General features: G+C 41.1%; 4 protein-coding genes, 1 non-coding gene and 1 pseudogene across 6 annotated transcripts in view; 3 read left to right on the top strand and 3 right to left on the bottom strand.

Moving 5' to 3' along the window:
* AGBL3 (AGBL carboxypeptidase 3) overlaps nt 1–69,093 on the top strand; it is an 85,575-nt gene extending 16,482 nt beyond the window's left edge. The window contains exons 5-16 of the mRNA XM_063098966.1: nt 1,962–2,100; nt 3,418–4,197; nt 8,899–9,061; nt 16,380–16,506; nt 17,917–18,017; nt 18,244–18,356; nt 30,441–30,507; nt 35,393–35,467; nt 40,235–40,292; nt 43,603–43,674; nt 56,877–57,108; nt 68,673–69,093. Of these exons, the coding sequence (XP_062955036.1) occupies nt 1,962–2,100; nt 3,418–4,197; nt 8,899–9,061; nt 16,380–16,506; nt 17,917–18,017; nt 18,244–18,356; nt 30,441–30,507; nt 35,393–35,467; nt 40,235–40,292; nt 43,603–43,674; nt 56,877–57,108; nt 68,673–69,093 (2,348 nt within the window). The remainder of the gene's footprint in view (nt 1–1,961; nt 2,101–3,417; nt 4,198–8,898; nt 9,062–16,379; nt 16,507–17,916; nt 18,018–18,243; nt 18,357–30,440; nt 30,508–35,392; nt 35,468–40,234; nt 40,293–43,602; nt 43,675–56,876; nt 57,109–68,672) is intronic.
* Nucleotides 49,471–51,497, top strand: LOC134380050 (serine-threonine kinase receptor-associated protein-like; annotated as a pseudogene).
* TRNAM-CAU (transfer RNA methionine (anticodon CAU)) lies at nt 54,907–54,980 on the bottom strand. The gene has a single exon. It is a non-coding gene; the product is annotated as a tRNA-Met (tRNA).
* A 9,568-nt stretch (nt 69,094–78,661) lies between the features above and the next one.
* TMEM140 (transmembrane protein 140) lies at nt 78,662–99,465 on the top strand. Its single transcript, XM_063098967.1, has 3 exons — nt 78,662–78,827; nt 85,168–85,360; nt 97,988–99,465. Exon 3 carries the CDS (start codon nt 98,010–98,012, stop codon nt 98,565–98,567), a length of 558 nt encoding a protein of 185 aa, XP_062955037.1. The 5' UTR covers nt 78,662–78,827; nt 85,168–85,360; nt 97,988–98,009; the 3' UTR covers nt 98,568–99,465.
* On the bottom strand, nt 97,186–105,383 carry CYREN (cell cycle regulator of NHEJ). Of its 2 annotated transcripts, XM_063098968.1 has the most exons (5): nt 105,314–105,367; nt 104,654–104,696; nt 102,434–102,572; nt 101,360–101,435; nt 97,186–100,410 (listed from the first exon to the last, which is right to left on the bottom strand). In XM_063098968.1, the coding sequence occupies exons 3-5, from the start codon at nt 102,568–102,570 to the stop codon at nt 100,159–100,161; spliced, it is 465 nt and encodes a 154-aa protein (XP_062955038.1). In that variant the 5' UTR covers nt 102,571–102,572; nt 104,654–104,696; nt 105,314–105,367; the 3' UTR covers nt 97,186–100,158. The 2 variants fall into 2 exon arrangements, with proteins under 2 accessions (XP_062955038.1, XP_062955039.1); XM_063098969.1 differs by lacking the exon at nt 104,654–104,696 and having other exon boundaries at nt 105,314–105,383.
* Nucleotides 105,384–108,859: 3,476 nt separating this feature from the next.
* Nucleotides 108,860–141,645, bottom strand: WDR91 (WD repeat domain 91). Its single transcript, XM_063100145.1, has 15 exons — nt 141,505–141,645; nt 140,058–140,237; nt 139,285–139,492; nt 137,585–137,667; nt 136,506–136,636; nt 135,142–135,307; nt 120,551–120,709; nt 118,774–118,967; nt 117,855–118,005; nt 116,418–116,512; nt 116,139–116,307; nt 113,798–113,906; nt 112,945–113,057; nt 111,528–111,725; nt 108,860–109,350 (listed from the first exon to the last, which is right to left on the bottom strand). Exons 1-15 carry the CDS (start codon nt 141,625–141,627, stop codon nt 109,186–109,188), a joined length of 2,244 nt encoding a protein of 747 aa, XP_062956215.1. The 5' UTR covers nt 141,628–141,645; the 3' UTR covers nt 108,860–109,185.
* Between the last annotated feature and the right edge of the window lie 2,534 nt (nt 141,646–144,179).

Raw genomic sequence — 144,179 nt, 5'->3', positions numbered from 1 at the left:
TTATGGCATAGTAGTATTCCATGGTGTGTATATACCACATTTTCCTTATCCAGTCATCCATCAATGGACATTTAGGTTGGTTCCATATCTTGGCTATTGTAAACAGAACTGTGATGAACATGGGAATGCAGGTATCACTTCGACATGATGATTTCCATTCCTCTGGGTATATACCCAGATGTGAGATTGCTGGATCATCTGGAATATCTACCTATAGTTGTTTGAGAAACTTCCATACTGTTTTCCACCTGAAAGCACAAGCAACAGAATAAAAAATAAACAAATGGGACTATATCAAGCTAAAAAGCTTCTTCACAGCAAAGGAAAAAAACAGAGTGAAACAACAACCCACAGAGTGGGAGAAAATTTTTGCTAACTATACATCTGACAAGGGATCAATATCTATCATATACAAGGAACTCAATCAATTACCTGGTAAAAAAAAAAAAAACAACAAATAACCCAATCTTTTTTTTAATTTTTATTTTTTAATTGTAAATTTAAAAACTAAAGTTATATATATTTATGGGGTACAAAGTGATGTTATGGCTTATGAATACAGTGTGGAATAATTAAATATTAAGCCATCTAGTAAATCTTTTAGTTATCATACTTTTATTTCTAGAATTTTTGCTTCTTTTATGTAGCTTCCCTTTCTTTTTTTTTATTTTTATTTATATTTATTTATTTATTTATTTATTTAAATTTTATTTTGTCTATATACATTGTGATTGATTATTGTTTCCCCATCACCAAAACCTCTCCCTCCCCCTCCCCTTTCTTTTTTAAGATTACTTATCTGTTTCCTCAATATCTTTCCTTTAAGTCTTCAAACATGTATTCAAAGTCCTTCTCTGTTAATTCCAACATGTAGGTTATATTGCGTCTGTTGAGATATATGTGATGTTTTGGATCATGTTTTCCTGCTTCTCTGAATGGTTTATAATTCTTATTATTATATGTAGGACATAGTCAAAGATATGTTATAGAGAGTCTGTATTTTATATATATATATATATATATATATATATTTTTTTTTTTTTTTTTTTTTTTTTTTTAATGTTGAATTTTGTTCTAGCAGGCAGTTAAATTGCTGGCAGGTCATTTTGCTTCTTTTTGGCTTTTATTTTTTATAAGGGCAGGTCTATTTTCATTTTACCTTAGGTCCTAGATCATAGCCTTTACTCTTGGATATGGTCCTTATGCCTAATGTGCAGCCTTTCTTGAGTGTAAAGCATTACATGAAATCTCTCCATTCTGTATGAATTGGAATTCCAATATATCCCAGAATTATGTGTCCTCTGATTTCTCAGCCCACAGTAGTGCTCTCTTCTGTCTTTCTTAGTGTCATCCTTTGATTGTGTAGCCAAGCCCTCAGCCAAAGACTGGGGAACCACTATGCAGATTGTTGAGGCTCTCCCTCTGTGAAGCTTTCTTCTCTCTGGTGCCCTGCCTCACAAATTTCAGTAGCCCCAAGCAACAAACAAGCTTGCCTCCTCAGCTCAACAAGACTGTCATACTGTTTTTAAGTGCTCCTCCCAAAACTGTAGTCCAGAAAGTATCCCTACACAGAAAGCCAGGGCTAAACATGGGCTCACTTCATGTATTGATCTTCTTTCAAGGACTCTACGTTTTCCAAATGCATAAAATAGCTCATATTTTTTGTCCAGTTGTATAGTCATTTACAGTGGAAGGGAAATTTCAGGACTAATTACTTCATCGTGACCAGAACTGGAATTAATATTTTTAATGGGAGAAATATATAAATTTATTTTAGGTGTTGCTCTTCTAGTCTAAATGTTCTAGATTGTCTTACTTCAACATAAATCTATATAAATTTGTGTCAAATTACTTTAAATTTTATAAGCCTTATGCTTGTACTGTAGCTCCAAACTTTATGCAGAATAGCCTGTATACTTTAGACATGTCTTGATATCTTTATGGTCTTCTTCTCTCATCAGCTTACAAAGAGCCCTGTTTTGTGTATTCCCGAGTTGGGGGCAACCGAACACCCTTGAAGCAGCCTGTGGATAACTGTGACAACACTTTGATGTTTGAAGCAAGGTTTGAGAGTGGTAATCTACAGAAGGTAGTCAAAGTGTAGGTTTTAATTATTTTTATTTGAGGAGCTGGACCATCAACTATTTACTATTTTCTCTGTTAGGTACATTAAAGTTCTTAGTCTCCGTTACTGATCTGCAATTCCTCGAAGTATAGATGCCAATTAGAGATTATTGTTGGGGGAGGAGTATAAAAGGTTCTGAGTCCAAATAATTTTGAGGACTGTAAGTTAAAGTTAAGCAGGTGTTTGTACTATACCTTTTCAACATGGTAATATGAAATTTACACACACACACACACACACACACACACAGTGCTTCTGAAACGTTTTAATGGAGTAGTTCTTGGGACGAGTGTTCCATAAAATATCCCAAGGGCAATCTTCTATTTAAAAATATTTATTATGGAAATTTAAAAACATACGCTTCAGTACAAAGAATAATACAGAGAATAATATAAGGATACTTCAAAAAGTTCATGGAAAAATAGAATGAAAAGATACTATGAATCTTTCCATTAACTTTTTCAAGTACCCTCATATAATTCTACATTAACTACCATATCCCTGTCACTTAGATTCAATAGCTACTCAGATTTTGCAACATTTATTTCACCTATCACTAGGTCATTAATTATAACTACACACACACACACACACACACACACACACACACACACACACACACACACACACAGAGTACATAGTGCTGATAGACTAGACAGTAACTTGGTAAAGAAAAAAAAGTGACAATGAACCAGGTAAGATTGTAATGTATATAATTAATATTCCAGTGAAATTGTTTTTGCCTTTATTTATTTTCGATGACTAAGTATGGGAATGCAATTAGTTACCAAATACAGTCCTCAAGGAGTTCAAATTTTGTAATCTATGTGATCATACTAACTTATATATGTTTTTAAACCTCTTTCAGTGATAGTTATTTCATATCCCCAGAGTTAGAATCTAACAGAAAATGAAATATATGTCTGAAGCAAAAAAAGAAACATTGGACTTTTCTTCATTTCAATAACTCTTTAATCATGTCTTTTATAGAAAATATAATTGAGTTAAAATAATCAAATGCCTGTGTTTTTATGTGCTCTTTTGAATCACAAAGGAATACAAAGGCTTTAGAATTAGCATACAAATAGTTTCTCATCCAATAAAAGAGAAATTTCAAAACATTTGTCTTTTGAAGTTACTTGCTATTAGATACTACGTAAATACACATTGTTTCCCAAAAAAGGCTTTCTGTGAATAGGTAAAAATAAAATAATTTTTCTTATGTAATTTAAACGCAAATGTCATTTTTACCTTCTTACGTGCTTTTTTCCCTTTCCTTTCTTGTATATCAGGGCAGAATATGAATACCAGTTGACTGTGCGCCCTGACCTCTTCACAAATAAACACACCCAGTGGTACTATTTTCAAGTCACTAATACCCAAGCAGAAATAGTCTACAGATTCACTATCGTCAACTTCACCAAGCCTACTAGTCTTTACAATCGGGGTATGCGCCCATTGTTCTATTCTGAAAAAGAGGCCAAGGCTCACAATATTGGCTGGCAGAGAATAGGAGACCAAATCAAGTATTATAGAAACAACCAGGGGCAAGATGGTCGCCATTATTTTTCTCTTACATGGACTTTTCAATTTCCACACAACAAAGATACCTGCTACTTTGCTCACTGCTATCCATACACTTACAACAACCTGCAAGAATACCTTTCTGGCATCAATAACGACCCCGTACGGTCAAAGTTTTGTAAAATACGTGTCTTGTGCCACACACTTGCTAGGAACATGGTGTATGTTTTAACCATCACTACCCCCTTGAAGAACCATGACTCGAGAAAACGAAAGGCTGTGATTTTGACTGCAAGGGTCCATCCAGGAGAAACCAACAGCTCTTGGATCATGAAAGGCTTCCTAGATTATATTTTAGGAGACTCGAGTGACGCGCAGTTGCTTCGGGACACGTTTGTCTTCAAGGTGGTACCCATGCTGAACCCAGATGGTGTGATTGTGGGAAATTACCGGTGTTCCTTAGCGGGACAGGATTTAAACCGTAATTATACATCTCTCCTGAAGGAATCTTTTCCTTCTGTTTGGTATACCCGGAACATGATCCGTAGGTAAAGTAAGCCTCAAATTACCTCTCTGCTTATTAGTAAACTTGATAGTAAGAATTTTACTCCCACAATGCCACTCACGTTACTCAACTTTTCTTGAGATAGTTTAACTATAACTACTTTATTTTTTTCCCATTCTTTCCAACTCTTATTCTGTACCTTTCTGGCACTAAGCCACTGGATTCACTAGCTTTTCCTTAAGTAATGATATAGACTCCAGAATGTTTTGATGGCTCTGTGAAACTAATAGTTAAGTTTGCATATCCCAAATCTGGTTTCTTGCTAAAGCTAATGGTAGCACTGATGTTTACATTGGGATCGTTGTATCCCTTATATGTAAAGATTAATTACATCTCACAGAGCCTCCTGGCAATGTGTTGATCGTACATTGCTCTATGAGACTTTTTATTATCAGGGTACATAGTTATTTAAACTTTCATGAATAATAGTCTTATTTGCCCCTAGAAAAATTGAACATCTTTAGATTTTCCAAAGAATCTAGAACAGTAAAATGCACATAATGTTTAATTATTTGTTGAATGACTGGGTGACTTATTGAATAAATAATAAGCAGGTAATAATAATCAGGAATAGACATGTGCTACAGTAGAAAGATATATTGGAGTCAGAGAACACCCACTCCAAGGTTCAAAGCTGCTTAACCTTTTTTGGTTAAGAGCGTGGACTTTGGAGTTAAGCATATCATACTGGAATCCCTAATATATCGTTTACTAACTGTGTGAGCTTGTGTGATTAAAAAAATAATCTAAATCTCAGTTTTATCATCTGTAAAATGGGAATAAATGGAACTGAGGATACCAGAGTTAGGAAAGGGGGTGGGGGAGGGAGGGTTAAGGAGAAATTGGTAAAGGGCCACAAAAAATGTTTACACTGTGTAATGATAAAATTTAAAAATGAGATAACTGGAGCATCCACATGAAAGTGTAGAGCCCTACTCCAGCTAATAATAAAATGTTACCTTGAAAAAACAAATAAATAAAATGGGAATAATAACACTTACCTCAAAGATCGAGGATTAAATGAAAAAATTATTACTAAAGTGCTCAGAATAGGGTCTGGAACAATGAAAGCTCTAAATGTAGTCAGTGTGTTTCCTCAAATGTAAGAAAAAAGTTGTTAATCAAATCAGATATAGATGTGAAACTAAACTATTTAGGGTTAATTCATTTTTTTTCTTTAGTTTGACAGAAAACATTTTAATATTCAAATACATTTATGAACTCTTCCTACAACTAAGGCTCTGAGAAATAAATAGGCACATTGACAAAAGCCATTTTCTAGCCCACAACAAGCATTTAAGGTCCTGAAGAAAGTGCTACAGAAACACCAAAAAACCTTACCAATTATTTTCTTTTTCTCTTTTTTTTTTTGAGAAATGAGTTTTGAGCTTGATTTCAATCTCCCATAACAAAGTCTGTCAAAGAAAATGAATGATAGTTACATATTTAACAAGTTACCCAATATATATAAAGATTATTATACCCTAAAAGAATTATGTAAAGTTAATGTTTGATTAAAATATTCACGTCAGTGGTGCTTTGTAGACTGCTTAACAGTCTTTTATTTATTTATTTATTTATATTTTTTTGGTTCTTTAAAGAGATCAGCAAAATTTGCAAACCTATATCTAGACTGACCAAGAAAAAAAGAGAGAAGACTGAAATTACTAAAATCAGAAATAAAGCAGGGGCATGGTAAACAGTTGCTTCTTCTACTACACTGGAGTGGGCTTTGAGAGTGTCCTTCCCTTCTTTTTCTGGTCTCCGCTAGTGACTCTCTTTGTGTCACTGCAGTCGGGTGTCTGGTGGGCCACCTGCATGGTAGCTGTGGCTTACTGCTGTGGCATCGAGTTGCTTTTGCAGCAGCCATGGCTGTGGCTGTGGCAGTGGTTGTGGGGGGCCACCCACGGGAAGTGGTGTTTTCGGCATGCTCCTTGCCTGTTTCCCGCCGGGAAAGTGTCTTGCCTGCATCTGGGTAGAGGGGTATTTAGGATCATTCAAATGTTACAATGATAGGTACTATTATAGAGACTTCTTATATCCTTCTGCAGCTTTGTCACCAGGATTCTTACAGAGGCAAGCACAAGAACCCTGTTAAAAAGCTGACATCCCCTAGGATACCTACAAATCTTCAGAGGAGCTGACAGGTTTTGGAAGCATCTGGCATGGCTCCAATTATCTTAGACAGTTCAGCCTCAACTTTCACTTTCACATTAATCCTTTTATCTGCTTAGGAACATAGGAGGTGAAGTGCAGAGCCACACAGGAAGGACCGAAAACCCTAGTTTTAAACTCACAAATGTGGATTCCAGGATTCCTTGAAGTTATATGGCAAACGTTTAAGTAATAAGAGAATAACCTGTGACTTCTTTATTTCCTGGGGATGGCAAACAGTAAAAAGGGAGCTGCCTAAATGCAATGTGGTATCCTGGATTAGATGCTGGGATCGAAAAAGGACATTAGTGGAAAAGTTAGTGAAATCCAAATAAAATTGGGAGTTCAGTTAATAGTAACATACCAACATTGGTTTCTTCATTTTTTAACAATGTTAACAATGTTAATATAATATGTTAACATCAGGGAAAACTGGGTAAGGGATATCCGAGAACTAATTCTATTATTTTTGCAACTTTTATGTAAATCTAAAGTTATTCCAAAATTAAGTTTATTTTTCATAAATATAAAGAGAGCTGATGGGCTTCCTATTAGAGTATCTATATGTCTACTTAATGATCTTTAATATTAAGGGTCCTTGGTCTGACACATGCTGGATTACAGGCCAAGGCCCCTTGGCTTATGTCTGTGGAAACTATTTTAAATGACTCACTTCTCAGATTGCCTTATAAGAAGGGTATATAGCAGGAGTCTATTCAGTAAGTTCCCGAAAGACTTCCAAGAAAGAAAAATACTTTAACACAGTTAATCATAGGCAGGTAAGTAGAGTAAGAAGTCAGTCACAAAAGTGTGAAAAAGTGAGCAGCTGTAAATACATCTGAGATTAAATATGTTTAAAGCATATTAGAATAAGAGAGAGTAGATCTTAGTACAGGATGCTTAGTATAAAATACTTAGAATATAGTGACCTGTGGATACAAAGAAAATCCAAACTCTTTCTAAAGCTATTTAAGTTAATGTAAGATGAGGGACCCTAATGTCATATTTCACTCCAGAAGTAATAACATTTCTTTGGGAATTAATCACTTAGAAACAGAGATTTCCTTTGACTTGCTTATGAAAAGCTGAAAGATCATTAAAACTGGGGAATTTTTTATTTAAAAATGTACAGCATGTTTCCTATTTAAGGACAACTTGATATGCTTTATAATCTAGTTTTGTGAAAACCTGTAATAATTATTTAGTGGCTTTATATCAATCTTTTTTTTTTTTTTTTTTTAGGGAATCTTATGTTATTAATTAGAACTTACTGGGCACCAAATGAGAAAAGAGCAATAAATTAATACATGTAACAGATTTCAGTTTGGGATTTCACTGTAGTTTAAAGAAGTATTATTTCTAATAGAAGTAGTGCTTTGAATATTTTGATTTTAGGTTTTAATGTTTTTGTTATAAATGTAATATATCACATATTATTATGAATACCATTGCTAACATTTTGGTATTTATCCTTCCATATGTAACAGACTATATATGTAATTTTGATTACTTAAATAATATAATAATGCTACATAAAGTTTGAAGATATGAAAAAAAACCAAAAATTTCCATAATCCTACCACCTTAACACCACCACTTTTTACCTCTTGAAATCTTCCTTTATTAGTCATTTTAATCAATCCCTTTGGGGAGCTTTTTTTTTTTATTGTTTTAATATTCATTGAGTGCTAAATTTTTATAGACTAAGGATCGTGCTCTCAAGGAATGTGTAAAAATTCCTTTAAAATATTTATTAGAAATTTACCAGAAAAAAAATCATTTCAAACTTTGTTATCATTTTTATCCAAATGACAATTAGTCACCACAGTAATCAAGGGTTAAATTAATTGGCTTCAGCACCAAATCAGCAGGCACTCAATTTTTAACAAATAGTTGGGTACTTATTATGTGCATAGCACTGTTCTAGATGATTTGAAGCATTCCCATCTTTAACAAGCTTAAATATCAAAAATATGAAAACTTCTCTAGGCAAGTGCCAAGTAAATGTTACCAATGTTAAGTGCTACATACAAGAGTTCAAAAAGAGAAAAATCTATGGGCTTGACTAGGTAGAGAAGTGAGACATGAGGTCAGTCTTAGAGGATGGGGGTTGTATTTACATTTACAAAGATGGAGAAAGAAGGTATTCCAGTCAAGAAGAATCTGTGTGAAAGGTAATGGGCAGAGACAGGAGTGAGCTGTTTTCTGCGTACAACAGAAAACTAGAATAATAAAGTAGAGATTTTTTTAGGAGAAAGTTGTGAGAGTAAGGTAAATTTTGTCCTTATAATGGAAGGCTGCAGTATTTGGATTCTATATACAGTTTGGTAGAAAATTATGGTAGATTTTAAAAATATATAATAATAAAAATAATAATAAAATGCAGTATAGATAAGATCAGAAAGAAATTGAGAGCCAGGACATAAAAAGTTCCATTTATTTGGATATTACACTTGTAAATCCATAGTTGTACCCATAGAAGAAAAATACAGAGGTAAATTTAGTTACTTATTCTTTTTCTTCTTGATAGATTGATGGAGATACGAGAGGTTGTTTTATATTGTGATCTTCATGGACACAGTAGGAAAGAAAACATCTTCATGTATGGCTGTAATGGTAGTAACAGATCTAAAGCATTATATTTACAGCAACGAATCTTTCCACTTATGCTGAGCAAAAATTGTCCAGATAAAGTAAGTACCTTTTAAGATTTTAACACTTCCTTTACTAAAGCTTCCCCATATGGGACAGTAAAATGGATAATACTATTCAGTAAACTGCTTTTTTAATTAGTTATTTTGACTGGCTTATACAATGAACAATAAATATTGGTCACTGTTTAGTGACCAATAATTTGAAAATATGAAAAAAAAGAGAAAAATGCCCATAATCCTACCACCTTAATAACACCACCATTTTACCTTCTAAAAGCCTCCTTTATTCATCATTTTCATCAATCAGTTTTGGGACCTTATTTTTTATTGTTTTAATATTCACTGAGTGCCTAAATAATACAGAGTAAAGACTATGCTTTTAAGGAATGTGTAATAATTTCTTCAAAGTATTTATTAGAATTTTACCAGGAAAAAAAAATCAATTCAGTAACCAATATTTCAAATACATATAGAACTTAGAATGAGAAAAGAATAAAATGTATTATTATTTTCATGGACTATGGAAATGTTGGAGCCACTCATATATCTAGATGTGAAAATTATTTTAATCATTCTTTAAAGAAAAGATTTTGATATAGCAAAGAAAATTCCTGTAGACTTCCCCTTAAGTGCTCGACTAACCAATTCAATTATAAAGGACTTGGGAAGTACTCATTGTCTTATGCGAATAATTGGGGCCAGAAGATATAAACAGGAAAAAAAGGATGATCTGGTAAGAATAGCTACTTACAGAAAGTATAGGTTTGTTGCCCAAATAGGATTTTTTTTATGGTTTTCCTTTTTTTTCTATTTTAACATGGTTGATTGTACATATCTGTGGGGTACAGAGCTGAACATCATTAACTGTGTGCAATATGTGATGCTCAAATCACAACAGTATATTCAACATTACACAACGTAATTGCTTTTTGGCCCTTTACCAATTCCTCCGTTACCCCCACAAATAGGATTTATTCCTTCAAAAAGAAAGATCAGAGAAAGCAACCCCATACCTGAAGCTATTCCTGTACAATTTATACTATTAATACTCTTAGGTATAGTTCATTACTCCTATAAAATGATCCCGTGTTACTAAGATATTTTAATTTCTGTCTATTGACATATTTCTTAGGGTATTAGATCTCTAACCTATTGTGTTTTGGATGAAATAGACCGATTTCTTGAACACCAGAAACCACCAGTCTGTAGTTTAAAGAGGTCTTCCATATAATGTAAAGGTTGCTTAAAATGTAGGGGCTTCTATTTCTAGGTTTTCTATTTAATGTTTCTTAATAAAATCTCTTTGTGCAAATACACAATTATAGTGGGGGATTTCAAATTTCTCTCTCAGTAATCTACAACTGGTAGGTAGACAATATGAAAGGATATTTAAGAACTGAACAGCAAACGCTATCAACTAACTGGACTTAATTGACATTTACAGAACACACTACTGAACAGCAGAATAAACATTATATTCAAACACATATGGAACCAATACATATCATATACTGGTTTAAAACAAACTAAACAAATGTAAAATAACTGAAATCATACAAAATGTTTCTCTGATCATAATAAAATTAGACTAGAAATCAATAAAGGAAAGATAAGAGAAAGACCTCCAAACACTTAGAAATTAAAAACCATATTTCTAAATAATCCATAGGCCAGACAGGAAGTTTCAAGGAAGGTTAGAATATATTTTGAGCTAAAGGAAAATGAAAACATACAATATGTCAAATTTTGTGAAATTCCCCTAAAGTAGTAGCACTTAGAATAAAATGTTTATCACATTAAATGCTTGTATTAGAAAATAAAAAGTTCTCAACTTAATAATCTATTTCCAAAATAGAAACTATAGGAAGAAAAGCAAAGTGAACTCAAAACAAGCAGAAGGAAGCAAATAATCAACATAAGAACAGGTCGATGGAACTGGAAACAGAAAAACAGTGGAGAAAAATCAATTAGACAGAAAGCTTGTGTTTGAAAAAGATCAATAAAACTAATAAAACTTTACCAAAACTGACCAGAAGAAGAGGAAGAGGAGGATGAGGAGGAGGGAGAGGGGATGACAACAGAAATTACCAATATCAATAATGAAAGAGGGGTATCACTGCAGACCCTGCAGGCATTAAATGGACAGTACGGGAAAACTGAGCTCTGTGCACAGAAATTTAACAAATTAGATGAAATGAACCAATTTTTTGAAAACTGCAAACTACCAAAACTACCCAAGGTTAAATAAATAATCTGAATAGTCCTGAAAAACATCTGAAAAAGAAATCTCCAGGTCCAGATAGATTTACTAAAGAAGTCTACCAAAAATTGGAAAACACAATCTCTTCCAGGATTACCATGACTCCAACACAAGATAAAGACAGCATAAGAAAAGAAAACTACAGACCGATATCCCTCATGAACATAGATGCAAAAATTCTCAACAAAATATTAGCATTTTTTTATATATTTGAATTTTATTTATTTATTTTTTTAAATTTTATTTTATTTTGTCAATATACAATGTGGTTGATATTGTGGCCCATTACTAAAACCTCTCTCTCTCCTCCCTCTCCCCCCTCCCTCCCAACAATGTCCTTTCTGTTTGCTTGTCCTATCAATTTCAAGGAATTGTAATTGTTGTGTTTTCTTCCCTCCCCTCCCCCAGGTTGTTTGTGTATTTATTTACTTATTTTTAGCTCCCACAAATAAGTGAGAACATGTGATATTTCTCTTTCTGTGTCTGACTCATTTCACTTAATATAATTCTCTCTAGGTCCATCCATGTTGTTGCAAATGGCAGTATTTCATTCTTTTTTATAGCAGAGTAGTATTCCATATTAAATCCAGCAATATATTAGAAGAATAATATACCATGACCATATGGTGTTTATCCTGAGAATGTAAAGCTGGTTCCATATTTGAAAATTAGTCAGTGTAATCCACTATGTTAAGAATTTAAAGAATAAAAACAGCATGATTACATCAATTAATATGGAAAAAGCATGTAACAAAATTCAGCATCTATTTATGATTAAAAAAAAACTTTCAGCAAATAAGGAATAAAAGGGTACTTCATCAGCCTAATAAAGAACTTCTTTTAAAAAAACTTTATGGCTAACATCATACTTAATGATGAAGGACTAAATGTTTTCCTTATAAGGTCAGGAATAAGACAAGGATGCTGTATCAGTCGGTTTCTGATGCTTATAACAAAATACACAGAACTGATATTTTATAAATAAAACAAAATGTATTGCTTACAGTTTTGGAGACTGTTGAGTCCAAAGTCCAGGAAACACATTTGGTGAAGGTTGTGGTTTTGGCACCAGTGACCCAGGGGTCTCACATGGGTAATATGATGGGGCAGAGAGAGACACTAACCTCCTCCTTCACTCTCCTTTTAAAGCCCTCCAAACTACACCCATGACCACCATGTTTATTCACTAGGGCAGGGTCCGACCTTTCAATTTTCATAATAGGATTTCCCACCCTTAACAGTTATAGTGGGGATTAAGTTTGGGGAGAACATTCAACCCAAGGCAGATGCCCACTCTTACCCCTTCTATGCAGTCCTGTACTGAAAGGTTCTAATCAGTGTAATAAGGCAAGAGAAAGAAAGAAAAAGCAGACAGACTGAAAGAAAGAATGAAGATGACATGATTGTCTACATAGAAAATCCAAAGCAAACCACAAAAACATTCACAGAACTAATATATGAGTTCAGCAAAGTCATAGGATACAAGGTCAACCCACAAAAACCAATTGTATTTCTGTATACTAACAATGAATAATCAGAAAACAAAATTTAAAACAATACTGTTCTTACTGTAGATCCAAAATGAATGCTTATAAATCTAACAAAACATATAGGATCTATACATTGAAACCTAAAAAATGCTGATGAAAGAAATCAAAAGCCTAAATAAATGCAGTGACATGCTCTATTATGGATTGGAAGACTCAACACAGTAAGATATTAATTCTCCCCAAGTTATCTATAAACAACACAATTTCAAACAAAACTACAGCATAATCGTTTGTAGATATAAACAAGCTGATTCTAAAACTGATATGGAAATGCAAAGGAACTAGAAGAGGCAAAACAATTTTGAAAAAGAAAAAGTTGGATTCACACTATCAAATTTTAAGACTTACTATAAAACTGCAGTAATCAAGACAATGTGGTATTGGAATGATGTAGACACTTAGAGAAACAGTACAGAATAGCAAGTCCAGTAACAGACCCGAACATATATGGCCTTGTGAAAAAGATGCAGAGGGAATTTATTTTTTTCTAAAATATTTGTTTATTTAAGATCATACATATTTATGGGGTACAGAGTTGACTATCAGTATTTGTGTACAGTATGTGATGATCAAATCAGTATTATTAGCATGTTCATCATTACGAACCATAATTATTCTTCGTGTCCCTTACCCAATTACTTGCTAACCCCGTCCCCCTCCCATTTTCCCACCCCTAGTAACTATAGGTCTGTTCTCTCCTTCTCAAAGTTCAATGTTTTATTGTGATCTTTTTAATTTTAATTTTAATATATTATTATTGTTATTGTTTTATTTTCTAAGATGTTGTTGCAAAGTATTTGGGGAGAGGGGGAGTAGGGAAAGCGGAGGGGAACAGGGCCAGAGGAGGAGGAAGGAGAGGGGTGGTGGTTGAGGCCCGGGGCACCCCTACCTGTCCAGCGGGGAAGTCCAAGGGGTTTCTGGTGGCAGCTCAGTCATTGCTGGGCTTGATGCTGACTGCGGTGGGGCCTGGCTGAGGCCCTGGGACCCCACCCCTGCTGGCTCAGGAACCCCAGGCACTTCTGGGGGCAACCTAGTGGTCATTTCTGGGCTGGATGCGATGTCAGGGGGGTGTGGTGTGTACAGTATGTAATGATCAAATCGATATTATTATCATGTTCATCATTACAAATCATAATTACTCTTTCTATCCCTTACCCAATTACTCCATAACCCCCTCCCCCTCCCCTTTTCCTATTCCTAGTAAATATAGGTCTGTTCTCTCCTGAAAGTTCAATGATATATTGTGGTTTCTCTCTCTCTCTCTCTCTCTCTCTCCCCCCCCCTCTCTTTCTCTTTCCTTCCTCCCACTTATGAGTGAGGACATGCAGTATTTCTCTTTCTCTGTCTGGCTTATTTCACTTAACATAATTTTCTCTAAGCTCATCAATATTGCTGTGAATGGCAGAATTTCATTTATTTTTTATGGCTGAGTAGTATTCGGTTGTGTGTGTGTGTGTGTGTGTGTGTGTGTGTGTGTGTGTGTGTGTGTGTGTGTGTGTCACCTTTTCCTTATCCAGTCATCCATCAATGGACATTTAGATTGGTTCCATATCTTGGCTACTGGAAACAGAGCTTTGATGAACATGGGAGTGCAGGTATCCCTTTGACATGATAATTTCCATTCTCTTGGGTATATACCCAGAAGTGGGATTACTGGACTGTATGGTAGTTCTATCTGTAGTTGTTTAAGAAACCTCCATCCTGTTTTCCATAATGGCTATACTAATTTATAGTCCCACTAACACTGTAGAAAAATTTCCTTTTCTCCAAATCCTTGCCAGCATTTGTTATTCTCTTTTGCGCAGGAAATTTAATGGAGGAAAAAAAAAACCTTTTGGCAAATGGTGTTGGAACAATTGGGTATCCATATGAAAACAAAAACAAAAACCCTCCACCTAAACCTCACACCTTAAATGTAAAACTATAAAAATTTTAGGGGAAAATTTTTATTACGTAGTGGTACACAAAAAGTTCTTAGACATACACCAAAAGCACGATCCACTGGATCATAATAAATTGATAGGGCAGGCTGGTTAGCTCATTCAGAGCATGGTGCTGATAACACCAAGATCAAGGGTTTGGATCCCCCTACTGGCCAGCCACATACTCATAATAAATTGATAAGTTGGGCTTCATCAAAATTAATCCTTTTACTCCGTGAAAGATTCTGTTAAGAGGATACAAAGATAAGCTAGGATATGATTTGCAATCATATCTGACAAAGAATTTGTATCTAGAATAGCTCAGTAGTAACAAAACAAACAACCCAATTAAAAAATGGCAATAATCTTGAACACTCACTTTACCAAAAAAAGTATGATGGCAAATAAGCACATGAAAAGATGTTTGACATTAGCCATTAGGAAACTGCAAGTAAAACCATGAGGAGATATAATTGCACACCGGTTAGCATGGCCAAAATAAAAAATACAATCTCGAGTGCTAACAAGAATTTGGAGCGACTGGAACTCATACATTGTTGATGGGAATGCAAAATGATACAGCATTTTGGAAAACAGTTTGGCAGTTTCTTATGAAATTAAATGTACTCATATGATTTAGCAATCCCATTCCTAGGTATTTACCATAGAGAAATGAAAACTTATATTCATATATAAATCTATACACACAAATGTTTATAGCAACTCTAAAATTGCCAAAAGCTGGAAACGACCCAAAATGTCCTTTAACTGATGAATGGATAAACAAACTTTAGTATATCCATACAATGGAACATTATTCAGCAATGAAAAGGAATGAATATTGATACATGCAACAACTTTGGATAAATCTCAAAGGTATTATGCTGAGAGAAGCCAGTCTCAAAAGGTATTGTATGATTCCATTTCTATGACAATCTTGAAAAAACAAAACTATACTGGCAGAACAAATCGATGGTGGCCAGGGGTGAGAGGTGATGGGAGGGAGAGACTGCAAAGGGATACCACAAGGGAATTTTTTAGGGGTAATAGAGCTGTTCTATATCCTGATTGTGGTGCTGGTTACATGAGTTTATATATGTGTTAAAATTCAAGAATGAAATGCAAAAAAGTTGATTTTATTGTACGTTGATCTTTTTTTTAATTCCAAAAAAAAATCTCTTTGTAGTGGACACTGATCTCTCTGTAGACAATCTTTCTGGACACATTTCAAATGGTCTTTCATATGAAAATAAAGGATCTTTATTCTACTTCTGGAAATCTACAATACCGATCATGTTTAAAGCGCTTCCTAAAACTTTTTTTAAAGTATAAAACTTTATCCCAGTGGTATCAAGAACTAATCAACTATCTTGAACACATATGTCATATAAAGATAAAAAGTAGATTTTATTGTGGCTATTTGAATCTATAGTTCTCATAAAAGTAAATATATCATCCCTTAAATGAGTTATTCCCATTGGTCAAGAAATAAAAAGTAGCCCCTAAAGCTTTAGTGAGAATTACAAATTTTGTACGACTACTTTTTTCATTTTCAACCCTACTTCCTAAGAAAGATATAGGTACCAGAAAAATGATGGGTCTCATTTTTATTTGCTTCCTTTCAGTTTTCATTCTCAGCTTGCAAGTTTAACATTCAGAAGGGCAAAGAAGGGACAGGAAGGGTGGTGATGTGGAAAATGGGAATCAGGAACAGCTTTACCCTGGAGGCCACCTTTTGTGGGTCTACTCTGGGTAAGTCCAAATACTCTCATTCACTGCTCTCGGGGCTTTAAACCAAAGAGTCATGCTGGATAGTGAGCACCTTCTTCTCAGTTAAATGCATACTGATATTTCATCGATTCTATGAAGAGGATGAATAGACTTCTGTAAAGAGGAGGAATACAACTTCCACTGTATGGTATGTCTTCATCGTTCCTTTTGTTTAGAAATGAAAGTTTTAGCATGAGATAGAAATACAGATGCTCCTCAACTGACATCACAAGTTGAAAATATTTTAAGTCGAAAATGCACTTAATAAACCTAACCTACCAAATGTCATAGCTTAGCCTAGCATACCTTTAACATGTTCAGAACACTTACATTAGCCTACAGCTGGGCAAAATCGTCTGGCGATACAGTATACTGTAGAGTGTTGGTTGTTTACCCTTGTGATCTGGTGGCTGACTTGGGAGCTGTGGCACACTGCCACTGCCCGGAATTGCAAGAGAGTATGATACCTCATATCACCAGCCCAGGAAAAGATCAAAATTCAAAATTCGAAGTAAGATTTCTACAGAATGCATATCACTTTCGCACCATGGTAAAGGTGAAAAGTAGTAAGTTGAACCATCATAAATCGAGGACTGTCTGTATTCTAACTGGCTGTTTCATAAGCTAATCCTTAAATGTCTGTTTCTGATTTTTTTAAGAGTGTTTCTACAGATTTTTTTGAAATGGGGGTTCCTGATGATTCAAGAAAAAGCAACGCACATTCTTAAAATACCATGGTAGAACATTTTTTTTACTGGATTTGCTATTTGCAAGGCAAAATAGGCTGGGGTTTTTGTTTGTTTGTTTTGTCAATTTGTACTTAAATAAAAGCACTTGGTTCCCTGAACTAAAAAGTGAAAGTATAAAAATATACTCTGTAGTCTGTTAGTCAAATCTGGCATAGCCTAATGCAGTTAGAATACTCCATTTTTAGATAATTATCACATTGTCAGAAAATGTATCAACTCATAGGAAAATGCTGGAAATCCACATATGTAATTTCTGTCTGGTTTTTAAAGCACCTTGAAACTGATGTAAATTTTCATGATGCTGAAAAAATTTTCTCACAAAATCTTTACCCAAGTTTTTCTCGAAGTGATTATTAGGTCTGTTTATAACTGATAACAAATTATTCCATAATTCTCTTATTGAATTTTTTTCAGCCTTACAACATAGACTAATCTGTGTTAAGTCAGCTTTGGTCTGGGTGGTGAAAAAGGAACAAGGGAAAGCAATAAGCTGTTAAGTGACCTGCCCCAGAGAAGAAAATCCAAAAGACAGGATATGGAATCAATGTTTTGTTTATACTCTCTGTTTTGCAATGTAGGCCCACCTGCTAAGGAAAAATGATTAGCTCATCCCCAAGGATGGATAAACTTATTGGTGTTTTAGGTAATAAACGAGGTACACATTTCAGCACAAAAGATTTGGAGTCAATGGGATACCATTTTTGTGATTCTCTCTTGGATTATTGTGATCCCGACAGGACCAAGGTAAGCAAAGTCCATTTGCTAAGGCACTGGACTCCAGCCTATTGGATAACATAACCTGCCTATGGGCCTATGGCAGTTTTTTCCTTTTAATATCTTAACAGTGTTTTGGGGGTTTTGGTCCTTAATGTCTCAATAATTATTTTTTCAGATGTTCATAAATATTCAGTTAGTTTAATTAGGAAATAAAGTTATTTTATAATGAACTGAATTTATCATTTTCCCCTAGTATTATCAGTGCCTGAAAGAATTGGAAGAAATGGAAAAACATATAAACTTGGAAAAAGTCTGTGATGATTCAGATACTTCTCTGATAGAAATTACAGTGGATCTAGACTCTAGGTAAGTCAAGACTATTTAAGTAATTTAATTTGTTGTGCTGTTTTACTATGCTTTCATAATAATATGATTTAATAATATATTAAATATAATAGTATTGGCAATATTCTCAACTGAATATCCAATTCTCAACTGAAATCCTGACTATAAGTCGGGGAAATGTTTTCCCATGCACATTATTTGGGCCAGACCTCATCATTTGAGTTATTCTTTTATTCAGGTAATGTGAGCATTACTATATACAGTGCACTTACTATATGTGAAAGACATACCGAATTATTTTTTGTTTGCTTTTTGTTTCTCTCTCTCTCTCTCTCTTTACGTAGACTTTATTTTTTGGAACAGTTTGAGGTTCACAGCAAAACTGAGAAGAAGGTACAGAGAGTTCCCATGTATGCACTATGCCCACATGCGTAGCCTCACCCATGATCAACATCCGCCACCCAGAGCACATGTGCTGCAATGATGAGTCCACATTGACAAATTATTTTCACCCAAAGTCCACAGTTTACATTAAGGTTCACTCTTGATGTTGTACATTCCATGGTTTTGAATAAATTTATAACGACATGTATCTACTATTACAGGATCATACAAACTATTTTTACTGTATGGATTCACCCTAACAATCTATTTATTCGTCCTTCCCTCCCCCTAATTCCTGGCAACCACAGATCTTTTTACTGTCTCTATAGTTTTGCCTTTTCCAGAATGTCATATGGTTGGAATCATACAGTATGCAGCCTTTTCAGACTGGCTTCTTTCACTTAAGATTATAAATTTAAATTTCCTCCTTTTCTTTTCCTGGCTTAATAGCTCATTTCTTCTTAGCACTGAATAATATTGCATTGTCTGAATGTAGCACAGTTTATCCATTCACGTACTGAAGGACATCTTGGTTGCTTCCACGTCTGGACCATGACAAATAAAGTTGCTATATACATCTGTGTGCAGGTTTTTGTGTAGACATAAGTTTTCAACTCCTTTGGGTAGATACCAAGGAGCTAGATTCCTAGAATGTCTGATAAGAGTATGTTTAGTTTTTTGGGTTTTTTTTTTTCTTTCAGCATTGGAATAGATTGCTCTGGTTAGGACTTCCAGTACTATGTTGAATAGAACTGGCCTTGTTCCTGATCTTTGAGGAAAAGCTTTCAGATTTTCACTGCTAAGTATGTGTTACCTGTGGGCTTTTTGTATATGGCTTTTATTATATTGAAGTACTTTCTTTCTATTCCTAGTTTGTTGAGAGTTTTTATCATAAAAGGATGTTGAATTCTGTCAAACACTTCTGCATTTACTGAAAAGATCATGGATTTTATCCTTTATCCTATTTATGTAGATATCACATTAATTGGTTTTCATACGTTGAACTGTCCTTGCATTCCAGGGATAAATACAACTTGGTTGTGGTGGATGGTCCCTTCAATGTGCTGTTGAATTCAGTTTGTTAGTATTTTTTTGAGAATTTTTGCACCTATATTTATCAGGGATAATTGGCCTGTGGCTTTCTTTTCTTCTGGTGTCTTTGTCTAGACCTTTGGTATTGGGGTAACATGGGCCTCATAAAATGAATTAGAATTTCCCTCCTCTTCAATTTTTTGGAAGAGTTTTTGAGAAGAATTGGCATTAATTCTTCTTTAGACGTTTGACAGAATTCACCAGTTAAGCCATCTGGTCCTGGGCTTTTCTTTGTTGGGAAGTTTTTTATTACTAATTCAATCTCCATACTAGTTATATGTTCAGACTTTCTATTTCTTCATGATTTAGTCTTGGTAGGTTGTATGTTTTGAGGAACTTATCCATTCCAGGTTATTCAGATTGTTGGTGTACAACTCTTCAATTTCTTTTTATGTCTGTGGTATCAATTGTAAAGTTTCCTCTTTAATCTCTAATTTTACTTATTGACTCATCTCTTTTTTTTTCTTAGTTTAGCTAAGGGTTTGTTAATTTTGCTTATGTTTTCACCAAATCAATACTTTTTTTGATTGAAATTGATTTTTTTCCTATTTTCTATTTTCTATGTCTTTATTTCTGCTCTAATCTTTGTTACTTTCTTCCTTCTGATAATTTTGGGCTTAATTTGTTCTTTTTTCTAGCTCCTTTAGGTGTAAAGTTTGGTATTTACTTGAGATCTTTCTTCTTTTTTAATATAGGCATTTATCACAATAAATTTCCTTCTTAGTACTGCTTTTGCCATATCTCATAAGTATTGGTATGTTGTGTTTTTGTTTGTCTCTAGGTAACTGTCTTATTTCCTTTTAAATTTCTTCTTTGATCCAATGGTTGTTCAGGAGTGTGCTGTTTAATTTCTAATTATTTGTAAATATTCCATTTTTCCTTCTGCGTTAATTTCTAGTTTCACTCCATTCTGGTCAGTAATAATATTTGCTATGATTTGAATATTCTTAAACTTGTTAAGACTTGTTTTGTGACTTAACATGTGATTTATCCTGGAGAAAAGTTCCATGTGTGCTTGAGAAGAATGTATATTCTGCTGCTGTTGGGTGGAATGTTCTGTTCATGTCCATTTGAGACATTTCATCTATAGTGTTGTTAAGCCATCTTTTTCCTTATTGATCTTCTGTCTGGATGCTCTATCCATTATTAAATGTGCAGTATGAAGTCTCCTACTATTATTGTATTACTGTTTTTCTCCTTTCAGTTCTGTCAGCTTGCTTTATAAATTTTGGTGCTCTAATGTTGGGTGCATATATATTTATGATCATTATATCTTCCTAGTGGATTGACACTTTTACCGTAATATAATATCTTTCTTTGTCTCTTGTGACAGTTTGTGTTTTGTTTTCCTTTATCAAAATTAAGTTTAATTCACTAAAATGAAGATAATGAAAGTACATCTTTTATCTATCATGCTAAAATTCTTATTTTAAATATGTATATAAAAATCCATTGAAAAACAGCATTGGAAAAATTATCCAGAAAAACCAGAATGAAACTTATGTAACAGACAATGATACATAATTTCTAGTTCATTATTAATTATAATTCACTGAAATGAAGCAGCTAAAAGTGCATTTTTTTATCTACCTTACTGACATTCTGCTTTTAAATAGGAAAACTCACTGAAAAGCAGTATTAAAAAAATCCAGAAACATCAGTGTAAGACTTCTGTAGAAAACAATGATATATCATTTCTAATTCACACATAAGTTTTATTTACTGAATGGAAGCAACTGAAAGTGTACCTTTTATCTACTTGGCTGGAATTTTGCTTTTATTATTTATTTGTTGGTTTATTTGAAAAATGACAGTTTTATTTATTCTTATTCTTTTTTTCAGTGCTAAAAGGGAAATTTATTTAGCATTAATAAAAAAGAACGATCTCAAATTGGCAATCACCTTTGCACCCTAATAAACTAGAAAATAAAGAGCAAGCTAAGTCCAGACCTAGCAAAGGAAGTAAATAATAAACATTAGAGCATAGATAAAAGAAATACAAAATAGAAAAAAGTAGAGAAAATCAATGAAACAAAAAGCTGGTACATTGAAAAGATCCACAAAAGTGACAAACCTTTACTTAGATGGACTAAGAAAAAGGAGAGAAGACTCAAACAACTAAAATCAGAAATGAAAGAGGGTCATTACAACCAAATTTACAAAAATCAAAAGGATTATAAGAGAATACTATGAATAATTGTTGGTCAACAGATTAGATCATCTAAATGAAATGAATAAATTCCTAAAAACACACCACCTACCAAGACTGAATTATGAAAAACAGAGAGTTTGAACAGAACTATAGCTAGTAACATGCCAATTACTCAAATTTTTTTTTCACATTTTAAAAATCAATAATAATTCCTTAATACAATCAAATATTAAACATGTTTAAATTTCTCCAATTCTCTCCCCCTCCTTCTTTCTTTCTTACAATCAATTTGTCTACATCAGGATCCAAACAAGTTCTGCTTGCTGCATTGGTTGCTATGTCAGCTGTCTCTTAAGTTTCTTTTGATCTACAGGTTCCCCCTTCGTCTAATTTTCCCACCTCTACCCTATAAAGTTTCCCAAGGTCTGAATTTGCTGGCCTCATCTCAGTAGTGTCATTTAACATGTTCCACCATCCCCTGCATTTCCTGATGAGTGATTGCTGGATCCTGAGGCTTGGTCTCACTCAGGTTAGATTTGGCTTCAGACGTGTATGTTCTTACTGCAGGAGGCCCGTTATGTCTGATGGTCTCTCTGTGACATTAGCAGTCACTGAAGATCATTTGCTAGATTCGTTATTTCAATAGGGGCTTGCAAAATAACATATTCTAATTATTTTATTCCCTCTTTATTTAGGAGCTGGGCTATTTCACTAGACAGAAGTGTTCCCTCCTCAGCTATTTATGGTTACTCTGAGTAATAATTCATATAGGAAAGACAGGATAAATGCTTGACTCTTCCCTTTTACTTACTAGTTTTAGAATAATGAATTGTTTCCCTATCATCTTCCAAAGAGACTGAGAGTTTGTTTGCTTTTGTTTCATTGTCACTATGGTTTTTTGTGGTGGTAAAATTTAGTTTCTTTCTCTTTCTTGTTTGCATTTTGTTCTACCACTGGGTTTTGTTCTTGTGTATTCATGATAGTGATTATCATTTTTTGGATTCCAGATGCAGGACTCCCTTGAGGATTTTTTGCAGGGATGGTCATGTGGTGGTGAACTCCTGCAGTTTTTGTTTGTCTGGAAAATACACTGTTTCTCCCTCATTTCTGAAGGATAAGCCTTGCTGGCTATAGTATTCTTGGCTGGCAGTTTTTTCCTTTAGTGTTTTGACTATATCATCCTATTTTCTTCTGTCCTGTAGAGTTTCTGTTGAGAAGTCTGCTGTTAATGTGATAGGGGCTCCTTTGTAGGTAACTTGCTGCTTTTCTCTTGCTTCTTTTTAAGATTCTCTCTTTGTCTTTGAGCTTTGCCAGTTTGACTATAATGTGTCTTGGAGAGGATGTTTTTGGGTTGATCTGTTTGGGGATCTTTGAGCCTCCTGGATCTGAAGGTCTGTGTCTCTCTCTATACCTGGGAAGTTTTCCATTATGATTTCATTGAATAGGTTTTCCATGCCTTTTCCTTTCTCCTCCCCTTCTGGAGCACCCATGACTTAAATGTCTGTGTGCTTAAGGTTTTCTGATAGCTCTCTCAGATTTTCTTCATTTTAAAAAATTCTTCCTCTTCTTTTTTTTTTTTTGTCCACCTATTTCTAAAAGACTAACTTCAAGATCAGAAATTCTTTCTTCTGCTTGTTCTAGCCTGCTGCTTAAGCTATCAGTTGTGTTTGTTATTCACTGAGTGAATCTTTCAGTTCCATGAGTTCTGCTACATTTTTTTTTAATATATAGGGATTTAATATAGGGATCTGGTGCTTAGAAAATTGGGGGTTTTTGTTGTTTGTTTGTTTTTAATTTATTTTATTTATTGAATCAAAATTGATTATACATATTTTGGGGGTTCAACATTGAGATATGTTGATCAAATCAATATTACTAGCATATATATTGCTACAAATCATAATTATTCTTTATGCGCCTTGTCCAATCTCGCCCCATCCCCCACTCCCTCCCCCCTCCGCCCTCTAATTACCCTAGATTTCTTCTCTCCCTCTGAAAGACTAATGGTTACTCTGTTAATTTGTTGCCTAGATGATCTGTCCAATGCTCAGAGGTGTGATCAGGTCCCCCAATATTATCATAGAGCAGAGGCTTCTCTATCCCTCTGAAATGGGCTTTGTGAAGAGAGACATCCTCTTCATTTCTTTATCTCTGCTAGTGACTCTCCCTGTCAGTGCACTCCAGTAGTTGCCAGACCATCTGCGTGGTGGTTGTGGTGTCTAGCCACTTTTGCAGCAGCCACGTTTATTGTGGTGGCTGTGGTGGGCCACCCATGTGGAGGTCATGTTTTTGGCATGCTCTTTGGTGCTGGCAGTGTACCTGGTTGTGGGGGTGTGTCTAGTCCCCTTCTCCATGCCTCTGGTCCCTGAGCAGGCCCTGATGTGCTGGCACGGTGTGCCTGGTTGTGGGAAGGCAGTCTGGTCCCTTGATCCATGCCCCAGGTCCCTGGGTGGGCCTCAAGGCACTGGCACAGTATTCCCGGTTGTGGGAAGGTGGTCCAGTCCTCTTCTCCATGACTTGGGTCCCTGGGTGGGCCCTGAGGCCCTGGTGTGGTGTGCCTGGTTATGGGAGGGGGTTCTAGTCCCTTTCTCCATGCCTCAGGTACCCAGGTGGGCCCTGAGGCACTGGCTTGGTGTGCCTGTTTGTGGGAGGGGAGTCCAGTCCCTTTCTCCATGCCTCAGGTCCCTGGGCAGGCCCTGAGACACTGGCATGGTGTGCCTGGTTTGCGAGGGGTGTGGGTCCCTTTCTCCATGCCCTGGGTCCCTGGGCGGGCCCCAGGGTGCTGGCATGGTGTGCCTGGTTGTGAGAGAGGGGTCCAGTCCTCGGCTCCATGACTCAGGTCCCCAGGTGGGCCCCAAGGCACTGGTTTGGTGTGCCTGGTTGTGGTAGGGTGATCCAGTCCTTTTCTCTATGCCCAGGTCCCCAGGCAGGCCCCAAAGTGCTGGCGTGGTGTGCCTGGTTGTGGAAGAGGGGTCTGGTCCCTGACTCCATGCCCTGGGCCCCAAGGCAGGGCCCCAATTTGCTGGTGCTGTGCCTGGATGTAGGAGTGGGGTCCAATCCTGTTTTCTATGCCTCTGGTCCCCAGGTGGGCCCCGAGGTGCTGGCATGGTGTGCCTGGTTGTGAGAAGGGGGTCTGGTCCCCTTCTCTATGCCTCTGGCCCCTGGGTGGGCCCCGAGGCACTGGCATGGTGTGCCTGGATGTGGGAGTGGGGTCCGATCCCCAGTTCCAAGCCTCCAGTTCCCAGGCAAGCCCCAAGGTGCTGGTAGTGTGCCTGGGCCGGAACTAATTTTTTTGTCCTTTGCTTACTTCTAAAACGGGGAACTTCCTGTGGGAACCAGTACTTGAGCTGTGTGGTTCAGTTAAATTGCTACTTTGCTGCTGTTTCCCTAGGGAAGGCATTTTGTGCAGCTCAGGGTTTAATGGTTGACCTTGTAGGTACTTTGGGCTCTCCAAAGACTCGGTGCACCTGGGTGGTGTAGAAACTCTGATTTAGGCCTGAGTTTTTTAATCAAACTGCACCCCATGCAATTCTGCATTCCTGACCAGTCTCCTCTGGTCCTGTGCTGACTGGGGGGAGGATCAGCTGTCCTTGCTGTGTCCCAGCATTCTCCCGGTGGGCCTGTCTCCCCCACCGCCTGTGTTCCAAACACTTCCCATGGGATGGGCCCTGTGCCGGTCCCTTGTGATGACTCACCGGCTTCTGAATGGACCCCTTTTTTCAGTTGTTCTGGCTCCTCACTCCTTCGTGGGTCCATGGGAACCCTATTAGTGGTCTTGCTGTCCTCGGGGCTGCCAAAGCCCTCTTCTCTCCTGCTGCCTCCAAGTTACTCCATCTGAAGGGCACAGGTGCGACTTCTGCCGGCTCCTGCTCCGTGTGCTCATCAGCTCAAGCCTTAAAGCAGCTGCAGCCTGAAATGCTCAGAGCAGTTTCTTCTTTCTCTCTTCATGGTTTCTCCCACCTTCATGAACTCTGTAGGTCTCTCCTCCTCTTCCCCTGAGCTCCTGCAGCCCCAGCTTTGCTGATGTTACATTTTTATAGTTGTAAATTGGTTGATTTGTGGGAGAGAGTGACTCTGGGAACCATCTGTTCCACCATCTTGACTGGAACTCTGCTACTTTTCTTTTTTTTAAGGTATAAATCTTTGTAAATTTCCTCTTTCATATCCTGGATTTTTTTTTTCTTGTTTCATTATGTTGTCTAACTGAGTCTTCTTGTATCTCAGTGAGTTTAAGATTGTTGTTCCTTTTCAGTCATTTCAAGGGTTTCCTGCTCTATAAGGTCTGTTATTTAAGAATTACTGTAGTGGTGTCATCCTTTTAGTGGTGTCATGTTTTCTTGGATTTTCATATTTCTAGTATCTTTACATTGATGTGTGGTCATCTGGTAGAGCAGTTGCTTCTATTACTCTGGAGTGGGCTTTGAGTAGAGAGACGTCCTCTTATTTTTCTGGTCTTCACTGGTGACTCTCCCTGTGTCAGTGCAGCTGAGTATCTCACTGGCAGCCTGCATGATGGCTGTGGCTACTGCTATGGCATTGAGCCACTTTTGCAGCAGTGATGGCTGTGCTGGTCCACCCACACAGAAGTAGAATTTTTGGTGTTCTCCATGCCTTCTTCTAGGCAGGGGATTCTGCCCTCAACTCCTGCCTACGACCCCAGTCATGCTCCTTGGGTCTTCTGACAGTTCTTGACTTAAAGTCTGTTTTCTCTGATATAATTATAGCTATCGCTGCTCTCTTTTTGTTTTCCTGGAATATCTTTCCATCCCTTCATTTTCAGCCTATGTGTGTCCTTAAATCTAAAGGAAGTTTCTTGTAGATGGCATGTAATTGGGTCTTGTTTTTTTTAATCATTCAGTCACTCTATGTCCTCTTATTTGGAAGTTCAATCCATTTACATTTAAAGTAATTATCAGTAGGGAAGGATTTACTATTGCCATTTTATTAATTGTTTTCTATTAGTCTTGTAGATCTATTGTCTGTCTTTTTCCTCCTCAAATTATCTTTAATGCTGTCATTACCCACAGAGAACTGATACTTTTATATAGATGACACAAAAGTACTATAATTTAAGTTAGTAAATAATAAGTGCAAATTTCAATGCTAAGGGAGTATTGTTGGAAAAAGGAACATACTCATTTTAATACAGTTTCTATAGGAAATGCAGAACAAATGTTTGGTTCTTCCCTTGTATTTATACATTTTCAGACTTTGAGTTAGTGTCCCTACAACCTCCATTGGTGACTAAGTTTGTTTGCAGATGAAAAGTATCATTTTGAACTCATGGATTTGTTTATATTTAATGTGTTCTAATCAACTTCAGTCACTATTATTCTAATGCTCAAAGTTTCCCAAATCTAGCTGGTAGAAGACCTTTCAAGTTGGCCTGTGTCTTTCTGACATGACCTTAGTAGTCTGTGGTAACTTTCAGCCATGATAAGATTTCCCAGGCTCATCTTATACATTTCCTGCACTAGAGTTGGAACCACCGTTTCTCCCAGAAACCCTCTATTTTAATAAAAAATGGTATTTTGATAACACAGCCTAGATGGTAGTTATTATTGCTTCTAGGATTTTTTTTCAGAAAATTGAGTTAGCAAATAAGTATTTTTAAGAGAAAAAAGTCATCAGTTCATAGATAGTCCATGTTCATAGATAGGAAGATTCAATATTGTTAAGATGTCAGTTCTTCCCAGCATAAAGTTTGATTCAATGAAATCCCAATCGAATTCCCAGAAATGTATTTTGTAGATACTGATAAACTAATTCTAAAGTTCACATGGATAGGCAAAAGACCCAGAATAACTAACACAATACTGAAGAAGAAGGAAAAGTCTGAAGACTGACACTACTTGGCTTCAAGACTTACTGGAAAGCTACAGCAATCAAAAGTGTGGTACTAGAGACGAACAGACAAATAGATCAATAAAACAAAGTGGAGAGCCCAGAAATAGACCTATACAAATACAGTCAAACAGGTCTTTGAAAAACGAGCAAAGGTAATTCAACAGAGAAAGGATAGTCTCAATAAACAGTTCTGGAAAAAGTGGACATCCACATGCAAAAAAGTTAATCTAGAAACAAACCTTATACCTTTCACAAAATGAATAATAGACCTAAATGTAAAATGCAAAACTATAAAACTGTTAGAAGATAACCTAGGAAAAAATCTAAGTTATCTTGGATTTGGTGATGACTTTTTAGGTACAACCCAAAAGAAAATCCATGAAAGAAAAAAACTGATGTTAGACTTTATTAAAATTAAAGATTTCTGCTCTGAGAAAGAGACTGTTAAGAAACTGAAAAGACAAGCCACAGACTAGAAAATAATTACAAAATACATACCTGGTAAAGGACTTTGTACCTAAAATATACAAAAAATTAAAATTCAACAATAAGAAAACAAATAACCCATTTAAAAAATGGGCAAAGATTTTGTCACCTCACCAAAGAAGATATACATATGATAAATAAGCATACAGAAAGATGTTTAACATTGTCTGTCATTAGGAGATTGCAAATATATACACAATGGAATACTACTCATCCATAAAAAAGAATGAAATTCTGCCATTCATAGCAACATGGATGAGCTTGGAGAAAATCATGTTAAGGGAAATAAGCCAGGCACAGAAAGAGAAATACCACATGCCCTCACTCATAAGTGGGAGCTAAAAATTAAATAAATAAGAAAGAAGGAAGGAGGGAAGGAAAGAGAAATTAGGAAGGAAACAACAATCACAATAATATGTTGAACTTTCAGAAGGAGAGAACATAACTGTGGTTACTAGAAGTGGGAAAGGGGGAGGGGGAGGAAGGTCAATGAGAAATTGGTTAATGGACACAAAGAATACTTACGTATGGTAATGATGAGTAAGTTCATTAACCTGATTTGACCATCACATGTTGTACACAAGTATTGATAGTCAACACAATACCCCACAGATATGTATAATCAATTATCTCAATAAATATAAATAAATAAACAACCATGAAATACCACAACATACCTATTAGAATGGCTAAAATCCAAAGCAATAACAATACCAAATGCTGGTCAGGATGTGGAGCAACAAAAACTCCCTTTGCTGGTGGGAATGCAAAATGTTACAGCTATGTTGGAAGACAATTTGGCAGTTTCCTACAAAGCTAAACATAATCTTACTTGATCCAGCAACTGCATTCCCAGGTATTTACCCAAATGAGTTAAAAACTTATGTCTGCACAAAAACCTGCACACAAGTGTTTATAGCAGTTTTATTCATGATTGTCAAAAACTGAAAGCAACCAAGACGTCCTTTAATAGGTGAACGGATAAACAAACTGGTACATCCGTACAATGGGATATTATTCAATGATAAAAAGAAATGAACTGTCAAACCATGAGAAGATATGGTGGAACATTAAATTCATATTGCTAAGTGAAAGTAAGTCTAAAAAAGCTTCATACTGTATGATCCCAACTATATGACATGCTGGAAAAGACAAAACTATAGAAACAGCAAAAATACTAGTGGTTGCCAGGAGTTCCAGGGGAAGGAGGGATGAATAGATGGAGCACAGAGGATTTTTAGGGCAGTGAAACTACTACGTTTGATACTGCAATGGTAGACATGTGTCATTATAAATTTATCAAAACCCATGGACTGTACATCACAAGAGTAAACCCTAATGTACACTACAAACTTTATTTAACAATAACATATTAATATTGGTTTATCAGTTATAACAAAGGTACCATTTACTATAAGATGTTAATAATTGGGGAACCTGTGAAGGGAGTAGGGGCATGTGCATAGGAACTCTACTATATGCTCAATTTTTCTGTAAGCCTTAAAACTACTGTAAAAAAATAAAATTTATTAAATAAAAAATAATACATAAAAAATACAGCCCAGAAGTATTTTCTTTCCTAAATTGACTCTCAAGGAAAAAGTTTGCCTACCACTGCATTAAACAATTATAATTAGTAATTGATTTCTGTTTGACCCTTTTTTCTTGAGGTACTATGTTCTGTATCGCCTGCATTGTCTTTAAGCATAATGGAAATATACTGATGTAAAAATGAATGAATTTTAAGAGCTCATGAGACCCATGAGAACTAGGAAACTCCGCAGATATAGCATTTATTCATTAACTTATTAACAAATATTACTGAGTGCCTACTATGTGCCAGGCACTGTTTTTATTCTGGTGATGTATCAGTGAACCAGACAGAAAAAACTACAATTTTTCTGGAGTTTACATTCTAGTAACACATTCCCAAACCTCTATATCTCCCCCTATATTCAACAAAAAAGTCTCTATTTCTAAGCTGTCTGGAGCTACCAAACATTTAAACCACCTTTGTAAATATTTCTCTTCTTATAATTAGAACTTCTCAATCATTCAAATATGATAAAAAGCAGCAGCAGTTGAAATTTGAAAATGCCACCAAAACATTCTGCAAACTAATTTTTTTTCCTTTTTTTTTTTAGTAGCCGAGGCTCTGACAGTTCAGAATCCAATGACTCTCACACTTATTTTCTGAAGTTAACTTCTCAGGTATGATTGAAAACTTTTGCTTATGGCATGGATATGTCAAGTAGGTACTGTTCTTACTGTGACTAACAATCAAACAAACAAAAAAAGTTTGCAGTTTTATAATTATTGTATAGCGATAGTTATTTTCTGATTATGTACATATCTTTAAATCACAGAATTTTCTAACTTTAGGGTTTTTTGTTCTAACACACTTACTTTGTTGATGAGAACAGTTAAGATCCAGAGAAATTAAAGTACTTCTCAGGGTCTGGATTGTACGTGTCTTCTGGCAAGTCTGCAGCTTCAGGCTGGCTGAAAAACAACTTCACACTCTTATAATAATGTCATCTTGCCCTATAACCAAGGTTCAAAATATCAAATAACCATGGGAAAGGAGGGAACTCAAAGAAATGCATGCCAAGAAAAAAAAAAAAACGTGTCTTTCAAAAATTTGCCTACAGCCCATGCAGTTTTAGGTCCCAACATGGCTTCAGTCCAGCTCGCTCCAACACTTACTGAAATTCTGTATCCTTTTACTAACATCTCCCAGCACCACACACACATGCACGCACACCCGCCCAGCCCTTGCTAACTACCATTCTACTCTCTACTTCTATGAGTTTGATTTGGTTTTTTTTTACACTCCACATGTAAGTGAGGCCATGCAGTATTCGTCTTTCTGTGCCTGGCTTATTTCACTCAACATAGCATTTTTGGGGTTCATCTATGTTGTCCCAAGTAACAGAATCTCTGTTGGGCGTCTCCAGTGGCCGCATGGGACCCCAACAGGTTTTTCCTTTCCCTAGAGGGTTGGGGCCAAGGGATTGCCCTTTTCTCCCCGCCAGAATGCTGGGCGAAAAGAGATTCCAAGAGATGGGTGAGCACGCTGCTGCTCTCCCAGATAGGGAACACACACACACACACACACACACACACACACACACACACAAGCTTAGGCCACTCCTTGAAAAGGTCAAATGTGCACGTGCCTTGCCTCTCTATGCTTAGCCCTCCCCCTTAACCTCCCTTGGGCGTCACCTTTTACCTGTTTAGGCCATCTGTTGTTTTAGCTTAGAAAAAGGGCAGGGTCCCATAAATCTCCTTCTTTTTAAAGGCTAAATAGTATTCTTTGCGTATGTATACAACATTTTCTATCTTTCTTCATTCATCTATTGATGAACACTTAAGTTGATTCCATATATTGGCTACTGTGAATAATGCTGCAATGAACATGGGAGAACAGACATCTCTTTGAGATAGTGATTTTATTTCCTTTAGATATATACACAGTAGTGTGACTGCCAGATTATATGGTAGGTGTAGTTCTGTTTTTAATTTTTTGAAGAACCTCCCTACTGTTTTGCATTATGGCTGTACTAATTTACATTCCCACCAACAGTGTGCAATGGTCTCTTATCTCCACATCCTTGCCAACCCTTTCATCTTCTTGATAATAGCCATTCTAAAAGATGTGAGGTGATCTCTCCTTGTGGTTTTAATTTGCATTTCTCTGATTATTAGTAATTTTTTCATATACCTGTTGGGCATTTGTATTTGTATGTCTTGTTTTGAAAAATATCTATTCAAAACCTCTGCCCCTTCTTCTTCTTTTTTTTTTTTTCTGTTGAGTTTTACGTTTTTATTATGTGAAGACTGGCAATTGCTTCTTTTATTAATATTTTTTTTTATATTCTATGATGTTGTTGCAGAGCAGTTGGGAGGGAGGGGGAGAGGGGAAAGGGGAAGGAAACAGAGTGGAAGAAGGAGGAAGGAGGAGGGGTGGGATTGAGACCTGCGGCACCCCCTCATTCCCACAGGGGAGACAGGGCTTTCAGCGGTGGCTTGGTCATTGCTGGGCTGGGTGCAGATGTCAGGGAGGTATGGCAAAAGCCCTCACCTCCCATCTCCCCAGCTTGGGAACTTGGGGCCCTTCTTGCTGTGGCTTGGTGGTTATCACTGGGCTGGTTGCTCATGTTGGAGGGGCATGACCGAGGCCTGAGGCCCCCCACTGCCCTGGCTTGGGAGAGCCTGAGGACGCTTCCTGTGGTGGCTTGGTGGTCCTCACTGGGCGGGTTGCTCATGTTGGGGGGATGTGACTGAGGCCCAAGGCCCCCCACCGCCCCAGCTCAGGAGAGCCCGGGGTGCTTCCTGTGGCAGCTTGGTGGTCATCAATGGGCTGCCTGCAGGTGTCGGGGGGCCATGGCCGAGGCCCCCCACTGCCCTGGCTTGGGAGAGCCTGAGGATGCTTCCTGCAGAGGCTCAGTGGTTGTCGCTGGGCTGGTTGCTTATGTTGGTGGGGCATGACCAAGGCCCAAGGCCCCCACCCTCAGGATTGGTTGCAGGTGTTGGGGGACATGACTGAGGCCCCTGGCCCTCCCCCCTTTCTGGTTTGGTAGCCCAGGGGACTTCCGGTCCTTCTATGTGTTATAGGTGTTCTTTGGTGAAATGAGACCCTTACTAGTTAATATCAAACTTTGTCTGTGGCTGTGGGTACTTTGTTTTTTCTTTCAGTTCTGTGTTGGATTATTTGCTGTTCCCACCACTCAAACTGTGTGCTGGAACTAATTTTCTGTCCTTTGCTTACTTCTGAAATGAGAGAACTTCCTGTGAGGACCAATACTTGATCTCTGTGGTTGAGCTAAATTGCTGCTTTGTTGCTGATTCCCTAGGCAAGGCTTTTTGTGCAGCTCAGCTTTTAATCATGGACTTTAAAGGTATTTCCAGTTCTAGTGAAATCTGGTGCACCCAGCTTCTGTAGAAACACTGGCTGGGCCTGAGTCTTTTTATCATGCAATTCTATATTCCTGACCAGTCTCCTCTGAGTGGTCCTATGCTGATTGGGGGGCAGATCAGCTGTCCTTGCTGTGCCCCAGTGTTCCCCAGGTGGGCCAGTCTCCCCCACCACCTGTGCTCCAAACACCTCCCATGGGACGGGCCATGCTCTGGTCCCTTGTGATGACTCACTGGCCTCTGAGTGCCTCCTTGTTTTCAGTTGTTGTGGCTCCTCGGTCCTATGTGGGTCCATGAGAACTCTATTAGTGGTATCGCTGGCCTGAGGGCTACCAAGGCCCTCTTCTCCCCTACCACCTCCAAGCAACTTCATCTGAAAGGCACAGCTGCAGCCTTTTGCCAGCTCCTGTTCCATGAGCTCAGCAGCTTCAGCCTGGAAATGGCTGGGCTTCGAATTTCTCTCTCATCATAGCTTCTCCCACCTTCATGCACTCTGTAGGTCTCTCCTCCTCTTCCCCTGAGCCCTAGAGGCCCCAGCTTGGCTGTCATTGCTTTTTTATAGTTGTAAATAGGTTGATTTGTGGGAGAGAGTAATGCTGGGGACCATCTATTCTAACATCTTGACCAGAAGTCTGCCCATTTTTTCTATTTCTTTTCTTTTTTTTAACCATAAACCAAAGATTATCATTTTTTAATCAGATTATGTGTTTTCTTACTATTGAGTTGCTTGAGTTCCGTATATATTTTGGATCTTATTACATAGGTTGTCTTCTCACTCTGTTGGTTGTTTCCTTGGCTGTAAAGAAGGTTTTCAGTTTGATGTAATCCCATTTGTCTATTTTTGTTTTTGTTGCCTGTGCTTTTAGGTTCATATCCATACTCACTGTGTAGACCAATGTCATGGAGCTTTCCCCCTATATTTTCTTCTAGTAGCTTTACAGTTTCCAGTCTTATGTTTGAGTCTTTAATCCATTTTGAGTTGATTTTTGTACATGGTGTGAGAAAAGGGTCTAAGTTCATTCTGTATGTGGATATCTAGTTGTGCAATACCATTTATTGAAGAGACTGTCCACATTTGTGTTCTTGGCACCTTTGTCAAAAATCAATTGACCATAAATGCACGGATTTGTTTGTGGGCTCCTCTATTCTGTTCAATTGGTCTGTGTGTCTGTTTCTATAACAGTACCATACTGTTTTGATTACTATAGCATGGTAGTATATTATGAAGTCTAATACTGTGATGTCTCCAGCTTTGTTCATTTTGCTCAAAATTCCTTTGGCTATTTGGGCTCTTTTGTGGTTCTATAAAAATTTTAGGGTTGTTTTTTCTATTTCTGTGAAAAATGTCATTGGAATTTTGATAGAAATTGCATTGAATCTGTAGATCACTTTGGGTAGTATGAACATTTTAACAATATTAATGCTTCTGATCCATGAACATGGGACACATTTTCATTTATTTGTGTCACTGTCTATTTCTACTTTCTATTTTAGCCATTATGATACATATGTTGTGGTTTTAATTTGCATTTCCTAATGGCTTATGATGTTGAACATAATTTCATGTGTTTATTTGCCTGTTCCCCTGCTTAGCCTTCTCAGACACTACTTTGGAGAAGGTGTTGGGATACCTCCTTAGAGCCTGGCAAGCATAGAATTCAAGGCTCCCACTCAGCCTTTGTTGGCATGGGTGACTATATGGGTCACAGTTTTTTCTGTGGTGTTAGGCATGAATAGAACAGTAATTATCCAAAGGTTTTGTTCTTTTTAGGCTGCCCCTCTTCTGGTCCTTTGGCTAGAGGACACAGGCTTTCGTTTGGGCTTTTAAAAATATTCATTCATTGGCATTTCTGAGTTACTGGCTTCTCCACCTTTAAGGCTGGGATATATGAGACAGAAAGAAAATCTAAGGAGTGCCCCATCATTCTGCTTCTCTGCTCCTGAAATCTCTAGCTGTTCTGCCTTCTCTTTCTACCTTTTAGAGCTTCTTATGTTTGTTTTGTGTAAAATATCTAGGGTATTTGGTTATATGTAGTGAGAGAAATAGTTAAAGAAGTTCTCCATCTTCTTAGAAGTGGAAGCCTCAAGATAGTTTATGTCTCCATATATACTAACTTACATGTGTTGACTAAATATTGATTTTAAATATGATTCATTTATCTAGATAAAAACCAAGAAAAAATACCTGAAAACAAAGAAGGAAAGAAATTCTATCTTAGCAAGCCACCAAAATGCCAGAGAAGAGCAAAAGGTAAATCCTCATTGATCTGGTTAACAGTTTTTGAAAAAAATAAATGCAAGAGAATGGCAAGTTATTTTCTCTTCTCTTATACCCTAATTTTTCCCCCAGGGAAAGTTAGTGATTAAAATTTTACTCAGGGGAAAGTTAGTGATTAAAATTTTACTCATATTATTTACTGTTTATACAAATACAAACAATCCTTGGCAAATGAGAGGTGAGTCTTATTAAGGTACCATATTTAAATTTCACTTATACTTATCTTACTCTAAAAAGTATTTAAGGAAGCTTATTAAGATGCACCCAGGGTGGCAAGAAGAAAGAAATTAAAACTAAGAAAAATTAAATGAGAATATAAGGGTATAAAAATAGATGGTGCTGAGAGATTGACTTCTACCATGACAGCATGAGGAACTCTGAAAATCCATTCACCAGCAAAACTGGTGAAAATTATTTAAGGGGAAAAAAAAAACCATTTAAAGTCTCTGGAAATGGTCTAATGGCATACAGCAAATAAAAAAAATCTATTCAAGAAAATCTACTAAAACTCATTAAAACAGCAAAAGCCTGTGGGATTTGAATCAAGACTGCTTCTTCCCTCCCCACCTCCCAGCTCAGTAAGACAGAAATGCCATTCCAGACTAGTGCAGCCAAGAAAATAGGGCTCCTTCTCTCCACAGCTACAAGAGGGCTATCTTCTCAGGAGGGGAAGGATGTCAGTATTTTTTATCCTGCCTCCAGCTACCTGTTCCTATGGCTAAATTCCAGTTGAATAAAGACAAGAGATGGGGGCTTCCTTCTTCTAGTCAGAACCCCATTCATGGGATGGAAACTCACCTTGGGTGCTATACCACTGAGAATACTTGGGCCCTGATCATCCTTGCTTTGGCTTGTAAAATGGTGATTACACACTAGAAGAGGCAATTGGAGAAGACCTAGGGCTACTGCCCTCCTTCCATCCATATCTCAGTTCCTAAACTAGGGATATCACTCAGAGAGCAGAGTGCCATTGACTCCACCCCGAGCTCCAGAGCAAAGGCTTGGAAACTTTGCCTTGAGGGAAATCAGGCCATAAAGCAGATAGCCTAATCTCTTCCCAAAAGAACTGACTTTATTTGCAACAGAGCATGGAGAAATTCAAGTTTAAGGGCATCCTCAAAACCAGTGCAACTATGATAAAAAGCAATTAAGAGGAAATTGGTAGATTCATTGGATATACAGGCTAAATTGTACACTAGCTAGTTTGCTAGAAAGAACTGGGGAAAGAGACAGCTGGGAGGAGCCCTACTGGGGTCAGACCAAATCTCAAACACTGACCTCCAGAACTGTTCATTCAAAGGAGCCTGAATTTGATTGGATTAGTCAGAAGAGCAAATTATGCCAGAGGGCATTGTTGAAGACAACAGAGCAATCAGCCAGAAATTAGTGGAGTTGAACAGCTGGGTGTGGTCAGGGAAAGAGACTTTCAAAGAGAGCCCTGCTAAATACATTGTCATCCAGGGGTGAATGTGGACATAGCCAAATCTGCTCTCCTGAGAACCAACACTGGAGTCTTAGCACTGCAGGAGGGAAATGAACTTATTAAAATAATCCAGCCAGTTAGCAGACAAATAAGCAAATAACAACAACAAGCCCTGGAAGAGGTGGGGGGAGGAAAACCAGTACCCAGAGTTCACTAGAATTGTCTAGTTGGAGAATAAGCCTGACAAACACAAATGAAGGACAATTAAAGTGACAACTGAAAGAAAGTGAGCCAAAACGCCGGGGACCGATCACGCTTTACTAAAGGAAAAGCATCTGCTGGGCTGCCCTCAAAATGGAGGACAGCACCAGGTGTGGGGGTGAGAGAGCTTATATAGGGCACCAAGGGCTGGCTGATACAATCAAGGAGGGACATTATGCTAATGCGGAAGCTATGCGACCAGGGTGGAGAATTGCACCCTTGCAAAGCAAAAGGGTTTCTGTTTTGCAGAAGTCAGGAGGCTTCTCGTAAAGGGAAGGGGGGAGGGGCTTGGTGCTGGAGTAGAAGACAAGGCCGGGAGCTATTTTGTGGTTATTGTGTGCACAATGGTGCTGGTCACGTCCAAGATCCATCACATAGGTAGTTGAAAAATCCATCCTTGGATCCAGTCAATCAATCCATAAGCCTCTGTTACCTACAGAGAAACCAGTAGTTGTAGAAGACCGGAGTACCACACCCAGAAGATTCGGAGATTTGTACTCAAACATCCAAACAAATAAAAAATATCAAAAGTTGTTTTGAAAATATAGTGGTGATCAAACATCAGTAGGAAATTTAAAGTGAGCAGTGACAAGATCATTCAGCAAATATTGGGCACCAAATACAGAGCCATCTGCTAAATGTGGATTGAATTAACAGAATCTAATTTCCAACAAACTTTTTTTTTTTTTTTTTTTTTTTTAGGGATCCGAACCCGGGGCCTTGGTGTTATCAGTACCGCACTCTCCCGAGTGAGCCACGGGCCGGCCCCAACAAACTTTTGAAATTATTTTTCTCTCTTACTCACTTAACTATTTTTTAAATTTTTTATTTAGAAATAATTATAGATTCACAGGAAGTTGTAAAAAAAGAATATGCAGAAGGTACCATGCACCCTTCACTCCTCTTCCCCCAATGTTAGTATCTAGTGTAAATATAATACTGTATCAACACCACAAAATTGACATTGATACAGTCCATAGAGCTTACTCTGATTATAAATATGCATGCACTCATTTGTGCACGTGTGTGTACAAACAGTTCTATGTAATTTTATCACGTTTGTGTCTTCGTATAACTATCACCACAATCAAGATACAGACTGTCTCATTACCACATAAGGCTCCTTATGTGTACCCTTCATAGCCACCCCTGCTCCCTTCACCCACAAATTCTAACCCCAAGCAACCATTTAATCTGTTCTCCATTCTAAAATTACATTATTTGAAGAATGTTATATGAATAGGATTAAAAGTTTTTTCTGGTAAAACCTCTAATTAATCTCACTGTGTAAAGTCATTTGTAGGACCCAATAACCAAAACAAGGTTGTGTTTTGGGATTTTTTTTTTTTTTTTCATATATGTGTATTGCACGACACATTTATTTAGTTCTCTATATTCACATAGAGGTTTTTCTCATCTATCCAACTTATATTTAAGATATAATATGATAAATTCCTCTATGTTAAATGCTCATGTATTTGCATCTTTCTTAATTGGAGTTTTAAAATTGTCATGAAATCATAATCTATATGTAAGGTTAGGTATTTCCAAATGGAAAATAATCTTTATTTGGTCAAATGCTTTCAGAAAATTGCATACATTCTAAGAATGCCCATAAGCAAATAGGGGTTTGTGGTCACTAATCCTGAAACTTCCTTTCTACTGATCTTGAAAAAAAAGAGTGAACAATCTCATTTTAACTAAGGTAAATGGCTGAGGACAACTTAAATCCATGCTCTTGAACTATTTGTTATTTTAATTGTTTGCTTGTAAGACATCAACACATCCCAAAAATATTATTGGCAAACTATTTTTAAAGTATTTTGGTTAACTTTGTTTTCCACCAAAACACTCTCAGTCATTGATTTTGAAGACTTTCAGCAAAAGCAATTATAGATTACTATGGTTAGAAATTGTAGATCACATTCATAAGATCACCAGTGATATTTTTCTATGGGATAAATGTAATAGTTGATTATGACTCACAGCATCATTTCACTCAAGTGATGAGGTCTAAAAATGACACCCAGATTTCATCAAATCAAGGCTTATTGCAAATAAATTTTCTTCAGCCTGATTTCACCCCTTGTCTCTCCAATTTCTAGTGATTACATATTGCTACTTTCAACTTTGTGTCATTTTTTCTAGAATATTTCTTTCTCTTTCCCTTCAATAATAAAGTTTTGATTTTAAAATTTTTCTCTCATTTTCATACTGATTATAACAATTTTATCTGCCAATCAATTATACCTATAAAGAAATAGATTTTAGCTTTTAATTCTATTTCATGGTTCACTTATATTGTGCATGGATGTGCATTTCATGTTGGCAAAAATGTTTTTAATTTTTTCCTTCCTCAGTTCCTTTTAGAAAATTCTTTATAGTATTCATATGCCCCAGATACAGAAACAAAAGTATGGAGCATTTTAAATGTTTTCATGGTCACATAATGATTTGTAGACTAAAGATTAGCAATCCCAGTTCCAGTGTTTTGTGTTTCTTTTAGTCTAACTGGGTCATATTGGCAAGTCCTTTCAAGATAGAAAGCAGTGTCATATGTTTATGCTCTTCCTTACTCTGGACTTCTTTACAAGCTTCAAAAAACATTTTTTGTCTTTTGAATATAAACACAGTTTTGCAATATGTTTATATATTTTCATATAGTTTTATATATCTTTACCCATTTGACACTGTTCTCCTCCTATGTCTTATTCTTCCAATTTAAGTGAGATTATAAGCATACCATTTTTTTTTTATTCCATCTCTTCCACATCATAAATAAGTTATATGTGATGTGGAAAAATTTTTTAATCTCTTTGATGCCAAAATATAATATCAATATTTTCTTTTGTTCATTGATACAGGAGAAAAGTAATGTTGTGAAAGATACTAGCAGGTTCTGATTTATAAGCTATTTTTGGTCATTCTAAACCTAGAAGGATAAAATGAGAAACATTTGCTGAAGACCCATCATACCATAAATCATATAGGAAATACACCTCATTTTCATGTTTATAACACAGTATTTTTTTCCTTCTGATTCTGTGTTCCACTAGGTTTATGGTAGAGGAAACTTACTGCAAAGAAACAAAGAATCAAATCCTGATGTGAAAGGTAATGTTCTGCTTCTACTTGCTTATAAACAATTAACTCATTTACTCAACAAACACTTTTTTGTGCCACAACTGTGAGGTTGTCACTGTGCCTGGTACAAGGGATATTAAGAAGTATATTAAAGAAGACCCCGGAATGTAAATTCCTTGTCTTCCCCTTGTTTTAATTTTGCAACTGGAATGTGCTTGCTTGTAAGGGACACCTAAGAGTGTGTTAAGGGTTAACAGTTAACTGCATCTTCAGCTTCTGTAATTCTGCGGTTTTGCCTGGCTGTCAGCTTTGTCTGTGTGTGTGAGAAGCTCTTCAGTGACTCTGTGGTCAGAGCCTGTCAGCTTGGCCTGTGTGTGTGAGACACCGGCAGGCTCGGTTTGCAGAAAGCCCCCTAACCACATTTCCTGCTTCTGTGACCCAGTTTAATAAAGCCCCTTACCCACATTGTGAAGCCCCCAGTTTGAGTAACTCTGTCTAGATACAGACAGAGCCAATAAGAAAGCTTGCGTGCTTGCTCAAGAAAGGTATATAACCCCAGTTTTCCCTGCCCAGGAATTTGGAACGGGAGTTTACCTGGGACTGCTAGCATAATAAATCATCTGATTTCATCTCTCTGAGTGTCTGCTTTTCCTTGGTTGCTTTTTCTGTAACAATATGCTGCCATTTCTTTCCTGCAGGAATTCATCTTTTAATCAGGGCAGGAAAACACGTAAACAAGTTTTGCACAGTGTTACAGGGGCAATGCCAGTAGTCTATTCAGGGTTACCAAGGAGCAAAGAGAAAGGGGTAGTCAATTACGTTGGAGGGTGGAGAGGTCCACCTATTTGAGGATAGCCCCAAGGTTTTGAAAAGTCTCTTCTCTAAGCAGAGTGTAGGGATTTATGCTTTAAAAGCCATCTTGTTCCTTTCATTTTGTAACTAAATAGAGGATGAACCAGGAGAGAAATTAAATTATAGGCTGTTCATTTGCTTCTGCTGCAACCTGCTAAAAGTCTGATACGGGATCTTTAATGGACTAGTATCCCTGGTTTTTGTTTGTTGCTTTTTTCTCTTAATTTCTGTCACCTTATTTCTAGTTGAGGTCTTTTGGGGAAAAAAAATCTCATAATTTAAGCAATATTTTGATTTTAATTATTTAATTTTATGTGTATATGTATTAATTTATTATACATTTATATTGCACAACCTACATCCAAAAAGAATTTGAGGTAACATAAAAATATATATACAGCATATATACTTGTACATATATCCATATAGTTTGTGATATAGCAGACTAATTAAAAATGGAAATGGAGATAAGAACCACACTAAGACAGTCCAGGTTTCCATCCTTGTACCAGCCAGCCAAAACAAAAGAACCATACTACGGAAAGGGGAGAATTCTGTTATAATTAAGATGGTTAATTCACTTGAACTTTAAGTTAGCTATTCTTTCTGATAGTGATCAGCTAAGCAATTCAGTTGCTTTTTATATGTAACTTTTATGTATTCTTTTGTTAAAAATTACTGTCAAAAATTAGAAATAAAAATAAGAAAAATACAGCACTATTCACAATAGCCAAGATATGGAATCAACCCAAGTGTCCATCAACAGATGAATGGATGAAGAAACTGTGGTATATGTACACAATGGGATACTATTCAGCCATAAGAAAGAATGAAATCCTGTCATTTGCAGCAACATGGATGAGCTTGGAAGATATTATGTTAAGTAAAGTAAGCCAGGAAGGGAAAAAGAAATAATGCATGTTCTCACTCATGTGTGGGAGCTGAGAAAGTTGATCATGTTGAGTGGAGTAGATGGGCAGTTACCAGAGTCTGGAAGGGAAGAGGGAGGACAGGGAGAGGTTGGCTAATGGATACAAAGGTACAGCTAGGTAGGCAGAATGACATCTAGTGTCCTATAGCACGGTAGGGTGACGATAATTACAGCAACTTGTGTATAATTTCAGTTAGAAAGAAGAGAGGAGTTTGAATGTTCCTAACACAAAGAAATAATAAATGTTTGAACTAATGGGGAAAAAATCAATGGTTGCCAGGGTTTCAGGAAAGGATGGAAGGAAGGAGGGAGGAAGGGCTGAATAGGTGGAGCACAGAGGACTTTTAGGGCAGCAAAACTACTCTGTATGATAATGTAATGGTAGATACGTGACATTATGCATTTGGCAAAACTCGTAGGACTGTGCAACACATAGAGGGAACCCTAATGCAAAGCTGAGTTAATAACAATACATCAGTATTGGTTCATAGTTCTAACAAGTGTAGCACACTAATGTAAGATGTTAATAATAGGAGAAACTGTATGTGCACAGGGGAGGATATGAGAAGTATCTGCACTTTCTGCTCAAACTAAAACCGCTATGAAAATAAAGTCTGCTACAAAGGGGAGGAAAAAAAGGAACTGTCATAGCCCAAAGGAGGAGTCTAAGGAAACATGACAACTAAATGTAATACGATATCCTGAATGAGATACTGGGACAGAGAAAAGATACTAGTAAATCTGATAAAATATGGAGCTCAGTTGATAAAAATGTACCAGTATGATTTCATTAGTTGTGACAAATGTACCATACTAATATAAGATATTAGTAACAGGAGAAACTGTGTGCAGGGTATGTGCAACCTCTTGTACTATTTTAGCAACTTTTCTGTAAAACTAACACTATTTTAAAATAAAAAGTTTATGTATACAGAAATAAAAATTGTTAGAAACTTTTAAGGTAAAACAGGAAAAATTAAATATATGTTATACTTCACAAAAGGTAAGGTTAAAAAAGTAAAAATCACATTTTAGAAGATTTATTTTAGACATTTTTCTTATATCTATACACATACACTCCATGTTAATAAATCATATAATCTTCATGTTATTTTGAAACCTACTTTTTCATTTAAAATTACCATATATTATAAACCACTTTACATGTGAATAAATGGTGGTAAAGTATTCCATTCTATTAGTTATCTTAATTTATTTAGCCACCCCCATTGTTAAACTTTTATGTTGTTTCCAACTTTTTTCTATTGTAAACAACAATGAAAATCTTATAACTCTCTAAATGGGTGTATTCTTAATTATTTCTTTATAATATATTCCTAGAAAAGGAATTGCTGGCCCAAAAAGGTATGAACATTTTAAAATGCAACAAAAATTCATAAGCTGTGAAGACCACTTATATTAATATCATTGAGCTAAACTACTAACTAGACGTTATTTGCTAGCATTTTTCATTTTTAAAAAAGAGGAAAAATGTGAAATTTCAACGGGTCAGTGAATTACTTTCATGCTATTATGATCTTTTACTATCTTCTCTAGTTACAAGGCCAAATGTACCAGATGATTATACAGTTGATTACCTCAGAAGACAGTTGCCTGATCAAGGTTTGGGTGAGTAAAATAGGACGATAGACCTCAATGAGTGGTTACCTGTCATCTGAATGTGAGCAATATAATAGTATGTATCTGATCAAGTCCTACACACGGATCATCTTAAAGTTAGATAGCCAAGGAACAATTCACCTTCCCAGAAATTTCAAAATTCTCTAGCTCTAGAAACACATAGGGGAAACCAGTTAAAATTCATTATGTGTCAACCTGCTTCTTCATAATTTTACCCAGTCCAAAAAAAAAAAAAAAAAAAAAAAGAATATTTACCTCATTGTCTAATCTTTTCACTCCCATCTCACCAAATCTTAGAGCAGAGAGAACCCTTGAGAGTACTCTAGTCTCACCTCCTACTCATTACAGGATCCAGGCTCATCCAACCTCCAATGGACTACACCTGGTGATAGTTCATTTCATTGTTAGAGAGCTATAGCATTGAAAAGTTCTTTTTGTTTTGAGTTAAAAACATGTACTTGTAAATTTCATCCACCTCCCTTAATCTGCCCTCTCTCATAACACAAATAGTGAAGAAGCCTTAAAAGTAAACAGTTCTGACTCATTTTCCTTGAGACAATGAGAACAACTGTAATACCTTTCTACATATTAGAGCTTAAATATTTTTTTAAAGCTATTATTTATTTCCCTGAAACTTTCCTTCCATTTCTTTCAACGATCCATAATACACCATGATTCAAGTCTCTTTACCATCTTATTTTACTTTTATCTGTTACTATTCAAGCTTAAATGAAACTATACACAGTACTGCACATGTTGCCTAACAAGTGCATAATCTCACTCTCATTTACTTCTTTCTACATACCAGATTTCTATTAATGCAGTTTAAGATTGTATTGGTCCTTTTGAAAATTATCATAAAATATTGACATATTGGATTTACATACACTCAAATCTACAATGTTTTATTTTAATTGACACATTGTAAATGTACATATTTATGGGGTACAATCTAATGTTCTGATACATATACATGTTGTATAATAATCAAGTCAGGATAGTTAGCATATCCATCACTTTATGCATTTATCATTTCTTTGTGGGGAGAACATTCAAAAGCCTGCCCTCTACCTGTTATGCAATATACAAACTTAACTGTTAACCATAGTCAACCTTCTGTGCAATAGAACACCATTGCTCCTATCTAATGTAATTTTGCACTTGTTAGCCAACCTCTCCCTGTTTTCTCTTCTCCCCTCCCCTCCCCAGGCTCTGGTAACCACTGTTCTATTCTATGCCTCTATAATATCGACTTTTTTTTTTTTAGACTCCACACATGAGTGAGATCATGTGGTATTGGTTTTTCTGTGCCTGGCTTACTTCACTTAACATCCAGGTCCATCCATGTTGCTGCAAATGACAGGATTTCATTCTTTTTTATGGCTCAGTAGTATTCCATTGTGTATATGTAATACATTTTTTAATCCATTTATCCATTGTTGGACACTTAAGTTGATTTTATATCTTGGCTATTGTAAATAGTGCTGCAATAAACATGGGAGTGCAGATATCTCTTCGACATACTGATCTCATTTCCTGTGGGTATATACTCAGTAGTGGGATTGCCGGATATGTAGTTCTATTTTTAATCTTTTGTGGAACATCCATACCATTTCCCATAATAGCTGTAGTAGTTTATACTCCCACCAACAGTGTACAAGTGTTACCTTTTATCCATATCCTTGCCAACACTTGTTTTCTTTTGTCCTTTTGATAATAGACATTCTAACCGAGGTGAGATGGTATCTCATTGTTTTGATTTGCATTTCCCTGATGATTAGTGATGTTGAGCATTTTTTCATGTATCTGTTGGCCATCTGTATGTCTTCATTTGAGAAATGTCTATTAAGATCCTTTTGCCCAATTCTCATTTGGGTTATTTGTGTTTTTGCCATTGAATTGTTTAAGTTCCATGTATATTCTTGACATTAATCCCTTGTCAGATGTATATTTTGCAATTATTTTCTTCCATTCTGTAGGTTCTCTTCACTCTGTTAACAGTTTCCTCTGATGTGCAAAAGCTTTTTAGTTTGATGTAATCCCACTTATCTATTTTTTCTTTAATTGCTTTTGCTTTTGAAGTCTTAATTTAAAAAATCCTTGCCCAGCCCCATATCATGAATCATTTCCCCTGTGTTTTCTTCTAGTAGTTTTTCATAGTTTCAGATTTCACATTTAAATCTTTAGTCCATTCTGAATTGATTTAATATGTGGTGATAAGTAGGAGTCTAGTCTCATTCTGCATGTAGATATTCAGTTTTCCCAGCACCATTTATTGAAGACTCTGTGTTTTATCCAATATGTATTCTTGGCCCCTTTGTCAAAGATCAGTTGGCTGTAAGTATGTGAATTTATTCCTAGGCTCTCTATTCTGTTCTTTTGGTCTATGTACTTGTTTTTATTCCAGTGCCATGCAGTTTTGGTTACTGTAGCTTTATAGTATAATTTGAACTCAGGTAGTGCGATGACTCCAGCTTTGTTCATTTTTCTCAGGATTGCTTTGGCTATTCAGGGACTTTTGCAGTTACATATGAATTTTAAGATTATTTTTTCTATTTCTGTGAAGAACGTCATTGATATTCTCATAGGGATTGCATTAAATCTGTAGCTCATTTTGGGTAGCATGGTCATTTTAACAATATTAATTCTTCCAATCCATGAACATGGGATATTTTCATTTATTTGTGTCCTCTTCAATTTCTTTCTTTAAAGTTTTATAGTTTTCAGGTTAGAGATACTTCACCTCCTTGGTTCCTTGGTTAAGTTTATTCCTAGGCATCATTTTTTTTAATAGTTCTTCTAAAAGGAATTGTTTTCTTGATTTCTTTTTCAGTTTGCTGTTACTATATAGAAATGCTACTGACTTTTGTATGTTGATTTTATATCCTGCAACTTTCCTAAATTCTCAAGCCTGTGAGGTTTTATATTCATAATGCTATTGCTAAGTTATGTCTCATCCATTCTTTACTCCTTAAGCTGGCATTTTTGTTCAACATGCTGGGCCTTAAATTTATTCCTGTTAAATTCAATCTTCTTAGGTTCAGCCTTTCACAAACTCTTGATCTCGATTATGTCATATTGCTATACTATATATGTATTGTGTGGATATATATACATATACAAGAGTACTTCAAAAAGTTCATGGAAAGTGGAATTAAAATATAATACAGATCTATCCATGAACTTTTCAAAGACCCCCCTCAAATATATATATATATATATATATATATATATATACACACATATATTTGACCTCTTGTCAAAGCTTTAGACTCTTACATTTAACTATCCACTATACATCTTCACACAGATGTTCTACATACCCAAATTCAACTTCATCTAATTCCACAGTAAATACTCCTCCTCCTGTATTCTCTACAACATTGGTAGCAGTACTATCTACATAACCACTTAAGCTAGAAACCTGATAGTCATCCTTTTTTTCTCCCTTTCATTTCTATCTCTCATATCCAGTCAGCCACTGAATCCAGCTGATTTTACTTCATGAGCTTTTTCTCCATCTTTTTTTGAGACCCTTATCCATTTACCAGGAGTACTATAGGTTTCTAATTGGTTCTCCTGCCACCAATATGAAGGTACTTCAAAAAGTTTATGGAAAAAAAGAATTAGAAAGTAATATGAATCTTTCCATGATCTTTTGGAAGACCCCTCATATAATCATCCTAATTCCACCCTTCTTCCTACCATCAAAGTGATTTACCAAAAACACAAAATCTGACTGTGGAACACTACTGCCTAAAGACTTTTAGTGATTGCCAGTCATCTAACAGGGGTTGAAGCTGGCACTGCTCTAAGACTGGGGCTTCAGTTGTTTTAGGCTTTACTTTTTAATTATTTTTAATTTTTTAACTTTTAATTTTGAAATAATTCCAAGAATAGTACAAAAAACTCTATCTATCCATCTATGTATCTATATTTTTTCAATGATCCATTTCAGCATAAGTTGTAGGATCACACTCCTCTACCCCTAAAAACCTCCAGCATATATTCTCCAACAAAAAGAACATTTTCTTACATTAAAACCAGGAAAATCAACTTTGATACAATACTATTTTGTATTACGTATAGTTAAATTTTGCCAAATGTCCCAATATTGTCCTTTAGAGCAAAACTTTTCCCTGATTCAGGATCTAATTCAGGATCATGAATTGCATTTAATTGTCATCAGCTCAGCCTTTCTTTGTCATTCACAACACTGGCATTCTTTAAAAGATTCTGGTCAAGTTGTCTTACAGAATGTCTGGTTTTTAAATTTTAATGGACATGAGAATTAACCTGAAAACATCAGCTTCTGATTGAGTAGACCTTTGGGGTCATCCCCTGAATTTGCATTTTTTTTATATAAGGCATCTCAGATAATTCTGATATTGGCGATCTGCAGACTACACTTTGTGTCATACCACTTTGGGGAGTTAAAATGAGAATTGCCAGGAAGCCAAGCCAGTTGGGACTTAGCCCATCCAACTCTTATTCATCCTGTATAGCTTTCTTGTGTAATTTTTCTTTCAATAATGGTCTGTTACTTTAAAAAAATATTTTTTGTTCTGATAACTACTAGCTGCAGCATAGAAACCAAGTTCTCTAACATGATGTGCAAGACTTCCAATGATCTAGCCCCTAATCTTTTCAAGGATGATCTTCTTTGCCTTAGAAAACATCAGTTTTTTTCTGATGCTTTTGCTCATGCTGTCTTCTCTGCCTGAAAGAGGTCTGTTCCTCCCTTCAACTAGATGAGCTACTCATCACTTAAGGTGCAGACATCAAGGTTTAATAAGACTCAAATAGTTCCTTAAAGTAAGAATGAGATATGGGCCGAGCCCGTGGTGCACTCGGGAGAGTGCGATGCTGGGAGCGCAGCGACGCTCCCGCCGCAGGTTCGGATCCTATATAGGAGTGGCCATTGCACTCACTGGCTGAGTACCGGTCATGAAAAAGACAAAAAAAAAAAAAAAAAAGTAAGAATGAGATAGAATGAGTAATAATGGTATGCAAGAGTTGCTTGTGTGGCTCAGAGAAGGGGATATAACCCAGCCTGGAAATCTCAGGGAATTTTTCTTGAAGGAATTGATCCTTAAGTGCCTGACAAGTTAGGCACTGAGGAGGGAGAGGAGAATCAGTTCTTTGATTTTTTAAAAGATTATTGTCAATGGTTCTGTGATCTTATATGCAAATGCTTTCCTTAATTGGGATGTAATATGTCTGGGATGGAGATAACTCATTCAGAGCTTTTTGACTTCTGTCATCTCTTCCAATATTTATTCTCCCCTTTCCAGTTAGAAGAAAACTCTACTTGATAGAAAAGAAAGAAGCATATGACTTAGTGGATAAAAAAAATTTTTTTTTTAATTAAAAAAAACAGAAGCAACTTAAGAGCTGAGAAATTCTGCTCTTTGTCATCCATAAATATTATAAAACAATCCCAGAAACACAAGTCTAAACATTCCTTGATATATTTTCATTCTGAATATAGCTAAATAAAAGTTTTGTTGTCACCATATTTTTCAAATCTCAGTTCATTTTAGGTTTAACCGTCCTGGGACTATTCTCTGTCTCAGCCACTCTCTTACATTTAACCTTTGTCACATAATCTCCTTTCCATCATTGTTCATGTTCTTTTAAAATCTGATATTTGCTTCCCAGAGACCCCAAATTGCTAATAATCAGTGATTGTGCTAGATATTGGGATAAAATGGTAAAGAAAATATAGTCTGTTCTCAAGTATCAGAGAGAGTGACAAGTAAACAGACATAGCAATCTAACGGGATGAATGCTACTTATTGTGCTATGGGATCACATATTGACTTATTTGGGGCTAGGAGCAAATCAGAGAAGGTTTCTCAGAAAAGGTAATTGTGAAGATTGCAGGGGCCAAATAAATAGTACTTTTTTAACCAAGTTCTAGACGAAAGAGTAAGACAAAATACTAGCAAACTGAATTCAGCAATATGTAAAAAGGATTATACAATGACCAAGTAGGATTTATCCCAGAAATGCAAGGTTGGTTTAACATATGAAAATTAAACAATTTAATACACCTTATTAATAGAATAAAGAGAAAAAGGGACATGCTTATCTCAGCAGATGAAGAAAAAGTGTTAGGCAAAACACAGCTTTCTGTAATGATTAAAAAACACTCAACAAATTAAGAATAGATGGAATTTTGCTCAACCTGATAAAGACCATCTTGGAAAATCCCACAGCTAACACAGTTGGTGGTGCAAGACTGAGTGCTTTTCCCCTGAGATCAGGAGCAAGACAGGGATGTCTACTCTCCACACTTCTATCGAACATTGTAATGGAGGTATGGGCAGGGCAGTTAGGCAAGAAGAAGAAATAAAAGGCACCCAGGCTAGAAATAAAAAAGTAAAACTTTCTCTATTTGCAGAACACATGATCTTGTTTATAGAAAATCCTAAGGAATTCACAAAAACAAAACAACAACAAACCTATTAGAGGTAATAAATGAGTTTGGCAAGGTGTAAGAATAAAAGATCAATTGGCAAAAATCGCAGTTCTGTGGATCTCCCCTCCCCCCTTTCTCCCTCCTATGCTCTCTCCCTCGGGGCGACTGTCACTTGCACAGGGCGGACTTCCTTGACCCCACCCTAACCTTCTCCTAATCTCGGATTGGCCCCCTTTTTCTGTTTTCTAGCCCAGTCCCAGTGTCAGGGCCGGCGCCTTGGGGAGCTTAGGAGCAGCAGCTGAGGAGAGAAAAGACACCTCCCCTCTGCTCACCAGTGAGGCAGACGCCACTCTCCTGCTCGGGCCACACGCCGCCCGGGTTGATTTGGCTTTCTGTGGCATCATGCCTTATGAGCATTTCTTAATCAGCGCTTGCAAAGATGGTAAACCTATGCTATGTCAGGGTGATACAGGAGACCGGACTGGAACATTTTGGGGTCATAAAGGTATTGTTTGGGGTGCAACACTGAATAAGAATGCCACCAAAGCAGCCACAGCAGCTCCAGATTTCATGGCCAAAGTGTGGGATGCTGTCTCAGGAGGTGAGCTGATGACCCTAGCTCTTAAACGCACTGTCAAGACTGTGGATTTCACACAGGATAGTAATTATTTGTTGACAGGGGGGGGGGGGGGGGACAGGATAAATTGTTATGCATATTTGACTCAAACAAACCTAGCAGAACCTCAGGAAGTCAGTGGTTACACCTCTGGAATTCAAAAGCCTGTGTGGTGCAGTGAAGATAAACAGGTTCTTCCAGCTGACATAAAACTGATCACCTTTGGGGTCATGCTCCTACGACATAAGTGAAATCTCTACATTTTAATGTGTGTGTTAATAGTATGGAATATATTCCTGAGGGAGAGATCTTGGTTATAACATGGAAGATCTATTGCTTTTCATAGTGCAGTAAGTTTGGACCCAGTCAAATCCTTTCAAGCTCCTGCATTCCATCAATTCTTCATCTCTTCATCCTGAGAAAGAATTTCTTGTTGTAGGCGATGACGATTTTAAACTTTGTAAGTGTGATTCTAATAGTGGAGAAGAATTAGCATCCTACAAAGGACACTTTGGTCCTATTCACTGTGTGAGCTTTCCTCCTGATGGAGAACTCTATGCCAGTGGTTCTGAAGAAGGAACAATGAGACTACGGCAAACTGTGGGAGGAGAAACATATGGCCCTGGGAAATGTGTGCTTCCTTAAGAAGACAGTGGTCAGCTGGCAAAGCCAAAAATTGGTTTTCCAGAGACTACAGAAGAGGAGCTAAAAGAAGCTGCTTCAGAGAATTCAGATTTGATCTGTTATTCAGCTCCTAAAGTTAAGGCCTGAGCATCAAGCATATGCCATATGTATACAACTTATGGACTAAAACCAGCAAGCAAAGAAAATCACTGGCCTTCCAGAGTTGGATTTCTTGTAGCTGTTTATGTTATTCTGAAGAAGAAATATTATAGTGGCCTATTTTTCTGACTTTTCCCTTGAAGCAGAATGCCTTTTTTTTTTTTTTTTTTTGGTTTAGTTGTAAAGAAGACGGAATACACGATAAAGTAACTGGTTTGATTCTCTTTCATTGTACAATGCTTCTGAACATCCAATTGTTTTTAGTTGTCTAAATAAAATGCTTCTAAAATGAAAAAAACAAAAAGATCAATAGGCAAAAATTAATTATTATGGATGAATTTTATGGTATGTGAGTTACCAATAAATCTATTATAAAAATCAATTGTATTTCTGTACAATAGCAATGAACATTCCAAAAATGAAATTAAGAAAACAATTCCATTTACAATAACATCAAAAAGAATAAAATACTTAGGAATAAATTTAACAAAAGATGTACAACATTTGTACACTGAAAACCGCAAAACACAGTTGAAGTATATATATATATCTTTTCTGAAAGAAAAATATATATCAACACAATGAGTTGTATATTGATATTAATATCAGCTTTATTTATAATAACCAAAATGGAAATAACCCAAATATCCATCAACAGTTGAGTAGATAAATAAAATGTGGTATTTCTATCTCATAAAATAAAAACATTCTAAACTACCAATACTCACAATAACATGAATGAATCTCAAAATTGTTATGCTGAGTAATTTACACAGAAAAGTAAATGCTATATGATTTCATTTATATAAAAGGCAAGTTAATCTATAGAGGCAAAAAGCAGATAAAGTTTCCTGGAGTGGGGGATGAAGGAAGAATGGATGTAAAGGAGCACAAGGAATCTTCTTTTAGGAATGATCTTTTCTATGTGGGTTGTGCCAATGGTTTCAGAGTTTTTACAAATGGTTTTGGGCCAGAGCAACTAGATGGATTGAATTATCATCTACTAAGATGGGAAAGACTAAGAATGGAGCAGCAATTCAGTTTGGACATGTTGCATTTGAAAGGTCTTTTAGACACTGAAGTTGAGCTGTTGAGTAGGCATTTGTATATGAGTTCAGGAAAGAGATCTGCTGGGGATATATCTGAGAATTTTCTGCCTATAAATAGTATTTTAAGGCATGAGGTTGGAAGAGATTCATAAGGAAGTGCAAGTAGAGAAGAGGGCTAAGGACCAGGTCCTCTGAAACTCCTACACTGATGGATCAGGAGAAGAGTAGGAGTCAATAAAGAAGACTTTGGGGTAGAAGGTGGGGAGGAAAACGCTATGGGATAGAAGAAAAACCAAGAGAATGAGTTGTCCTATAAACCAAGTGAGACAGTGTGACAATGATTTTTAAAAATCAACCCACAGGAGTTTTCTTTTATCCAATCCATCTGCACTATATTTAACAGACACACCTTCAAGTTTCTGACATATGGAAACCCATAATCCCTACTGTTTTCTCATAGTAGATTATTCTTTTTCATATTCCATCTCAAAGGGAAACTGAGAGAGAAATAATCAGATACCTGTAGTCACATTACATCTCTCTGGAAGTTGGAGTCTGGACATCTGAAAATAAGCAGAGTCAGGCAAATTGAGAATCTACATTAACCCAATTCCAAATTTAAGGAATATAGTTTACAGTCCAACTCTTGAAACTTCATTCAAATCTCTGGCACATTTTCTCCACTCCTGTGGTTTAATTTCCTTCACTCCACCCACTTCCTTATCAGTCTCTTTAAAAATCTTTTTGCCTCCCTGTCCTCTCACTAAGCCCACATCGAACAGCTCTAATTCTAGGAGAATCTAACTTTCCTTCTCTGCATTCATCCTAGGTTCAGAGCCCTGCTGGAGAAAAATGACATTACCAATTAATGACACACAAATTCCTGTTCTTCAGTACCAACTGCATCTTTGACACTACCTAATTTATATATATATATATATATATATATATATATATATATATATATATATATATATATATATATATATATATATATATATAAAATCTCCAAGACTCATTCTCATCTCCTACATCTCTGTGGTCCCCAACAATAGGAAGCTCTATCCATTCTACCCCTAAAGATTCTCTGGAATCTGCTCTCTTCATCATAATGCAACTGCTTTAGTCCAGACCCTCTTTTTCCTCCCGTGAATTACTGCATTAACCTCCTAACTTGTTTGCCTCCTTCATGTCTCACTTTTCTCCAACTTGTTGTCATCCTGGCTGCTAGTGTGTTCTTTCCAAAATGCAGATCTGATTACATCATTTCCTTGCATAAAATCTTCACTGGCCCCCTAACTGTTCAATTCGAAACACATTAAGCATCTACCAGTCACATACCATTCCCATCTCACAGTGTTATTATTGCAAACAACCCCTCTACTTTTGAACCACTTCTTCACGCCTACCTGATATTCTAGTCATTCTAAAGCATACTTGTGATTTCCTTAATGTGCCATGTTAGTCCCACAACCCAGATCCCTACCCTCCTTTTTGCTTGGTTGACCTGTTCTCATTCATCAAGACTCAGCTTAATTATGCAGGAATTAGGAAGCTTTCTTTATCCAGTGCCCTTTGCCTCCATCCGTAAGTGTGGCTAGAAGTTCGTCTTCTACAGTCCTACAGTAAGTGCCCTTGCTTATTTATATAGAAATATATTCTAATTGATATTTTACTTTTTGTTCTCTAGTCTTGACTCTTAGCACATCGAAGGCAAGGATTATGTTTTTCATATCTGTTTACCAAATCAAACATAGTGCTAGTTCATAATAAGCATTCAGTAAATGTTTATTGAATGGCCTAGGAATGACTTCTCAAGAAGCTGGAGGGCTGGCTAGTTAACTCAGCTGGCCAGACCATGGGGTTGTAACACCAGGGTCAAGGGTTCAGATCTCCGTACTAGCCAGCTAAAAAAAAAGAAGAAACTGTAGGTAAGTTCATTTCATTTGCCAGCATTGCCAGATATTGTAATCATACACACTCCTGATCTTTCAGGTCTTGCTTAATTCAATGAGTACTTTAGTCATCTGTATACTTTCTTTTAAGAATGAACAATTCCTTAAAAAAAATTTATTGTGGAAATTTTCAAACATAAACAAAAGTAGAGACAATAGAATAATGAACTCACCGATGCCCGTCACCCACCCTTATCAGTATCCTGCTATTACTGTTTCATCTGTATTCCCACCACTTTTTTTCCCCTAGAGTATTTAAAGACAATTCCACAAATCATGTCATGTTGCCCATAAATGTTTCAGTGTATATCACTTACTAGATGAGCACTTTCTGTTTTTTAACAAAGTGCAGTATATTTCTTGGTTTTTTTTTTTTTTTTTTTTTTTGGTGGCTAGCCAGTACAGGGATCGAACCCTGGACCTTGGTGTTATGAGCACCATGCTCTAACCAACTGAGCTAACTGGCCAGCCTTTCTTGCTTTTATTCTAAATGTATCCTACTTTTTCTTATGCTATCTACATACAATTTTAGGCATTATAATTATAAATAATCCTGCCACATTCTTTAAATGTCTGACTACTAGTCTTCTTTCGGCCTTTACTCAGGGTTTTTTCCCTTTTCCTGAATATGTTGAATTTCTTTTAATTGTTGTAAAATACACATTAACACAAAATTTACCATCTTAACTATTTTTAACAGTACAATTCAGTAGTGTCAAGTACATTCACATGGTCGTGCAGACAACATCCAGAACTCTTCTTTTACTAAAACTGAAACTCTGCCCATTAAACAACTCCTCTCTTCCCCCTCCCACCCCACTCCAGCCCTTAGAAACCATCCTTCCACTTTTCGTACCTATGAATTTGACTACTCTAGGTACCTTGTATAAATGGAGTCAAATAATTGGAAGACAAATACAGTATTTGACTTTTTGTGGCTGGCTTATTTCACTTAGCATAATAGCCTCAATGTTTATCAATGTAGCATATATCAGTATTTCCTTCCTTTTTAAGACTGAAAAGCATTCCATTATATGAATATACCACATCTTGTTTATCCATTCATCTGTCAGTGAACACTTGGGTTGCTTCCACCTTTTTGCTATGTGAATAATGCTGCTGTGAACATGGATGTAAAATGTCTCTTTGAGACCATGCTTTCAATTCTTTGGGCATATACCCAGAAGTGGAATTGCTAGGTCATATGGTAATTCTATTTTTAATTTTTTGAGGACCACCATACTGTTTTCCCCAATGGCTGCACTGTTTTACATTCTCCTCAACAGTGCATGAGGGTTCCAATTTCTCCAAACCCTTGCCAACACTTATTTTCTGGTTTTGGTTTTTGTTTTTGATAGCAGCCATCCTAGTAGGTATGGGGTGGGATAAATACTTTTTAAAAAATATGATTCTAGTGTCACAGTTAACAAAACAGTAATTCCTTCATATCATCTAACAAAGGGATTTCTAATATGCTGTCCTCACCATCGTCTTTATATTGCCATCCTTCCATTTCCTCAAACTAGAAGCTTTGGAGCCACCACTGATTCCTCTCCCTTATTCTCTCACCTCACATCCAGTTCTTTAGAAAAATCCCAAAATATATCCAGGACACCCCCCACATGCACACTTTTCTCACCCCGCTGCAAGCTACCATGCTCTCTCCTGGATTGCTTCAATAGCCTTCTAAGAGATCTCCCTGCTTGGCCACTCTTGCCTCTCTTCAGTTTGTACTCAACAGAGCAACCAACACGATCCTGTTAAAGCACACCTCAGATTGTAACACTCTCCTGCTCAATGCCTTCCAACGGTTCCCCCTTTCACAGTAAAAATTAAAGTTCTTACAATGGCCTATGAGGCCCTGCATGAGCTAAGTACAAATTTCCTACCTGAACTCATAACTTTCTCCTTAGTTCATTCTGCTTCAGCCACTGATGCCATCCTGGTGCTCTTGAACACACTACCACGCTCCTACCCCAGTAATGGCCTTCGCACTTGCTGTTCCCCTTACCTCGAATGCTCTTTCCCCTGACATCTTTGACCCACTCCCCAACTGCTATGACATGTTAGCTTCACAGGGAGGCCTTCTCTTAACACCTTTTTAAAAATGGAAATCAACTCCCCTCCCCCAAGAATTCTCTATTATTCTCCCCAACTCTATGTTATCCTGTAAATATTATCATTATCTGACACACTATATATTTTACTTGTTTATATATTTTCAACCTACTATCATTGGAGTATAAGCTTTAAATGGGCAAGTATTTTTAGATAAAATCCTTGGCACATAATAATGCTGGATGAATAACTCTTGAATGAATACATTTCATATATCCATACATATTTTTGTGGTTGCTCCCCAGATCTGCGTCACAACTTAAAAAGCAAAATGAAAGAACGTACGTCTTCCCAAAGAAAGAAGACTGGCATAAATTGGACAGATGATGAAAAAACAATGTATAAGGATGAAAGAACAGCTCAAACTCAAGAAATATTGAATTACTTGCTACCTATCATGGAAAGCACTAAAAACATGCAAACTACTCAGATAAAACAGCTATCCAATCCAAGAACCAATTTCCAAATCCATCATCAGTAAGTCAATACAATCCTATCATTCTTAGTTATTTAATACATTCTTTTATAAAGAAGTAAGGCTTATTAATTCATTATCCTAAGAAACAAACATAAGCTCTTGAAAATGGTGTCAGCTACACCACCTTTGACAAAAGGACAAAGGCCCTAAGCCTTAAGAAAACAATGGATGTGTCTAGCTGTATTTGGTTGTTTGCATGAAACTACTCATTAATTTGGATCTGTGAATAAAATATGCATAAATAAAGTACGATCACAGTCTGACTTGAAACTTTTCAGGTGTTTTTAAACCTTGTAATTCTAGGGGGCTATCATAATTAGAAATAATTAACCTGAGCTACTTTGGTTTATTGATACTCAGAGGAAATCAGAAGGGGTGAGACCAGATTTCTTTTAAAGATAAAAAACAAAACTATCTTGGGCCGACCCCGTGGCTCACTCGGGAGAGTGCAGCACTGGGGAGCGCAGCGGCGCTGGGTGCGCCGCAGCCGCAGGTTCGAATCCTATATAGGGATGGCCGGTGTGCTCACTGGCTGAGCATGGTGCGGGCGACACCAAGCCAAGGGTTACGATCCCCTTACCGGTCACAAAAAACAAACAAACAAACAAAAACACTATCTCTAAGGCCTAAAGGAAACCCATATAAGTAAAAGTAAGGATAGTAACAAGCTGAAAATAATAAATGTAATACTAATATTATCAACAAATTTTTATGAAGTACTTTCTATTTGCTAGACACTGTTTTAAATTATATATGTATATCCACCTTACATTTTACACGAGAAAACTGAGCTACAAACAGATTAAGTAATTTTCCCAAAGCCACACAATCCAATAGGTAGGAGAATATGGATTCAAACCCAACTAGACATTTGGCTCCAGAGTTCTTCTGAACCTCATCATTACACTTTGCCATTTCTCTTTATAATATAAATGAAAAAGAGGACCAATATACTAATATACAAAGAGTGCCTAGAAATCAGCTAGAAAATTATGAATATTTTAATAGGAAAATGGGCAAAGGCTATGAACAAGCAATTCACAAAAGAAAAAAACAAGGCTAGTGAACATTTAGACATGTTCAATCTCACTTAAATCCGAAAAGTGCAAATTAAAACAATGATGAAATACCATTCACTTTTGCTTCTCAGTGGAAGAATTCATTCACTGATTGTATGATTATAAACTGATAGAGTTTCTGAAAGGCAATCCAAAAATATAAATAAAAAATCCTTAATACTATACATTTATTTTGACTAAAAAATTCCAATTTAAGAAATTGATCCTAAGGACAAAACCTAGGTAAGGGCTAAGAGGTTTGAGTGATGTTCATTTTTTTTTTCAGTAGAGTCATTAAGAAGAAAAAAGAAAAGAACCTAAATGTCCAACAATAGAAAATTGCTTAAATAAATTGTGGTATATCCATAGAATGAAATATTATGTAGCTATTAAATATTATAAATGTATAATAATTAACATGGAATGATGTTCACCATATGTAAGTGAATAAAAACAGGCTACAGAACAGTTTGATTTGGTGTGCATGCATTTATATGTAGGTGCATATTATACACACTCAAACACATATGTGCATGGAAGAAACTCTGAAAGCACATTTCCCCAACAATGACTATCTCTGGATAGTTAAAACATTGGCAGGGGATGATTTTCCTCTTTATGCTTTTTTTCCTAAATGTTTATTAATCGTGCTTATTATTGTGTAACCAGCAAACTCAGTAAAATTACAAAAATAGGCAACTGGTGGCAATTTCTAATGGACTGGGGTAGCAATCATGCTGGGGAAGGCAGTGCCTGCCTGGAATTTAGTCTAATAGGTCAGCTAACGTGAGAGAAGCAAATACATGGTGTAGGCCCAGGCAAATAAAGGATCAAGTATGAAAATATCAGTGAAATAAGTAATCAGGAAACTAATAACAAAATATAATGAACATGGGCACAGAGGCTGAGAAGGTGAGATGGAGACAGGCAAGAGGTCTGAGTGACGATTATGACATAGCTTGATTTTGAGTCATTACTTTCATAAGAGGTTATATACTTACATGCTGTAAACCCAGAAATGCACTCAATGTGGATTGTCCTGAGCCTGAAGTTGTAAACAAAGATGTAGTAGGTTGAATTAATTAAGACTTCTTTGGTTACAAATAACAGAAACCAATTCAAGCTAGATTAAAGAAAAAGCATAAAGCAGGGTATGGGGGGAAGAATCATAAGAAAATACAATGTTACTCATGGAAACAGAGGGAGAGGAAATTCAGCCAGGCTTCAGGAAAGGACTAGAAAGTGGAAAACTACCAGGGCTTTTTATCTGTCTTCGGTGTCTGCCTTTCTCTCTCCACAGAAAGTTGTCAAGTCTCAGCTCACAAATTTGCGTCCCAAAGCAGTTTCACTTACCAGACTGACTCACTGTCTCTCCTTCCCAATTTTAAATTATAAGGAAAGATAATCTGACTGGCAACCATGCTAGTGGATGGAGGTCACATAGTTGCAAACATGGCTGTTGGAAGCCCTACCTCTGTGGATCTAGAGACAGTCCCCAGCAAATTGTGCCTGGGGAAGACAAACCCAAAAGTATCTAATATAGGTATACATAGAAATATTAAAAAGTAGGAAAGCAGCAAGCAAGACCATTCTTAACAGATGATCTCACAGCATATTTAAACATTATCAAATTGATATTTTTTGCTCTTACAACTTATTTCTTTATGGCTTCCTTTTCTCTGTTTTATATATCCTTTGTTTGACTGGCTCAACACTCTTACGTACTATTACCTCTAGTAAATGTTTAAATGACAAGAAGCAAATAATGAGATCACATCTTTGTTAAGCCATCTTGGACATCAATCTAAGTTTGGAGTAGGGAGAGACTCATGCACTGTAGCATCTTGCAGAATTATCGTGCTGAAGGTTGTAACATCTGAATGTAATTATAGAGCTGGAACTTAAACTGCCTGTTCTGTTCTTAAGCCAAAATGAATAGGATCTAAGTGGATTACTAATCAGTAGCATGTTAGCAAGATGATTTACATCTCTTAAGTGTATCTCTGGTGAGACATTGATCAGAGTTCAAATATTGAGGAATAAATCTCATGTTTTACATTCCACTTCATCATGATGAAAATTCTTGAGAAAGATTATGCAAATCAAAATGTAATTGGAGAGATTTTTCACTTCCAGAATGATTAAGTAGACATATTTCCCTTTCTTCCCACTAAATACAGCTTAAAACCCTGGACATTAGCTATAAAATAAACACAAGACAACTCTAAAAGGTGGAGAAAAAAAGGCATACTAGCTAGGGACTTCAAGAACCAAGGAATGACACCGTGATGAGTCTCTGGGTTTTCTTTTTGCCTCATATATCCAAGGCTTAGAACCAAAAAAGCCAGCAACTTGGAAACCCCAATGTGCAAAGATACATGTTCAGAAAGCTCCAACCAAAGCCTGTGCTATATAACCAAAGGACCAAGAAAAACATGGCCTACCAAGATAGAAAACCTTTAGACAATAACCACTCTGCACTACAGTCAAACACCCCAGATAAACCGTGGCCTCACTCCCACCCATGTAAGCAGAAGCAGAGTGAGGGCCCCAGACTTCCACTCATATGAGGTATAACAATGCATCTCTACATCCCTGGTAGGAAGGATAAGTAAAAGCCAGAACTTTCATCCCCATTGGCCTATAAAGAGCTCCCCACCCCCACCACCACACATACACCACAGGATATCACTGGAACCACATGGGGAGCCAAGACTTTCACACCCACAGCACAGAAATGAGGTGCCTCTTTCCCTCCCTATTGGGCTGGTGTCATAGACCTAGTGGAGAGTCAGGACTTTCACCAGTGCCTATTAGCAATGAAGCCACCCCTGCCACATTGTCAGTGGAGGCTACATGGGGAGATGAAACTCCCATACCTGTTCATCAGGAATTAGAAGCCTCTCCCCTCTGGTGTCAGTGGAGTCCACTTGGGGAACCTGGACTTCTACCTCCAGCTGGCAGTAATGAGAGTCACAAAAAGCCAATTAAAACAGAAGGTTTAAACCAGATCCAGAGTCTCATAATATGAAAATGTCTGCGTTTTAAAAAGAAATAAATCATCATACCAAGAACCAGGAAGGTCTAAAACAATTAGTAGATGCAAATGCTGAGATGACAGTGATGTTAGAATTTTCTGACAATGATAAAAATGCTTCAATGTACAAACACACTTGAAACCAATGAAAAAATAAAAAGCCTCAGCAGAGAGAGAAAGAAATAGAAGGTATTAAAGAGAACCAAGTGGAAATTTTTGAATTAAAAAATACAGTGTAAAGCTACAAGACTACGCCACTTGTAGGGGCTGAGGGAATTCATAACTAAAACCAAAACATTTCATTATTTTAGTTATAATAAGTTCCCATTCGTAATTTTAGGGCTAGGGCCCACAGACCCTTCAAACCCATTGTACGGACTAGGTCACTAGACCCCTCACATGCCTGCCTGGGTCACCAGACCCCTCACATGCAGGTCCATGCTCTAGATAATTGGGAAAGATCCCGAGAGCCACTGGCAGACACACTAGCTCAGTCCTCAGTCCTCAGTCAGCAGCAGTAGCAGCCTCCCCATGGTCCCCTGGGAGCATCCCAGGGGCGGGGGGGGGGGGGGGGGGGGGGGGGGGGGGGGCGAGGGCCCTGTGGATCAGAGCCACTAATCCTTTACACTTAACTCCATAACCCAGGACACCTGGGTGCACATGTGCAATTACATTAGACAATAGCCAAGGAATACCTAGGTGCACGTGCATATTTCATCAAGTGCTTGGCAAGATTCTGAGCATCTGAGGGGCCCTGACCATTTTCCTTCACTTTCCCTACATACATCAACTGAAATTAAAAGCTCAGTGGCTGAGCACAACGGCATAATTGGAGGGTTTGAGGAAAGAGTGAACTGAGAGAGAGAGAAAACTTGAGGGGGGAAATGAGAGAGGAACAGGGTGTGTTCCTTCTGCACCTCGTTAAAATGGATGAGGGCAGACCGCAGCAGCTATCAGAAAAAAGGTGAATAAAAAGGCTGGAGCCAGAGCCAGTGCTAGAAGCCCCCAGGGTCCTGAGATGGTGAGCTGAGGGCATCAGCCCTGTGCCCTCCACTGCAACCAAGCCAGCAATCCAGCCAGCTGTGAGCCAGTCCTGCCCCCATCCCCCTCCTGGGCAACAACATCATAGAATGTACTTATTATAAAATAATAATAATAATAATAATCAAAAGCTAAAAAAAATAAATAAATAGAAATGATCCAACCTGAACATCAGGGAGAAAATAGACTAAAAATAAAATGAACAGAGCCTCAGGAACCTGTGGGACTATAAAAAAAAGTTCTAATATTCATGTTATAGTTTCAAAAGAAGAGGAAAAAGAAGACAGGGCTGAAAGGGAACTCAAAGAAATAATGGCTGAAAAGTTCTCAAATTTGTCAAGAGACATAAACCTACAGATCAAAAAGCTGAGCAAACCTCTAAGAGGATACACCCAAAGAAATTTATGCCAGGAAACACCAAAATTTAACTTCTGAAAACTAAAGAGAAAGAAAAATATCTTGAAAGCTTCCAGAGAAGAATGACTCCTTTCCTATAGGAGAAAAACAATTTAAATGACAATGGAGTTCTCCTCAGAACTTTCAAAGGACAGAAGAGGCACAATATTTTCCATTATTGAAAGAAAGGAACTGTCAACTTAGAATCCTACACCCAGTGAAAATTAAGAGGAAATCAAGAAATTTTCTCTTTATTTAAAGATGAAAGAAAACTAAGCGAATTTTTCACTGGAAAATTTACTCTAAAATAGCTAAAGGAATTTCTTTCCACAGATAGGAAATAATCAGGAAAGAAAGAACATGGTAAGCAAAAATACAGATAAATATAATGTTTTGTAAGTTATATTTGATGGTTGAAGCAAAATTATAACAATGATGTGGTTCTAAATATATGTGAAGGAAATATTTAAGACAATTACAAATGTGAGAAAGTAAAAGGACATAAAAGGAGGTAAGGTTTCCATACTTCACTAAACCTGGTAAAATGACACAACCATTAGATTGTGATAAGTTATGCCTATGTAAGATGAAAACTAGAACAACCACTCAAAGAGCTATTCAAGGAGATACATTCAAAACCACTTATAAATTAATCAAAATGGGATTTTAAAAAAATGTTTACATTACCCACAGGAAGGTAGGAGAAAGAAAACAGAGAAACAAAAAACAGAGAACAAATGGAAACCTCCCCACTGCCAGAAAAAGAGATAGACTTAAGTCCTAAGATAATAATTACATTAAATGTAAATGACCTAAATACAACAATTAAAGACAGAAATTGTCAGAATGGATTAAAAAACATTACCCAGTGAGTAATATGTAGTCCATAAGAACCTCATTTCAAATATGACAATGTAGGTAGGCTGAAAGTAAAAAGATGGTAGAAGATATATCATACAAACATGAATAAATGAAAGCAGGAGTGGCTATGTTAATAATTAGATAAAGTAAATTTCAGAGGAAAGAAAATCATCAGAGACAGAGAGGGGGATTATATAATGATTAAAAGATTCAGTCCACTACAAACACATAGCAGTCTTAAATGTGTATGCATTAAACTATAGAACTGCAAAATATGTGAAGCAAAAACTGATAAAACAGAGAAAAATCCACAATTGTCTATCAACAACTAGATAGAAAAGCAAATAAGAATTTATCAAGAATATAAATATTTAGTTGAAATTTAAAGAGCACTCGACCCAACAACAGCACAATACATATTCTTTTCAAGTGTAGATGGAGCATATACCAAGATAGAGCATAAGCTGGCCATAAAACAACACCCAACATATTTAAAAGGATTTAAATTATACGAAGTGTATTCTCTGACCACATTGGAATCCACCTGGAAATCAATAACAAAAAGATAATAGAAAAAAACCTCAAACACTTGAAAACTAAACAACACACTTCTAAATAATTCATGAGTTAAAGATAGTCTCAAAGGAAATAAAAATATATATTGAATGAAAATGAAACTACAATATATCAAAATTGTGGGATGTAATTAAAACAGTACTGAGACAGAAATCTATAGAACAAAATTCACATGCTAAAAAAAGAGGAAAAGTCTCAAATCAATATGCTCCCTTCTCAAGAATGTGCAAAAAGAAAAGCAAATACACCCAAAGCAAACAGAAGGAAAGTAATAATAAAGAGCAGAAATCAATAAAAGTTAAAATAGAAAATCAGCAAAACATCTGATTTTTTGGAACAATCAGTAAAACTGACAAACCTCTATTTAGATTGACAAAGAAATAAAGAAGAAACAAATTTCTAATAGGACTAAAACAAGGGATATCACTAAAGAACCTGCAGACATCAAAAAGATAGCAGAAAACACTACAAACACAAATTTGACAACTTACAGGAAATGAATCTTTTCCTCAAAAAACACAAACTACCACAACTTACTGAAGGTGGAATAAAATATTTAAATATCCCTATAACTATTAAAGAAAATGAAGTCATAATTTTTAAACTTCCAAAAAAAAAAAAAAAAATCTCCTGCCCCAGATGGTTTCACAGGAGAATTTTACCAAACATTTAAAGAAGAATTAACACCAATTTTATACAGTTTCTTCCAGAAAATAGATTAGGACTTCTCAGTTCATTTTATGAAGGTACTATTAGCCTGATATCAGAACCAGATAAAGAGAGAATGAAAAAAGAAAACTACAGCATAAGATCTCACATAAATATAGATTCAAAAATCCTTTAAAATATATTAGCGAATAGAATTCAGCATTAAATAAAAAGAATTATACACCAAGATCAAATGAGCTCTATTTCAGGAATCCAAGGCTGGCTCAGTATTCAAAAATCAATTCATGTAATCCTCCACATTAGCAGGCTAAAGAAGAAAAATCACATGATCATATTAATTGGCACAGAAAAAGCATTTGACAAAATTTAACACTCATTCATGATAAAAATTCTCAGGAGAAGAAAAAAGACAAATAAAGGGGAACTTACTCAACTTGATAAAGTCCACTCTAACCACTCTTTTTCAACATTGTGCTAGCCACTGCAATAAAGCAAACAAAAACATACGAATTACAAAGAAAGAAATAAAATGCCCCTATTTATATCAGACATTATTCTCTATGTAGAAAATCCCAAGGAAATTACAAAAAACAAAACACAAAAAACCCAAGAATGAATAAGCAAGTTCTGCTAGGCCTCAGAATACAAGATAAACATACAAAATTAATTGTACAGTCAGCTTTCCATATCCATGGGTTCTTATATCCATGGATTGAACTAACCCTGGATCAAAAATATTCCCAAAAAATGGTGTCTGTATTGAACATGTACAGACATTTTTCCTTATTATTTTCTAAAAAAATGTAGGCATAGCATTTACATTGTTTTAAATATTATAAGTAATATAGAGATGATTTAAAGTATATGGAAGGATGATATGCAAAGACTACACCATTTTCTATCAGGAACTTGAGCATCCGCACAGTTTGGTATCTGCAGGAGGTCTTGGAACCAACCCCCTACAGTTCCTGAAGGACAAGTTTATTTCTATATATAAAGAATGAATATGTACACCAAATTACAAATATAATACCATTTACAGTCTCTCAAAAGATGAAATACTTAATTGTAAAACTACAAAATATGTTCAGGGTTTGTATGCTGAAAACTACACAACAGGATAAGAGAATCAAAGAAGATCTAAGTGAATGGAAAGATATAGCATGTTCGTGGATTGGAAGACTAAACAATAAAGATGTCACTTCTTCCCAAATTGAAATATGGATTCAACACAATTCCTACCTAAATCCCAGCAAGATGTTTTGTAGATTTGTACAAATTATTCTAAAACTTATATGCAAAGGCACGAAAAACAATTTAGCAAACAATTGTAGCAAAAACACTTATGAAAAAGAAAAATAAACTAGGAGGATCAGTCTATTTGATTTGAAGATCTTTTATGTAACTACAGTAATCAAGACGGTGTAGTATTGGAGGAGGAATAAGCATACAAGGGTACTTCAAAAAGTTCATGGAAAGATTAGTATTATCTTTTAGAACTATTTTTCCATGAACTTTTTGAAGTACCCTCGTATACATCAATGGAACTGAGTAGAGAACCAAGAAATAGATCCACACAAATATGCTCAGTTGATTTTCACAAAAATGCAAAAGCAATTCAATGGAGGAAGAATAGTCTTTCCAAAAAATGGTGCTGAAACAATTGAACATGCACAGGCCAAAAAAATGAATCTTGACTTAAACTCACACCTTATACAAAAATTAACGCAGGATGGATTATGGTACTTAAATGCACAAGATAAAACTATAAAACTTTTAGAAAAAATATGAGAAAATCTTTAAGATTTAGGGTTTGGCAAAGAGTTCTTAGACTTGACACCAAAAGCATGATTCATAAAATGAAAATTCGATAAATTGGACTTCATTAAAACAATAATGTTTGCTCTGTAAAAGACCCTGTTAAGAGGATAGGAGAACATATTAGCAAACTACATAAACAAAAGAATACTGTGTATTAGAGAAAGGCCAAATTAATCCACAATGAGATATCACTACACACCTATCAGAATGGCTAAAATAAAAATTATCGACAACACCAGATGCCTGTAAGGATGCTGAAAAATTAGTTCACTCATACTTGCTGGTGGGAGTGTTAAATGGAGCAGCCTCTCTGGAAAACAACTTGGCAGTTTCTTAGAAAATTAAATATGTAACTACCACATAATGCAGCAATTGCTCTCCTGGGAATTAATCCCAGAGAAATGAAGGCTTATGTTCACACAAAAACCTGTAGATAGATGTTTATGCAGCTTTATTTGAATAGCCATAAACTGGAAACTATCCACATGTCCTTTAATGGATGAATTGTTAAACAAACTGTTACACATCTATGCCATGGACCACTACTCAGCAATAAGGAATGAACTACTGATATACAAAACAAGCTGGATGAATCTCCAGAGAATTATGCTGAGTGAAAAAACCTGATCCCAAAAGGTTACATACAGTATGATTCCATTTATATAACACTCTTGAAATAACAAAATTATATAATTTGAATAACAGATTATTGATTGCCAGGAGTTAGGGAGGGGCTAGGGAAGGAGGTGAGTAGGTACTATAAAAGGGCAAAATGAGGGCACTGTTCCTGACCACATCAATCTCAACATCCTGATTGTGATGTTGTACTATGGTTTCACAAGATGTTACATTTGGGGGAAACTAGGTGAAGGGTATTAGGGATCTCTCTGTATTATTTCTTCCAAATGCATGAGTCTACAATTATATCAAAATTTAAAATTTTAATTAAAAATATAGTTGATATTCTGTGGTTAAAAAAACTGGATTCTAAAGAAAAAGTGAGAGACTTTAAGTAGTTGCAATTAGTATTGGCAAATCATCCCTCTCTTGAGGAAAACTTCCCTCTCTTGAGGAAAACTTCCCTCTCTTGGATTCATATTGATCTTTTTACTGGCTATAGAAAAAAATGTTATAGTATGTGTCTTAGTCCATTTTATGTTGCTATGACAAAATAACACAGACTAGGTAATTTATAAAGAAAATAAATTTATTTTTCACAGTTCTGAAGGCTGGGAAGTCCAATATCAAGGTGCCAGCATCTGGCAAGGGCCTTCTTGCTGCATTACCTCATGGCAGAAGGCAAGAGAGGGAGTGAGAGGGCAAGAGAGAGAAGGCACCAAACTTGCTTTTATAACAAATAGAAAAAAAAAATAGAAAAAAAGACTATGTATAAGTTTTCCAACTTTGAGCTGAGGAACAGGCTATTCCTAGACAATGGGGGACAGGGCAGCTGGCTGGTATGGGGATCTGAACCCTTGGCCTTGATGTTATAACACTGTACTCTAATCAACTGAGCTAACTGGCCAGCCCATGATTTTATAACAAACCCACTCTTGTGATAATAAACCTACTTCACTGCTATAATGACATTAATACGTTTATAAGGGCAGAGCCTTCATGAACTAGTCACCTGCTAAAGGTTCCACCTCTCAACATTTTTGCATTGGAGATTAAGTTTCCAACACATGAACTTTGGGAACCACATTCAAACCTCAGCAGCATGTATATTGAATCTATTCTAATAGAATAAACAGAGTAAATATTTAGAACAAAGTGGAATTTTAGAGACCATCTACTTCAACTAGATGTATAGGTAAGGAGCTAAGGCCCAGAGTAGCTATTATATTAGGAATTCTGGGGTCAGGGCAGGTATCCAAATAAATACATCCTCTAGATGTTTAGAAATCCAGGACTGGAGTAGTGCTGAAAAATCATAATCATAGATAAAGACTTAGATAGTTCTCATAGAAATGATGGTAAAACTTTTAAGGGATGATGAATTCACCAAAGGGAAATAATATGATTAGTACTATACTGTGTAGACCTAGGTCTACAGAGTAGGTATGTGTTGAACAAAAACTCACATATTTCATTTCTTTTCTAGACTAAAGCCAGCTACTTGCAGAATTATAAAGAGATACAGCACATCTTGCATACCACCCACAAATTTCCCTTCTTTAACCCGAAAGAATGTTATGGGAAACTCTTCAGAATGGTTCCAGCCTATGCCCCAAAGTTCATTTGAAAGTTTATCATCTCTCAAAGGCCCCAAGAAGAGGAAAAAACATTCTCAAACCTGGGCCATAAAGACTGAAGACATGAAACTGCTCAGCAGCAAATGGGAGAACATTGCCTCAAGTTTTGAAATGGGTGTGAATATTATAAAAGATAAAAGTCTTCAAGCTCAAGAATCCAACCAGCAAAGCTCTAAGCATATAGCCCTCCATCTAACTAAAAATAAGGATGAGCAACCAAATAAGAATGGACACCCCACCTTCCATCTGAGGTTCCAAAGGGACAGTTAATCTAGCTTTATTCTGCTCTGAAATCTGTGGATGAAAGATAAGATATGCTTACATACGAAAAGGAAAAAAAGAAAGCCTTCCCTTTGCCCCTTCCATATCCCTCCCCTTACACATGCACATGCATATACTAAACTACAAATTCTAGATATCCTATCTTCTTTATTGGGAACATCTTTCAGAGATTTAAAATGAAACCCAGAGAAAATATAGAAAATTTAAAAACACTTAGATATTTATATTTCATTTTTATCAACATGGAAAAAAACCTCTAAACCTTGATTTCTTCCAAAATTACTTATGTGTACAACACCTAAAAACAAAGAACTCAAGGAAAGAATGACATGTACTATCACTGATTTTAACCTCCCTGCTGGGCACTTTAATGAATCAGTCAACAAACATCATTTCCTGAATTTCTGTAATATCGTTGGTGTGCTAGGAATCATCGGTGATATAGAAGACATTTCTCCTCACTAGAAGATTATTATATAATTGTACATATAAAAAGTATGTGACTAAAATAATTACAGAATAAGATAGTGCATACTAAAGTGCTAAGTGTGCACCTCCAACAATTAGAGAAAATATACGTATGTTAAAAGGTGCTAATTGCAGAGAGCAAAAGTGTGGCCCAAAACGGCACTAAAATGCATAGATTATTATTTCGATTGTCATTTTATTTGTCAAAATTTAGCAAAAGTGTAAAAGACTAGATGCACAATTCTCTTTAGAGCTGATGAGTGTTCATCTCCAGCCATTTATTCATGTGGACACTCTGGAGCAAGTCCAGCATCTCGCAGTTTGTCATTTCTAAGGCAGTGAGCACTGGCAGGGATTACTGAAGGACATGCAGAGGAACAGGTATGTCAGACAGACAAGTCAAGATGGACATGGTAAGTGAGTAAACACTGTCAACCAGCCTAGAATCCTGGGTCAACAATGGCATCTATTACAGAATGAGGTTAAGCACAACAATGGTTAGGTCGGTGAAGTACATTAAAGGTATAGGCCACAAGCCTGATTAGGGCAGGGTGGAACTAGGAACATCTGAGGTTGGGTGGTCTACTCTGAACAATATTTCCAGTAGCTAAAGATGGTTCAAGGAGAGTCTGTTGTGACATTATTATGTTTTAAAGAAACTTGAACATAGATTTCCTCAGGAATCTTTAAAGTCTGTGGAAAACAACTATCTTCTGAATAAATTAGATTGTACTTCAGGGGCAAATAACCTGATTTTCAGAGGGGCCACCAGTTTTTTGGACCCAAATTCTCATCCTCAGTGACTCTCTGGGGCAAGAGCAGAGGTCTACTTTCTTCTGCAATGCCCTCTGCCAGATAGGTGCTCAGGCTTGATAGGATAATGTTTTGGGCCAAAGCATTTATTGTAGCTGACATCATAATGGAGTAAAAGCTCTCAAAATTTAGTTTGTCCTTATCCTTATACATCAGGACAAAAGCCTAAGCTCTGGGAAATCTTGATTTTTTAATTAGCAAAATGTCATTTGAACCTTCAGTTGTCTAAGAGTTTGAGAATGTAAACTCTGGAGTTCATTGTATTTGTGAATGACAAAACAAAGTGATAAATCAGTTTTGTCAAGATTGAGGGGTGCAGAGATATGCCTAAACAATTTTAGCTTTCTCCTCACTCATAATAACTCTCCTTGGGTCTTATCATTTGATAAAAATACCTTACAAAATGCTTTACCTACAGTAACTGTAGGCCACTTCCCCACTCTGCACTTCTTTCTACAATACTTAACTTTTAGTTTTCCGAGCATGCCACTCTCTTTGTAAAGGCCATGCATTCTCTCTGCCTAGCATCCTCTCCACCTAGAGGTACACCTGGCAAGCCCCTAATTCTCCTTTAAGGTTCAACTCAAGTGCTACCTTCTCTGGGAAACCTTCCATAGATCCCCCTAAGAATTTAAAACAACTATTATTAATATGCTGAGAGTTCTACTGGGAAAAGTGGACAAAATGCATGGGTAATATAAGCAGAGAGGTGGAAACTCTAAGAAACAAAAGGAAATGCTAGAAATAAAAAAACACTGTAACAGAATGAATGATGTGTCCATCAACAGATTGGACACAACTGAGAAAAGAATCAGTAAGCTTGAAGAAATGTCAATAGAAACTGCCAAAACTTAAATGCAAAGAGAAAAAAGAATGAAAAATACAGAATATCCAAGAATTGTGAGACAATTAGAAAAAGGATAACATATATGTAATGGGTATAACAGAAGTAAAAAGAGAGGAAGAAACAGAAGAAATATCTGAAGCAATAATGACTGAAAATTTCCCAAAATTAATGACACCAAACCATAGATCCAGAAAGCTCAGAGAACATCAGGAAGGATAAATACCAAAAAATCTACAACTACACATATTATCTTCAAACTGAAGAAAATCAAAGACCAATAAAAAATCTTCAAAGAAGCCATAGGGAAAAAACACCTTATGGGTAGATGAACAAAGTTAAGAAATTACATCAGACTTTTCTTCAGAAACCAGGCAAGCAAGAAGAGAGTGGAGTAAAATATTTATTGGTAAAGAACCACTGTCCTAGCTCAGGCTGCTGTAACAAAATACCATAGATTGGGTTGCTCAAACAAGAGAAATTTATCTATCACAGCTCTGAAGGCTGGGAAGTCCAAGATCCCGATGCCGACAGATCCAGTGTTTGGTGAGGGCACTCATCCTGGTTTGCAGGTGGCTGTCTTCTTAGTGAACACAAACTTCAGTCCAAAACAACCACCAACCTAGAATTCTGTGTCCGGTGAAACTGTTCTTTAAAGGTGAAAGAGAAACAAGACTTTCTCAGACAAACAAAAATTGAGGAAATTCATCACCAGCCTTAGAAGAAATGTTAAAAAGAAGTTCTTCAGAGAAAAGGAAAATTATATAGGTCACAAACTCTGGAAAACATAAAGGAAGAACAATAGAGAAGGAATAAATGAAGGAAAAATCATTCATTTTTCTTAATTGATCTAACAGATAATAGTTTATTTAAAATAATAATAGTAACAATGTATTCAGAGATTATAGCTTACAGGTAAGTGGAATGAATAGCAGCAATATTATAAGGAATAAGAGAAAGAAATAGGGAATACCCTGTTATAAAATACTTGCACTACCCAGGAAATGAATGGTATAGCATTATTTGAAAAAGGACTTGGATTCATTGTAAACATATACTGTAAAAGCAAAGGTGAAAATAAAAGAAGGAAAAAAATGAAATCATATGAAATAATTAAAACAAGAGAAAGAAAAGAATGGAAGACAAAAGAAACAAAGAATAAAGGCAACAAACAGAAAATGTAACAAATATGGTAGATATTAATCCAACTGTATCAATAATCACTTTAAAAATCAATACTCTAAATACAGCATTTACAATACAAGAGTCTATGAGAGTGGATAAAAAGATAAGACCCTACTATATGTTGTGAAAGAAACCCATTTAAATATAGGGACAGACTAAAAGTAAAGAGATGGAGAAAGATACCATGCAGGCTAAGTACCCCTTATCCAAAATGTTTGGAACCAGAAGTATTTTGAATTTTTGATTTTTTCAGATTTTAGAATATTTTCAGATACTTAACTGGTTAAGAATCCCTAATTTGGGGTCGGCCTCATGGTTCACTTGGGAGAGTGCGGCACTGGGAGTGTGGAGGCTGCGGGTTCGGATCCAATATAGGGATGGCCAGTGCACTCACTGGCTCAGCATAGTGCAGACCACACCGTGCTGAGGGTTGCAATCCCCCTACTGGTCAAAAAAAAGAATCCCTAATTTGAAAATCCAAAATCTGAAATGCTCCTTTGAGCATCTAACAAAACAAGGGAAATTATTAGGGATAAAGAGGAGTAAATTCCTAAAAAGGATATAACATTCTTAATGTATGTGCATCTAATAGAACATCAAAATATGTGAGGCAAACACTAAGAAACAGATGAATCCACTTTTCTAGCTGGAGAGTTCAACATCCTTCGATCAGTAATTGACAGATCCAGCAGGCAGAAAATCAGTAACCATCCATCAACTGGATCTAATTGACATCTTCAGAATACTTCATCTGACAACAGCAAATTCACAAGAAACATTCACAAAGATAGACCAAATTCTGGTCCTTAAAACACACCTCAACAAATTTAAAAGAATAGGAATGACACAAAGTATGCTCTCAGACAACAGTGGAATTAAACTGGAAATCAATAGCAGAAAGCTGAAAAATCTCAAAATATGTGGAAATTAAACATCACACTTCTAAATAACACATTTGTCAAAGAAGTGTCAAGAAATTTAAAAATAGGGCCGAGCCCGTGGCACACTCGGGAGAGTGTGGCGCTGGGAGCGCGGCGACGCTCCCGCCGCGGGTTCGGATCCTATATAGGAATGGCTGGTGCACTCACTGGCTGGGTGCCGGTCACGAAAAAGACAAAAAAAAAAAGAAATTTAAAAATAAAATCAAAATACAACTTGTTACAGTTTGTGGAATAGAGTAAAAGCAGGCCTAGTGGTAAATTTATAGCATAGAATGCATTTATTAGAAAAGACTATCTAAAATTAATCATCTAAACTTCTACCATAGGAAAGTTGAAAGAGAAAAATAAGGTAAGCCCAAAGTATGCAGAAGAAAAAAATAATAAAATTAGAGCAGAAATAAATGAAACTGAAAACAGGAAATCAATAGAGAAAATTAATTAAACAAAAAGCTAGTTCTTTGAAAAGATCAATTTATAAACCTCTAGCAATGTTAACTAAGAAAAAAAGAGAAAAGACACAAATAATCAGAAATGACAGAGGGACCTGTCACTACTGATACCTTGGACATTAGAAAGGATAATAAAAGAATATTATGAACAACTATCTGCCCACAAATTTGATAGTTTAGGTAAAATGGACCAATTCCTTGAATGACACAATCTGCCAAAACTCACATAAGGAGAAATAGAGAATTTGAATAGACTTATTAAAGAAATAGAATCAATAAATTAAAACCTAGCAAAGGAAATATTATCAGGCCTAGATGGATTCACTGATGAATTCTACCAAACATTTAAGAAAGAAATTATACCATTTCTCTACAATCTCTTCCAGATAGAGGCAGTGGGAATACTTCCTAAGTCATTCTGTGAGGCCAGAATTACCCTAATACCCAAACCAGACAGAGATATTATAACAAAGGAAAACTACAGACCAGTATCTCTCATGAACACAGATGCAAAAATCCTCAACAAAATATAAGAAAATAGAATTTAACAATGTATAAAAAGAATTACCCTATTATAATTAAATAGGATTTATTTCAATTGTACAAGGCTAGTTCAACATTCAAATATCAATATAATCCATCACATCAATAGAATAAAAAATATATATGATAAAATCAATAAATATAGAAAAAGTGTTTGACAAAATCCTACACCTATTCATGATTAAAAACTCTCAGCAAACAAGGAATGGAGAGAAACTTCCTCAACTTGATAAAGAACATCTACCCCTCCCCCCCCAAAATTACAACTAACATTATACTTAATGGTAAGAAACTAGATGCTTTCCTGCTAAAACCAGAAACAAGGCAAGGATATCCATTTTCATCATCCTTATCCAACTTCATACTGGAAGTCTTAGCTAATTCAATAAGACAAGTAAATAAAAAGTATACAGCTTGGAAAGGAAGAAATAAAACTATTCACAGATGACATGATTGTCCATGTAGAAAATCTCAATGAATCAACAACAACAAAAAACTTTTGGAAGTAATAAGTCATTATAGCAAAGCTGCAAGACACAAGGTTCATATAGAAAAGTCACTTGCTATCTTAGATACCAGCAATGAATAATTGGAGTTTGAAATTAAAAACAAAATACCATTGGCCTTATGACAAAAAAATGAATTACTTTGGTATAAATGTAACCAAATATGTCAAGATCTATATGAGAAAAACTACAAAACTTTGATGAAATAAATCAAAGAAGAACTAAATAAATGGAGAGATATTCCATGTTCATGGGTAGGAAGACTCAATATTGTCAAGATGTCAGTTCTTCCCAACTTGATCTATAGACCAGTTCCAATCCAGCAATTTATTTTGTAGATATCACCAAACTGATTCTAAAGTTTATTCAGAAAGTCAAAAGACCCAGAATAGCCGACACAACATTGAAGGAGAACAAAGTCAGAGGACTGATGCTAATCAATTTCAAGACTCAACTATAAAGCTACAGTAATCAATACAGTGTGGTACTGGCAAAAGAACAGACAAATAGATAAATAGAAAAGAATAGAGAGCCCAGAAAAAGACCCACATAAACATAGTAAACTGATCCTTGACAGAGGAGCAAAGGCAATGCAGTGGAGCAAAGACAGTCCTTTCAACAAATGGTGCTGGAACAACTGGACATCCACATATGAAAAAATGAATCCATACACAGACCTTACACCCTTCACAAAAATTAATTCAAAATGGGTCATAGAACTAAATGGAAAACCAAAACTATAAAACTCATAGAAAATAACATAGAAGAAAACCTAAATGACCCTGGGTATTTGTAGGGGTTGTATGGGAAATCTCTATACTTTCCTCTCAATCTTGCAGTTTTACAGCTAAAACTGCTCTAAAAAATGTTTTTAATTAAAAAAATTTTAAATAAAGTAAATGGGTAGAGATCCAGTTCTGGAATGGCCCCTAGGGAGCTCCTTACCCACTCCTTGGTGAAAAAAACACAACTGATAAAAATTATATTAAAAAAGATAAATTTAAAGAATCTATAAATTGTCCTAAGGACATACATCAAATGAAGACACATTCATTCAAGAAAATCTACTAAAACCCGGTAAGTGGCAAAGATCTGTGGCACTTAAGCAGAGGTGTCATTCTAGAAGAAGCAGGCCACTGTCGCCAGCCTCAGCTCCAGAGTGGTGGCTCAGAAAGTTTGCCTGAGAGAGGCATGCCTTAAGGACAGAGAGCTCGGAAGCTCTCCCCAAGTAAACTGACTTGTCTGGAACAGAGCGTGGGGAAGTTCAAGGCTAAGGGTGATGTCAAAAACAATGGAGATTTTGGTGGTGAGCAATTAAGAGGAGGTTAGTAACTTGATAAAAGCAACAAGCTCAACCATGGGCCAGCTAGGTTACCAGAGAGAACCAGTAAAAGAGACAGCAAGAAAGAGCGCTCCTGGGGTGAAAACAGAGAAAAGGAAAGGAAAGATAAAGAATAAGAAGAAAGAAATATTTTAGACTTCCAGTTAAAAATGGCAAATAATTGGATCCACATTTAGTTTTGTTCCCTCTCAAACCTTACTAAAATAACTTATTTTTTTTAGCATAAAGCTGAAAATATGACAATAGGAGAGGAGAACATTTTGGAAGCTAGAAAGTAGAATAACTTAAGCTTATCAATAATAACATGAAAGCTTGATGGAATGAAACAAGGCTTTTGAAATTATAAAGGAAATTTATTTTTAACCTAAAATTCTAAACTCGGTTTAACTTTGATCAAGTTTGAGAGTAAAACAAAGATATTTTCAGTTTTGAAAGTTTGCAAAAAATTACCTTCAATAGGCCCATCTCTCAGGAAGTTACTGGAGATTTGCTCCACCAAAATTGAATAAATCAAGAAAGGGAAAAGCCGTGGATGCAGGAAATAGGAGAACCAATGTAGGATAGAGGCAAAGAGAATCCCCAGGATGGTGATGAAGTGAGATTCCAGAATGACAGCTGTGTATCAAGGGTCAAAGCCCTCACCCAGACCGCGGCAGGTTGGAAGACACTCAGGGAACATTTTTCAGGAAGATATAATGTACTTGATGCATACAAACTTCTTGATAGAAGATTTGATGAAGATCTGAGGGTTGGATAAATGTTAAGTATATTTTAAAAACCAGAAAAAAAAAACATAAAAAAAGTCAATAATTATCTTCGGGGAAGACAAAAAGTTATGCAGGATAGGACAAGTAATCATAATTTTCTATATGGTTCAGCTGCTGTGAATGGTAAGCAGTTACAATATTGTAAACAGTGAATACAGAATTAAACAAAATTGTCACGTAACCAATTTGTATAGAGGAAGGAAATAGGATGACTATTTGTGGAACATAGAGTCGGGGGGAAAAAACTAAATCTTCATCTTCTGTAGCTGGGAGCCGATAAGATTATGCCTGGAACTGAAAAATCAAGAAGTATCAGTCCAAACATGTTAGAGAACTGCAGTAAATACGTGAAGAATCAGCTGAAATAGATGAAAGCGCTTGCCTCTGAATAAGAAGCACATGTGACTGCTGAGTTCCATAACAAACTGTGAAGAACTGTTCGACTCTTTAAAAACCATGTGCATTATAACTTTGAATATATTTTTTAAAAAAATATTTCTCTCCTATATTACTTCACTTCACTCACCAGTATTCAGTTTTCAAAGTAACTAGTCTATATTAATACTTAAAAGTTAATTTTTTTCTCTGTCTTAAAGGTGTTAAATGAAGACTAGACTAAATACAGAAATTCTGCTTTTAATAATAATAGCCACCATTACTATGTGCCCAGTACTGTACTAAGCACTTACATACATCATCTCCAATTCCCACAGCAGCCATGCAAAGCAGATATTGTTTCCATTTTAAAGATGAGAAATTGATGCTCGAGAGGGTAAATTTGCTAATAAGTAGCAGAACTCTCTGATCCCAATGCCTCTGTTCTTCCTTTCTACTATATTTCTACTATATCATATCACCTCCTTCTAGAGTTTGAGTTTAAAAGAACTGGAGGGGGGTGGGAGGTGCACACAAAGAGAGGGAATGTAGCAGTTCAGAGAACTTTTTGAGGGGGAAGAGGAGAAGAGGAAGAGAAAAACTGAGGGATTTAGCAATATTACTAGGTTTTTAATACTACTGACAACCCAGTTTAACCCCCCATCAGAATTTCCAGTTGGTCATGTGAGCAAAAGAAGCTGCTTTAACCTCTGGCCAAGAGCCCCTGTGATTTCAAAAATTAAAGCTTTGTCCTACTCTTATATTGAAATAAAATAGATGTTCCAGCTGCTCCAACAAGGTCCTAGATGCTTTAGAGAGAATGCTACGGAGACAAAGTTTGGTGTTGAGAGAAGCCCAGTCATCATCACAAAGAGGATTTCTGAAAAGGCGGGGGTGGGGGGGTGGGGGGGGGTCAGGTGGCAGAGCTGCTTCCCAAGGGAATGAGGAGGAGGTGACCTGGGTCCCAACCACTGGGGAGCTTGGAACAGATGATCTGGAAGGTCCCTTCTGAAGAAGATTCTAGGTTGTTTTTGGAGTTTAAATCACTGGGAGCTTTGAGGGTTCTTCGACTACTTTCCTTTCTAGAATTACTGTGTGACATAATTAAGCCATTTACCTGCTCTTTAAGTCAGTTGGTTTGTTGGCTCCAGTGTGGGTAAAGAAAGTGGTCTGGTAAACAACAAAGAGTTGTTTCCATTCCCTATTTCCGAAAAGTCATGAGCACAGGCAAGTTAAGAAACGAAAGTGAAATCAGCTGATCGTGACATCAGTCAGCACAAATATACCAAAGTTCAGAGCTGTTTACTCAGGCACCATTGAGATTGCGACCGGGACACACGCTCAGGGCTGCATCCCTCTGCCATCTCCGTCTTCTGTCCTCGTTTCTGGAGCCTGACATCAGGAAGCCAGTGAGAAGGAACCATCGATCGAACCTGACTTCCTGCTCCTCCTTTCATGAGTGTTTCTGTGGGCTCTGCGCCTTCTTTTTGTAAGTACCTTCCCTACAAGTACAGCAGCTTGCCCAGATGCCACCACCTCATAAGAAAATTGTTTTTCTGCGCGGATATTTCACATTCTTGAGGTACACGTAGGGGAAGTGATTGGTTGTTCAGTGTGTGACCTTCCTGCCTCTCTCCTGTGTATGATCGATCCGTCTACCCTCTGCTCTCCTTCCCTCCACCCTCTTCAGCATCACCCTGGGTATCTCTGGCCTCAGAAAGGATGAAGGCAATGGCAGTGTTACTGGTTAGAAATACACAGGGCTGACTGTGTGCAGCAGGGTCTTGCACACAGTCTGTGCAGGTAAGAAGTAGGCGGATCACTAACCAGCAGTCCTAAGCTGTCACTCAAAGGTAGTTATGAAAACTCTATGAAACCTTAATGTACTCTTACGCACCGAAGATCAAGATTGTCAGAAAGACCTGTGTTCTTGACTTGAAGAATATAATAGGATCTAAGAGATTTTTAGACCCAATGTTGTTAGACTACATTGCTTCTCATGTCCCGATCGAAATTAATGGTGGGATTTTAGTTCTCTTGGTGCATATCTTAAAAGTTTTTTTTTTTTTTTAATGTGGGTTGTTTTGTTGATCACTTCCATTACACTTCTTCAAAGGCTCTACGAGAAGAAAAAAAGGATAAGTTTCCTTCTTTCCTTCTTCCCTCATGACAACTGAAGTGTATTTTTCAGTATCATCTTCTCATACCCCATCCCTGCAAAATCTTGGGTCTGCAGGTCATTTCATGTGACATTATTCTTTCGATTTTTCACATATTCCCCTTTCTCAATTATCTAATTACTAAACCTGTTTATGATTGTTTTATAAATTTCACTTTTTCATAAACATAGCACATAATTCTGGAAGCATTTTTAGTGCAAAAAGAAAAGAACGATTGCCCATAATGCCATCAGCCAGAGATATCACGGGTGACATTCACATTTGGAAATACTTCGTCTCTTTCTTCTATGCCTCTTTATATGGATGCAGTCATACTGTAAAGTGGGATTTTATACGTGCTTTTTCTAAAAGCTGCATCATGTTTGTCATAATTTGACATGTCATAGTTTACTTCTAATATGGGGCATTCAAGTTGCTTTCCATTTTTCATTAAAGTAATACTGTGATGAATTTTCCTGCGTGTGTGTGTGTGTGTGTGTGTGTGTGTAATTGACTGCATTTCTGATTGCTACCTTAGGATAGATTCATAAAAATGGGATTACTAGGCAAAAAAGATACGACTATTTTTAGGGATTTTAATGCATATTGCCAAATCGCCTTCTAGAAAGTTGTTACAGATTTTCACATCCACCATCATTGTGTGATAATGCCAGTTTTACCACACTCTTGGTATCATCAAGAGTTTTTACCTACAGTTTTAATAGGGAAACTCACAGATTATTTTACTTGGCATACCTTTAATTACATTAGGAAAGGTATAGATTTTTTTTTTCAACTTAATGAACTACTTTTTATACTTTCTTTTGTGAATTATCTTCATATTCCTTGTCCATTTTTATGGTGTTCAATCTTTTTCTTAACTGTTTGCATGAACATTTTATATATTAATTATTTCATACTTGTAGATACTTTTCGTGCTCATTGACTTTTAATTTTATTTATGTTGTTTTTATATTTTATATTTTATATTATGTTGTTTTTATATTGTTTTTGTTATATTTTAAATAGTTAAATCTGTACAATTTTTTTCTTTGTAGTTTTGATTTGCTTTTAGTTCAGAATGGTCTTTCTCATTCATAAATTAAATATTTACTTTTCTAGATTTTTTTTTTCTTTAACCTGTTTGTCCATTACATTTCACTTTTTGGTCCATGTGAAATTTATTTTGGTATGTGGAGTGAGATAAGGACCTAAAATAGTTTTTTTTTTTTTTTTTTTAATTTAGCTAATCAATTGCTTCAGGATTAATGAAAAACCCTTTCAGGCCTTAAACCGAATGTCTCTTCTGCAGACAGGACTTTGACCAGAGGCCTACAATCTTCACTTACTCCTGCCGGTTTCTCTCCCTCACGTTACCCTGTTTATTTCCTTCCCAAAGCTTTTTAAAAATTATAATGATCTTTTTAATTTTTTTTATTTAATTTTATTTTTTTAAGATTTATTTATTAACATTACTTTTTTTTTTTTTTAACATTCTGTGATGTTGTGGAGCAGTTGCAGAGAAGGGGAGAGGGGAAAGGAGAAGAAAATAGGGTGGGAGACGGAGGGAGGAGGAGGGGCAGGGTTGATCCTTGTGGCACCCCCTCATTCCTGCAGGGGAGATCAGGGGGCTTCCAGTGGTGGCTTCGTCATTGCTGGGCTGGGAGCAGATGTCACAGGGGTGTGCCGTAAGTGCTCCCTGCTCAATACGCCCCAGCTTGGGAGCCTGGGATGCTTCCTGTGGCAGCTCAGTGGTCATCACTGGGCTGGTTGCAGGTGTCAGGGGGCATGGCTGACGCCCCCAGCCCTCCCGCCTCCCTGGCTTGGTAGCCCAGAGGACTTCTGGTCCTTCTAGGTGTTATAGGTATTCTTTGGTGAAATGAGACCTTTACTAGTTAATATCAAACTTTGTCTCTAGTTGTAGGTATTTTGTTTTTTCTTTCATTTCTGTGTTGGATTATTTGCTGTTCCCACCTGCACTGGAACTAATTTGTTGTCCTTTGCTTAATTCTAATATGGGGAAACTTCCTGTGGGGACCAGCACTTGAGCTGTGTGGTTGAGCTAAATTGCTGCTTTGCTGCTGATTCCTTGGGGAAGGCTTTTTGTGCAGCTCAGGTTTTAATGGTTGACTTTACAGGTACTTCCAGGTCTCTTGAGATCTGGTGCAGCCGGGTTGTGTAAAAACTCTGGTCTGGGGCCGACCCCATGGCGCCCTTGGGAGAGTGCGGCGCTGGGAGCGCAGCAGTGCTCCCACCGTGGGTTCGGATCCTATATAAGGATGGCCGGTGTGCTCACTGGCTGAGCGCGGTGCGGCCGGTCACAAAAAAAAAGACAAAAAAAAAAAAAAAGAAACTCTGGTCTGGGCCTGAGTCTTTTCATCAAACTGCACCCCCTGCAATTCTATATTCCTGACCAGTCTCCTCTGAGTGGTCCTGCGCTGACTGGGGGGCAGATCAGCTGTCCTTGCTGTGCCCCAGTGTCCCCTGGTGGGCCCGTCTCTCCCACCACCAGTGCTACAAACACTTCCCATGGGACAGGACATGTGCCTGTCCCTTGCAGTGACTCACTGGCCTCTGAGTGGCTCCTTTTTCTCAGTTGTTGTGGCTCCTCGCTCCTGTATGGGTCCACGGGAACCCTATTAGTGGTCTTGCTGTCCTGGGGGCCACCAAAGCCCTCTTCTCCCCTGCTGCCTCCAAGCAACTCTATCCAATGGGCACAGCTGCATCTTTTGCCAGCTCCTGCTCCATGTGCTCAGCAGCTCCAGCCTAGAAGCAGCCAGGGCTTGAAATGGTCAGAGCAGATTTCCTTTCTCTCATTGTGGCTTCTCCTGCCTTCATGCACTCCATAGGTCTCTCCTCCTCTTCCCCTGAGCTCTAGAGGCCCCAGCTTGGCTGTTGTTGCTTTTTTATAGTTGTAAATTGGTTGATTTGTGGGAGAGAGTGATGCTGGCAGCTGTCTATTCTGCCATTTTGACTGGATGCTGAGAGCTCCTTAGCTATAGTGATCTTTTTAAAAAAATGTATTTGGTGTTTGCCTTCGCAACTAGAGTGCAAGCTCAATGAAGGCAGGCTTTGGTTTGCCCTGTGTGTCACTGATGCCCAGGGCCTCTGCCTCAGGGTATCATCCAAGATGTGTCATTAATACTGCCATAGGTTGAAATCCTGGCCTCATCAGGGGAAGGGGGGTGGCAAATCTCCACCATAATTTCAGGAGAGAGGCCTGGAACAGGAGAACCAGCACCACAGGCAAGGGCAGGAACTAGTTTCTAGTACTAGTGATCCTCAAGCTCTGCTTTGGGTCCAGTGACTCAGCCTCCCAGAAACTGGACTGTGGAGTCCTACCAATAAAAACTAAATGAGGACGGGCCCCGAATCTGCACACATTTTCCTATTTTTAGGAATTTTTTTCCCTCTAAGTTTTTTGTAACCTTTGTTCTCAGCTGGATTATCTGCCAGTAAGAGCTAATAAACAACAAAATAATTGAACAGATAACAAGTAAATATTAATGGAACCATTCAAACAGCTATTTCAATGGCTTCTTGTACGTGTGGGTGCCTCAACTCACACTTCTGACTTCCTGTTACAATCTCACGGTGTAGTCCTATTTCTGCTGGTAAAGCTATTTTTGTTTACATGCAAATTAGGTTAATCAAAAAATCACAGTGTTCCTTAAAAGCTTGGTTCCCTAGAAGGCTATCCACAGAGAGCTGCCACCACCTAACTACAATACATCTGAGAAACACTGCAGGAGCCCGTTCTTGAAAAAGTAGAACTTGGACTCACATTTCTGCCAAAGGAAATATGACACATTTCCCTTTCTTCTTCCCTTTTTGTGGGAGCCACACCCACAAAAATAAACCACAAACACACTAGTCTTAAATGTGTTCAACCATAAAGATGCTAGCCAGGGCTGGTGGCCTCCTTGGACAAGTAAACATTTGCCCTTGCTCTGTGCCTCGTCCAGTTCTGTTGTTCTGGCTTTATTCTAACATCTTCCCTGTGCCTCTCTTCTCTCTCCTCTTGCCATTTATGCTACACACCTGACCCTTCATCTCTACCTCCCTCCCCCCTCCATTCCTCTATCTCCCCCAAATCATTGCTTCGTCATCATGACCAGAGCATGTGCCAGGCACTATTCCATTTATACATACATTAACTCATTTCAGTCTCACAGCAGCCCCACGAGGAAGGTGACAGCTGATGCCTTACAGATGAGGGTGTGAAGCAAGCGGAGGCTACATAACTTGCCCAAGGTCCCATGACTAGTGACAGCAACAGGAACCCAGGTAGTCTGGCTCTACAGCCCATGCTGTCCCCACCACACTGTGCTGCTCTCACAACATGACAGCTGCATCCTGGAATCACCAGCACCACCCAGAAATGAGGACAGCTCACCAGAGCTGTTCCCGAATGCCAGCACTGTCTGTCTCCTAGAATTCCACCATTGACAGGCTGTGTGGCCCTGGGCTTAACTTCTCTGAGCCTCAGTTTCGTCTCTAGAACAATAATACAGTCATGCATTACTTAACAAGGGAGATACGTTCTGAGAAATGCATCATTAAGCAATTTCATAGTTGTGCAAACATCATAGCGTGCACTTATACAGACCTAGACGGTACAGTCTACTACACACCTGGGCTATATGGTATAGCCTGTTGCTCCTACGTGAATAATGCATTGTGCTATGATGGTACCACAGCTATGACATCACTAGGTCACTGGGCAATAGGAACTTTCCAGCTTCAATGTAATCCTCTGGGACCACCATCGTATATGTGGTCCGTCCTTATGTGGTGCATGACTATAACTTAAATAATACTTACGAAGTAATGATCTAAGTGCTGTACATGAATTACTTCGTTTAAGTTCCATAACCATCTACAAAATAACTTCTATGATTATGCCCATTTTACAGATCAGAAAACTAGGCAGAGGGACGTTAAGTAACTAAGGTTACATATCTGGTAAATGGAAGAGCTGGGATTTGAACCCAGAAGACATAGCTTCCAGGCCTACGCTCAGAACCACTATTCCACACTGTCTCTGCCACATCCAGTGAGAATACACAGTCACATCCGCACATGGTTGCCGTGAAGATTAAATGAGATAACGCAGTGTGGGCCCAGGCCCTCAGCAGGCTCTTGCCAGTCAGACGCAGGTTCTCACAGTGACAGAGACGATGCTGCCTGGCAGGCTGTGTGAGCTCAGGCAAGACTCCTCACTAGGCCTGTTTTCTCCTCTGGAAAGCGCAGATAAAAATAGTAAATCTTCCTCATAGGGTTGTTGTGAGAAGTTAAAAAGATAATGCCTGTTAAGTGCTTGGCACAGAGCTGGCATGTAATAAATGCTCAAGAGATTTTGAGGTCTGTTTTCAATTATTAATAAGCCCTACAATAAGATTAGATTCCTTCTCAGACCCCTTCCAAAGACTGAAAAGATTTCTCAAAGCAAGTTCTCCCCTCTCTGGCCCCCATGAAGTTCTTAAATCATTAGTAAAGAGAAAGGCAGGGGGCCCGGCTGGTTATCTCACTTGGTTAGAGCATGGTGCTGATAACAGCAAGGTCAAAGGTTCGGATCCCTGTACTGGCCAGCCACCACAAACAAAAAAGGCCAGGAAGTGAATTTGTAACTAATAAGAATCTGATGATTTACCTGTTTTTTCTTTTCAGCTTGGCCCCCTACCTCAGTGGTCATTACTAGTGTCCCTCTCCGGTGGTCTCAAAGTGTTCAATTCTGAAGCCGCAGGCTTGGGTGACGTATCTGAGAAAGAACAAACTTGTGGAAAACTTACATTTAGGAAACAGGAAGAATAAAAAAAGAGAGAGACTGAAGGACCAGGAGGAAGAGAACCAGGACAGAGAAGTAAGTCAAGAAAACAGACAGAGGGAGAAGTGTAAGAGAAGCTGTGTGTGCCGTTCCTGCCATTCACTCGTTCATTCATTCATGCATACGTCATTCAGTAGGTATTTGTTGAGTTCCTCCTAGGTGCCAGGGGCAGTTTTGGGTGTTGGGAATAGAACAGTAAAAGGTTTTAGACAGATAGAATGGTGATATAGACATAAATAGATACATAAAAATGAATAACAGACAAAAGTCCTTGCCCTGGTGGAGTTTACATTCTACTGGGGGCTGGAGGAAATCAGCACGACATGTAGAATGTTGGATGGTGGTACACGCTATCAGGAAGAGCAGAGAGCACTGGTGCGGGGTGTTGTGGAGGCGGGCGTGGCAGGGTTTAAAATGCTGAGCAGAGAAGGCCTCACTGAGGAAGGCACATTTGAGCAGAGACTTGGAGGAGGGAGGGAGGGAGACATAGGACTGATAGAAAAGCCTTCCAGGTAGAGGGAATGGCAAGTACAAAAGCCACAAACTTGCTTGAGGTTTTTGGAAAATATCCAAGAAGCCATAGTAGCAGAAGCTGAGGAAGGGAGAGCAAGAATCATAGAAGTCCAGGAGGTAGTATGTGCAGTGACAGCACTGAGGTGTCCTGTCCCTAAGAAAGCAGGAAAAATGTCGAAGTACTAACAATGTAGCCCAAGAAAAGAGGGACCGCTTGGGAGCAAGTCATTTTCGGTAGCCAGCTCAGGAACACATGAACAGCTGCTGGGTAGAGAATGTGATATTATTCACTGATGGCGGAATTCAGATGTCCCCACCCTCCTAGAAAGGGAACTCTAGCTGAACGGGCCATTCTGTACTCCTCTCCACTGGGCACGCTTAATGATTAAAACAGAATTCCCACTGGTGGTGGATGAGTACTCATGTGACATGAAGGACAATGGAAGGTTCTTGAGAGGCTAGTGAGGGGACAGTGGGGGGGGGGGTGTAAAAGGCAGAAGTCCCTGGGAGCAATACTAATGACAGAGGCATGTAGGTAATGAATTCAGGTAGATGGCAAGAGACTAAATAAGCCCAGAGATATGTAAAGCCTGGTTACTGAGTAGCGTTAGACAATCAGATAAGAAGAATGAATTGAAAAAAACAGAATGAGGGGGGATTTGTGTTTGCTTTTTGTATAAGACCAAGTAGAGGAGAAGGGAGTTTGTGGGGATCTCAAGTATTGGGATAAGAATGTACTGCGTAACTGATTAGGAGCAGTGACAAATTAGAAGTTATAAGTATATGATGACTATTGGTATACGATAGAGTTATAATGTTTAAGCTAATAAATACTTTAGCATATAAGGAAAAAAGTACAAAGTATGCCTGGAAGATGGAGATTGGAGCTACAAATCTTTCTCTATGGAAAAGGAACACCAGGTACTATGCATGGTCTGTAAATTTCACTTTGATTCTTCAGCTCAAGAGAGCAAGTGGTCCTTTAGGCATCTTAAGTAAATAAGCAAGGGTCAAAGGCAAGAAGCGGTCTTTCTGCTCATTCAACCCTTCTCCAGTGCTCCTGACAGGCAAGGAGTGGCTCTTTCTTAGCAAGGAACAGTTCACATCTAAAGTCAGGACTGGGAATGCAAACCTATGCTGGGAAGACCTTCTGTTCACCCTGTTTCTTTGCCTCTTGGCAAAGATGAAAAGACTCAAGAATATATGCAATATTAGGGAGGATGAGATGAAAAAAGCATTCTCTTAAACTGCTAGTAGAAAGATAAACTGATTCACAAACGTATTCACCATAGCATTATAATATTACAAAATAATGTTATAAAGCATAATGTACAAAAACTACAAACTATGATGCAGCTATTTGCAGCCCTTATGAAGGTAATATTTAGGAAACATTTTTAGTGACATGGGGAAATGTTCATGATATAATGATGTTCACAAAGTGGAATACAAGCATATATATTCATGTGCCCTAAACTATAAAAAACAACATTATAGAATGAGTGGCTATTTCTACACCTGAAGTTACAGAAGTTTTTTAGTCTTTACGCTTTCACATATTTTTCTAGTTTTCTGCAATCAGCATGTATTACTTTATTATAAACAGGAAAACATTCATCTAAAAATGGCCACGATGACTCAGCAGTCTCCTCTTTTGCCCTCTGAAGGAAGCACTGGCTTATTATTAAAGGAAATTTAAAAGCTCATTGTGGTGAAAACGTGATTACCAGGATTGTTGAAAACTAAAAAAAAACGGGAGGCTTTTGGGAAAGCAGAGTGAGCAGAAGGAGAAGAGTGTCATGGGGTTTCCAACCAAATAGCCATATATTTCACTGCAAAACTTTTAGAAAAAGAAGCTAGGACTAGCCTCCAACCTCTCCATACATGTGTTCCTAAGTCTGCCCATATTTCCAATAAGAAGCCTGGATGGACCAGCCTAGCACTGTACTGAGTACGCATGAGACATAAAACACGGCCCCTCGCTCAAGAAGCCCTGCGTGGTGTTCAGATACGTACATAAGATATGCACCTGAAAGAACTCAAGGATACTACGCAGCATTCTCATTCATTCATTCAAAAAAAGAGTTCCTACTGTGTATGATGCACCATTCTGGGATAGAATGGATAGCAAAATAGATGACAATTGTTCCTCACAGAGATTACAGGCTAGTGGAGAAGTTATGGCAAACCCAGAGTGAGGGCTGAAGCAGTCGGGGAATGCTTGTGAGGACTGGTAGGTGGAGAAACAGAAAACAGGGTAGGACCTTAGGAGTTGGGGAGTGGCTGAGGCTGGGCAAATGGCAATGGGCACAGCCTGAGCAGATGCCAGATGACACAAAGCAAGAGTGGACAACAAAAGAGTGCTGGATCTCACTAGAGGATTGCAAATTCAAGTTCTAAGTCGCACCAGATGGTGGAGAGCCTCTAGCACCAGGCATAGGCGCTGGGACCTAGACAGCATGTGCACAGAAGGAGGTGAGAAGAAAAAGGAAAACCAGGGACTGCCTCCTTCTCTGCATGCCTGGCCCTAGGCTTCTTGGCTCCAGTCTCATTTTGTTTCCCTCTATCTAAAACCTCCGAAAGGTCAGCTGAGAGAAAAGGAGGAAGTCAAAAACAAAGGCTCGCAGCACCTGGCAGCGCAGCATGGGGAGGTGGCTGACACAATCTCCTCTGAGGAGGAGCCACGGGAATTTTTAAAAACTGAGTTGTTTTCAAGTCACAAGTGTTTAATAATAATGTGGATTTTTTTAACCCAAGTGTAACAGGATACAAAGAGGAGAGATAAGAAGGAGCATTTGAGCAAAGGCGCCCCCCATCCTAGCTGGTCTCCGCACAGTGGAGGCGAGGCAGGCCAGCCCACATCTCCTACATATCCGTGTATGTCGGGGCTCCCACCCTGGAAATCCATTCCACACCCTAAAATACCTAAAGCCATTGAAAACACATATAGGCTTTTACAAACATTTGTTCAAGAGGCAAAACCATACAAAGTATGTTCCTGTTGGGAATTTTTCCCATACCATAGACTGGTTAAAACTTCTTATACCAGTCTACTAATGTATGGACTAAAGCCACCTTTTTTTATTCCTGATAACTCCTTCTGTAGCAACCATCATTGCTCCAAGAATCTCCCACCTATGTTCAATCAGTGGGGCTTTGGCCTCTCAGGCCTCCAGAGCCTTTGAACAATAAGTGCCATGGAGGGGCAGCTGCCAGGGCCTCTGCCAAGATGGTCCCTCACTCCTCCCTTTCTGAGTGTCCCCACTGGGCTCCTCTGGAGAAGCCCTAGGCAGAAGTCAGGCGAACTGCACCGTGGTGCCAAGTACCCAGGACAGCAGTGGCCATGGGGAGGTGATGGCAGCACAGATTCAGGCCGTCACTACTCACCCTGGCCAGTGTACCAGCCTCTCTGCCAAGGGAGTCACTGATAAATATTGCTTCTTATTTTTGGCACACAATCAGGTCCTTTGAACAGAGCTGCCTGTGCCATCTTCTTATTTTCCATTTGGTCCCTTTCTGGTCTTGCAGAACCAGGGTAGTGTGTGGAATCAGAAAGACCCTCCAGTCAGCTTTGCGAAAGAGGAGAGGGCTGTTCCCCTGGAGGAGTCCCCCCAAAGATTGAGCATCAGGGCTGCATAGTCTCTGGGTCCCTCCCCAGGGCTACCAATGGCCACCACTCACTTCACTACCTGGCAGTCTTGGCTGAGACTTTCAGGACACCAGTTTTGATGTTGACCCCAGCACCTTGGGTTTCATCAGGCTTGTAGCACTGTGGTCCCAGGTACTTCCTGATGTAAATGGCTCTTTCATTCCATATTGGAAAATAAGCACATACATATAGAGAGGTATAGTGTACATATACAAAGGTATAGACTACTATTTTAGAAGCTAATTTGAAGAGGACCTTCTGATTTAAAAAAATAGGGTTTTTTTTAAAACACAGAGTATAGTGAAATGGGCATTTTTATATATGACTAGAGGGACTGTAATTAGCAAGTTTTCTGTAGGTCAGTTTGGCAATATGCAGGAAGATCACTAAAAGATATTTCTACCTTTTACTCAGTGACTGCACCTTTAGATATCTACCCTAAGGAAAAATCAGATTCCAAACAAGACTTGTATGCTCCGCTTTCCAGGAGCGGGGATACGAGGGACCCTCCACTAAACCTAACCAATGGAAAAATCACAAACCAAGAAACTTTTAGTTGAGCATTATCTACAAAGAGTGCTGTTTTGACTACTGTTCTACTTGAAAAAGCTTTGCCCATGACAACGAAGTTACTAGATTGTGAAACATTCAAAGTCTTTGTGAGGCGCCGCAGGACCGAGTGAGCAGCCCGAGACGGTGGCGGCCGAGGACGGAGACGGTGGCAGCCGAGGACGGGGACGGTGACGGCGACGATGTGGAGGCAGAGAGGGAGCCGCCCGGCCCAGCCCCATGAGTGACCCCCGGCCCGGCCCTGCTCGGGGCGCGGACGCCCACCCGGCTTCCGCCTGCCCCACCGGGCCACTCACCGACCCCGGGGGTGCCTCCATTTTCTCAGGTGGTGGCGGCTCCGGCCTGGCTCGGCCAGGCCTGTCCTCCTCGCCCGGCTCGGCTCCTCACTGAGCCTTCCCACTTGCTTGCCCCGGCGCAGGGCATCCTGGGGCCTGCGGGCCGGCCTCCCCTCCCACTCCCTCCGCGGTTCTCTGGCGGGGCTGGTGGCGTGGGGCATCCCCGGCCAGCGTCGGGAGGGCAAGGAAGTACGGGCTGGGCCGAATGTCACTCCACTGCACCCTGGGCCCTGGCCCCCGATAAACTTCCTGTTACCGGGAGGCAGATACCATCTCTGTGGCCACCAGTTCGGAAAAACGCCTAACCGATTTCTGGTTAGGAATGGTGTGGTTGGAGAGTTCCCGAGTTCACTTGAACCTGCCAGAGAGCTGACTGCGGGCGAGCACCGGAGTCGGTCCACGCCAGGGGGATTCAAAGGTGAACCGTGTGCTGCGGGCTCCTCCCCCGAGGAGCTCATGCTCTGGTGTGGGAGATAAGACAAGTACACAAATTACCGCGATACCAGGAGGAAGGTGATAAGTCCCGAGAAAGATCTACACAGTGCTACAAAGGCACCCAGAGCGACCGGTCGTCTGTGCCTAGCAGAAACCTGGTAGACTTCTGGGGCGAGGCGGTGCCGAGCAGGGTCTTGAAGTCCCGGCTGATAGATGAGGGTTGCGGAAGACACATCCCAGCCCAGCCCAGTGCACACAGAGCGGGAAGACGCATGGCTAGGGAGGCGGAGACTCAGCAGAAAACACACACCCTGCGGGGCTGCCACTGGGAGATCCAGCAGCCCAGCCTAGTGAGCACAGAGTGGAGAGACGTCTGGCTAGGGAGGCGGAGACTTGACAGAAACCACACACCCTGTGAGGCCGCCACTGCGTGATCCAGCAGCCCGGGCCAGAGTGCACGGAACAGAGAGAAGTCCTGCATGGGAAGTGGAAGCTCAGCAGAGACCACACACCCTGCGGTACCGCCCCGTGATCCAGCAGCCCAGCAGAGTCCAAGCTGACCAGAGAGGTAGCTACCTGGAGAGGCCCAAGACCTGAGGCAACCACACACACAAGGCACTAGAGGCCAACTGAGCAGTCACGGAGGCAGCCATACCAAATTGGCAACCACAGCAACATCTTAGTTAGTCAATAGTCTCAAACCGGTGGACTGAAAAACCCCCTGCCACAATAAATAAACATCAAAAAAAAGATACCAAAATTCCAAAAATCAAGAAAGTACACCACCAAAAGTTAATAAATCTCAAACTCTAGATCCTGTAGAACAAGAAGCCCTTGAAATGACTGACAAGGAGTTTCGAGTGATAATTCTAAGGAAACTGAATGAGATACAAGAAAACTCAGCTAGACATCATGATGAATTGAGGAAAAGTATACAGGACCTGAAAGAGGAAATGTACAAGGAAATCAATGTCCTGAAAAAAAATGTAGCAGAACTTGCCAAACTGAAGAAGTTATTCAGCGAAATAAAAAAAACAACGGAGAGTTTAACCAGCAGGCTTGTCGAAGTTGAAGAGAGAACCTCTGAACTTGAAGATGGGCTATTTGAAATAACACAAGCAGACAAAAAAAAAAAAAAAAAGAATCAAAGACATTGAAGAAAATCTGAAAGAGATATCAGACAACCTTAAGCACTCAAATATCCGAGTCATGGGTATTCCAGAAGGGGAGGAAAATGGAGATTGCATTGAAAACATACTCCACAAAATAGTGTCAGAAAACTTCCCAGGTATAGGAAAAATCACAGATCTTCAGATCCAGGAAGCTCAACGATCTCCAAACGTATTCAACCCAAAAAGGCCTTCTCCAAAACATGTTATAGTCAAATTGGCAAAACTCAGAGACAAAGAGAGAATCTTAAAAGCTGCAAGAGAGAAGCGTCAAATCACCTATAAGGGAGCCCCAATCAGGCTAACATCAGACTTTTCATCACAAACCCTAAAAGCTAGAAAGGAATGGGATGATATTTTCAAAATACTAAAAGACAAAGATTGCCAGCCAAGAATACTCTACCCTGCAAGGCTATCCTTCCGAAATGAAGGGCAAATAGTATATTTCTCAGACAAACAAAAACTGCGGGAGTTCACCACCACACGACCACCCTTACAAGAAATCCTCAAGGGAGTACTGGGTTTGGTTCCTGAAAAATAACTACCACTGCCATAAAAACCCAAGAAAAATCAATACCCACTAGTATAATAAAAATGGCATTCATGAAGAGAAAACAAGCAAACAAAAACGCTATCTACAACCTAAGGAACCAACAAACACAGAAACCAAACAGTAAATCAGAAAGCAAGGAACAAAAGACACCTAAGACAACCAAACAACCAATAAAATGCTAGGAATAAATCAACACCTTTCAATAACAACTCTTAATGTAATAGGCTTCAATTCCCCAATCAAAAGACACAGACTGGCTGACTGGATTAAAAAGGAGGACCCAACTATATGCTGCCTACAAGAGACCCACCTCCCCCATAAAGACTCACATAGACAAAGAGTGAAAGGATGGAAAAAGATTTACCATGCAAACCAAAAAGAAAAACGAGCTGGAGTAGCTTTTCTTATATTGGACAAAATACACTTTAAACTAAAAACCATAAAAAGAGACAATGAGGGACACTACTTAATGATGAAAGGACTGATGCATCAAGAAGACATAATAATCATAAATATATATGCACCCAATGTTGGAGCAGCCAGATTTATAAAACAAACTCTATTAGAACTAAAGAAGGAAATAGACACTAATACCATAATAGCAGGGGACCTGAACACCCCACTGTCAATATTAGACAGATCATCTAGGCAAAGAATCAGTAGAGAAACACAAGATCTAAACAATACTCTAGACCAATTGGAATTGGCAGATATCTACAGAACATTCCATCCAACAACCTCAGAATATTCATTCTTCTCATCAGCACATGGATCATTCTCCAGGATAGATCACTTATTAGGTCACAAATCAAGTCTCAATAAATTCAAAAAAATTGGAACTATCCCATGTATTTTCTCAGACCACAATGGATTAAAACTAGAAATTAATAACAAACGAAACTCTGGAAACTATACAAACACATGGAAATTAAACAGCATTCTACTTAATGACATATTGGTCCAAGAAGAAATCAAGCAGGAAATCAAAAAATTTATTGAAACTAATGAAAATAATGATACATCATACCAAAACCTGTGGGATACTGCAAAAGCAGTATTAAGGGGGAAATTTATTGCATTAAATGCTCACCTCAGAAGAATGGAAAGATGGCAAGTGAACAACCTAACACTTCACCTTAAAGAACTAGAAAAACAAGAACAATCTAAACCTAAAGTTAGCAGACGGAAAGAAATCATTAAGATCAGAGCAGAACTGAATGAAATTGAAAACCAAAAAACAATACAAAAGATCAATGAATCAAAAAGTTGGTTTTTTGAAAAGATAAATAAAATTGACAAACCATTAGCATGGCTAACAAAAAAAAGAAGAGAGAAGACTCAAATAACAAAAATTAGAAATGAAAAAGGCGATATTACAACTGATTCATCTGAAATACAAGGAATCATTCGAGACTACTATAAACAACTATACGCCAACAAATTTGAAAATCTGGAGGAAATGGATAAATTTCTGGACACACACAAGCTCCCAAAACTGAACCATGAAGACGTAGAAAATTTGAACAGACCAATAACAATAAAGGAGATTGAAGCTGTTATCAGAAGGCTCCCAACAAAGAAAAGCCCGGGACCAGATGGATTCACAGCAGAATTTTACCAAACATTCAGAGAGGAATTGACACCGATTCTTTACAAACTATTCCAAAAGATTGAAACGGACGCAAATCTCCCAAACTCATTCTATGAAGCAAACATCATCCTGATACCAAAACCAGGTAAAGATATAACCAAAAAAGAAAACTACAGGCTGATATCCTTGATGAATATAGATGCAAAAATCCTCACTAAAATACTAGCAAACAGAATACAGCAACACATATGTAAAATTATTCACCATGATCAAGTGGGATTCATCCCAGGGATGCAAGGTTGGTTCAACATATGCAAATCAATAAATGTGATACACCATATTAATAAACTCAAACACAAGGACCATATGATCATCTCTATAGATGCTCAAAAAGCATTTGATAAAATTCAGCACTCATTCATGACAATGACCCTCTATAAGTTAGGTATAGAGGGAAAGTATCTCAATATAATTAAAGCCATATATGCCAAACCCACTGCCAATATCATCCTGAATGGGAAAAAGCTGAAAGCTTTTCCTTTAAGAACAGGAGCTAGACAAGGATGCCCATTCTCACCACTCCTATTCAACATAGTGTTGGAAGTACTAGCCAGAGCAATCAGAGAAGAGAAGGAAATAAAGGGCATCCAGATTGGAAAAGATGAAGTCAAACTGTCCCTGTTTGCAGATGACATGATCCTATATATCGAACAGCCTAAAACCTCTACAAAAAAACTCTTGGAATTGATAAATTATTTCAGTACAGTAGCAGGATACAAAATCAACACACAAAAATCAGTAGCATTTCTTTTCTCCAATAGTGAACATGCAGAACGAGAAATCAAGAAAGCCTGCCCATTTACAATAGCCACCAAAAAAATAAAATACTTAGGAATTGAGTTAACCAAGGAGGTGAAAAATCTCTATAATGAGAACTACAAACCACTGCTGAGAGAAATTAGACAGGATACAAGAAGATGGAAAGATATCCCATGCTCTTGGATTGGAAGAATCAACATAGTCAAAATGTCCATACTACCCAAAGTGATATACAAATTCAATGCAATCCCCATCAAAATTCCAAAGACATTTTTCTCAGAAATGGAAAGAACTATCCAGACATTTATATGGAATAATAAAAGACCACACATAGCCAAAGCAATGCTGAGCAAAAAAAATAAAGCTGGAGGCATAACACTACCTGACTTTAAGCTATACTACAAAGCTATAATAACCAAAACAGTATGGTACTGGCATAAAAACAGACACACTGATCAATGGCATAGAATAGAGAATCCAGAAATCAACCCACACACTTACTGCCATCTGATCTTTGACAAAGGCACCAAGCCTATTCACTGGGGAAGGGACTGCCTCTTCAGCAAATGGTGCTGGGATAACTGGATATCCATATGCAGGAGAATGAAACTAGACCCATACCTCTCACCACATACTAAAATCAACTCAAAATAGATTAAGGATTTAAATATACACCCTGAAACAATAAAACTTCCTAAAGAAAACATAGGAGAAACACCTCAGGAAATAGGAGTAGACACAGCCTTCATGAATATGACCCCAAAAGCATGGGCAACCGAAGGAAAAATAAACAAATGGGATTATATCAAACTAAAAAGCTTCTGCCCAGCAAAAGAAACAATTAACAGAGTTAAAAGACAACCAACAGAGTGGGAGAAAATATTTGCAAAATATACATCTGACAAAGGATTAATATCCAGAATATATAAGGAACTCAAACAACTTTACAAGAAAAAGCAAGCAACCCAATTAAAAAATGGGCAAAAGAACTAAATAGGCATTTCTCTAAGGAAGATATACAAATAGCCAACAGACATATGAAAAAATACTCAACATCACTCAGCATCCGGGAAATGCAAATCAAAACCACACTGAGATACCATCTAACCCCAGTTAGGATGGCTAAAATCTAAAAGACTCTGAACGATAAATGCTGGCGAGGTTGCAGAGAAAAAGGAACTCTCATACATTGTTGGTGGGACTGCAAAATGGTGCAGCCTCTATGGAAAATGGTATGGAGGTTCCTCAAACAATTGCAGATAGATCTACCATACGACCCAGCTATCCCACTGCTGGGAATATACCCAGAGGAATGGAAATCATCAAGTCGAAGGTATACCTGTTCCCCAATGTTTATTGCAGCACTCTTTACAATAGCCAAGAGTTGGAACCAGCCCAAATGTCCATCATCGGATGAGTGGATACAGAAAATGTGGTACATCTACACAATGGAATACTACTCAGCTATAAAAACGAATGAAATACTGCCATTTGCAACAACATGGATGGACCTTGAGAGAATTATATTAAGTGAAATGAGTCAGGCACAGAAAGAGAAATACCACATGTTCTCACTTATTGATGGGAGCTAAAAATTAATATATAAATTCACACACAGAAACACACACACACAAAAAAAACCGGGGGGTGAGGGAGAAGATATAACAACTACAATTACTTGAAGTTGATACGACAAGCAAACAGAAAGGACATTGATGGGGGGGAGGGAGGAGAGGGAGGAGGAAGGGAGGTTTTGGTAAGGGGCAACAATAATCAACCACAATGTATATTGACAAAATAAAATTTAAATTAAATAAAAAAGTCTTTGTGAGGCTTAGCTAGGCGGTTATCTTAATTATCTAGGTTATTAGGTTATCTTAGTTATCTGGTGTTATTAGTTTCCTCCATATTTTCCCATGTACCTTTTTTTCCCTAATAAATTTCCAGTAGTAGAATAAAAAAAAAAAAAAAAAAAAAAGACTTGTACAAGCGTCTTCACTATCACTTATAATGGCGAAAAATGGAAACAATTTGTCTAACAATATTGCAATGGATAATTCTATGATGTGAACTATTAAGCAGCCATTAATCATGTTTTTAAACAATATTTAACAGCTTTGAAAAGTGTTCACAATATTCGGTGAAAAAAGAGTTATTTTCAACAGTATGATTAAAAATACATCCACACATAGGAAAAAATATTGGTAGAATATTAACAGTGGTTCTATGTGCGTGACGGAATAAAAGTTATTTTTATATTTTTTTCCTTTAAAAATAGTTTCTGTTTCCTATATTACTATTTACATACATTACTATCGTTATCAGGAAAAATTTGTAGATGTTTTCGAAGTAATGAGTGCTATGATGTGATTCCATCACCAGTGGGCATCCTGTCTTGACCCAGGAATGAGTTCCCAGGGCAGGCAGGTGAAATTACAGTGGGGCTAGTAGCGCTGTGGTCCTTGCCCCAGCTCACGTTGGAATGCGCTGCAGAGCTTCGAAAACACACCAGGGCCGGCCCCAAGCTCAGAAGTTCTGACCTGATTGAATTGTGGCCCAGCAAGGGATAGTGTTTATAGCTCCCCAGGTGGTTGTCATGCAGCCACGGTGAGAACCGTGGCTCTACCAGGTCTTCGGCACCTTCCTCCACCTTCAGGTCCCTAGTACAGTGGGCCCTGTCCTTCACCCCATTCAGAACCTGCCCTCAATAAGGGTCTGAGAAACTCTCTCAGAAATGTTTCCAATGGCTTGTTGGAGTTAGGCTGCAGCAAAGCCTTTGACCAAAGGGCACTTCAGTAAAGACATTTCAGGCCTTCAAGCTGCCTGGGAGAGGCTTTTCCTCCTGACCTCAAACCAGAGAGGCAGCTGGTAACTTACCAAGGGGGTCCTGGCTCTAGGTTACCTTGAATTGCTTGTCCTTGGTGGGGGCAGATTGGGGGGAAAGTTTCCACAGGTTTTTATGGAATGGCAGAAGGGAAAGCACGAGCTTGCGAAGACACTGGACACTCACTGGTGTGACTTCCCCTCAGGTACCCCTGCAAACAGCGAGAGATGGCCGTCCCAAGGCTGTGGCGGAGCGATCACCTGCCGTTCCTGGGCATCATGATCCTCTTGGTTGTGGTCATCTCCCTGCTATTCTATGCTCTCCTCTGGAAGGCTGGCAACCTCACTGACCTACCCAACCTGAGAATCGGCTTCTACAACTTCTGCCTGTGGAACGAGGACGCAGGCTCCCTGCAATGTCATCAGTTCCCTGAGCTAGAGGCCCTGGGGGTGCCTCGGGTTGGCCTGGCCCTGGCCAGGCTTGGAGTGTACGGGGCCCTGGTCCTCACCCTCTTTGTCCCCCTGCCTCTCCTCCTGGCCCAGTGCAACAGTGATGAGGGAGAGTGGCAGCTGGCCGTGAGATTCCTGGAGGCGGCATCTGTGCTGCTGGCCAGCGGCCTGGGCCTCTTCCTCTCCTATGTGTGGAAGTGGGTCAGGCTGTCCCTCCTGGGGCCTGGGTGTCTAGCTCTGGGCACTGCCCAGACTTTGCTCATTGTCTTGCTTACAGCCACGGTTCTGTTCCCTCAGAGGGCCGAGAAGGACAAGAGCAAGCTCGAGAGCTGCTAGTCCTGTCTAAAGGCTGCATGATTGCAAGGGGTCCATTCTAACTCCACTGAGAAGGTGCCAGAGAATTCGTGGCCTAGCAGGTCCTCTCTGCCATCGTGTTCCATAGCTAATGTTCATCTCCAGCTCCAACAGGGGGAGCCCGCTTCGGAGCACGGCCCCCAGCGCCAAGGGGGCCGAGAGGCAGCAAGGGTGGCTGGGGCACCTGTGGCTTCTTAGTGTAGTTCTGTCTGTCCTTTGGGACGTCCAGTGATCCCAAGAACACCCTAAAACCACAAAACTCATTGTCACACAATTCCTCCTTTAACTGATCTGAGCAGTTCTTACTCTAGCCTCAGGAGGGTGGGGAGGTAAGGATTCCTGTCCCAGGGCCAGGTTTCCAGGCTGATTTGCAAAATGTCAGTAAAGGTTTATGGTAACAAAAGAGATCACTTTAATGTCCCTTAGCCCTGGTTAGCAAGCTTCCACTCTGTTGTCTGTGGCGAACAGATCCCGGTGCCCCTCACCACGACTCCACCCCCAAAGGCCCAGGAAGGATCTCTCGAGAATTCAACAAAGACAGCACACATGGGGCACAAAGAGTAGCCCTGGCAGAGCTGCAGGTTCTCCCCCAAAGGCCCCTGGACCTGAAGCCAGACACAGCAGAGGAGTCAGCAGGCAAATCCTTCCAATTCTGTGACCCAGGAGTATGCCAAGCCTACAGGCAGGAGGAGAAGGCGAACAGGCTAAGTGTTCCCCCCACATGCTGTACCCCTTCACTTCACAACCCAAATGGGACAGGATGCAAGCACAACTCATGCACTGGGGAACTTCATGTATTTTTCAGCACCTGTATACTGGAAAACCTGTAGAGCAAATGATTTACTAATTCTATGCCTGTCAAAAGCCACACTAAATACAGAGGCAGAAACGTGGAGTCTGGCGTGATCTCTTCTCAGCGTCTCCTCTGGGCTCACAGACCAAGGCGGAGGCCGGCAGGTGGAAGGAAGGTGGCAGCTCGGGGAGGAGGCCCGTCTGGCCTGCCAGTCTGTGTGAGCCTCAAGCTCCCAGGCGGACAGAGCAGTGCAGGCAGCCCACCTGCCTTCAAGGCTGGCTGGAGGCGTGAGAGCTCATTGGTGGATTGCCTTGGGGTGGAAACTATTTTTAAAACAGGCTTCTTCCTTAGGGAGAGATCATGCTGACTAAACTGTAGGAATTCCAGTGTACTTAGCAGATGTCCTTTTCCTTGATGATTATTAAGCTGTCTCTTTGGTTCCAATAAGTTGGAACACCTGCCCTCATTTTCCCTGGAACCTGGTAACTGAATAAAAGAGACAATTGGGGTTCCAGACCCTCTGAGCTGGGAGAGGGCACAGTACGGAGAGGAATTCTAACAGAAACTTGTTTTGAGTCCTCACTTCCATACACTCAAAACGGCAGCCCCCAAGGACCCAAGCGTCCCGGGGCTTCTGGTCTGAGGTGAATCTGCCAGGCCCAGGGTGATACAAAGCTGGGGGCACAGACAGCACCATCCATGCCCTGCGGGCAGCCCCCAGCAGAAGCCCAGCTGTCCTCCAGCTGCCCTCAGCAGACCATCCAGTGAACAGATTGTCCGTTAGCTGAAAAATATCTCCCTGACGTATTTTAACGCATCCTCGTCCTCCTTGTGGCTTCTGCAGGCAGAGTCAGAACCCCCAGGCCCCGGAGAAGGGCTGAGGCCTGGAGCAGAAGCATCTTTCTCACTGTCCTCGTCCTCACTGCTGCTCCCAGAACTCGTGTGGGGTGACATGGAGCAGGGCGGGGAGAGCTCCAGCTTATCAGTGCCGGCCAGAGACGGCTGCTCCCAGGGCTTTTCCTGTTTGTGGCCCTGTTGAGGCAGGCACAACATACACTCTTTACTTCCCTGACATGCTGGTGGCCTGTCAGTGACGCAGGACACAACCAGAAGCACCTGGGGAGCCTACGTGCGACCAGGCCAGCACTCCTGAATCGTGAGCACCCACCCCTGTGCACCCTCTCCTCCCCCGACCACCACCTCCTCACCCTGAAGAAATCAGGACCGATAGGGGAGAGAAGCAGGCAGGGGCAGGAGGAACAGCTGAGTAGAAAAGAAAAAGAAACAAATAGAAAAAGCATGTCTGGAAAGGCAGGGTGACAGAAGGGAAGCAGCCCAGGGTACAAAATATGGGTGTGGCCCAAGCTTGGTCACTTATTGTCTGTGGATCTAAGGAAAAGTCCCAGAGTCTCAATTTCCTGGGGATAATAGTACCTAAACTAACTAGGCCATGGGGCTACTGTCAGGATTGAGATAACACACTATATAAAAGCTCCTGGCCAACTATAAACTACTGTACGACTCTAAGGCGGTGCAATTGTCATGACTTCAGGAAGCAGGAAAGTCCAGCGGCATTCCGCCAAGGACAGGTGCGAAGGTTAAGAATCATCTCACCCTGCTGAGACCCTTTCTGAGAACACAGACAAGTAAACACTTCACATCCTCTCCAGGTGCACACAACTACACAGAGTCACCCCCAAACAGGGCATGCTCTCCCTCACACACCCACGTCCCCCCCAGGCATCTAGCCCAGAGGCTCAGCCCACAGGGTGCACACCCATGGGGGGAGAGCCGAGGGGAGCGGGTCTGGGAGAGCTAGGCAAGGGGCAAGGGGTGTGGCGGGCTGCAGAGCAGTGGGACCCCCGAGGCAGCCTGGGAAAGCAAGGTGGCTCTCTTACTGACAGTGACCGAGGGCCTGGCCTACTTTCTGCCCACGAAGAGTTTCTGGTCCTGCAAGAAGGAAGAGACACGGTGACTTTACCTCAATCAGGATCTCCAGAGCAACATCTACCATCTCGGCTTCATTCATGCAGTACACAGTCTTCACGGCAGGGGGTCTGAAACAAAGACACGAAGCCGTCCGTGGGGACAGTCTCACGAGGAGGAAGAAAAGGACAGTGAGAGGGTCTCATACCCCACCCGTCCCACCAGGATGAGAGTGACAACGCCTCTGTGCTGAGGAGCCTCCCTGGTCCGAATGCGACTTCCTCATCCTTGCGGCACAGTGAGTGGCATGGGGGTGCACGGGGGCCACAGTGGGGGACTTCCCACCCTCTGTGAGGATCTGGGAACAGGGAATGACAGCGAGCTCCTGAGAACCAAACACTGACACACACACACACACACACACACACACACACACAACAGAAGCGAGCAGGTACAGCCATCAGGCCAAGACCTGACCGGAACGTCCCGGAACGGAGCACATGTTTAGAGAAAGATTGCCACGATCACGAAGGAAAAGCCTAGAAAAGGAAGAGCTGGAGAGAGGCGGGCACTGAGGGCCCCATGCCCTGGCTCGAAGGGTGGCAGGGATGTCCCCTCCCAGTTGATGCTGGCAGCCTGAAGACCCCACCATTCAACTACCTGCCCCCGCAGCCTCTGATTTCTTGCTGGCCCAGCAACCTGCTGCTCATCTGTCCATCCCTCAAGATCCGTCCATGGGGAGAGAAGGCACCATGTAGGAGACAGGACTCCCTGGTCCATTGATGTTGCCCACGGGATGTTACAATTTTTGTCACAAATGAAGAGACTGGCATTTTGGACAACTAGCATCTGAGGGCCTGGCTAATGTGTAGAGCCCACTCTCCATGTGCTGACAATCAAGGCCCAACCATGGAGAACTTGCCCACACAGATGCCCAAGTGGGTGCCTGTCTGTGAGGGGACAACTCACTCTGCCTCCCACCCACAGCCTTTGCACCCCTCGGAGCTCAGAGATTGCCGACTGAGACGCCTGCCTGCCCCACTGTTGTGCCAGCGCTGGAAGACCTGGCCCCAGCCTCTCCTGCCGTCCTGATTCTCCCCAGGAATCCCCAGGGCAGAAGTGGTCCCACCTCGCTGCTGCCACCGGCACGGCAGCCATTCTGCTTCTCTTGGGGGTCTTCACCAGCACCACTCTCTTCTCAGCCACCTGGGCTGTCATCCATGAGGGAAGGATCCTCCTTTTATTCCCAGATTTTAAGGTTTCCATCTCTGTAGTGTCAAAAGACAAAATTACGACAGATTTAGTAAGACCTCAATTAGCTTTATTTGCGATTCTAGAAGTAGGAAACATGCCATTCCATAAAGTAGAGTAAGAGTTCCAATAAGCTGAGCAGAAAAAGGGCTGAGGAAAACAGAAACAAAGGGCAAAGAGCGGTTAGGTTATTTCACTTACTCTCCTTGTAAGGCAGAAACGGGGAAACAGAACAATAGAGAAATAATTCTGATTAACGTCGGGCAACTTCAGGTTACTTTTTGTTGTAAGGATTAAAGCAGAGTGAACTTCATTATCGTGACAATTGAAACTGGCCTGTTTGGGAAATTAGGCTGTCCTCTCTCTCTCCTGATTTCTCAGGGCAGGTAACTCAGTTTTGGTTTGGTGACTCAGAACCTCAGCATGAGTGGCTCCATTTTAGTTTGCTCTGGTCTGTTGGGGCCTAGTGCAGGAGCTTAGTCCAAAACAAGGGGCTCCTATAATTTTTATTTAACGGTAGTTTCTCACAAAGAGGAGTTAGGGTCCAAGACTAGTAACTTGCTTTTCTAATTCAGGAACGCAAATCCCACTCTCTTGTCACACCAGGAATTATAGATCTATTTGTTGGGAATAATTCCTACACAGGACAAAGTCCAGTGAATTCTAAGAAGCCAGAATACTTCCAGTCATCAGCCACAATTACTGGTCAGTGCAGGTCAGACCAGAGACCAGAAGACTCAGGCCATTCACAGGTGTCAAGCAGGAGGTGTGGTAGTGGGCAGGACAACAGGCTTACGGTACAATGCCCTCTGACCTGCCCCAGTGCCCCACACAGGGAGCCAGAATCAACCAGAAATGCCTCCCCATCACCTCTGCACTGATGAGTTTGGGGAGGAGAGAGATGAGAACCATCCCTCCCCTCCCCCAAGGAAGAAAAGAGCCGGAGCCCTCTAATGTCCCCTCTCCTCACCATCCCCAATGCTACTGTCCTCAGGGTTCCCAATTGTGTGGAATATACTATAAAGCATATGTACTTCACAGGGCCTGGTTTTCCAAAGCCTTGCAGTTTCAAATATTGACCTTGCGGAGGACTGGAAATTTTCCTCAGGCTATAAGTCTCTGGTGTAAGATAAAGATTTGTGGCACAGCAGGTTGCTGGCTAAAGGACAGACTAGTTACTGATTGTTATGCAAAGATACTGAGAAGTTGCGGTAAGAAGGAATGTTTGCTAAGATCAAGCTTTTGTTAATGGATCACTTAATTGTCTAAGGGAATGTCATCTGACTTGTTTCACTGAAAGTTACCAGCCTATATTGTTAAACTATAACCCCACCTATGTCTCTTCCTGTAACTTCCTGGTTTGGAAAATAAATGCAGGAAGAGAACCCCAATTCAGGGTTAATTTCCTGAGGAAGGGTTGCCTCTCCCTTGAGCGTTCCCAGGGGAAGTTAACCACTTCGGGGTCTCTCACTGCTCAGAAGAGATGGGCTTTGAGTAATCCTTTGTGGCTCCGTCACCCAGGGGGAAAAGGGTGACAAATCCGTGGGGGGCAAAGCAACACAAAGCAACACCCAACCTATCCAACCCCTGAAATATCTCCCAGTGACCTCTCTCTCCTTTCCCCAATTCGACTTCTCATTGCCTCCATGGTTACAAGAAATCCTGAGGCCATTTTGATTTACAATCCTGTTTCATCGGCCAACACCTCCGTGCTTAAACTCAAGATACCTCGGATTGGTCAAATTTTAACCAGCAGTATGGGTCAGGGAGCATAACTGTGTCTGGCTCCCAGGAGGTACAGGATCCAGAAGCGCCCCCTCGGCCTCTGCTCTGACTCGGCCCCTTTCCCCTACCCCGCAGTTGATTTGGCCTTGCCCTTCAGTCCTAAAGCCTGGTCCCCACAGGGACAAGGGGCTGCGACTCACCACCTTCCCCTCAGGAATCACCCAGAAGCTCCCCTTAAGAATGAAGCTCTTACTCAGCAGAGGTTTGCCTAGAAATAGGATATTCCTCTCTGAATCATAACTTGATAAGTTATTGCTCATCCAGAATGGCTGTTTGCAACTTAAGGAAAAAATGAGCAGGCCATCGTCCTCACCTGTCCGGCCGAAGGACAGACCTTCGCCAGCGTACCTCCATTCCTGTCAAAAGCAGACAGACCACAGTCACTCCCGCCCTCTACGGAGCACTGCTGAGCGCACCGTGCCGCAGTCTCTGCACACATTTAATGGGCCCTGGGGTGGCTTTTATTAAGTCCATGTCACAACCGAGGAACTGAGACCCAGTTCACTTGCACAAGGTCACAAAGTCTGAACTCGGCCATCCAGGATGGCAACCAGGCCCCGAGGATCGGCCGCAGCACCTTCTAGAAGCCCGTTCTCCGGAGCCTGGCGCTTGTAGCTGCCGGGCCGGGTGGGACCCAGAGCCCCCACGGCTTGCACAACACAGAGGCCCCGCGGGAAGGCCACGTGCCCGCCCTCCTCATCCCCGCCCGCCACCCGCGGGAGGAGACGGCAAGCGCGGCTGCAGCAGCCCCACGGGCCTCGCTCGGCGACCCCGGCCCCGGCCACCCCGAGGCCCCCGCGCTTGCAGGCGCGTCTCCGCCCGGGCCGGGCCCTCTGCCGGCGGCGCGCTCCTCCGGCCCGGCGCCCGGGCTTTCCTGCTCGCCCGTCTCCCCCTTCCGGGCTTCCGCAGCGGGTCCGGGAGGTCGATTCAAGCGTTTGCGGGGGGCCCCGCGCCCCGCCCGGCCCCCGCGTACCTCCGCCGGCCACCGGTCCCCGCCGCGGGCGCGGAGCCACCGCCCCTTCCGGCCCCGGCCGCGGCTCGCGCGAGGCCTGGGGCGCCCCCTGCAGGCCGCGCGCCCCGTGCCTGCCCGCAGCTGCGGCCGCCCGCGCTGGTGGAAAGGGACGGTGTCCACGCCCGGCCCCTGAATCGGATATTAGGGGACTGGCCAGGGATCTGCCGGGCGGCACATCCCCGGAAGGAGGCGCGAGAAGAGTCCCTCCGGTGCAGGAAGAGAAATCACAGCCTCTGTTTAAGTTGGTATCTTAAAGGAGGCGTCACTAATGTTTAATACTGAGATTGGCGGCTCCATCACGCTGCCCCGCTATCCCCGCTATCCCCGCTGGTTTGCTGTCAGCCAGCTGCTGAGCTTTGCAGTTAACACTGAAGTTAGCTTCGAGTTTTAATGAAAATCACATTCGTGGCTTAAAGCAGCTTAAAGAGGCAAGGGAAGAAACCCCCAGGTCAGAGACAACACTGAAAACGCCAGTACAAGCAGTGACAGGTGAGGCCTTCCTCTACATTTCGCGGTAAAAATAGTCAGATCTGACAGTCTGCTCCCCAAACGAGAAATCAAGACAGTTATTTGAAATGTGATATACAGCAAGTCAGCTAGTAACAGAATATTACTATCTATGTATCGGGGGGATACAGAGCTTGGAGACCCCCCACTCTGGAGTCGGGGGCTGTCCCTTCTACCTGAACAGAGCCTTTGGTTTCTCTAAAGCATTTTCACCGCTCTCCTTGAATACTAATCCTCAGTCCTAGGGAAGTAGGCTGGGTAGGGAAAGTTTGAATAAATCAAGGCCTAAGGGAGATAAGTCACTAGTTGCAGGTTACAAAACCAACCTGCCACAGTTGGGGTCAGTTTAGCTGCAGCTGAACCAGGCAAGCCCCCACCCTCTTCAGGGCAGCCCCCTCTGGCAGGACCTGCTTCTCCTCTGCCACCACGAAGGTAGGAGAGCCACTGGCCCCTTGAGTTCTAGCTCTCACAAGCCGTGAGCCAGTACAAACCCAAGTAGATCTGGGGCTGGCATGGAGAAACGTTTTGTGAATAAAGGAACAGAAACTACTTGGCTCTTAGTAGAACTAATAAAATTTCTTTGCTTGGCTACATTTTACTCAGGCTTCAGAATCTTCTGCTAGGTTCATCTGTGCACTTTGTAAAATCTAGTTTTAGCAAAGAGCCCTGCTAAGTCAGTTTAGCAAAACCCCCCATCCTTGGTATCTGATCAACATCTGATCAGGTTCCTCACCCTCCACCATCCTCAGGTGATATCTGATCCCCCTGGCCTGTCTTCAGCAAGAATCCTGTTAGGTTGGTTTAGCCAGAATCCCCCTCACCCCTGCTTCCTCTCAGTGATCTTCCATCCACTGACCACTCCCCCGCCACTTGGCTATAAATTCCAACTTGTCCATGCTGAATTCAGGGTCAAGCCCACTCTCTCCCCAACTGCGAGACCCCACTGCAGTGGTCCCTATTCTATGCCTATCATGGTCCTGAATAACGTTTCTTACTGTGCTTTAACAAGTATCACTGAATAATCTTATCTTTAACATAACCACCCCTGCACATTTCTCTTCTTAAAACCTCTTATAGCCAGTTGAAAAATGAGGTCTGAAGAGCGGGAAACCTGTGTGCCTGTGTGAAAAGCTTGAAGAAAGACCTCTCCCCCGACCAAGCAGGTAGCAAACCCACTCCCACCCAACTGTGTGATGTGCATGCATGGAGTGAACACCTGAAGCATTTGGGGTTTTTTTGTTTTTAAACATAAAATTCTGTTTATCGTGGGGGGTAATGTATCTGTCAATTAGCTAGATTAACCATTCTACAATGTATATATGAGGGTACTTCAAGAAGTTTATGGAAAAACAGAATCTTTCCATGAACTTTAAGACCCCTCTTGTACCTCAAAACATCATGTTGAACTCCTGAAGCATTTGGATGTCGTGCTCAGGGGGCTGGATTTCGGCCTGAGGCCCGGGAGCAGCAGCAGGCCAGCGCAGGCACCGGGCAAGGGAGGGAAATGGCGAGAGGCACCTGTGTCAGCACCGCCCAGGCCAGAGCAGAGGGTCAACACCTGGCAGGTGTGCGGCTCAGGGGACCGAGGCTTGGACTGGCTAGATGGCTTTCTTCTACGCTGCCCTCGCCCAAGATAATGGAGGAGTCTAGTCTGGGCTCATGGGCAGATGCCCAGCAGATATTGTGAAGGGGAGAAAAGTTTAAGTTTTGATATGCTTTATTTGTGGGTGAGAGGTCATCCTGGAGGGGGTAAGGGGTGGGTCAGGGAGGAACACCAGGGATTCAAGTGTTTTTTGTGTGTCTGCGGTCTTTAAAGCTGTTTCTGCAAGCTGTGGAGACCATATTGAGAGGAAAGAATGGGTAATGAGAGAAACTTTGAGATGAAGAGAGGAAAAGTTAAACAAATTCTTACTCAAATGAAACGCATGACCACTTTTTAAATGTCCTACAGAATCACTGGGTAAGATAAATAAGGTTGCTGTTTCAATGCCGAAGATGGGAAAGATAACAAAAGTCTTGGTTTTCTTCATTTGAGGAGAGGATTACCAGGGTGGAAATGCATAAAAATGGGTAAGTGACTACTTACTACTAAGTCTCTGGTGCGTCCTCATAACCAAGCCACATAAGTACCCCCCCATTTCCTCACCTCCCAGCTGTAGCACCATTTCTTCTTGCTTTTCCCAAAGTAGGTAACGAGGAGGGTCCCCACTCCAGCCCTGTGCTCCCAGAACCGGGCTGGTGCCCAAGGAGACTATAAAATGACTGTTCCGAGGAGCTTGTGGCAGCAGCCTCCACTAGCTTGGTGACAAGTGTCAGAGCCCAAGGCCCAGGCCCACCAATCCCATCGAGGCTCCTCTCACGAGGTCTGCCTCAGCTGGGAAATGCAAGGAGAAGAGGAGTGGTTCTCTTGTTCCTCTGTGCCTGTGGGAGGACCTGCCTCTCCACGGTCCCACCCAGCCAGGGATTAGAGGACAAGTCCTGGGCAGGGGTGTAGACACCACTGGTAGGACCTGAACCCCACGTGCCCACCAAGCTACTTAGCCGACTTGCTCTGATCCTCCAGCAGAGGGCGGAGGCAGTTAGCACCATTCAGCCTCATGGACAAATGATAGGAGCCACCAAATGAAAGAGCTCCTGGGAAAATGCAGCCACCGGGATGGACGGGGAGCCAGCTGCAGAGACCTCAGTCTCTGCCCTCATCTGGAGAAGCTTCTGCAACAAAAGCTGCCAACTCCCAGGGAAGAGAAAGAACACTCTGGCCTTGACTTGAGCCCAGAGAAATAGGAACCGCAAAATCTCAGTAACCCAGCGCAACAGGACAGCAAGCCATGCGCCTGCGTCCCACCTCTGTGACAAGGCAGCAGGCAAACCTGCTGGGCCAGGGGCAGGGAGCCCACAGCTCACTGTCACCAAGGCAAAATGACACACACATCTGAAAAAGAGACAGCAGGTGACCACAAGAGTATTCTTTTTTTAAAAAAAGATGAGCAAATATATACACAAAATACTGTCAGTCTCTCCTGGGCCAACACAGCAGCCATCACAATCTCTCTCCTCCTTCCTGAGCTTTCCTCCCGCAGGTGAAGTGTGTTTCTGGCACAGCCCACCATAGTGGTCTCTGGGAAGCACATGCCACCTTTTCTGTACGGCTCCTATCCCAGTCACCACAGCTGGACATTGTCCAGGCCCTGGACAGTCTTTCCCTGCATATTCGCTGCATGGGCAGGGACTGGAAGTGGAGTGTCTCACTTTCCTGTCTTATATCTACCCCCCCACCCCGCCCCCAGGATAATACTGCTGCATGGGTGTCCCTCAGGGCAGTTCCATCAGAGTTTGTGGGCCAGGAGGGTGGTCAGCTTGATCTTGCCATCCATGGAGGCGGTGAGGCAGGTCCCACAGTCCATGGCGGTGCTCCAGTCCACAGTGACCACAGGGGCCCGGTGGCCACCCAGGTTCAAGCAGCTCTCCAGAACCCTCTCATCACCACCCAGCTGCAAGAGGACAGGAGAGAGAAGGGGGTGTCAGCAAACGTCACTTACAAACACATCCTCTTTCTCCACTTTTGGTGGTCAAACTGCCTCAAACCTGAGGACTTCCACCCAATCTGAGGTCACACAGGCCCACCTTTCCAGAAGTCTGTTTAACTTCTTGGACCAGGAAATGCCTTCACTTTCCCAACTTCAGTTAGTCCATGTTAAGTGGGAAACAAGTCCCAGTGAAGCTCCTTAAGAGATGGAGTTTTCTCTGCTGCCTCGAACTTGCTGTGAGCTAGTGCCTCCTGCACCCACCCCAGTCGTTCTTACAGCATCACTTGTCACCACCTGACATTTGGTCATGTGTCTGCTTATTTGTTTAAGGTTCGCTTCCATCCCGGAGAATACACTCTCTTGCATTGTGGCCAGCCTGCCGTCCCCAAACAGTGCCAGGCATAGGTAGTCCTGGATGAATGTAGAGACACAGCTGTCCTCTGGCCCAGCAGCACTAGCCATCCACAAGCACACGCACATGTGTGAAGAGTCAGGTGCTGAGAGGGAAGGAAGAGACTTGGAGAAAACTGAATTGCTATTGATACTACCATAAGTAATGTCCATGGGCAAGAGACGTTGAGGTATTCAGCCTTCCTGGAGAAAACACTTATAAAACTCATAAATTAAGTTGTTTATAGATTGCAAAAAATGTGCTCTAAAGTTCTGAATATTCCTTAAGTAATGAGACCTCATTGATATTTTAAAAACCACACACAGTAAAATCTTTCAAACCATTAATTGGTTATAGAGCAAGTCTGACTGCAAATCATATAAACTGACCAGGGCAAAATGACAAAGACCAGCATGATTAAAAATAAAATACATATGTGCACACACATAGCCATTCAGACAGCAGAGCACAGCCTGCCTGAAACTCAACTAAACAAACCTTTAAAGAATAAAAGCAGGCTTGTAAACTGAAAGCTTTGTACAGTATCTCCACTGGGAGATATGCGGTTAGCAGAAATTATGGAGCTAATTTTTAAGGAGAGGGCAAGAGCCACCATGCTCTGTAGAAAAGGGACACCCTACAGACGACAGCCCCAGATTTCACTGCGTATGCTTCAGGTCACCGCCTACAGGCCCAGCACCCACCTCTGCCCATGGAGGGCCCCAGGCCGGCCTTCCTCCCCCTCTACCCAGCTCCTCCTCCTTTTTCTAAGGCCTCTGACCCAAGGGTCTGCCCTGAGGACTCAGCCTCCACCCAGCCTCCTCCTCTCACTGCACTGTTCCCCCAGTGTTGGTGCTGGGTCTCTTTCTACTTGCAGTGTGAGCCCCGGGAAAGCAGAGATCCCAGTTTGCTTCTCCTTGGTACACTCCACAGCACCTAGAACAAGGCCTGGCACACGATTCTGTCCAAAACACATGCTGTTGACCGATCAATGAGCTAAGGATGACACACTGAGAATATTCCACCTTGTATGACTCTTCATATCTGCAGACTCACCACCATCAGGCAAATAGTTAAAAATTAACACCAGGCCTAAGAGCTGAATTCACTTGGTACCAGACATACGAGTGTAGGCTATAACACAAATCCTCATCACTTCTCTACTTGATAATACCAGTGGAACAGAAGATGCTAATAAGCTCGTACAATTATACAAAAAAAGTACATGAAACAGAGAAGCTCTGACGTGAGAATCAAAACAAATGTGTAAACTGAGGGACAAAAACAATGGGAGAATCTTACATCGTGGTTTCGCAAATCTCACCCTCCAATTTCTGTCTCAAACATGAACTGTGATGTACTCGACCTGTGAGACCTCCAAAAAAAATAATAAATCTGTACCAGATTAGAGTAACTACGATAAACCAGTAGCACGCCCCTATCTGGCAGCATGGAAACCAAACACGCTGAAAATTTGAGGGTGTGTTCCCCCATCTCAGCACTTCCCAACTCTTCTCCTTAATCCTTAACGTTGTCTATAATAGGAATTACTCCCAAGGAATGGAGGCAAAAAAGGGCAGATCTCATCCAAGGACAGTGAACGGACAGCAGAGAGGAAGACGGCCGACTGTTCCACCCCAGTCCCACCTTCTCCACCTGAGCTGAGAATCAGCCCGGCCTGCAGCAAGGAGGCTCTGGCACTGTCCACCCTGTCAAAGGCCTCCCCACCACGACACCCCCACCCAGTTACCTTGTATATGACACCTCCGGTGGCAGAACAAGTCAGCATGTAATTGCCCTCCGAGTCAAAAGCAAAGAGGCGGCCTCTGGGGACTTGAACCTGCTTGTAGCCACTGTAACCCGACAGCACAAAGGGGCCCGTGGCGTCCGCAGGGAGGCCGTACTCAGACACCTTCAGGCCACTCTTGTGGATGTTCCATTGGATGAACTACAGTGAGAAAGCACAAGCAGAGGGCTCTCAGCAGGGCTGGCCAGGGCGACCCACCTCCCTGGCCACAGTTCTGACCCCTGTGAAGAAGCCTTTCAAGTGCCAGAGGCAGAAGAGGAGCTTGGGGTGATGGGCCCACAGGCTACCCACAATCCCTCTCTTGCCAACACGATTTAAGCATTTTTTAGGGAAGAAGATCTAGAAAAACAGTTCAACCCTTCACTTTCCCTCTGGCCTGACCCCAGGAGAAAAAAGGGACAGAAACTAGCTTTACATGGATCCCTGGTCTCTCAAGCAAGGGGAATACTTCAAGTGCCACCATTATTATTATTATCAATGTTGTTACCAGAGTTAGAACCCAACTAGATTCTGCTGACTTGAGTACAGAGGACAAATTCCAAATATATTTCCAGTTTATCAGCAGTACAATCAATCGAACATTGGGCGATGAGTTATAGCTTCGCTTCATTTACATGTACTGTAGATGATCTGTTTAGCCTGCCCTGGGGACAGGCTACTTGGCTATGACCGCCTCTTCACTGGGAATCCGACCCACATAAACAGAAAGCCGAGGTTTAATTTGAAAAATCCCTTTCCATAGTCTTCAAATGCAGAAGTTATTTTGTAATGACTGTTTTCAGCGGCTATCACAGGTAAGGAGTGTAGAATCCAGGACACAGGACAGCACACATGGAAAAGCCAGCCCTTCTCTCCCTCTGCCCTACCCCTGCGCCCTTTCCAAGGCAGTCACTGTTCCACAGAGGGACTCTCCAAGCAGCATTTACTTTTTTTTCCTGACTTCCTTTTGACATCTTTGGACTCTGTTCAGGCCTGTATGCCTCTGGGGAGCTATCCCCAGCCCCTTAGCAAACTATGAATCTGTGCTGTGACCAGCCAATTACCAAGTTCACTAAGGCATATCCTTGCCCCAAATCCAGACCCCATGGACCCATCCACACCAAGATGAGTCCCTTTTGCTACGACAGGAGGCAGGACCTGGTGCTCCCTTTCACAAGGATAGCCAACTCCTGCTGAACTCACTCAATACTCAAAGGTGTTCTGAGACGGACGACTGCTTCATCTCTGTTTTACAGAAGATAAGACCAAGGCGCACAGAGCAGCCCACGGTTTCAGAGCTAGCCAACAGCACGGTCAGTATCCAAACCCAGCCCAGCACGTTCTTGTGGCGCCCTCTGCCCTGCATCCGGAAGGTGCCCACCTTGCCATCCTCGCCAATGCTGTACACAGCGTTCTCATCGTAGCTGAACTCCACAGAGTAGACCTCACCGCGGTGAGCCCTCCAGCTCATGGCGCACTGGTGCTGCTGCATATCTGAGGCAAGGAGATGCCGTTCAGTCCCCAGCCCGGCACCATGGGGGGCAACGCCCCCAGCAGGAGCCCCTCTTGCCCTCTGCTCAGGGTGACAGCTGCTCCAGATGCCCAGGGCCTCCTGGTCCCAACAGGTGTCACAGAGCTGACCCCTGCCCAAGAGGCCAGGCTGCCTCTGGGCTGCAGAAGTAGCTTCTTTCAGTGGGTCACAAGTGAGGTTTGGGAATCCCTAGGGGAAGCTGGGGCTCATCCGTGACTTCCCCCTAGGGCACCCTGGGGATCTATTAAAGACACAGTCACCTAGTCCCATCCTGGACGCTGGGGATGTCTCCTGGGGATTTGTAAACAGCAAGCCAGCTGATTCTGACACACGCCCCTAGTTAAGCAGCACTGTTCTGATGCTTTCATGAGGAGAATGAACCACCCGAAGCCAGTGGACAGGACGGTGTCACCCTCACGTGTCCTGCTGGCTCCCACAGGTGCTGAGGACTCAGGATGAGCTCAGGGACAAGCTCAAGGTAAAGGCCCACTGAGCCCCACCCCTCGCGCATCTATCAACACAACCCATATGCACACTGATTACAGTGAGTGTTTGGGAATCTCTGGCCAAAGTTAAGCTCTAGCACACACATCTGAAATCGGGGTTTTGCAGCAACCTCTGGTCCCGCTAGCAAAAAATCCCACTCTCTTCTCTGGGACACCTAAAGAGGGGACCAGGATTGTCACAAGCACACTTTGCATACCAAACAGCCGGATGACACCGTCGGCCGCCCCTGTGACCAGCAGGTTCCCGTTGTGATTGAAGGCTGTGCAGTTGATAGCAACAGGCTCTGGATCCAAGGAGAACTGGAGCTGTTCAAACAAAACACAAACACGATTAGCAGACCATCACTGCAGCCCCATGCGTCTGATTCCAACTCAGACAAACACACAGGCACCCCAAGGCTAAGTCTTCTGCCAGCTCCTCCCTTACGTGACCTTCTCCCAGAAATAGGGATCCGAGCCTTTGCCTAAGTGCTGTTCTGTGACCTCCTGTGTTCTTGCGAGGCAAGGTCTCTGTGCCTGTAGACACTCTGGCTTCCACAGAGCCCACAGTCCATGTTTGCTCAGGTATAAAATGAGCAATCCATCTCAGCCACCTGCACTGCACTCAGAGTGCATACCAGACGAATTCCTATTGCAGTCATGTTGCCAGCAGGGAATACCACTTCATCGAGCAAGATCTCTCGAGAAGGGGAAAGGAGACAGACTGGGGAGGGGCACACACAAGCACAGAAACTACTGGTAATGCTCTGCTTTTAAACTGATGGGTACACAGTGCTCATCTGACTGTTTCTCCTCTCATTATACCATACACCTATGATTCCAATATTCTTTTGTATGTATTCAATATTAAATTAATTTGAAAATAATAAGTAAGCATAAAATTACAAATCATGATAAGAGCTTTGCAGGAAAATAGCAAGAAGCCACGGACAAAGAGGAACAGAACGAAACTGGTGGAGAGGACTGTGGAAGGGGCCACAGCAGGGGATCCTGCAGCTGTCCCACTGAGGGGCACTGGAGACTGGTCTCAAGAGTGTCCCTTGAAATACAGAGAAGTGGTCAGATGGGAAATACATTTTGGAGGCAGCACTGATGGCTGTGATGGTTAATTTTAGGTGTCAATTTTACTGGGTTAAAAAATACCTAGAAACCTGATAAAGCTTTATTTTGGGGTATGTCTGTGAGGGTGTTTCCAGAAGAAAGATTGTGAGCCTGAGTGGACTGGGTGGGAAAGATCTTGCCCTCAATATGGGTGGGCACCGTCCAATCTGTTGGGGACCCAGAGAGAACAAAAACAGAGGAAAAGGAGAATCTCTCACTCTATTTCCACTAGAGCCAAGATCCACTCTTCTCTCCTGTCTATGGACATCTGAACTCAAGACTCTTCAGCCTTTGGGTTCTAGGACTTACAACAGCGGCACCCCTGGCTCTCAGGCCTTTAGGCCTCAGAATGAGAATCACATCATCGACTTCCCTGGTTCTGAGGCTTCCAGATTGGACTGAGCCATGCTACCGGCATCCAGTTTGCAGATGGCCTATCATGGGACCATTCAGCATTCACAATCGTGTGAGCCAATTCCCCTAATAAATCCCCTCTCATATATTTATATACATATCCTAGTGGTTCTGTCTCTCTGGAGAACCCTGACTAATACAACAGCGTTTGCTCATGTGATCGTGTCATCAGAGGGAGAAGGACAAGTCTGGAAAGATGCCCAGTTTCTAAGTGGGATGTGTTTTCCGAGGTGAGGAAAACTAGAGAGGAGGGGCAGAGGTAGCAGGGAGTGGAGATCAAGAATTCAGACGTGGCCCTTACAGACTTCCCAGTGGGACACAGACCATCTCTACAGGCAGACTCAGGAAGGCACAAATTGGATATTTGGAACACAGCCCATCTGTAAGGACCCTGAGAGTCCAGTAGCATCAAGAAACAATGTGTTTAACATAAGGGCCACACCACTTTTGAGGATTGAAACTATTGAGTAAGAAACATCATTGCCTTCTAAACAGGTGAGTTTAACATCATTTAATTTCTCTAGGGCCTAGAGTGACAGATGAAGGCATCTATGACTGTTCCAGGTGGGAGAAGGTCCTCAGCTCTGACGAGGGTGGGCCAGGTGCCCAGAGAAAGCGCCCAGGCTGCCTGGCCAGCTGTCACGCCATAGGAATATAAATGTGTCCTCACTACCGCTGGCTGCTGCTGTAATTCTCATGCAATTCTAAGTTAACAAAGAGTCAGAAGGACACAAGAGTCCTGTCCTAAAAAATAAACCACAAGAGCCCTCTAGTAGGTTCTGGGTGATTTCTAAGTTTGTGGCATGTTTCTGAATGACTTAAGTTACTAACATTTGGCCCAACTGGAGTATACTACTTTTGAACACAAACTTTGAAATTTTCTCAAAATCAAAAATCTGAGGACACCATGGCAAAGAGGTGGGAAGAGACTCGTCAGCAACACCATGGAGCAGAGCGCAGAGCGCAGGCAACGTGCCCTCTGGCAGCATGCCCAGCCACAGCGGAGACCCATGGGTCCTGTACCTGCTGCTTCATGGTTTTCGTGTCCCACAGCAGCAGCTTGCCAGGAACCTGGTTCATGCCCTTGCTGCCGATGTCTGGTGCCGAGGAGTCCACGTGGGAGGTGAGGCTTGGAGCTGCAGCCGAACAGACGAAAGAGGCCCCGCTGGGGCTGCAGGCGAGAGACAGGATCCTGCAATACACATGGGCAGGGTCAGAGGGCAGGTGGCCTTGGCTCTGAGGCTGATCCTGCTGCAGGAGACGGGGCAGCCATGGTGGTAGGGGGAGGAGCCCCCAGCTCACCTGGGCATCTCGTCGTCGATGTTGATCCCACAGAGATTCTTCTTGACTTCTGTGTCGTAAAGACGCACCGTCCCCACACCACTGCCCAGCAGGAGCTTCAATAGGAAGAAGGGGCAGTGAGAAGGACAGCCCAGGCTCAGGCTGGTCAGGGAGACCACTCCATGAGGTGCAAGTGGGGCTGAGCAGGCTGCAGGGGTGAGGCCCCTCCTCCAGCAAGGGGAAATCTGGCTACAAAGGACCTCGCTTAAAAATTAAAGATATTTGGGCTGACCTGAAAAGGCATCTGTGGAACGAGAGACGCATCCCCTCAGATAGAGCAGGAAGTGTTCTGGCTGGTTCAACAAGACCCTCTCATCATCCCCCTTCTGTTCAGTTTGAAGTCCCTGCTGTCTAACCCTTCCTGTTTGCTCCTGGTCTCCCCACAGCTCCTACACGGGGACTGGCCCTGGCTGGTTACGGGGTCTGGCGGACTGCCCCAACTCCCTTTTCAGGGTATAGCTTTGGCTCTGGGACTGTGAAGGCCTCCAGAAAAGAATAAAAGACGCTATCCTTGCCTTCAGAAACTTGTGATTTATTTGGTAAAAAGCCTCACAGATAATAACAAATACCTCCAGCAGTAGCCCAAGAATGAGGGTACCCCCAGGAATATGAGCTAGACTGGGACCTCAGCAATCGCATGGCAAATTACCACCGATACAGGGCAAGCCCTAGATCCTAGTGCCATAAGGATAATTCCTTCAGCTGTCAAAAGACAGGAAAATGTTAATATGCCGGATCTCGTCTGATCTTGGAAGTAAAGCAGGGTTGGGCCTAGTTAGTACTTGGATAGGAGACCTCCTGGGAATCCCCAGGTGCTGTGAGCTTTTAAAAAAAAAGAAAAACAGGGTTTGCCCCTTGGACTAAATGGTATGATCCCTGTAAAACAGAATGAAAGAAAAAACCATAAATCAGGTTTACCTCATTAACTACAATTCCTGTCTCAAACATTAAAGTCCAGAGAAGAAGATCACTGCACTATTCCTGGGGGCAATGTGACCTGTCGCCACCCCACAGGATAGGCAGCTCTCTTGGGAACTGGCATGGGAGGGCTATGCACAGCAGGGGCACAGCTGAGAATGTGGTTAAATGTGTCGGATGGCGAGGTCAGCAGGTCTCTCAGTGAAGACCACCAGACAGGAAGAAGCCCCCGCCCTCTGACAGGAACATGTACTCCAGGTCCCCAAGCGGCTCATTTCAATTCTTGTTAATCCAGTAGCCTCACTGCCACCCCAAAACAGGAGCCTGCTGGGCCAGTCCCGGATGTGTGGCCTCTGAGTCCCCAGTAATGGACAGAAGGGAGGGATGTGGCTTGGCTGCTTCAGCTAAGGCTGTAGAGAGCCCCAGGAAATCCTTCAACTTACACCGCAAAGCAAGTGCTACAAGCCAAACGTCACTCACCAGTCTGTCCCGCTTAGTGGCCCATTCTAAAGAGAGCAGCGGCGACTTGGAGATGGATGATGCTTTGGTCTGCATGATGGGGTTGAAGGACCATACCTTGATGACCCCATCTACATCTAGGCTGGCCACCCTCCTCCCGGAGCAATCCACCCTGAGATGAAAGAAAAAGGGCCATCAGCATGCTGGCCTCATCTGTCTTCCTCTTCACTGACACCCAGTGATCGCTTTTCTTTTCTGACTTTCCTACTGTACTGAAAAATAATCCTGAAAAGCCTACTCACAAAGGACAGGTGTAGACTATTTCTAGAAATATTCATTCATTCATTCATTCATCCAAGAAACGCTTACTAAGCCCTAATCATATGCCAAGCTCTGTGGGAAACACCGGGGACAGGACAGTGCAAGACTAGCAGTGCCTGCCCTGGGGCACGTGCAGTCTGTGGAGAGTTAATCTATTTAGATTTCCTGTGTCTCACTCCAGAACAGCTCAAGGGCCCCTGAGAGAGCATCAGGGCCATCAAAACAAGAAACCCACCTACCCCTGAACATGACTCTGAGTTTCTTCTTGAAAGGCCATGCTTTTACCGTGTTTAAGTAAAAACTTGTAAGTGGTAAACATTTACCTAAAAGTACCAACATAAAGCAAATTAAGATTGAGTCTTAGGGATTAAAATAAAGGGTAACCTGTTCCTAAAACTCAGAGAAACATGATTAGAGAGGGCAGAGAGGCTGAGCAGTTCAATGGCGGTTGCAAGCAGGGTCCCGGAGGGGCAGCTGACTCTGCAGGGGTGGCCATGGCCCTGCAGGGACCATCCCTTCACCTTTCTCCCTCATCCTTCTACCAACTACAGCTCCACCTACACGGCCTGAAAATCCAGGCTTCCCAGCACTTTCTCCACCGGCCCAGGCCCAAACCCACCTGCAGTGCATGATGGACGAATGGTGTTCTCCGTACTCCTCCTGCCCCAGCACGATAAAGGGCCGCTCGGGGTTGGCCCCGCCGCCCTCGGGGCCTGCTGCGAAAGCCCGTGTCAGCGGCTCCACTGGCTCCATGTGGAACTCTGCGCAGGACTCTGCCTCTGGGCCACCAGCTTCCGGCTTCTTCTCTGCACACTGTGGCCAGCAAAGCGGGGACATGTCAGCTGGGACGCACACCTGGAGGCCCTTGGTGGCTGCAGAGTCTGGAGGAGAGCTCGGAGCTGCAGGACAGCACTTAACCCGCCCTGGTGGAGCGGGGCACCCGCTCCCCCGAAAGCCCCTTCCTGGAGACTGCTCCACTCATCCACTCACAGGCTCCACTGAGGGCCCCTCCTTGTCACAGCTGATGGGACTCAGGATGCAAACCTGCCTTGACAATAGGCCAGGCATAACAAATGCCAGTTAGTGAGTGCCCACTGTGGGCCAGGAACTGTGCTCAGTGTTACAGGTCCTCTCTCACTTCATCTTCCCCCAAACCATGTGAGATGCTATTATTTATCCCATTTCACAACTGTGGAGACTGATTGGAAGCAGAAGCTAAATACCTTGCCCAAGGTCAGAGGGCTGGCAAGGGGTGGAACTTGGATGTGAAGCCAGGTCGGCCAGGGTCAAGCCTGTCCCCCTGGACAAATGAACAAATGAATGAATATTTCTACCCCACCCGCCAGCCAGCATCTCTGCCGGGAAGAGGGCACCGACAGAGTGAGAAACTGAGGCAGCTGGCCAGGCATAAAGACAGAGACCCAAGAACAGCTGGAGAGTCCGCAGCTGCCCCGTCTCTAACTCCCTGTGGTACCAAGTGTCTGCCACCACAATGACTACGTGCACATTCACACATAACCAAGGCCTGGGGGAACTGTCAGAGTGCTCTCTGCCACCCCTGGGGTTCCCGATGCTCCTCTAAGCACTCCCTTGGGGAGCAAGAGAAGTTCAACAGCAAAAAACAGGAACCTCAGACCTATGGGGCCATGGCTGGACTCCAGGTCATCTTTAATCCTAAAGTGCCAGAACAGAACGTGACATCTGGGCCTTAAGGTCTGTTACCACCAAACTAGAATCACTACTGGACTGTTAACTGACATAAATGCCTTTAAAATAGGCAGGTAACCCCAGTTATGAGATGAATGGTCAAGACAGTGACTTGGGCAAGAGAACCACTAAATCCCTTGGACTTCTACCTTCAGTCCAGACTATCTGGAAACAGAAGCAGCTTATACTGCCAGAAAGAGCAGACCCTGAGCCACATTCCCTAGCGGGGAAGTCTCAAGCACCCAGGGCTCAGCACAGGAAGGGTCTGGGCTACAGAGCCACACTGTGAGCAAGTGGCTCTCAGCGCAGCAACCCAGGCAGCCGGCGTCGGGTGGTGCAGGAGAAAAGGATTTTGCCATCAAGTCAGTCTTGTCACGCTGGGTTAAACCGAGGGAACCGGGTCTCAGAGAGCCGTGACGGGCTGACATGCAGTTAACCAAAGGGAAGGACTAACAGGCAAGGGTTCCCAAACCAACTTCCTCCCAGACTCACCTTCTGGGAACACTTCCAGAGGCTTGCCTTTTCTGGCCCCTACTTAGAGAAATGCTGGGCAGGGAAAAGGGACCACAGAAGAGACAAGCAAAATACAAACCAAAGAGCAAGCAATTAAACCAACCAGGCCAACCCCCCACAGTGCTCCACGGTGGCCACATGGGCATTCCCAGGGGGTGTTGGGAGCACCCCCATACCTGGGAGGCGGTAGTGGAGAAAAGCTCCTTCCTCTCCTTGCCATGGTCCTGCAGGCGCCGCTGCCGGTGCTGCGACCAACTGGACTCCCCAGTGGCCAGCCCGCTGAGGAGGCTCTTCCCGTCCTTGGCCCCGGAAGTCGGGTCCTTTCCTTTGGTGGCCTAGAAGACAAGAAGCCAGCTGTGAAAAGTCTCTTCCTGGCTGCACAGCCGTGACTAATAGGCCAGAAGGAGGCAAGAGCAAGGGTGTGGCTTCTTTACCCAACTACTCCCAGGTAAGGTCCTCCCTGGCCGGGCTGAGCATGTAGTTATGACGGTGCCAGCTCAGCCAGGTGGGCGAGGTCATAGCAGCCTGTTCTCTACTCCACGTTAAGAGCAGGATAGGTCACCTGCGCTCATCAGCCTGCAATACCTCTCACCTGGAAAGAGATAGCTAATCCTCCTCGATCTAATCAGAGCAATTAACTGTAGTTAAAGGGGGGAGCCCAGCAGTTACTAAGCAATTAACTTTAGTTAAAGCCGAGGCCAGCACTTACTAAGCGATGACTAAGGCAGGCCAGGTCCTGCATTAGGCCTTATAAACATCAACAAGCAACAACACATTTGGGCAGTAAAAAAAAATTATGCAACAAGCAATCACCTCTCTAAAGCCAAAAAGGAACACAATGCCCACTCTTGTTTTGGGCCAAGTGTAGGAGTAAGCCAGCTAATGTTAAGAAATACTGATGTATTTGAAAATGATTACTAGACAACCAGAAATTCTTAATAAAGATTGTTGGAAACCCAAGGACCTTTGAGTAAGATAAACTGGATGGAAAGAATCTGGTATTTTCCAGCTCTCTTCATAAGAGTGATACAATCAACCTAGGTTATAGCAACAGGGAATGAATTCAATAACCGCCCCCCCACCCCCACCCCCCCACCCCCGCATAGAGAGAAGTCATTTCCATCAGTCATCTAGAGCCTTTTCACAAGAAGTGGCCACCCCACCGCCTTTCCAGACTGTGCGGCAGGGCTTTCCTCTTCTGACCTTATCCCCACAAGTTGTGATGGTCAAACTTCCCTCACCCTCCCTTTTTCACACTCTTAGCAAAGAACAACAGATGCAACAGCCACGAAGGCTGGAGACCAGCCTCCTTGAAAAAACCATTTGTATGCAAGATCTAAGTGAAGAGAATAAACTCAACCCACATCTACTTGCTTTTTAGTTCTACTTGTTATTTTTTATGTTAACAGTAAACAATTTAAAATAGGTTCCTCGAAACCGTGCAGCCATGTGAACAGTTAAGAAAGGAATTTTAAAGGACTATTAGTTTATCTGGAACCTAGCTATGGCTGACCTATAGGGCATTTGCTATTTTTGGTTTCCTGTCTGAGGTGACCTCAAGTTATATCTACTTATGCTTATAGCAGATGCTGCTTCTTGCATCTCTGAATTCTGTTTATTTTGGAAGGAGGGTTCCTCGTCAAGATGAAATAAAACCAACAACAATAACAATAATAGCACCAATATATACAAGGGGACTTCAGAAAGTTTGTGGAAAAATAGAACTAAAGATAAAAATAAAAAATATAAACTTTATTTTTCAACATAAGCTCCATCAAGTTTAAGACACTTTTGTAAGTGATGATACCAGCCACTTAGTCTATCCCTAAAGAACTGAGGGTCCTGAGAATTTAACCATGTCAATGCAGTCTTTTTACATTATTAACTGACGAAAAATGGGTGTCCCTTAAAGATTTTTTAAGATTAGGAAATGAAGAGAAGTCAGAAGGCACCAAATCAGGACTGTTAGGTGGATGCCTAATGATTTCCCACTGAAACTTGTGCAAAATTGCCCTTGTTAGGAGAGGAATGAGCAGGAGCATTGTCGTGGTAGAGAAGGACTCTCTCATGAACCTTTCCCCAGTGTTTTTCTACTAAAACTGACTTTCTCAAAACACTCTTGTAGTGAGCAGATGTTATGATTCTCTGGCCCTCCAGAAAGTCAACAAGCAAAATGCCTTGAGCATCCCAAAAAACCGTTGCCATGCCCTTTGCTCTTGACCTGTCTGCTTTTGCTTCCCCCTCTTGGTGGCCACGGCTCCACTGTGCTTTGTATTCAGTATCGTACTGGTAAAGCCATGTTTCAGCTCCAGTTACAGTTCTTTGAAGAAATGCTTCAGGATCTTGATCCCACTGGTTTAAAATTTCCATTGACAGCTCTGCCCTTGTCTGCAGCTGATCTGGATGCAACAGTTTTGGCACCCATCGAGCAGAAGGTTTGTTCAGCTGTAATTGTTCAGAATTGTGTAAGCTGAACCAACTGAGACGTCTGCGTTCCTGCTGTTAATCGTCAGGCCTCTTTAATTAGGGCTTGAACAAGATTAATTTTTTTTTTCTTGCAAATTGATGTGGATTATCTGCCACTGTGGGCTTCATCTTCTACATCATCTTGTCCCTTATTAAAACGAGGTATTTTGTAAACTGCTGATTTCCTTAGGGCATTGTCCTCAAACTTTTCATGAAGCATCAGTGATTCACCATCCTTCCAGCCAAGCTTCACCGTAAACTTGATGTTTGTTCTTGCTTCAGTTTTTGCAGAATTTATGTTGCTCTGATAGGGATTCTTTTCAAACTAATGTCTTATCCTTCTTAATGCCTCAAACTAGATCCTGTCCAGACATATTATAACAAATTAGTATGAGTTTATTTTGGTACAAAAAAAGTTGGCAGTCTACGCATAGTTTTATCATAGTATGCATTTTCCATGAACTTTTTGAAGACCCCCTCATATTATTAGTTGAATACACTATGCTAAGAACTTTACAAACAAAACCTTAAAGATGAGGACATTATTTTAATATGAGGAAACTGAGCATTAGGGAGGTTAAATTACTTCTCACAGCTAGGACCTGGCAGAGCTTGAATTCACGCCCAGATCTGAAAGCAAAGCCCATGCTCTGAGCAACCAGAAGAAAGCAATACCACGAAAGAGGTACATGGAACAGAGTGACACCAAATAGGAAGGATAGAAGAAATATCATAATCCTGGAACTAAATAACATAATTGAGACAAGGCCATTCTCTCGGTGCTTCTGGTGGTTTCTGACAAGTATCCCACAGCCCATGGAACACTGAACAGGTTCTACAGTATAAGAAAGTGGAAGAAGACTCCTCTCACTTTCCCAGAAGCAACAGGTGGTCAGGACAAGTGATAACAGAGAGATGCTGAGGTAACCATGGCATCCTTCACACGGTCCCTAGGATGTGACCCATGGGTGCCAATTCTCATCATGCAAATCCATTGGTTCCTCCCCCATATTTGCTGATCCAGAAGGCAAAGAGTGTGAACTGAGGAATGCCAAAACCTGTCTCCAAAAGCTCTCACATGTTCATGGAAAAGACAAAAGAACTGGCAGTAGAGACCATGTTTTCTGAATCCAAAATGTGGCTACAGGAACTCCATAGATGACTAGGTACATAGTACTGAGAAGGAAATCAGTTTCCTGGGTTCACAGCTATTTTCCCAAATAGCAGGCTCCTGGCAAGTAAAGATGTTTCAAAAGCCTGGAACAGTTACTATGCAACTGTTTGACAGACTTATCGACCTGACCAAGAGATCTTTAAATTTTTAAGAAGAAAAGGGAAAAGAACCCGTATAATACTACAAAGTAGATTCTGTGGGGGATATGTATAAAGAAATAGAAGGGTAAAAGAAATAGCAGAGAGGAGGTCTCAGGGGGAGTAAACAAGATAACTTGCTAATACATAGTCTCAGAAGCTTATACGTTCAATGTACAGAGAATAGGCACTGGTTCTCAAACTTCAGTGTGTATCAGAATCACCTGGAGAGCCTGTAGGTGTGGCAACCTCTTTGCAGACCTTTATGCAAACTTAGATGAAATAAAACATTTTTAAGGAAAATACAGTAGAGATAGAAAGTTTAAACAGATCATTTTCCATAGTGGGGAAAAACAGAGAGGAAGTTGTCAAAACATCAAAAACCTATTCTACCAAAGAGTACCAGACCCAGATGATTTCACAGAGGAGTTGTTTCAACTTACAGAGACCAGATGGTCCCAATGTTACAAAAATCACTTCAGGGTATAGAATTGAAGCAAAACTCTCAAATTCTTTCTTATAAAGTATAACAAAGTATAACATTTACCTAAATGTTACACAAGAAAGGAAATTACACATCATTATCAATATGAATATCAATGCAAAATTTCCAAATAAAATATTTTTGAATAGTCCCTCCAACACTACCTTGAGAAAAGTGCAATTTATACTAGGAAGGCAAAGATGGTTCAAAATTTAAAAACTTACTAGTATAATTCAACATATGAATACGTCTAAGGAGAAAATCATATGATTATCTCCATAGTCGTGCAAAACCTTTGACAAGGTTCAATTCAATTGCTAATAAAAAGGGCCGGCCCGTGGCTCACTTGGGAGAGTGTGGTGCTGATAACACCGAGGCCAAGGATGGCCAATTCACTCACTTCGGAGAGCGTGGTGCTGACAACACCAAGACAAGGGTTGAGATCCCCTTACCAGTCATCTTTAAAGAAAAAAAAAGCTGACAATTGCTAATAAAAGCACTTGAGAAAATAGAAATGGATGAACATACTTCCTTAACATACTAAAAAAATGTGTACATACAAATATGTGGCAGGGGTTGGGGATGTATATAATGCTCCCTACCCCATCCTAAAGCCTAAAGCATCATACTTAATGAGGGACACCAGAAGCAGTCCTGCTAAGGAACAAGGGAAGATGCCCATTCTCTCCAATACTATTGAACATTGTACTGGAGGTATTATCCAATGCAATTATACAAAAGAAAGCAATTGAGACAGAAGAATTGAAAAGAAGTGAAACTATCTCTTTTTTTGCAGATGACAATATACCTGAAAAATTCCTGAGAATAAATACTAAAACTAACTCAAAAGAACTCAACAAGGTACAATATAAACATAAAATGCAAAATCAACAGACTGCATATACATAAATAATAACTAGGTAGAGGATATATGTAAGAGAAAGCCCCACTTACAAAAGCAACAACAAATATAGTCTCTAGAAATAAACTGACAAAAAATATGTGAAATCTACATTAAAAAAAAATTATAGACCTCCCTAAAAAATATAAAAGTAGTCTGGAACAAAAGGAAAAGCATCCTCTTGGATAGGATATCTCAACATCATGAAAATGTCAGTTCTCCCTAATTTGAAAATTTTAAATGACCTCAATAAAAATGGCAACAAGGTTTGTTTTTGTTTTTCTGGAGCTAAAAATGTCGATATTAAAGTTCATATGGAAAAATAAGCAGAAAAGAATAGCTAGAAAAAGACCAAAAAGGAAGAGCTATGAGAGGACTAGAACTTCCAGATGTTTAGACATACAACAAAGCCTCTAGAATTAAAACAGTGTGGTACTGGAGCATGAATGGGCCAAAAGACCAACAGAATAGAAAGTCCAGAAACAGACCCAATTACACATTGTAATTCAGTATACAGTAAAGGTGGTTATTTCCAAAGTACCGGAACAAAGACAAAATTTTTAATAAATGGTGTTGAGACAACCAGATAGCCCTTTGAAGAAAATAAAAAATTTAGATTTATTTTTCATCTTATACACAAGAATAAACTCCAAATGAATCAAAAATCTAAATGTACAAAATGAAATAATGTGACTACTAGAGGAAAACGTGGATAAATTCCTCTATAACCTGGTTACAGGAGAAGGCTATGACTCAGAATCTGAATGCAGCAAAAATAAGAGACTGATAAATTTGACTGCATAAAGAAAATAAACATTTGCTTCTCTAAAAAACACCACAAGCAAAGTCAAAAGATAAAGGACAAATTGAGAGACAATATTTGCAATAATATCACAAGTAAATGCCTAATATCCCTAATATATGAAAAACTTTTAAAAATTAAGAAAAAAGTACCAACATTTATATAAAAAATGGGAAAAGGCACTAACAGAACATACAACACACAAAAATGGACTTTAAACATATGAAAAGATGCTCACTTCACTCATAAAAAGAGAAAAGCAAATTAAAACTGTACCAAGACAACATTTCTCACTCATCATATTGGCAAGAGCTCCAGGGGTGGATGACAGATTCTGTTGGTGAGGCTGTGGGGAGCCAGGAATTCTCATACATTCTTTATGGGAACACAAAATGGTAAAACCAAAATGGATCAGAGGGGAAAAAAGAGTTCTTTACACTATTTTTGCAACTTTTCTGTACACTTGAAAGTGTATAAAAAGCTTTTAAAAAAAAAGTGAAAACAGAAGGGGAGAAGTCACAGTGCAGTGTAAGTAATTATCTTCAAACAAATCCATGAACTCTGGCTGAGAACTGCTGTGTGGATAAAGAGCTGCAGAGGGTGAAAGCTGCTGGCGGAGCTGTGTACTCTGTAGATGATGCCACCTGCACACAGAGAACTCACATCCTACTGTGAGCATCGTCCAAAGAGTGACACCACCTTAAACATCTTGGCACCCCTAGCACACAGCACCTTGCCTGGCACAGACTGGGCCTTCGTCAATGAAGCAGAACATCTGATGAATGATTTTGTTGACAATTTCATCTCACAGAGAGTGAAGGAAGTGATAAGGGGATCCACCACACTGAGCTTATTTTTGATTTACAAGGAAAGCTGCTGACTATGTTCACATGACAGAAACTCTTAGGAGAAAGTGAACCCAGCAGGATGAGTAAAAGAGAAGGGAATGCTGGCACAATCAGACACATGCTCTAACACTTAGGAACACATCTCAGAACATTTAGAGAAAAGAGGAGATTTCCAAGGGAACTAGCACATGACTGAGGGATGACAGATTCTGAAGCATGAAATGCTGACCACTTCATGCCCCAGTAAGAAAGGAAACATTTAAAGGAGTGAGTGGTAAGATGACATCACAAAGAATAATGCAAACCTATCAGAAAATGCTAAAAAAGCTAAAGCACAGATTGGGCAGCAGCCCTGACAATAAGGACTCTGTGTGGAGCCAAAAGAATAAGGGCAGGACAGCAAAATCGAGTAAAACTGTATAGCAAAAAACACAGACTCGCTTAACTTCCGTTGCTTCCTCCCTCCTGTCTTCTTGCATGGAGGATTACCTCCAGAATATTTTCACAATAGTTCCTCTTGAGACAAAGAAAAGTAAGACAAATGCTGGTCTGTTTATAAACTCCAGATACTCCCATGAAGAAAGCAAGAATGGCAAACCTGTGCTGATCAGCCACAAATACACCTGAATTCCAAATACTAGAATTGTGCCAATCACAATTGTGAATGGGCCACAGGAGGACAAAAGCCAATGAGAGGTAAGTGTCCACTCCTAAGTTGGGCTTCAGGGAGATGGAGTGGGGAGGTGGCCTGTTCAAGTGGGTGCTGTCAAGGCCAAGGTCTGGAAAGTTGGTGGGCTGCTTCCATCACGTCCTGCTTCTTCAGACGATGCTGTAAAACCCCCACAAAAACAAGTCACTGAAAACACAGACACCAAGCAGCCACGCCTCAGTCCGAGAGGTGCCACTTCCACATTTTTTGCCTGCTGCATGCATGCCCATGTTGAACATGGACCACAGGGGTACCCTGCCTTGGGACCAATGGTGGGAAATGCTGCAGAGGAAGACAGGCATTTTGGGGCCTCTTTCCTTATTCACACCTACACCTGATAAATGAGGTCTTTTCAATTCTCAATGCTTGGTGTTAAAAGTGCTCAATTCAATTGGCCCATACTGATGGGACGAAGAGGATTCAAATTCCTCTAGGTGACTCAAAAGCCACTTGTGACATTAAGAAGTACTGGTAATACCAAGGTCAAGGTTCGGATCCCTGTATTTGCCAGCCACCCAAAAAAAACCAAAAAAAAAAAAAAGGTACAAAGGCAGCACTTCCCTTGAAAGTCAAGGAGGCAAGGAAAGTGTCCAGAACATCATCAGGCTGGGGCTGGACAGTTTGTATTCTCCAAAGTGAAAATACACACAGGCATTAACAAAAGGCACTAAAAAAAATCATGAACTGCCTTTATTACAACATGGTCATTGATGCCAAGAGAGCTATGGACCTAAGTGTGACCTGTCAGATTCTGCTGAAAGACGAGGGAGCTCCTCCTTCAACTGTATCTACGTTAGTCACTAAGGATGGGAACAACGACAAAAATTATGAATGGATCATCTACAAAATAATAAGCAGATTAAAGTAAAATTGTGTCTTGCTACAAATGTATACAACTTAAGTAAATGTTTACTGTGACATAAACATTCATCGAAAGTTTTATTTTGTTTTAAGGGCAAACCTCAATGTATTTTTTTGTATTTTTGGTCTGTTTTTGTGTTGCTATAACAGATACCTGAGACTGGGTAATTTATAAAGAAAAGAAGTTTGTTTGGCTCACAATTCTGGGACAGCTGCATCTAGAATGGGCCTCAGACTGCTTCTACTCATGGCAAAAAACAGCAGGGCAGCTGCCAGGTGCATTACCCATGACCCAAAAACCTCCCAACATTGCCACACTGGGGATCAGACTTCAACATGAGCTTCGGAGAGACAATTGTTGGGGGGACAAACATATCCAAACACTATCATTCTGCATCTGACCCCCCAAAACTCATGTCCCTCCCACATACAAAATACAATCACTCCATCCCAATAGTCTTAAAAGTCATGGCTTGTTTCAGCACCAACTTAAAATTCCAAAGTCTCATCTGAGACCAAAAGCAAAACTCCTTCCAGCTGGGAACCTGTAAAAATCAAAAACAAAATTATCTACTTCCAAGATAAAACAGTGGAACAGACACTGGGTACACATTCCCATTCCAAAAGCGAGGAATAGGTCAGAAGAAAGGAGCAACAGGCCCCAAACAAGTCCAAATCCCAGCAGGGAGATATGAAATCTTAAAGCTCCAAAATAATCTCCTTTGACTCCAAATTCTGCATCCTGGGCACAGTGAGGAATTTGGGGCCCCAGAGCATCAGGCAGTCCTGCCCCTATGGCTCTACTGGGCTCAGCCCACTGAGCTACCCTGGTGCCTGCAGCTATTCCAGACAGGTATTGCACATGACCAGTGGCCCTACAGTTCTGGGGTCCTGGAGGCAACCCCATCCCCATGGCTGTACTAGACATTGTCTGGTGGGGCACTCTCTGTGTGTGCTCCAACTCCACATTTCTGCTCAGCATTGATCTAGTCACAGATGCCTTCTGTGACAGCTCTGCCCATGGGGCAGGTCTCTGCCTGGGCCCCTGCCTTTTCCATACATCCTCTGAAATCTGGGTCGAGGCTGCCATGCCTCCACCTCCTGCATTCTGCCGGCCTGAAAACTTAATACGCATGGACGCCACCAAGGTTTCCCTATTGTGCTCTCCAGACTGGGGCACAAAACACACTTGGGGCCGTTTGAGGCAAGGCTGCTCCAGCAAGAGAGGCTGGCATGCAAGGAGCAGTGTTCTGAGGTGGCATAAGGCAGTGGCACCAAGCATCTGCCCCCACCACACACACACACCCCATCCCCCCAACAATTCAGTCCTCCTAGGCAGTAGGGTCTGTGATGGGAAGGGCACCAGAGACTTCTGAAATGCCTTCCAGGCCTTTCTCTGTCTTGGCTGTTAGCATCTTGCTGCCTCACAGCCATACTAATGTCTTTGGCAACCAGTCTCTCTGCTGCCCCTTTGGATTTTTCTCCCGAAAACGCTCTCTGCTTCATTACCACATGGCTAGGCTACAAATTTTCCAAATCTTTACGCTCTGCTTCCCTTTTAATTATAAATTAAGGCTTTATGTCATGCCTTTGCCACCATAACTGAGTGTAGGCTGTTACAAGTAGTAGCCTTGCAGCTGTCTGAATGCTTTGCTGCTTAGAAATTTCTTCCAGCAAATATTCTAGTTCACAAATCTTAAGTCCCACCTTCCACAAAGTCCTAGGGCATGGACACAATGCAGCCAAGCTCTTTGTTATGGTGTAGGAAGTGTGAACTTCTGTCCAGTTCCCAAGTTCCTCATTTCTACCTGAGACCTCATCAGCATGGCCTTTACTGTCCACATCTCCATCCGCATTCTGGTCACAACCATTTAACTAATCTCTAAGAAGTTCCAAATTTCACGTGTCTTTTTGTCTTCGTCTGAATCCTCCAAACTCCTCCAATCTTTGCCCATTACCCAGTTCCAACGCAGCTTCCACATTTTCAGGTATCTGTATAGCAACATCCCTTCCTTGGTACCAATTTTCTGTATCAGTCCAGTCCATTTTTGTGTTGCTATAACAGAATACCTGAGGACTGGGTAATTTATAAAGAAAAGAGGTTTATTTGGCTCACAATCTGGGACAGCAGCATCTGGTGCGGGCCTCAGGCTGCTTCTACTCATGGCAGAAAATGGCAGCCAGCAGGTGCAAGGAGATCACATGGCGAGAGGAAGCAAGAGAGAGGAGAGGTGCCAGGCTCCTTTAAACAACCAGCTCTCACAGTAACAGAGCGAGAAGTCACTCACTACCCCTGCCTCCCTAGGGACAGCATTAATCTATTCATGAGGGATTTGCTGCCATGACCCAACACTGCCACACTGGGGATCAGATTTCAACATGAGCTTTGGGTGGGGGGACAGAAGTAGGGGGACAAACATCCAAACTATATCACTCAAAAATCTTCACTATTGGCTTCATATAACACTCCAGTGATCTAAATTATATTCCATCATAACTTATCCGACTCCTACAGTTCAGAAGAGACACTGTAACCTCTGCTTTACCATTTTACCTCGTGTCTCACTGTGGAGACACCCATTAATTGACACCCATTACTTTTCAGTGGCCTCAGGGGATCAGGAGGGATTCCAGAGCCCCACAGAGCTTGCCAGGCAATAATCCAAATGGGGCAGGAAACAAGTTCCAGCAATTTGGTCTCATTTGAAGCAAAACAAAGCCAGGCAGAAAACAGGCCCTCACAACACAGAAATTACAGACCAGAAGATAAGGAAGATGGCTCCCTTTCCTCATCTTGCCAAGACTCACGGAAACAGCACCCAGGGCAGTTGTTACCACCGATGGCGATAGCTAGGAGGTAATTTGATTCTAATAAGAGTTACCAGTACAGAAGTTTGTGGACACTGTGCTTTCTTTACATTTCAGCCAAATAAAGGTTATCTGTGTAATAAGGAAATTCCCACTTGCAGTCCCACAGCTCACCGAGCAGGTTGGAAAGGTGCGGATCATTGCTGGGGAAGGATGGAGTACAATCTGCAGGCTGTGAGCCTGCCTTTGACGTGCCCTGCCTGACTGCTGTAACTAGAGATCCCAGAAGAGCCTGGAGTTGTGGTTTGGCAGTTACTTTCTTTTTTTTTTTTTTAAAACTTTGCCTCTAGATTCATATTGAAAGCCTAGAGAGTACAGACTGCCATCTATTTTGCAAGAATAAAGCTGTGAACATTCCCGTGATAATGAAAACAGTTTCTGTGACCAATCACAAGCGAGCAAAATGCTGATGTGAGTGAAATTTACAATGCTCTGTGTAAATAATATTTAAAATGGGAAAGTAATCATCTTACGTGTTGCTAATTTAACAATAACATGCAGCTTATGTTTTTTGTGTGCTTATTCTTTAACAGTAAAAAAGAAGAGCTCTGGTGTGCTAGTGGTGAGGAAAAAATAGACTACATGCTTAACGTGCACTGACAAAGCAATGTAGCAATGTAGTATTTAAAAACTAGTGTCAGCAATGTAGTATTTAAAAACTAGTGTCATTTTATATTGAGTTCAAAATCACAGGAAGTATCCTACCATGTTGCATTTGGTATTGGTGACCGCTGTGGATCGAACGTTCCCCCAAATCTCACTGAAGCTTGACCCCCACTGTAACAGTGCTTAGAGGGTAGGAAATCTGATTATGGTATTTGAAAGGTGCGGCCCGTAAGAGGTGATCAGATGTGAGGACTGTGCCCTTGTGAATGGATTGATCCATCCACAAAGCAATGGGCATGGTTCAGACGGCTTTGTAAGGTAAGAGAGAAGGTTGGCTCTCTCTTGCTAAAGCCATTCTTTCCCATGTGATACCCTGCGTTGCCACTCAGAAGGCCTTCACCAGATGCACACCCTGGACCGTGGACTTCCCAGCCTCCAAAACTGTAAGAAACAAATTCATTTCTTTATAAATTACCCAGTTTCAGGTATTCCGTTATAAGCAAAAGAAAACAGACGAGTATACTAAGAGAACATCTCGAATTGCACACTCATTTTTGGGCTTCAATTGTAATACAGGGACTGAAACACTAGAATGTCTCCCCAGAGGAGGGGGCCCAGGATGGTGAGGGGTCTAGAAATAATGCCATAGGGTTGAACAGCAGGGAAGGGAGGGGGTGATCGACAGAGTGTGCATAGCATGGAAAAGATAGGAAGGGCTGTCCTATACAAGAAGCTTCATTCTATGTAGCTCCGGAGGGCAAAGCTAAGATCGGTGAGTAAAAATTATAAACAGTTTTGTACTAATAGTTTTCTAACAAGCATACATTCCCACTTTGACAGGCAGTGAACTCCACATCACAGGAGGCAATCCGTCCACACCACATACTCCTATCCTCTCTACGAGGGTAGGCCAGATACCTTCAAGCTTCCTTCAAACTCTACAATTCTGTGATTTTCTTAAACGTACAAGTTATTTTTAGAATTAAAACATCAATGGTGAGTCTTAATGATCTACCATCAATAAAAAATAAGAGACTTGACTACTGGGTTTTTCAGATTGTAGGTATCTGTTGTCTCCACTCAAGAATTGGAAATTTTGCTCTGTTAACATACCACATGGTGACCCAACCTTTGTTCAATTATATCTTAGAGACAAGGTAAGGAACTCCAGTCCCATTTCAACCTCACCATGGGACACACAGTTCTTGAACACATAAAGAGCACGGCAACAGGTTTAGTCCCAAAGAAGCTGTCTCTGTGTTTTCGTTCATTTTAAGTTAGTGAAACTGAATTTCATAACGTTAAGCTCATTTCAAGGTACCTAACACTCCATACATCACCTATTAAACTTAAAAAATTTTGCACAGTGAGAAAGATCCAGAAAGCAAACAGGAAAACTTACTCAACCACAGTCCACAGCACTGGAATTCTAATTTTAAGATCTGAATTTTCAGAAAAACAAGCCAGGAGTAACCATGATTGCCTCTTGACTGCTTCAACCTTCATGGATGCTAAGATTATAGTCACTTTGCATTGATGGCACTCCAGGTCTCAGAACTGACTCTGATACCCAAGTAGGCCAGGACCTCCAGGAATACAACTCCCACTACTAAAATGTACTGAGAGCTTTACATGCCAGGCACTGCATAGCCCAAGGGCTCTTCTTCTACCAGCTCAGTTAATCCTTCCCTAGGAAGTAAATACTATTTTTATTATCCCAAGCTAATTGGGGTGAGTTTAAGCAATCTGGGCATGGCAGATAAACAAGGAGCCAGAGATAAAGATCAGGTTACCTGACTCCAAAGCCCATGCTCTTTCTTATCCAGTGTCACACTCAGCACCTCCAGCTCAACACCACCACCAAAATGCTGCGCTAAAGTTCCCCAGGTTCCAGTGGCTGCCTGGGACACAACCCTGTTCCCTGGGTACAGCATTAGCCCCGAACTGCCACATCACCTGCAACTGGTCTCAAGCTAAGGATGGTAGGAAAGGAAGGCACAGACTGTGACTTACTTTATCTGTAACTAGTAAAAATACATTAAAAGAGAAAGGGTCCCTACCCAAGCAATAAAGTATAACTCTGGGCCTGTTAAACTTTTACTCCAGCAAGCATTCTGAAAGCAATGAATTCTGACCATCTTTGCTAAGAAAACTACTCAGTGGGACCCTTGGCTGTTTTGGACATAAGCTGGCGTCAAAGAAATTCTCTCAAGTGCTTCTATAAAAGTGAAAAACAGTGAAAATCCTTTGTAGAATCAGCAAATACCAACTTGTAGGCAAAATACATGGATTCCAGAGGTAACTCTTAACTTACTCTTTAGCTAGACAGTACTTCCTATCACCAGAAATTAAAAACTGCACAGTTGCTTGGCCTCACACTTGAGCCACCAAAAGTCTTAAGCCCTCATGACTGCATAGGAAATTTATGAGAAAAGGGGAGGAACCCTTCACAGCCTACTTCCTGTCATCGGCTATCTGCCACTTCACCTGGAGAGTGTTGCAGGCTTTTGAGAGCTGGCATGGGAGCACAGGCGGCAGCAGAGGAGAGCAGCCGCTCTGGGTTAGGAGATCTGGTCTGAGGTGTGGCGCTGCCCTTTATCTGTGCAGGCACATCTGCCTACTGTCTCAAATGCCACAGCGCCTGCAGTCCTAGCCAGGGGCGAGCACAGGGGCAGGGGGAATGCATTAGGTGGATTTTCCTCCCCACGATCCCGTCTATATTCTCATCCTGCAGAGATATCACTTGTCTGTGAGGGAAAGGAGGGTAAGGAAGAAGAGAATGAAATGTGAATTTAAGATTTCATCAGCACACCCAAGGAATTGCTCCTAAACGGAGGGCGAGGAGGTCGGGAAGCACATGCAGACGTCAGTGGCTTCTTGGCAAAGATAGAAAGGCGGGACCTGTGCTTACCTGACCACTGAAGGACTCTTTCTTGGCTGAGCTCTGAGCTGGAGCAGGACTCTGGGCAGGCGACAACCTTGAGGGGCTCTTCTTACTCTGAGGCAGCAGCGAGGACAGGAAGCCCACACGAGGTGACTGGGAGAGGGAGGTGTTCCTCTGGCTGCACACCATGGCTCTGGTCAAGCAGACACACCACAGGGTCACAGGGCTGGGGTGGGATGCAGGAGAACCTAGAACACAGACCTCCTGGGCTGTGGATGATGCTAGTGACCAGGCCCTAGCCAGGTGCAGGAAGCTGGGTTGTAAGGTGGCATTAGCTTTGGTGCCACTGCTCGTAGAAAGGGAGCTGGCAGCTTATCTGGCACAATGGTGAGATCTGCAGCTCTTCTTTCAGGGCCACAGGAAAGCTCAGAGCTGCCTTGTCTGGTAGCCACTTGCCACATGTGCCACTGAGCACCTGAATGTGGTCGGTCCAAATGGAGATGTGCTGGACATGTAAAACACACACTGGAATTCAAAGACTTAGCATGAAACAAGTATAAAAAAAGGTCATTAATATTTTGTTTATATTCACTAAACATGTCCTATAATTCACATGTTGAAAGGATATTTAGGACATCCTGGACTAAATAAAATATATCACTAAAATTAACTTGTTTCTTTTATTATTTTTTAATGTAGCTATTAAAAAATTTTAAATTACATCTTCAGCTCACATTTTATTTCCATCAGATGGCACTGGCTCAGAAACTAGAGCAGTTTCATTCGGTACAGCACTTGGCTATGTGTAGGTCTGGAATCTGCTGCCTGGGTTGTACCCCGACTCACCACCAATCAATAACTGTGTCCTCTGTCTGTGCCTTTGTTTCTTTTATTATTGCTACTATTATTATCATCACTTCAGGCTTCTGCTTTAACTGGCTGTTTTTTCTGGTCACTCAAATACCACTCTCCCGATCTTCCTACCTCTCTAAACCCTCGGGCAGGTGCATGCTCCTACCGAGAAACGAATCCAACCTGTGACTGCCAATCTTCCCATGCACAAGGCGCTCCTTCCAATGCACAAAAACCTCCTGAGACTTTATGATAGTGGCTGTGTTTTATTTATCCAGGCTACCCACATCTGGATGTGCAGTGCCCCTCCCTCTGGATGGAGCCAGAGGCTCGGAGGTTGGGAACAACTCCTGGAGGACAGTAGAGGCCATGGGAATCTTCCTCACGTGTGCCAAGGAGGCTCTTTGGCAATTCTCCCTCACCAGGCAGGGGGGCCACTGGCAAGGCAGGGTCAGAGTGAACCTCAAGACTGAGAGTGGAAGATAAAGGAAAGAAGGGAGCCTCCGCCTTCCCACCCTCAAGCCTTCTTGCAGACTCACAGCTCTGAGTCCCCCAGGCGGTCCATACTGGAGACATAAGGAGGCAATCTGTGTTGGACCAAGGCCTCTTCCTCTTCTGGCTGTTGCTCCTCTTTCTTCAGTCGGTGGATTTCAGCTTGCAATGCAAAAAGCTACACAGGGGTGGGGCTGAGTTAGCCGATGATCTCACCTAATCTTCCCTCTGCTGAGGAAGATTTCTACACACTTCACATCCAGACCCAAGCTCACTGGTGCAAAGGGCCACTCGCCCTCAGCCTCAAGGTGCCCTTCTCTCTGCTCACGATAGACTGGACAAATGGAAGAGTGTCAGCTGGTACTGGATTACAGTGAGCCGAGAAAACCAAAAACCATCAGAAATCAAACCCACGTGTTTCTTCCTGAACTCACTGAGAATAATAGCTCTACCCAGTCCTACTTTGCTCTTTGCAATCTACAAAATCAGGCTCTCATGGAGAAAATGTTTAAATGAATTATAGCATTTTTCACCTGTCTTCTAAAGAAAATTAGACATACACACACACCCAAAACCCAAGAATCTTAAATCCCTAAAACTAAGCAGCTTAGAATCTTCCTTTTCCTGCCAATATCACCAATAGAGATCTTAACTATAGGACAGAGAAGTGCTCCTCAGGCAAAATGTGAAGGCAAATATGGGTCCTCTGGCCCCACTGTTTCATGTAACTAGAGAATATATAGCTAAGTGGGAACAATAAAACTATATCTGGGTTATAAACAATATATACGTGGCTGTAGATGTGTTAAAGGACTAGGAAGACAAAGCAGACATTTGAAAACAGGTTAGTCGTGAGACGGCACAAATGCATATAGTCTTTTTCTTCTTAAAGTTTCATTACTGTTACTATATTGTTTACATTGTACACGATTTAAAATATGAATTTAACCTCTGGTTTTCAGAGATTGTTAGTCTCCAAATCCCCAATGCTGCCTTACTGGTGACTCACTTTCATCTGACCACAGTTCAGCTTTCCTGTATTTGCTCAGCCCTCCACTGCCGCTACCTAATTTCACACACAAAAAGCAGAAGTACTTCCTGAGAAGTAGGCCTGTTCAGAACAAACCTTCTGGCGCAGAACTTCATTTTCTTCTTGAACCTGGTTGGTCCTCTGACACTCCGCATCAAAGTTCAGGATCATGGGAACTGGTGCACAAGGTTAAAGAATAAGCCTGCCTGTGAGGCTTTCTTTAGGCAAAAGGTCAAAAATGCTATAGTTCATTTAAACGTTAAAAGTCCTTCGCACGCTCTTGACACAGCAGCAAAACACTGAGCATGAGACACAGGAACAGAGTGTGCAGTGAGTGCTATGGGCTCTTCACAGCTTTATGAAAGATGTTCTCCCTGGTCTCTGGGCCTGTTCCTCCAGGTCTGGCCTGATTTTGTTTGGACAGACTCACAGACACATAACAATCTGCCTAGCCAGCCCACAAACAGGACATAAATCTAGACCTGGGCATTTTCTCCCAAGCACCAGCAGTAAATAGCTAGGACCCAGCAGGCTTCACAGCAGTCTAACCTTTAGTGAGCTCAGTATAGCATTCAGCTAAAAGCAACCCTGGAGGCTAGAGGCTCTGCAAGCACTCTGCCAGCTGGGCAGAAGGCTCGGCCACTGCCTTCACTCCCTAGATGGAACCTCTCCCTGGCACAGAAGAGAAAGCTTTCTGCAGACTGCACGGCCACACGCCACCCCATGAACATCCACACTCTGGCTCGGGGTATCCGCCTTCCCAACTGCCTCAAACTGCTTCAGTCAGGAGGAGCAGAGCGGACAGGGAGGCAAACAGTAGCTCCAATGTGCATGATCTGGTTTGAAGGGCACTGTCTTGCTCTGAAAAGATCTTGGACAGCGGTTTCAATTTCCCTGGAGGGCCCTCATGATCATGCTGTAACCACCCTGCTAGTTTCGTGTGACAGCCCTCAGGATGGAGAGAGGAGGCAGGAGGAGATAAAAGGCAGACCTGGCAAGGGCAGAATTCACGCTTACCCACAAGACAAAAACAAAGGCAAAGGCAGGAAGGTACCTTCCTACCACCAGCAGAAAGTGTCCCCCAGGGGCCAAACGGCCACCTGTAGGGGGGGGGGACTGTACAGTGCCCACACACATCAGGGCCTCTCCAGGCAGCTCCATTCAAAGCAGGCTCCCTTCTCCTCCCCTAGGTTTCCAACCTAAAGAGCATGAGCAAGGGAGCTTTCCATGACAGAATGGGACATTTGGTAGGCGGGAAAATTATTCACATATATTCTCATTCTCTCTCAAATACTCATGTATTCTTAAAGCTACTCCGTGTTCTGGCAAGTTCAGGAACACTGAGGTCACTGTCAGAGAGAATAACCCAAACACGAATGCAGGCAGGAAGTTCCAACCCCAGAAGTGTTCTTTCTCATCTGCTGCCTAATCCCAGCAAAGGCAAGTGATATCCCCAGGGACACATGTATGCACAGAGAGGGTGATCTCAAGGTCGGCTGGTTCTCCAAGCAACGGCTGCTTTCCAACCCCCGTGCCTGCTGACACAAGCCCAGTACTAACACCCGTTGCTGCCACCATGCATGTCAGCTATTAGTTCAGCAGCACAGCAGCAGAACTAAGATTTATGATTCCCTGGCTCACTGACAAAAATAACCACAATTTGTCCAGCCCCCTCACATGACAACAATCCTTGGGCATTCTGTAGAAGAAATGGCTGCATCAAGAGTGGCGGCTACTGGTCACATTGGCTGGCTGCCTCAGAGCAGGCCCACAGCCCCAGGCAGCTGAAAGGATATGCATGCACCGAAACAGAACACTCAGGAAGTTGTGCAGGGACACGATGAAGGTGTCGGCCCACTGTCGAGAAAAGTAGGTAGCAAAGGTAGGGTTGGTGTCTGGGGATGGCAGGAAGGGCAGTACAAACCAATCTTTCCACTCAGCCTGGTTCTGGAGCTCGGTGGCCTGTTTTGCAAAGAACTCCTGGGCCTTGTCATTTCTGTTTGTCTGCCAAGACATCAAGAAGGTGGTAAGGAGGGAGAAAAAACAGGAGTTCAGAGAGAAGATTCTTCATCACTGCATAGCAGACAGCGTTTGAACGTCAGTCTGCCAGCAGTGGCAAAACAGGATCAACAAACTCCATAATATAAAGGAGATCATAACTCTTTTTGCAAGGACCTTGTTATTTCAAAGCTGGTTTAAACTGAAGTTCTAATGACAAATGCCATCCTGAAAATTAATCCCTAGTTGATGTTTGAATAACCTAATGATTTACTCCCCCAGGTCAGCTATAATCTTTACTCCTCAAACTTTAACCCATCTACATATATTCTTTAAAACACTACCCAAGCTAATGTGCTTAATACTTAAGGGGAAATAAGAAAAGGGAAGACAAGTAAGATGATCTACAGATGATAAGAAAAAAAAAAGTCAAAAATAATTTGCACTATGACTGTTCTACTCTTTTCCATAGTAACATGCAGAATTCTTCCTCGGGGTTAGAAGAAAATCTGTTTCTGGATCAAAGGGCTCTCTCCACCAAGGGAAGCAGAACCACTGAATCAACAAGCACCTGAATTGTGTAGACAAGATAAAAGCGGAACAGGCTGGTTTTCAGTTTATTGATGGTGGGCCTATATATATCCTCCAAGCGGCTGAAGAGCCGGCGCTCCAGGTAGCTCCAATAATCCCGAAGGGCGGCCAAGTCATACACCTGCATTAACTGCTGCAGCTGGTCCACAATCTTGTCCACCTGGTGAGAGAAAGATGGGACGGAGAAGGTGGTGAAAGACAGAAGGGAATCTCCCCTCACTCCACAAAATACAGCTTTTTCCTCTTAATTTTCAAAACATTAATGTAATAGCTTTTAAGTTATTTTTTGATGTTAGATATGTGGCTTGACCCTCTAGCAAGCATGGAAATGGTGTAAAAGGATTCCAGCCCAGGAAGCAAATCTGGCTGAGATCTTAGATCTACCTCTGACTTACTTAACCAACTTGGCAATATCACTTCAACTGTGGTCTCAGTTCTCACATTAAAAAAACAAACAAACAAGAAAGCTGGGACAACCTGCATGGACCTCCTTCCAGCTCCACAATTCCAGGATTCCATGGATCAGCAGGAGGTGCACTGACTGGCTCCTTCAAGTTAGGTCATCAAAGTACCCCAAAGCCCTGATACCTGCTCAGAGTGTCAACCATTACACCAGAGTACACAATCTGGAAAAGGTATTTGGATACCAATGCTAACCCAACCCCATTTTACAGATCCGGACACTGAGGCCCAGAGAGATAAAATGATTTGCTTTTGCCACTAAGTAGTCACTTTGGTGAGACAAGAAATCAGGTATCCAAACTCCCCTCCAGTGTTCTTGGTGCTAGCTCACTGCCTCTCTCAATTCACCTGCCAACACCAACAGAAGTCAGTACACACAAAAATACAAATCACACAGGTGTAAATTCCAAGAACCTCTCAGCAGAAAATCATATCAGAGCTGGGGAAGTTTGTGTTTTAAAAAACTGCAACGAGATCTTCCTCAACTGCAGAAGGAAAATCGCCAATGAGTCCCTGACAAGGCCATTTTAAACAAACATCACAGATACTTGAACTCAGCTAACCTTTTGGTCTGCAGACCCCATTGCTCCCGCCATTAGAAGCCAATCCTTGAATATTTCTGTTGCCAGAACTCAACAATCTACCCAACCCTGGCTCCTAAAACATCCTTGCCATCCTGGCCAGCAGCTGCTGGGAGGCTGGGGCAGAAAACGGAGCCCTGGACCAGGAGTCAGGGCACCTGGGCTCCCGATGCTCCCGACCCCCTGGGCAACTTCGGGCCAGTCACGTCCGTCTCAGGGCCTCAGTTCCTCATCTGAAAGCGAAGGTCAGACAGGCTGATGACTGCAGTCCCCTCCGGCGCGGGTGACAGCGCCACTCCCGCCCCGGAGGGCAGTGCTGGGGGTAGCCCGCTCCCGAGCTCCCTCGTGCTGCCTCTGCCCCGGCCGCGCCCGTCGACCCCTCACCCGGAACCCCTTCTCCTTGTCCGCCTTGATCTCGGAGTCCAGCTGCCGCAGTGTGTGCGTGAAGCCGCGGAAGAGCAGGTACTCGCGGACCAGCTCGTCAGTGCGCTCCACGGCCTCCGCCATCGCTGCGCCAGCGCCTTGAGGTGCCCGGGCGGCGAGGGACGGAGGGGCGGGGCCGGGGCGGGCCGGGGCGGGGCCGGACGCGAGCGCCCAGCACGTCACGCCGCGGCCGGCCTACCAGCTCGCAAGCACCAGAGCCCCCCAGCCCGAGGCCCCGCCCCCAGACCGGCGCCCCGCCCCCTGGCCCCGCCCTGGCCCCGCCCGGCCGTCTGCGTCACCCGCCCAGAGGGGCGGCTGGAAGAGGTTATCGCTCCTGAGTTTCCTGGCAACGTTGGCGGCGGCTTTGTCATCTGAGTTATTGCCAAGTGGCGGATGCCGCCCAAATCAAGTAGGACTGGACCTTAGAGAACATCCTAGATAGTCAGGAGGCGGGCAGGGAGTGATGTGCCCTGCTTATCGGCATTACATCGCGGAATTCTCTGTCCCCTGCCCTCCTTTTACAAAAGGGGTAAACCCGAGACCTAAAAGACCTGTGTGAAGTCACACAACCAGGTATGTCTTCAGAGCGCTCTGACTCCCCAAGGAGCCCTGCTTTCGTTAGTAAGACCAACTACACGGCAGCACTACCAAGATGCACTGGAAGAGGAAAAAGACGGGTCGCAGAACAGCATGTGCACTGCGGTCCCAGTGTCCTGGGCAAGAAGAGCATGCATATGTGCGCACACTTTAAAATCTCAGGGAAATTATACACCCACTGTTCATGGTTGTTTTCTCTGAGAGGTGAGACCGTGAGGGGCTTTCACTTCCTATTTTTCACAATTTTTTTTTGGCGACTGGCGTGTAAGGGGACCCGAACCCTAAACACTGCGCTTTAACCAACTGAGCTAACCGGCCAGCCCTACCATTTTTTGTTTGTTTGAAGTTTTTACAATGTGTACATATTTTTGTAACCAGGAAAACAGCCAGTATCTTTGGGCCTTCATCAGTAAAATGGTGACGGTAACACCTACCTTGCAGAGCAGTAAAATGAAGATTTAATAGGATAATGTATGTAAATGCTTAGCACAGTGAATAGCCCCGTTGGTAAAATGCAGTAAACGTTTGTTTCTTTCTCTTTCCGTCTAATGGTAAGACTTTTTGTGTTTGTCAAAGTACAGCTCATCATTACTACCACTCTGCCCAGTCCCTCCAATCCTGCTATAAGGAAATTCAGCTCCAAAGGGGCTGTGATCTGCACTAGAGAAACCTGGAAAGATAAGAAAGAACAAACCCCAGCAAGACAGGGTGGTCACTTGTTCTGCCCTCTTTGCCTGCTTTTGCCTGCTTTACTTGTCTTCACAGGTGCAAGTACCCCCCAGGCAACCAGTCTTGCCCTGAAGGGCAGGAAAGGAGAGTCACCTCTGTGACTACTGGAAGAACCAGACCAATTCCTAACTTGAGATATTGGATCATCAAAAGTGAACTTGGGAAATTTGGACAAGTAGCAACCAACATAACCTCTGCCTATAGAAAAGTTGTGAATAGATTTCCCTAAGGGCACCTGAAGTCTGCAGCCACAGCCTGCACCCCCCTACCTGCACATGCCTGGGCACTTCTCAGACCACAGCCTGTGAAAGCAACTAATATTTGTTTTCTGATCAACAAAAGGCAGCTCCTCAGAGCCTTAGCACAAGCTCTTTGCTCTACCTGGCATGTCTTCTCTCAGATACCCACGTGTCACTGTCTTAGTTTTTAATGGCTGCTATAACAAAGTACCATGAACTGGGTAGCTTATAAACAACAGAAACTTATTTCTCACAGTTCTGGAGGCTGGAAAGTCCAAGGTCAAGGTGCTGCAGATTCAGTGTCTGGGGAGGACCTGCTCTCTGGTTTATGGATGGTGCCTTCTACCTGTGTCCTCACATGGTGAAAGGGGCTTGGCAGCTCTCTGGGGCCTCTTTCATATGGACACTAATCCCAGAGCCCTCGTGATCTAATCATTTCCCAAAAGCCCCACCTTCCAACAGCATGACATCAGGGTTTAGATTTCAACATATGAATCTGGGGGGTACACAAACATTCACAGAAATCACCTTTTCAAAGAGGCCCTCCCTCACTATCTTGAACAAAATAGCATTACCCTCACCCACAGTATTCCTATCCCCCTTGCCCTCTTGTATCTCTCTACATAGCTCTTATGACCTTCTGACAAAACATATATTTAATGTACTGTTTGAGGCCCCCGCCAACTGAGATCTATGCTTCATGAAAGCAGAGTTTTTGTCTGTATTGTTTGCTGCTATATCCCCAGAGCCTAAAACAGTAACTGGCTTATAGTAGATGCTCGGTCAATACTTGTTGAGGGCTATTTCAGTGAGGGTCCAGCACCTTCAAGCAGGACAGCCCTATGAAAGGGCAAATAAACTCTTGTATCACTTCTGTGTGTAGACTCTGTGGGCTTCTGAACAGTTCCTTTCCAAAGCATTCCTCTTCTCCTTCATATCATTTTACTCACTCTTTAAAGATTTCTGGAGACACTTAACTGAGTTGTCTTTATGTAACTAAAGAAGCTACTAGATTCTCCAGCTCATTCATTAGCTCCAATTAGTTGATCTGATTAAAGCATGACTGCTTAT

Source organism: Cynocephalus volans, chromosome 6 (genome assembly GCF_027409185.1).
Source record: "Cynocephalus volans isolate mCynVol1 chromosome 6, mCynVol1.pri, whole genome shotgun sequence".
Lineage (NCBI taxonomy): Eukaryota > Metazoa > Chordata > Mammalia > Dermoptera > Cynocephalidae > Cynocephalus > Cynocephalus volans.
The sequence above is the reverse complement of the archived record's forward strand: the minus strand, read 5'-3'. Positions and strand labels throughout refer to the sequence as shown.

What these genes read in the sequence shown, in the direction of transcription:
- WDR91 (XM_063100145.1), bottom strand. Translation starts at nt 141,627, where the DNA reads ATGGCGGAGGCCGTGGAGCGCACTGACGAGCTGGTCCGCGAGTACCTG. An exon ending in CGAAAACCATGAAGCAGCAG is followed by an intron (nt 113,907 to 116,138) that starts GTACAGGACCCA and finishes TTGTTTGAACAG; the next exon opens with CTCCAGTTCTCCTTGGATCC. An exon ending in GCATTGGCGAGGATGGCAAG is followed by an intron (nt 111,726 to 112,944) that starts GTGGGCACCTTC and finishes TTCTCACTGTAG; the next exon opens with TTCATCCAATGGAACATCCA.
- CYREN (XM_063098969.1), bottom strand. Translation starts at nt 102,570, where the DNA reads ATGGAAACCTTAAAATCTGGGAATAAAAGGAGGATCCTTCCCTCATGG. An exon ending in GTGCCGGTGGCAGCAGCGAG is followed by an intron (nt 101,436 to 102,433) that starts GTGGGACCACTT and finishes TCTTTGTTTCAG; the next exon opens with ACCCCCTGCCGTGAAGACTG. An exon ending in CTCTGGAGATCCTGATTGAG is followed by an intron (nt 100,411 to 101,359) that starts GTAAAGTCACCG and finishes CTGCCTCAACAG; the next exon opens with GGCCACAAACAGGAAAAGCC.
- TMEM140 (XM_063098967.1), top strand. Translation starts at nt 98,010, where the DNA reads ATGGCCGTCCCAAGGCTGTGGCGGAGCGATCACCTGCCGTTCCTGGGC.